A 120,742-nucleotide genomic window follows, 5' to 3' on the forward strand; every position below is an offset into this window, starting at 1 on the left:
CTAATCTTATTAAATCTAAAAAAAAGTTGGTGGAAAATGTCAGGTGGAAATATTATAACAAGTGTTCTTTGTAACAGACATACAAACAAACAAATAAAAAAGAGGTTGGATATATTTTTTAAAAAAATCTTGTTTTGTGTATATTTATAAATCAGAAGGAAAGTAACTCAGGGATATCCGCAGGGCATTGCTTGTTTCTTAAATGACTGGCAACCACTTGTGGAAACCAAATTACAATTTTGCTAAAGGATTGTGTTTGAATTTTGATTTTTTTTTTTACCCATCTGTTCTCACATCTCAAATGGAGACCAGGTAAATAGCAGCAGTTTGGCATCATTTCTCTTCAGTTGCTTTAATAGAAAGATTGATTGCCAATGCATATAAACCTCTGGTTTCCATCCTGCTATATCCAGAGTCCTATCTAAAGTATCTGGGAGTTTTACTTAACACCGACTTTATTACAGATGCTCCTGGAGTTACAGCCATTTTTTTTAGCAATCCTTCAAAGTTACATCAGCACTGGAAAAAAAAGTGACTTTCGATCAGTCCTCGCACTTATGACTGTTGCCCCATCCCCATGGTCACATGATCAAAATTCAGACGCTTGGCAACTGACTCATATTTATGACGGAGCAGTGTCCCAGGATCATGTGATCCTCTTTTGCCATCTTCTGACAAGCAAAATCAACGGGGAAGCCAAATTCACTTAACAACCGTGTTCCTTATTTAACACTGCAGCGATTCACTTAAGAACTGCGGCAAGAAAGATGGTAAAAGGGGGCAAAATTCATTTGACAACTGTTTCACTTAGCAACTTAATTTTTCAGCTCCACTTGGATCGTAAGTGTACTGGTTTACTTTAAAAAAAAAGACAGCAACTACAGCGGAACTAAATGGAGCCTCTATTGTTGTTATGTTAGTAACACAGCTGTTCAGTGAATCTGACTTCCCCATTGACTTTGCTTGTCAGAAAGTTGCAAAGGGAGATTACATGACCCTGGGACACAGCAACCATAATCAATCCATCAATCAATCAGAAAAGAGCTGGAAGAGGTCTGATTTTTCACCCTCCCCAGGCTTCAGGAAACCCTCTGAAAGCTGGGGAGGGCGAAAAACAGCCCCAAAGGGCCAACCCAAAGTTCATTCCCAAACTTCCGGTTGGGCCATTGGGGGGCCATAGGAGACGTGTTTCACCCTCCCCAGGCTTCAGGAAAGCTTCCGTAGCCTGGGGAGGGGTCATGCATGCATGTGCAGAGGGGGGGGTCGCACACACATGTGCAAGTGGGTGGCAGTGGTGGGATTCAGCCGGTTCGCACCTATACGGGAGAACCGGTTGGTAACTTTTTAAGCAGTTCAGAGAACCGGTTGTTGGAGGAAATCTCATTTTGTTTTTTCCCCACTTTACAGGGCTAATCCTGTAAGGAAGGCAGGAAGGAAACATTCTGGTGTTGTTTCTAGCCTGATCTTTAGTGCCCTGCTTACAGAAATTGCCTCTCCAGTTAACCCTTATTGCATTGTAACAGCTAAGGTGAAGCGCCCATCAACGTGAGTGATGTTGAGTTGGCCACGCCCACCCAGTCACATGACCACCAAGCCCCACCTACCCTACTGGTCATTAGGGCAGAGAACTGGTTGTTAAATTATTTGAATCCCACCACTGGTGGGTGGTGAGATTGAGTGGGCACTCGCATGCGTACGATAGCACACGCGTGCAATTTTGGCATACACAAGAAAAAAGGTTTGCCATCACTGTCCTATATCATTTCAGACAAGCGACTGCCCAGTCTCTTCTTAAAAACCTCCAGTGATGAAGCCCCCATGACATCTGAAGGCAATTTCTGTTCCACTGGTCAATTGTCTTCACTTATCATTTGAGGAGATTAAATAATAGGAGGCATTTGCAGAGGTCTTGCTGACTAGCTGGGACTCTAAAGGCTTGGTCTGGTCTTATAAGATGCAGCATGGATTTTTTTGGAGGCCACAATTTCCCAAGCTTTAGGCAAACATTTCTTAAAAGCCGAACATTACAGCATGCTCAGAACCACTGTGAAGGGAGACAATATTCATTGGGAAGTTGCAGCTAATAGGCCTAGGAGTGAGCTTGCAGGCCTCACTGAACCAAAGTTTTAAACTAATATAATTGCAAAATGTACCAGACTAATATTTCCAAATGTGCTGACTTGTGCTGCATTTTCTGCAAAGTTTGTACTTGATATGGATATATTTAGAGCAGGAAGAGTAAGATGGTGGAAAATGAGGAACTGAAAGTAGAAAGCGTCTGAGAACTTCGAATGTACATGGGTATTTGCAGAGAGTGACGGTCAGTAAGGCAGAACAAAGAAGTAAGTTGTGAAACGCATGCAGAAAAGTATAAAAAGATTGTCTTGGGAAGAGTTGAGGGCCGCTGGGCGTAACTAATCCTTGCTGGGTTCACCTATGACAGTGAACCTTATTGCAATAAGATGCTAATTTAAATAATGCTATGTTTGCTATTCATGTTCAAAAATGGTTCATGAAACAATTAACCTCGGATCTTAAAGTAAGATTTATTGCCTGTGGTTGCTTGTGGTTTCCCTTCGTTTTTTATATAGGAATTTTTTTTCTAACACCACAGAAGGAGAAGGTGAGCGACGGGCAGTGGTGGGTTTCAATTTTTTTTAGAACCTCTTCTGTAGGTGTGGCCTGCTTTGTGGGAGTGGCTTTCTGGCCATGTGACTGGGTGGACGTGGCCAACTTGTAAAATGTGGTGATACTCACTTAAAAACGCTCTTGCTTTCCAACCAAGATGTTGGCTCAGAAACTCTGGCATTTGAAGCACGCAAGTCTTAAAGCTGTCATGTTATAAACCATTACACCTCTAACCCTTTAGAAAAAAAAAACCAGAGGTGTTCAAACTTGACAGCTTTAAGACTTGTGGACTTCAACTCCCAGAATTCCTCCTCCAGTCATGTTTGCTCAGGAACTCTGGCATTGAAGTGTGCAAGTCTTAAAGCTGTCAAGTTACAAGACCCTGGCACCCCCAACCCTTTAGAAAAAAAAACCCAGGGGTGTTCAAACTTGACAGCTTTAAGACTTGTGGACTTCAACTCCCAGAATTCCTCCTCTTGCTCTTCATCTTGATGATGTGCGGATGGACAGGGGGGGGGAGGGAGCTGGAACCCGTTCTAAACGGCACAGTAGATTTGTGGAACCTCTTCTATAGAAGAGGTTAGAACTGGGAGGAACCCACCCATGGCGATGGGAGGGAGATAGTTCCCAATAGTTTCCGAGACATTTCAAGGGGGAGACTGGGGTGGAGGGAAAAGTGGGGTTACAGCTTCTTCTCTTTTGGCTGGCTGGCCAAATACAAAGCCTGGCCGTCGCTGGAGTTAATCCATCTTTAACTCTGTCTGCGGACCACCCAGCGAAAGAGCAGTCACCCATAGAAGATCCCTAATATAGTATAAAATGCAGAGAGATCTTACAAGCGACTTAAAGGTTTAGCTGGACTTCAGGGCGGTGGTGCAAAAGGTCTCCTGGGCTCTCTGTCCTGCACGCAGCCCCCTCCTCTTCTGGCTGCCCTTGCTCTCAGACTGGAGATTAGCCCGTTTCCCCCCCCCTCCTGCTTCCCCCCCCCCACATCCTAGGGCAGGCCAATTGAATGGGCTTTTCAAGTACCGTATCTGCCTTCAAGTCTTTTTAAATACACCCAGAAGGGGGGGGGAACGGGTGGGGAAGGGCTCTGGAGTTCAGATACTTCTACACCAGATTTGGCACCAGCTGGTGTTTGGTCCCCGCCATAATCCAAAACGTTTTGAAATCTCAACGGGAATTGGAAAGAAAACTTGAGGCATCACACGCCGATAAACACCCGCTTCTCCATCGATTTATTGTTCCCTGAAGTTATCCTGTAGTTGTCCTTAACTCAACATGAATTCTGGTACTTAAGCACTTCAGTTCACATTTCTTGCTTCAACAGTAGTTTCCCTGGCATCCCATTCAGTGGTGGGATTCAACATTTTTTACTACCGGTTCTGTGGGCGTGGCTTTGTGGACATGGTGTGGCTTGGTGGGCGTGGCTTGGTGGGCATGGCAGAGGAAGGATACTGTAAAATCCCCATTCCCTTCCCACTCTAGGGGAAGGATACTGTAAAATCCCATTCCCTCCTCTCTCCAGGGAAAGGATACTGCAAAATCCCCATTCCCTTCCCACTCCAGGGGAAGGATACTGTAAAATCCCATTCCCTCCTCTCTCCAGGGGAAGGATACTGCAAAATCCCCATTCCCTTCCCACTCCAGGGGAAGGATACTGTAAAATCCCCATTCCCTTCCCACTCCAGGGGAAGAATGCTGACTCTCTGTAAACCGCTTAGAGAGGCCTGAAAGGCCTATGAAGCGGTATATAAGTCTACTGCTATTGCTATCTCCAGGGGAAGGATACTGTAAAATCCCATTCCCTCCTCTCTCCAGGGGAAGGATACTGTAAAATCCCATTCCCACCCCACTCCAGGGGAAGGATACTGTAAAATCCCATTCCCACCCCACTCCAGGGGAAGGATACTGTTCTGATTGCACCACAAACGCAGTAGTCATCCTTACCTTTCACAGAGGCACTGAGTTTTATAAATATGAGCATGATAGTGTAGAATAATCATATCCAAGGACCAGTGGTGGGTTTCGAAAAATTTTGGAACCTCTTCTGTAGGTGTGGCCTGCTTTCCGGGTCCACTGGTGGAACCTCTTCTAACCGGTTCAGTAGATTTGACGAACCGGTTCTACCGAATAGGTGCGAACTGGTAGGAATCCACCTCTGGTGGGGATGGAATGGGGATTTTGCAGTATCCTTCCCCTACCATGCCAGCCAAGCCATTCCTGCCAAGCCAGGCCACACCCACCAAGCCACGCCCACAGAACCTGAAGCTCCCATCCTGATTGGCCAACTCTGCCTAGAACAACATAGGACAGATTGAACAGTAGAGGATCAAAGATAGCCTCGTTCCACTTTGACTTCCAAGGCTGAGACTTCTGGAAAATAGATTTATTTGCACCCTGGCAACATGGCTTGTGACATCACAAACCCAAGTTCCGAAAGGATGCTGGGCAGTAGAGAGTTCTTTCTGTGCCTGGTTGGTAAAATGAAGAACCCAGATTGTTGGGGACAATATGCTGACTAAACCACTTAAGAGAGGGCTGTAAAGCAACATGAAGCAATATATAAGTCTAAGGCAGGGGTGGGTTCCTGCCAGTTCTAACCTCTTCTATAGAAGAGGTTCCACAAATCTACCGTGCCGTGTAGAACCGGTTCCAGCTCCCTCCCCCTGCCCGTCTGCACCACGCTTGCCCTGCCCACCGCTCACTGATTGGCTGACTTACCAATCGCCCCGCCCACCTCTAAGAGTCCTATCTAAACCTTAAAGTCTTAAAGCTGTCAAGTTAGAACATCCCTGGGTTTTTTTTCCTAAAGGGTTAGGGGTGCGAGGGTCTTGTAACTTGACAGCTTTAAGACTTGCACACTTCAATGCCAGAGTTCCTGAGCCAACATGACTGGAGGAGGAATTCTGGGAGTTGAAGTCCACAAGTCTTAAAGCTCTCACGTTTGAACACCCCTGGGTTTTTTCCCCGAAAGGGTTAGGGGTGCAAGGGTCTTGTAACTTGACAGCTTTAAGACTTGCGTGCTTCAAATGCCAGAGTTTCTGAGCCAACATTTTGATTGCTAAGCAAGGGTGTTGTTAAGTGAGTTTCACCACATTTTACAAGTTGGCCATGCCCACCCAGTCACATGACTGCCAAGCCACTCCCACTCGGTCACATGGCTGGAAAGCCACTCCCACAAAGCAGGTCACACCTACAGAAGAGGTTCTAAAAATTTTTGAAACCTACTACTGGTCTAAGGGCTATTGCTATTGCAGAACCGGCTAAAAATATGGAAGAGCCTGCACAATTAATTTGAATATGGATAAGTACAAAGGACCTCAACAAGAAAAGAGGAGCGGAAAGAAGGAGAAAATATATTTATTTTTAAATTATTTTTACTTTTTTTATATTGCACGTTTTATTTCCTGCAAGCCGCCATGAGTGGCCTGTGAGCAATATAAAGTTGCCTGTGAGCAATATAAAGTAGGTGGCAATATAAATTTTCCAAATAAATAAACAGACCAATAAATAAAGGAGAGTTCTTGGGGTGCTCCGTTTTCTTGCAGAGGTTTCATTGCTCTAACTAGGTAACATCATCCTTGCTAGCTGATGTGCGGGTTAAATAAATGCAAAGGAAAGCTCTGTTTATTTTATTTTTAATATTCTTTTGCTGAAGGTGAGCTTCTTGAATTGCCCTCTCCCTCCACCCAAATCCAAATGGGGGGGGGGGCGGGCAGTGTCCTGCCTTGTGCTGGGAACTCTCCAAACAGAGAAGCAGATACAGATTAACAGAATTGGAAGGAATCCTCGAAGTCCATGATGGCGAGGCGTTGCCCTGTCAGCTGGCCAGCACTCATGCGCATGCTGGCCAGCTGAGTTCACCCTTTTTTAAAGTCATTTTTTGCCCTCCCCAGGCTCCAGAGGCTTTATAGGAGCTTGGGGAGGGCGCAAAGAGCCTCTCCCACTTCTCGAGGCACTCCGGAGGCTTCAGGAGCTTTCCTGGAGCCTCCGGAGTGCAAAAAACAGGCCCTATGGGTAAACAGGAAATTCGGGAACGGACTTCCGGTTTGCTCAGGGGGCCGGTTTAAGCTCCCCGGAGGCTTCAGAGAAGCCTCCTGAAGATCCCTGAAGCCTCTGGAGGGCCTCCGGGGTGGTGGGGGAGGCTGTTTTTGCCCTCCCCAGGATCCTCTAAAGCCTCTGGAGCCTTGGGAGGGTGAAAAAAGCATGAAAAAAATGGGGGGAGCGCCTCTCATGCGCACATGCGCACGGGGGGGCTCCATGCATTGCATTATGGATGCGGCAGGCTCACGCACGACTCCCCTGCGCTCTCTCCCTTATGGCACGTGAGCCAAAAAAGGTTCGCCATTGCTGTTCTAAGTCCATGATGGCAAACCTATAGCATGAGCGCCACAGGTGGCACGCAGAGCCTTCTCTGCGGGCAGGCAAGCCGTTGCCCAGCTCAGCTCCACCATGCATGCAGGTGCACCTCCTGCTAATCAGCTGGTTTTCAGGTCTCCGCTGCGCTTTTGGGTGACATTTGTGCATGCACGGGGGAGGGTATGGTCACATCCACATGCGTAGGGAGGAGCGTGGGGGGGTGTCCTGGGAGGTTTCAGGGAGGCCCGCTAGGCCCAAAACGGGGCACAGGGGGTCATGCACGCCTGCCTGGGGGGAGCAGGAAGGTGTGGCAGGGGGATCACACATGCATGCACGGGGTGGTGTCGCGCACACATTGCATTATGGGTGTGGGCACACGTGTGCATTGTCGCGTGCACATTTTTGGCACACGAGGACAAAAAGGTTAGCCATCACTCTTCTAAGTCATCTAGTCCATCCGCAGCTGAAGGGACGCAGCTCTTTTTCGGAGGAAGCGGGCAAAGGCAGCTTGTGCTGCGGATGAGCTGCTCTGGGCAAAGAGGCGAAGAACGAAGCTGGGGAACGCTGCGCCTGTTTAGGCGCCTCTTCAAAGGGAAGTGTTGAGTCTTTGGGGCTGAATTGCAGGTAGCCCTCAACTTATAACTATTCGTTTATTCACCTCTCCAAATGACAATGGCACTGAAAAAAATGACTTACGATCCTTTTTCACCCTTACCGTTGCAGCAGCCCCTTGGTCAGGTGATCAGACTTTGGATGCTTGGCAACTGGCATGGCTTTATGCCGGTTGCAGTGTCTTGGAGTCCTGTGATCACCTTTTGGGACCCTTCTGATAAGCAAAGTCAATTGGCAAGCCGGATTCACTTCACAACCCTTTTAATAACAGGGCAACAAAGTCATTTAGTGATGATTCAAGTTTCAACAACACTGAAAAAAAGGACTTACGGCCATTTTTCACACTTATGACGATTGCAGCAGCATCCTGGTCACATGCAGAGGTGGCATTCAACAGGTTCTGACCAGTTCTGGAGAGCAGAAATTTTGAGTAGTTTGGAGAACCGGCAAATACCACCTCTGGCTGGCCACGCCCCCATCTCTTCTCTGCCTCCCAAGTCCCAGCCGATCAGGAGGGAATGGGGATTTTGCAGTATCCTTCCCCTGGCACGCTTACCAAGCCATGCCACGCCCACCAAGCCTACGGCCACAGAACCAGTAGTAAAAAAAAGTTGAATCTCGCCACTGGTCACATGATCAAAACTCAGAGGCTTGGCAACTGACTCATATTTATGATGATTACAGTGTCCCGGGGTCATGTAATTAATTACCTTTTGTGACCTTCTGACAAGCAAAGTCAAAGGAGAAGCCAAATTCATTTAACAACCCGGTTACTCACCTGTTCTGACCCCCTCCTCCATCCAGTAACGAATGCCGAGACAAGCTTAATTGGAATTCTACAGCACTTTATTAGCAGGAAACATAAATCTCGGTGGCTGAAAGCCCAAACATAAACAAACAGATAAGAATCTTGGCAGCAACTCAGACGTTGGCAGAGACAGATAACAGCTTCTCCAGCGTTAAGAATGAAGTTGAATCCTGCAAATCAGACTCCTCCCCGAGTCCCTCCTTACATACAATCTTGAGAGGAGCCTAATTACAACCAGCTGGGTCCAATTATCTTTTGTAACTGCGTAGCTGTTTTCTCCGTCAATCTGCACGGCGTTGCCAGGCATCCAGGACCACCTCCCTTGTCTCCCCGTCACTACTCCAAGGCCTGACGTCATAAGCACACTCCCTTCGGCTCTCACTGCTGCTCCATGCCTCAGACACCTCCTGGTGGCCAACCAGCCTCTCTGCGCCCTGCTCGGAGTCGGAACCCTGTCCAGGGTCCTCCACCTCTTCCAGAGCCGACTCATAAGGCCCCTCGCTGTCGGAGTCTGTTTGCAGCTCCAACGGCTCCTGCTGGGCCACAACACTAACCTAACATCTGTAGTGATTCCCTTAACAACTGCGACAAGATAGTAAAATGGGGCAAAACTCATTAACAACTGTCTTGCTTAGCAATGGAAGCTTTGGGCTCCATTACGGTTGTAAGTCGAGGACTACCTGTCGTTTTTCCGGCTGGGGAATGGCTTTGTTGTCCCTGAAAGAGGGCTGTATCAATCAGTTAGCAAAGGGTGGATTTCAGCTCCTGGTCGATGGCTGCATCCATGTGGCTTTCTGGACAGCCAGGAGTGTCAAAAAAATCCAAGATGGTGTCTTGCTTTCTAGAATTCATAAGCACCAATCCAGCATGAGCTGAAGCACATATATGGACTCCTGTACCCCACCTTGAACGGGACGTGGTGGCTCAGTGGCTAAGATGCTGAGTTTGTCGATCAGAAAGGTTGGCAATTTGGTGGTGCGAATCCCTAGCACCGCGTAACAGAGTGAGCTCCCGTGACTTGTCCCAGCTTCTGCCAACCTAGCAGTGCGAAAGCACGTAAAAAATGCAAGTAGAAAAATAGGAACCACCTTTGGTGGGATGGTAACAGCGTTCCGTGGGCCTTCGGAATTTAGTCATGCCGGCCACATGACCACGGAGATGCCTTCAGACAGCGCTGGCTCTTCGGCTTAGAAACAGAGATAAGCACCGCCCCCTAGAGTCGGGAACGGCTAGCACTAGAACCTTTCTCTTTACTCTACCTTAACTACTCTCTGGGAAGAAAGCACACGCATACACACATGCATAGAACCAACATGTGACAAGAAGGGAGGAAAAAACTTTTTTCCCTACTGAGAAAAGAGGAAGCAGGAGTTTGAGAAGTTGGTCTCTGCAGGAAAAAACTCTCCCAAGTTTTTTTTCTCTTTAATTTAGCAGACAATGTTTGCCAACTAGCCAAAGTTTTGGAATTGCTGGGCTAGAAATGAATACTTGTGCTTAAGAGCAGGGTTGCATCAGTGGTGGGTTCCGGATTCCGTTCCAACTGATATGGTTGGAACGGCCCTGGCGTCACTCACAGGCATGCGTGTGGCATTCACACACATGCACACGGCACGCACATGTGTTATAGCTGCAAACAAAGCTTCCGCATGCCTCTGCGACACTCCAGATGCTCGGCGGAGCATTGCACAGGTGCTGTATGCGCCATGCGCGTTCACGGAAGCGCCAAAAGCTTTAAAACACGGTAAGGAGCTCAGGCAGGCGGGTGGGCCCTCCGGAGCACCGTACCGGAACGGTACCCGGTGCTCTGAGCAGGCTCCGGTATGCCTGTACCGGGGCATACCGCCTGCAACCCACCACTGGGTTGCATTCACAGTCAGTCCTAGATAGCTCCATCCTCTTCTCTGGTTCTGCCTCCCTTCACAAGCAGAGATTCTCCATATTTTACAGATATCTTCTCAAAAGGGCAAAAAAAGGAAGATTTTATATATGTCCCATCTCCTCCAGCTCCCTTTTAAAAACAGAGAGCCAACGGCGTGGAGAAGATACTGCTTCGAATCCAGCCCTGTTGGATGCTGAAGTCAATTTATCACCCAGTCAGGAGAGAAATGGGAAGGGAGTTTAAAGTGGGGGGGAGACTTCAGGCACAATCTGGAAAAGGGGTGCTTTGGGGGCTGTGCCCAGAGAAGGTCTGGTAGGGAGAGGCGGAGACGGGGGAAGAAAGGGGAAGACACACATTCATCTTCTGCTTTTTGTCTACTATGAAATGAAAATTCGACACTGTCTAGGATGTACGGAGGTTCTCAAGTCCTTCTGATTAGTTCCAGGGACACCAAATCCCATCAGCCCAGCCCCCAGGGACTAAAAGTTGTTAAAAGCACCAGAGAAGTCTAGGAAAAGGCTGTTCTGCCTGTAGGAAAAAAATACATCACTTACATATGTACTTACTTACACACACATACATCTGTCTGTCTGTCTGTTTATATCTTGTATCTTGTCTTTTTATGTAGGCTGAGAGCATATGCACCAAAGACAAATTCCTTGTGTGACCAATCACACTTGGCCAATAAAGAATTGTATTGTACTGTATTGTATTGTATTGTATTGTATTGTATTGTGTTCTATTCTATTCTACTCCATTCTATTCTAGTTCTGTCTGTTTATATCTAGCTATCATATCTCTCCATCTCCCTCCCTCTCCTTCTCCCCTTCTGCCTGTATCTATTTATTTATCCATCTCAGGGACACGGTGGTGGCTCAGTAACTAAGACACTGAGCTTGTAGATCAGAAAGGTCGGCAGTTCAGCAGTTAGAATCCCTAGCCTAGCACCAAGTAGCGGAGTGAGCTCCCGTTACTTGTCCCAGCTTCTGCCAACCTAGCAGTTCAAAAGCACGTACAAATGCAAGTAGAAAAATAGGAACCACCTTTGGTGGGAAGGTAACAGTGTTCCGTGTGCCTTTGGCATTTAGTCATGCTGGCCACATGACCACAGAGATGTCTTTGGATAGTGGTGGCTCTTCGGCTTTGAAACGAAAATAAGCACCACCCCCTAGAGTCGGGAATGACTAGCACATATATGCAAGGGGAACCTTTACATCTATCTATCTATCTATCTATCTATCTATCTATCTATCTATCTATCTATCACCTACCATCTCTATCTATCATCTATCTATTATCTATCTATATCACCTACCTATCATCTCTATCATCTATCTATCTATCTATCTATCTATCTATCTATCTATCTATCTATCTATCTATCTATCTATCTATCTATCTATCTATCTATCTATCTATCCAGTCTATCCTTCCATCCATTATTCTATAATGTCTGTCTGTCTATCTATCTATCTATCTATCTATCTATCTATCTATCTATCTATCTATCTATCTATCTATCTATCTATCATCTATCTATCTATCTATCTATCACCTACCTATCATCTCTATCAATCTATCTCACCTATCATCTCTATCATCTATCTATCTATCTATCTATCTATCTATCTATCTATCTATCTATCTATCTATCTATCTACCTATCACCTACCTATCATCTCTATCATCTATCTACCTATCTACCTATCTACCTACCTACCTACCTATCATCTCTATCACCTACCTATCTATCTATCTATCAATCATCTATCTATCTATCTATCTATCTATCTATCTATCTATCTAATCTAATCTAATCTATCTAAACAAGACATTGGTTCAGGCCTTTTCTTGGCTGCAGTAACTGATTTTCAATGAACTGCTGTTTCTCAAAATTGAGGTTCTATTTAATTTTCATTTACTCGATCAGACAGGACTAGGAAGAGAAACAGGTTCAAACCTTGTTCGTGCTTGAATAAAACACCACCAGGAGATCCCTGAGAAGTTACAAAGAAAATCTGAAAAAGAACCTAGGAAACTATTTCTGTCCTGTTGCCGTGGAATCTGCCGGAATGTCCTTAAGGCTGAGAAGTTTTGATGGAGTCAAGGTGCCCTATCCTTAACTTTTTAATTTGGTTTTCATGGCTAACAGGCCTTGTTCTGTAGCTGTGTGACACAATTCTTTTTTAAAAAAAAGCTATTATCAGCACACTTTTTTTGCAAATGTGTAAATTAATCATTTGATTTTTAAAAAAATCCTTTTTATTAGTCCCAGATCTATTATTGGCCAGCTTTCTTTACTGAAATATGAGAAGAACATGGAGCTAGCTATTGTACTGTTGACGGCTACTTCAGCTTCAACCGTAATAATACATGGACAAACCATAGATACAAACTCAAAGTAAACTGCAGAAAGTATGACTTCAGCAACAGAGGAGTCAATGCCTGGAAAGCTCTACCTGACTCCATTGTTACATCCTCTAACCCCCAAAACTTTAACCTTAAACTGTCTACTGTGGGCCTCGGCCCATTCTTAAGACGTCCGTAAAGGGGGCATGCATAAGCGCACCAGTGTGCCTAATGTCCCTGTCCTACTGTCCCCATTTATAGCAATAGCAGTTAGACTTATATACCGCTTCATAGGGCTTTCAGCCCTCTCTAAGCGGTTTACAGAGTCAGCATATCGCCCCCACAGTCTGGGTCCTCATTTCACCCACCTCGGAAGGATGGAAGGCTGAGTCAACCTTGAGCCGGTGAGATTACAACCGCTGAACTGCAGATAACAGTCAGCTGTAGTGGCCTTCAGTACTGCACCCTAACCACTGTGCCACCTCGGCTCCCTTTAATTTATTTATATTCATTTCTTATGTATATATGTATACCTGCTTCTGTGGTGAGTTCTGGATCCCATTCCAACCAATATGGTTGGAACGGGCCTGGCGGCATCCACATGGACGTGCGCAGTGTGCGCGCATACAAGCGCAGTGCGCGTATGCCTCGTACCTGCCAGCGATACCTCTGCAAGCCTCCGCGACACTCCAGTTGCTCGGCGGAGCATAGCGCAGGTGCTGTACGCACCATACTCGTGCGCAGAAGCGCCGAAGGCTTTAAAGGACAGGTAAGGAGCTCGGGCAGGCGGGTGGGCCCTCCGGAGCACCGTACCAGAACGGTACCCATTGCTCTAGGCAGGCTCCGGTTCGCCCGTACCAGGGCGTACCACCTGCAACCCACCACTGACCTGCTTATACTTATATGTTTACATGTTATATTCATACTTATACTTGTTTTCTCATACATGCTTGACAAACCTAAATAATTAAATAGTACATTTACCTACCTCAATTCTCAACCTATAGTTGTCCACTTTCTAGACTAGAAACTTTGTTGTATACCATTCCTGATATTAAATTATGTGGATAATATAAGTATATATATACAGTTCTAAGCTGCATAAACAGAAGGGTAGAATCAAGATCACGTGAAGTGTTAATACACTTTTATAAGGCCTTGGTAAGGCCACACTTGGAATACTGCATTCAGTTTTGGTCACCCCGATGTAGAAAAGATGTGGAGACTCCAGAAAGAGTGCAGAGAAGAGCAACAAAGATGATTAGGGGACTGGAGGATAAAACATATGAAGAACGGTTGCAGGAACTGGGTAAGTCTAGTTTAATAGAAAGAAGGACTAGGGGAGACATGATAGCAATCTTCCAACATCTCAGGGGTTGCCACAAAGAAGAGGGAGTCAAACTATTTTCCAAGGCACCTGAGGGTAGAACAAGAAGCAATGGGTGGAAACTAATCAACTGCAATGGGCTCTACATGGGGTTGCCCTTGAAGTGCATCCGGCGACTGCAGTTAGTCCAGAATGCAGCCGCGCGAGTGATAGTGGGCGCACCGCGGTTCGCCCACGTTACACCTATCCTCCGCGAGCTGCACTGGCTACCTGTCGGTCTCCGGGTGCGCTTCAGGGTACTGATGACCACCTTTAAAGCACTCCATGGTAGTGGATCTGGGTACTTGAGAGACCGCCTTCTGCCGATTACCTCCCTCCGACCGATTAGATCGCACAGACTGGGCCTCCTCCGAATCCCATCCGCCAGTCAATGTCGACTGGCGACTACACGGAGGAGAGCCTTTTCTGTTGCAGCTCCGACCCTGTGGAACGATCTCCCCGTCGAGATCCGCACCCTCACCACCATCCAGACCTTTCGCGCAGCCCTCAAGACCTGGCTCTCCCATCAGGCCTGGGGATAGGTTCCCAATTTACCCGCCCGAGTGTTGACTGTTGAATGAAAGTTGTGTTTTATTATTTTTCTTTTGTTCACATTTTGTTTGTTTTTTGATATTGCACCCCCTTCCCCGTGATTGTAAGCCGCCCTGAGTCCCCTCAGGGAAAAGGGCGGCCTATAAATCTTAATAAATGACTAAAAAAAATGACTAATCAAGGAGAGAAGCAACCTAGAACTGAGGAGAAATTGCCTGACAATTAGAACAATTAATCAGTGGAACAGCTTGCCTCCAGAAGTTGTGAATGCCCCAACACTGCAAGTCTTTAAGAAGATGTTGGATAGCCATTTGTCTGAAACGGTATAGGGTTCCCTGCCTAGGCAGCGGGTTGGACTAGAAGGCCTCCAAGGTCCCTTCCAACTCTGCCATTGTATTGTATTGTATATTAAACCCATCAGCAATTTCATTTTAGTTCCTTTCAAGAGATCTACAGTTTTTGCACATCTAACATTATCACAGTCAAATTCCTTGGAGGTGGGCATGTATTTACGGAATCATTTTTCCTCTCCCCTTCTCATATTTTTAAGGCGCACACAACTGCTATCTATTTCTCAGCAAAAAGATTAAAGCTCCATCTAGTGCTGAAGATTGGCAAGGACCTCCCATTACTGGTATCCATGGCAACCTTGCATCGCTCTCTCTCCCTATCACTTCAAACCAAGGATATCCCAGCCAGAGGCTGACTCATTTGGACACAACTCTACAGCTTGTCAAAATGCCACAAGAGAGTTGGTGGACAACTGAGAATGGAAGAGAAAGAATTGGAAATATTAGGGGGGAGTCTTTTTTTTTAAAGGCCATCTGCGCTAGCAGCTATTATCAACACATTTTTTGTAAATGTATAAATTAAGTACGTGTCTTATTTGTCTATCATGGCTTTGTCCATCATTTATAACATTTGATGCTGCAGGGAACTGCAAATTCATTTTATAAAAATGACAGGAACTGGGCATTTCAACAAATTAATCAGTCATGGAGTTATATTCACCCAAAGCAGATCTTGTTGATGTAAATATCTTCTAAAATAAACAAACATGTGTCTTGCTTACTGTAAGTCATGTGTCAGAAGGTCTGGTAGTTCCCTTTCTGATTGTCACATTTTATTAAAAGGGATTTGCTTTGGTGAATTATAACTCTCGTTATCAGATAGTTTATTAAAGTGGATGCCTTGTGATACAATGGATTTATTGGTGCTCTGAGTGAGAACTCTGGATAGATCTGTTTGATGATCCATTTGTCCATTTTCCTGACTGTCTATATTATTTTCAGGAGCCTTCTCCAACACAAAAGTTAAAAACATCAATATTTTTCCTGTCCTACATACTTCTTTAAAGTCTAAATCTTGCTTCCATGGAGAGTCACAGGGAGGACCATAGATTGTGCGATTCCTATCTACATATACCCCAATCAAGAAACTGTCAAAGAGCCATCAGTAAACAGCCCAACCAAAGAATCTCTAAGACCACTCCCCACCCACGTAACACCTATCCTCCGCGAGCTGCACTGGCTGCCTATTGGTCTCCGGATACACTTCAAGGCGCTAGTCGTCACTTATAAAGCCCTTCATGGTATTGGACCTGGGTACTTGGCCTGCTGCCAATTACCTCCACCAGACCGATCAGATCGCACAGAGCAGGCCTCCTCCGAATCCCATCCGCCGGCCAGTGTCGACTGGCAACTACCCGGAGGAGAGCCTTCTCTGTGGCTGCTCCGACCCTCTGGAACGAACTCCCCGTGGAGATTCGCACCCTCACCACCCTCCAGGCCTTCCGCATAGCCCTCAAAACCTGGCTGTTCTGACAGGCCTGGGGCTAAAGAATCGTTGCCCCTATCTCGAGTGGTATGATTGTTGTGCTTTTAATTATGTATTGTTTTTGTGTTGTTGTTAACTGTCTGTATCCCCCTTCCCTTGAGTTGTGAGCCGCCCTGAGTCCCTTCAGGGAAAAGGGCGGCATACAAATGAAATAAAACTCAAACTCAAACATCCATGCAGACAGGCAAGACACCAGAATATAAGGTGACAGTGTGGGAAGTTATCGTCCAGCCCTCTCCCAGAAAGGTGAAGTGTCCTGGGAAGTGTTGAGGGGGCAGAGTGTTTCTCTGGATGTGAAAAGAGACATGTTTTGAAGGACAGAATGGTTGCCTCTGGCTTTCTGCCCATCCCAAGTTGATGGGCCATTGAGATGGCCAGGCTAGCCCACTTTACATGATAAAGACCTCCTCACTGCAGCTGTAGGGGGAAGGGATATTACTCAACTCTCCACATGGCATCTGATAACTCATCTATACCTGGACTCATCACAGCCTAGAGAGTAGCCCCCTGCATGGCACCATGGGAGTCTGACAACCAGTCAGAATACATTTCTTACACAGGAACAGGAAACAAAGAGGTGGGACTAAACAGGGTATAAAAAGCCTAGCAAGCCCCTTCCTCAGCCCTTCTCTCTTCTTCTCCACCTACATTGAAACATGTGATCACCTTTTCTGTACAGGGCTCAAGCCATGTGGCCCTGTCCAACAATAAACCATCTTTCCAAGCAGCCTCCATGTCTCCAATGTCTTTTTTCCCACTTGGAGCTGAACCCAGAAGGACATTTCTTTCAACAATACTAAGCAGCACTCCTTACTAGCACTGATTATGTTACCTAGTTAGGGTAATGAAAAGTCTGCAAGACAACAACCAAACTCAGAGAGCACCAAGGACCCCTCATTTCAATCCTGAGCTACAAATATTCTGCTTCATTGATTCCTGCTTTTATAGGGAAAGACATTGTAGGAAGTTATCACCCAGCCCTCTCCCAGAAAAATGAAATATCCTAGGAAATATTGAAAAGGCAGAATATTTCTCTGGATGTGAAAAGGAAGAAACATGTTTTAAAAGACAGAATAGCTCCCTGTAGCTTCCTGCCCATCCCCACTTTGTCAATGGGCCATTAAGAAGGCCAAGCTAGTCTACTTTACATAATAAAGAGTTCTTCCTTTCAGCTTCAGGGGGGATGGGATTATGGCATGATAATATTGGCCCTTTACTCATGGCATCTGAGAACTCAGCCAAACCTGGATTCAAAACACAGCCTAGAGAGTTGCCCCTGCATGGGCCCATGAGAGTCTGACAACCAATCAGAATACAAGCTCAAGATCAAAGGCCAGAGGGCATAAAACCAGGGCCTCAGCATCTCAGTCCTTCCCTTCTTTTTTTCTCCACCAACATTAAAGCATATGATCACCTTTTCTGTTCAGGACTCAAGCCATGTGGTCCTGTCCACCATTAAACCATCTTTCCAAGCAGCCTCCATGTCTCCAGTGTCTTTTCCCCCACTTGGAGCCAAACCCAGAAGGACATTTCTTTCATCAACACATCACAGGATCTTCCCAGGATCTTCATCGCTGCCCTATCAATAGCTTATCTGCTACATATTCTTTTGAGTATTGTTCCATCATTGTTGGTGATTGATCCTGAAAGGCAGAAACTATTCACCACTCTGATATCTTCATTGTCATTCTGAGGCTGGTTGTTTTACCCGTTGTCATTCACTTGGTCTTCTTTTACAATTAATTTTAATCCCATTGTTTCATTGGTTCCTCGATTTGCATTAGTAGAACTTCCAGTTATCAGCATAGTAAAATCAGCATAATTCAGGTTATTGATATTTCTTCCCCCCAGGTCTCAATTTATCTTTCCCCCTTCCCCAGCTGCCTTCAATATATATTCAGTTTATTTATTTAGCACATGGCATAAAATGCATTAATAGTAGCAGTAAAGATATATGGAAATAATGCATAATAATACAATGCACGTAAGATTGAGACTCATTAGCTGACCTAGAGTTACCCTGTTTCATTATGTTCCATTCACACTCTGGCTTTCTGAACAAATCCATATCATTTATGTAAATGCATACGCATATATTCACATTTCAATATTAATTCTCCCCACGCTAGTGCCCAACGCATAAATAACTTTTCCCTACAAGATTATATGGGAGAGATGAAGAAAAGAATAGTTGCTGCTATATAAACATAAGAGATTTTGCAGGAAAAAAACCCCAAGCATTTTGTAATATTGCTGTACGGTACACAAATCTTGCACCGCCAAGGAAGATGAGACTACAAGTCCCAAGATGCAACGCGGCGGGCAGGCAGCTGAAAAGCGGAAACAGGTGGGCCTTGAATTCTCACCGAGGAAAGAAAAGGGAAATCACCGCCCGCCTCCTTCTTTTGCCATTGGTTGACGATCGTGGGCTGGTGCGGCTTTTGATTGGTCCAGAGGATTTCACGCCTCCTTTTGGCTACAGGGTTAGAAGGAAAGACACGCTTGTATTTGACTTTCTCTTTTTGCCCGGTCTTTGAATATATATATATATATATTTAAATTTCTGGATCGTGATCCTCCAATACAATGGTAAGCCTTTAATTTTAACTCAGATTTTATTTGCTTTCGCTAAGCTTCTTACTCTCTCCCTTTCAAAAAGTGAGCCTGAGGATTACGGGTGGGGGAAGGTGCTTTGCTATTTTGGTGCCCTTACAGGTATTTTGCTTTAAAATAGAAATGCATGGAGCACTTGGGACGTTTTTAAGGCGAATTGAGTTTGATTAGAGGAGACGATCGCGCAGGTCTTAAGCTTTGGGGTAAACGTGGCGCATTAAATCGAGCTTCCATGGTCAGGAACAGGCTACCTTGAAATGGAGAATAAACAGCAGAGGAAGACATTGGTTTACACAATATAAGCCTGATAATTAGCTGGTCTAAGCCAAAAAACCTATTTGGATTGGCAAAGTGGTGTGTGTGTGTGAAAACTCTTTGTTATATGGTGTCTGAGATTCTTGGAACTGATCTTTTATGTAGGGAAAAAGTGCTCTGGCACTGGGCTGCGACTTTTTCTCACCAAAGACCGATAGATAAAGGTAAAGGTATCAGAGTGAACCGGTAGTAGCGGCGACGGGAGGCGCAGAAGCATTGCATGAGCACGCAAGTGAACCGGTAGTAAAATAAATTGAAACCCACCACTGACACGTATGTGCTCATCTCCGTTTCAAAGCCGAAGAGCCAGCGCTGTCCGAAGACGTCTCCGTGGTCATGTGGCCGGCATGACTAAACACCAAAGGCACACTGAACGCGCGTTACCTTCCCAGCAAAAGTGGTCCCTATTTTTCTACCTGCATTTTTACATGCTTTCGAACTGCTAGGCTGGCAGAAGCTAGGACTAGTAACGGGAGCTCACTCCGTTATGCGTTGCTAGGGATTCGAACTGCCGACGTTTCTGATTGATTGATCGATAAATCTTTTGTTTACGTCCAATTGCCTAGCAACTGCTGGAAGTTAAGATGAACTCCATGAAAGTTACTTACAAGCTGGATTTGAAGTTCTGATGGGCGGCCCCTGTTGAACATGTGATGATCACCTTTTGAAAACTTAGCAACTGGCCGTCATTTATGGTCATTTGATGCATCCCACAAATCATGTGGCCATGATTTATTACGCTTTTTGCCAGAAAGCGGCATTTTCATCTTGTTTTCAGCCCAAAAAAAAATGCAAAGTGGAGGCAATGGGTTTGCTTAATGACCATGGATTTCTAAATGATTACCATAAGAAAAGCCATAAAATTGAGTTGGTGTTGTGAAGATTCACTTAACAACTGGTACAGCTTACAACCATACATCTGGGCTCAATTTATACTTATAAATTGAAGACTACCTGTATTCACAACTCTAATTAACAAATGAGTTAATTAGCACAGTACAGGCAGTCCTCGGCTTATGACAATTGGGCCCAAAATTTCTGTTTGCTAAATGAGACAGTTAAGTGAGTTTTCTCCCCTTTTGCAACCTTTCTTGCCACAGTTGTTAAGTGAAATCCTGCAGTTAAGTTAGTAACATGGTTGTTGAGTGAATCTGCATTGACTAAGCCCGTCAGAAGATCGCAAAAGGTGATGACTCTGGGACACTGCAACTGTCTTCAATACATGCTGGATGCCGAGTGTCCAAATTTTGATCACATGACCGCAGGGATGCTATAATAGTTGTAAGTATGAAAAATGGTCATAAGTCACTTTTTTCAGTGCCATTGTAACTTCAAACGGTCACTAAGCAAACTGTTGTAAATCGAGGACTACCTGTATTTCCATGGACAGGTGCGAAATCAAGTTTGAGAATCTGACAGCTAGAAATGCTGCTCATGAGCCTTCTAAGGGAAATATCCAATCTTTTTCCTCAGCTCAGCATTGGGGATTATCACCTTGCTTGTTGCTGCTTATTTCTTGAAATAAGACCATTCTATTTTCCTCCCCACATTCTTCTTTTTACTGAACTGGCTATTAGTGAGGGTGCTGGCCAGTGGTAGACAAGTCTGCCAGCTCTTCTGATGTCAGAAAAAAGGGGGGAAAAATATTTTTACCTGGAAGTTACCGTATTTCTCAGATTATAAGACACACCAAGGTTTTGAAGAGGCAAATAAAAAAGTTTTTGCACTGCAAACCTCCCCAAAATGGCCCATTTTTCACAAAAACAGGCCCGTTTTTTTTTTTTTTTTTAAAGGCATGAATAGCCTTTAGGAGGTTTATCGAGTGGTCCTGGGGGCTGGGGGGGGGGCAAAAATGAGCAAGAAACGGCTCATTTTTCACTCATTTCTGCCCTCCCCAGTCCCCAGGAGTACTCTGAAAGCCTCCTAAAGGCTATGCACAGCCATTTTTGTGAAGGGGACGGGATTTCTGGAGGCAGAAAATGCTGTATTCAGTGTATAAGACGCACCCAGATTTTCAGCCTTTTTTTGAGGGGAAAAGGTGTGCCTTATATTCTGAAAAATACAGTAATGCTTTTGAGAAGAAAAGTATTCTGTTGCTGAGTGAAGATAACAACCTTCCCTCAGTTTCTTCCATCTCTTTCTCCTTGGCTAGTTCTGTCCCTAATGCTTTCTGAAGTTCTTCTCGGATCAATGTCCTGCTTTTAAAAATAGACCAGGGTTTGGCATCACAACATTTTGCTACCCTATCAAATGACTAAATGAGAAGGAAGGACTCACTGGAGAAGAGCCTGATGCTGGGAAAGATGGAAGGCAAAAGAAGAAGGGGACGACAGAGAATGAGGTGGCTGGATGGAGTCATTGAAGCAGTCAGTGTGAGCTTAAATGGACTCCAGAGGATGGTAGAGGACAGGAAGGCCTGGAGGAACGTTGTCCATGGGGTTGTGACAACTTTGCAACTAACAACAACAAATCTATCCATCGTTTGTCGGTCTGTCTATCTATCTGTCTATTGTTCTATCTATTGTTCTATCTATCGTTCTATTGTTCTATTGTTCTATCTATCATTCTATCTATCTTCTGAAGATGAAACTCAAATACTGTGGCCACCTAATGAAAGGGAAGGACTTACTGGAGAAGAGCCTCATGCTGGGAAAGATGGAGGGCAAAAGAAGAAGGGAACGACAGAGAAGGAGGTGGCTGGATGGAGTCCCTGAAACAGTCAGCCTGAGCTTAAATGGACTCCAGAGGATGGTAGAGAACAGGAAGGCCTGGAGGAACATTGTCCATGGATCAGACACGACTTCACAACTAACAACAACAAATGTCTACATTGTAGCAACCCTGAAGCAATGCATTGCCTCTTTGTATTTGATCCGGGGGCAGGCGGGGATTGTGAAAAATGTGAAAAAAGGAAGCAAAAAATATGTATGAGACATGTCTCCAAAAAGAATTAAAAGGCCCATTTTGTTGGAAAATAATAAATCATTGTGGAGTCCCTGGTGCTCTCTGAGCTTGGCTGTTTGCTTGCAGACATTTAATGACCCAACTAAGTAACATGATCAATGCAAGAGTAAATATCATCAACTCGTACTGATGCTGAGTAACAGTTGGGTAACAATATTACCTTTTTGAAAATCAGAAAAGAGAATAATAAGATGGAGTTAGTGCTCTCTCTTTCTCTCTCCCTCTCTTCCTTTCCACATAAAAAAATTAAAAAGTCTCCATTGTATTTGCTGTGTACTTCCTTTTGAGCCTCCAGATGTGCAGATCCCATCATCTCCAGCCAGCGATGAAGTGAGATACATTCTGATGCCTCTGGAGCAGTGTTTCTCAATCTGGGCCTCTCAAAAGGTGTGTGGATTTCAATTCCCAGAATTCCCCAGCCAGCATTTGCACGCCACATATACTGTGTGGGAAATTCTGGGAGCTGAAGTCCACACAACTTCAACACTATTGAAAAACACTATTCCAAACTCACAGATAAAAACATTTGAAATGCTCATATCCTAGCTGGAGAAACACTGGCCTGGAGGGTTGTTAGGATGAAGAAACCAGGGTTCTTCACCTGAGATAATTGGTAAAAGTGGCTGTTTTCTCTTGGATGGAAGAATAAAATATAGAATAACAGATTTGGAAGGGACCTTGGAGGTCTTCTAGTCCAACCCCCTGCTTAGGCAGGAAACCCTATGCCACTTCAGACAAATGGCTGTCCAATCTCTTCTTAAAAACTTCCAGTGTTGGAGCATTCACAACTTCTGGAGGCAAGTTGTTCTATTGATTAATTGTTCTAGCTTTCAGAAAATTTCTCCTTCGTTCTAAGTTGCTTCTCTCCTTGATTTGTTTCCACCCATTGCTTCTTGTTCTACCCTCAGGTGCTTTGGAGAATAGAAGGGAGTCTTATTTATGAGCCATGGCTGCTGGAGGAAGAAGCCGGTGGCATTGATGAGCTGATGTGTCTCTTTCTTCTTGGCAGGCATTGATGGGGATACAGCTTGTGTTCTCCTTGTTCGTGGCCAGCGTCTTTCAGAAGATGGCACCCCACTGGTCCTTCGCCCGATGGCTCCTTTGCAACGGAAGGTACCTCATCCTTTGTAATGAGACAGTCCTCTCGCTCTGTAGTTAACAAACATGGCTTGTTCTCTGGAAGGAAAGAAGGGGTGCCTCCTTTGAGCCCGGCACACCAGATTTTCTTTAGCAAGCTTTCAAAAAATCCCATCTCGCTGCAAGCGTAGGAGGAGAAAATGGTCCCTCAGATTTGCAACATAGGCTGCGACAGGGGTGTCAAACGAATTGAGTTGACAACCGAGTAATTGAAGGCCTTCCTTTTTTGAATGTGCATTGGACATGTGACCCATTGGTGCGGTGGCTTAGAAGTGGAGCTCTTGCCTCACAATCGGGAGGCTGTGAGTTCGATCCTGGGTAGAGGCAGATATCTTTCTCTCTGGGCACCCTGAGAATATAGCTGCTGAGCAAAACTCTGCATTGGCGACAGGAAAGGCATCTGGCCATTAAAACACTCCGTTAGCTCCATTCAGTTGCCCAGACTCCACCCCGCAAGGGATTATGGGGTCTTTAGAAGATGATGATTGCACATGTGACTCATTCAAAAGGGGTGGTCTTTTCATTGCTCTTCATTGACATTTTTTGACGACTCCTGCAGATGGCCTGGAAAGTTGAATTGTTTTTGCAACTTTAAAAAAAACCCTGTGCTGTGAATCAGAGAAAGCTTTGCAGGGGTGGGCTGCTGGGGGTTTGTTGGGGTGCGGGAGAAACTCTAACTAAGATTCTGTGTGGTTCGGAGAACCCACAAATCCCACTCCTGGCCTTCCAAAACTCTGCATGCCCCCCCTTTTTTTTGCAAAAAAATGAGGTGTGCAGAGGGTTTGGGAGGCCTGCAGAGTGCAAAAACTTTTTAAAAAAAATTTACCTGTTCAAAATCATGGTGCGTCTTATACTCAGGTGCGTCTTATAATCCGAAAAATACGGTATGTGAAACCCACTCTGATTGACCTAGGGAATGTCTTAAACAAACATCTCCTAACTTTTCACAGGAGGGTGTGCCTTTTTTTGTCAGAGTTGCTTGACGGTAAGATGGGTGGCCTATAAAATTAATAACTGAATAAATAAAAATTAAAAAAAAATTCCCTGCCACACAAACTCCGTCCCCGGTTTTCAATGGAAAAACATAAAATAATGATCAACTCACTAACAAACAGGTTCTGTATCTAGGACACCTTGTTTTTCCTTTCTGTGTGGCATCAAACTGGTGTTTTATATTTTGCTAGCTTGCACCGCTACAAACATCCTTCCGAAGAGGAGCTACTCGCTCTGGCAGGGAAGCAGAAGCCGAAGGGTAAACGGGAAAGGTAAGTCCCATTAGCAAAAGGCCGATCATCTTGGCAGGTAAATTGGCTAAAGCAGTGCTTTTTTTTTTAACTTGGCAATGTTAAGATATGTGGTCTTCAAGTCCCAGAATTCCCCAGCCAGCTTTGTTTCCTTGGTAGATTGCATGATTCCTACCCAGTGGTGAAATCTAATTTTTTTTGCCATTGTTTCTGTAGGCGTGGCTTGGTGGTGGGGGTGTCATGTGATTGGGTGGGCGTGGCCAACATTTTTCCACTTTTTAAAGCACTGTTCAGGAAAATAGGCAGGAAAAAAATGCTTTAAAAAGTGGTTCCGGCAATTGCTCAGATCAGCTGTGAGTTGTGTGATCATCGGATTCTCTTTTATTTCACTTTTTAGAGCATTTTTTTCGTATCTATTCGCCCGAACCGGCAGGAAAAAAATGCTTTAAAAAGTGAAAAAAATGGTTCCGACGATCGCACGGATCAGCTGTGAGCCACCCGATTGCCAGACCTTCTTTATTTCACTTTTTAAAGCATTTTTTCCTGCCGTTTCGGGCGAATAGGTAGAGAAAAAAATGTTTTAAAAAGTGAAATAAAGAGGGTCTGATGATTGCGCAGCTCACACCTGATCCGCATGATCATCGGAACGTTCTCACACCCCCCCCACACACACAAACTTTTTAAAAGCAATTTTTAATAACCAGTTCCGGCAACTAAATAGTAAAACAATGCTTTAAAAAGTAGAAAAAAAGGCTCCGTGTCAGTTGGCTGTGCCGCACGATCGTCGGAACCTTCCCCCACACAACTTTTTAAAGCATTTTTTTATTTGCCCGAACTAGTAATGGTTTAAAAAGTAGGTTGGGGGGGGGAAGTGCAGCCGATTGTCGCGGAAACTTTTTTTCTACTTTTTTAAAGCCTTTTTTTTTTAAACTACCAGTTCTAGCGAACCGCTTGGAACAGGTAGCTTTTCACCCCTGTTCCTACCATGGAAGAATGCTTCCAGAGTCGACTCCTTGTCCTCTGTTGTTCTCCTCTCCTAACAGCTCTGCGTATATGCGCATCTGGAACAGACCCCAGCTGCTCCTCCTCCTCACTCATAGCAGCCTCCAAAGGCAACTGCCTCTCCAGCGGCTGGGAAATGTCGCACAGCCCTGACTCTCTCTCTGTGTCCTGCTCTGAGCATCCATCAGAGCCTTCCCCAGGCCCCAGAACTGGCCCAAGTTCTTCCCCAACCCTTCTCATTATCTGAGTTTGCAGACAGCTCTGCTGACAGCTGGTGGGCCACAATACTATTTTCCAGTTACAGCGAGCCTAAATTAAGTTAAGCAGTAACCAGGGATGTTGGTTGTTTCTTTGCAGCAGAAGGATCAACGGGGTGACCGACGGGAAGCCTTCGACCGTTCCCCGAGATATTGATTTGCAACTGGAGAGTAGCCCCATCCGGACAGTGGATGCTTTGGGTAAATGTGTGGAGGTTGGACTTTCTTAGCTACAGTATGTGTTTATCGTATGGGGTGGTCCAGGAAGGCTGTCGTCTCATAAGGATGCTGCAAATTCAGAAACACAGAGTGTACTCTCTTACAGCCAGTGTTTCTCAACCTTGGCAACTTGAAGATGTCTGGACTTCAACTCCCAGAATTCCGAATGCTGGCTGGGGAATTCTGGGAGTTGAAGTCCAGACATCTTCAAGTTGCCAAGGTTGAGAAACACTGCTTACAGCAAACAAAATTTCTATGGCTAAGCAAGACAGTTGTTAAGTGGATTTTGCCCCGTTTTACAATCTTTCTTGCTACAGTTGTTAAAGTGAATCATTTCGGTTGTTACCATGTTTTTCGGAGTTTAAGACTCACCTTTCCCTCCCTAAAAGTGCATGGAAATGTTGGTGCGTCTTATACACTGAATACAGCCATTTTGGGCCTCCTGAAGCCCTGCCTCGAATCCCATTTTTCCAAAAAATTGACCGTTTTTCGCAAAAATTGAAGCGTTTTTGCCTTCCCCCCCCCAGCCTCCAAAAGCACTCTACAGGTTTCAGCAGGGCTGGGGGAAGGCAGAAATGCCCCCGTCTTTGCTTTCCCCCAGTCCTGCTGAAGCCTGTAAGAGTGCTCCTGGGAGCTGGGGGAAGGCAAAAACTTTTTTTTTTCTATACTTACCTCTTCAAAATCTTGGTGCATCTTATACACCGGTGCGTCTTATAGTATGAAAAATACGGTAAGTTAGTAACACCATTGTTAAATGAATCTGGCTTCCCCTTTGACTTTGCTTGTCAAAAGGATAAAAAAAAGGTGATTACATGACCCCGGGACACTGCAACCGTCATAAATACGAGTCAATTTCCAAGCCTCTGAATTTTGATCATGTGACCATAGGGATGCTACAAAGGTCGTAAGTGTGAAAAACAGCCATAAGTCCCCTTTTTCCATGCTGTTGTAACTTTGAATGGTCATTAAGTGAACAGTTGTAAGTCGAGGTCCACCTGTGAGCATTGCACCACTAAGAGTTAATACTTCTGATTTTAATTTGGGAAAAGAAGGGCGAGTCCTCAACTTACGACCACAATGGAGCCCAACATTTCTGTTGTTAAATGAGACATTTGTGAAGTGAGTTTTGCCCCATTTTACCACCTTGCTTGCCGCAGTTGTTAAGTGGATCACGGCAGTTGATCAGTTAGGAACACGGTTCTTAAATGAATCTGGCTTCTCCCTCGACTTTGCTCCTCCGAAGGTTGCGAAAGGGAATCACATGACACCCCCACCCTACCCCCTTGGGATACTGCGACCGCCATAAATAGGAGTCAGTTGCCAGGCCTCCAAATTTTGATCACATGTGACCATGGGGATGCTACAAAGGTTGCAACTGTGAAAAATGGCCAGTATAATTGATTATATATCAGTGTTTCTCAACCTTGGCGACTTTAAATCCTGTAGACTTCAACTCCCAGAATCCCCCAGCCAGCATAGCTGGCTGGGGAATTCTGGGAGTTGAAGTCCACAGGACTTAAAGTCGCCAAGATTGAGAAACACTGCCATATATAATATATATATACAATTATATAATTTGAATTGTAACTTTGAACGGTCACTAAATGAACGGTTGTAAGTCGAGGACTACCTGTACAGCGTTGAACTAGATCAGACCTGAGATTGGATGCTAATCATTTCCTGTTCTCTCTTTAGTGCTGTGCTATTTCCTGGAGTATCAGTGGTACGTGGATTTTGCAGGATATTCCACTCTGGTCTACCTTTTCACTGAAGGTTACTATTGCCTCGTCGATCCCCAGAAAGAAACCAACATAGGAATCCTCTGGTGCCTTCTGACAGCCATATTCTCTGTGTATCCTTTGCAACCAGGGATCCTTCCCTTTTGCCCCCACTTTTATACGGTATAAGCAGCCCTCCATTGCAACCACAATCCATCCCAAAATTTCTGTTCCTAAGAGGATAGTTATTAATGGCCCTAGCAATAGCACTTAGACTTATATGCCACTTTACTGTTCTGACCCAGGCTTCCTGAGAAAGCAAGAAGCAAAGTTTTGGTCCTGGCAAAACCCCTTTTATTTACACGACTGGGAATTCCTTTCATTCACAGCCAGCAAGGCTTAGCAAACAATATTTCCGAGGAATATTTATCAACACGAGCCTTATCTTATTTGGAGCACTGCCAGATAACTAGTTTCCCAATGCAGGGCAAGGCAAAACTTGGCACAGAGTCTCTTATAGACACAAACAGAACTTTCCACTCTTGAAATGACCGAATGAACAAATTGTTTCCTGCAAAAAACCCCTCCCCGTGCTTGCACGCTTCCCATTCTTCACCACGACCTGGGCCAGCTCTCCCTCCAGGGCCAGGGTTGCCGCCACCGCCACCATCCCAACACTTAGAATGGCCTCTTCTGAGAGGCCTGTCAGGCCAGCCTGCCGAGTCTTCCGGGAACCGGGGCAGAGAGTCTTCCGGCAGCCAGGCCACAACCATAAAACGGGAAGTGCACTTCCAAAGCAGCCACTGCCAGAAGACTCTGCTCCAGCTCCCGGAAGACTCGGCAGGCTAGCCCGACCGGCCTCTCAGAAGAAGCCCTCCTCAGTGCTGGAATGGCGCCAGGGGCAGCCCTGGCCCTGGCTCTGCAGGGAGAGCTGGACCAGGTCATGTTGAGGACAGGGAGGCACACGAGCGGGGGTGTTGGGGAAACAGGCACTCACGCAATCCCTCCCTCCCTCTGGCCGGGTAGAGCACCTCCCACCAACCCAGCGATATTCCAAAAGCACCAAGCCGCACGAGCGCCAATCCCTTCCTTCCCGCTGCTCGCGCAGCTTGGCACCTTCGAGATACCGCTGGGTTGGTGAGTGGCGCTCTGCCTGGCTAGAGAGGTGGGGTTGCTTGGTGGCTACTCGCGAGCGGGCTCCGAAAGAGCCTGGCTTCAAAATAATAACAACCCCCCCTCCCCTGATAATAAGGCCACAGCCATATTTTGGGGGTTAAAAGAAAATTAAGACCCTGTCTTATTTTGGGGGAAACACAGTAGGATTGAACTCACAGCCTCCTGATTGTGCAGCAAGAGCTCCCCCTATAGGCCACCGAACCAGTTGCATCTTGAAAAAAGCAGCTTTGGGACAGAATGGTTGATGTTATGCCCTTAGCACCAGCTTCAGCAAAATTTTTGTTATGGTGATGCATCATTATTTCCGCTCCAAGGAGGGGGGTGAGCGTTCGGTCTGCCTCTCCTTTGCCTTCCTCTTCCTTCTGATTGCAATGGTGGTTTTGGTCATCCGGGAAGATTACCTCGAATTTGGGCTCAATGCAGGTGAGTGACCTCGGGCATGGGCCATAACTGGGCACCCTTGCCATCTTGGCCGGCCAAATTAAGCCGTTTGCACTCTCTTGATCAGCTCTTTCCCCTGTCCAGGCCTAACCAGCGTCCATAACAATTTGGAGGTCTTCTTCATGGACCAAGGATGGGAATGGATGTAAGTGTTGGCTTATTGACGTTTGATCTTCTTCCAGTTGAGATCCAAGTTTTGCTGCTATTGGCAGTGGGAGCCTCCCCAGTAGTTAGAGTATTGGGTTTGAAACCTCAGGAGAAAGTCAGGGCTCCGAAGGCAATAATAAATAATGGATGTCATTCCGTTTTGAAAAGATGTTTTTATTTATTAGATTTTTAGAGCTTTGTAAGAAACTCAAGGCGGAGAACATTCATAAGAATGCTGCTTCCTCCACTTTTCCCCCCACAACAACCCTGTGAGGTGGGTTGGGCCCCTTTCATGCCTCAGGTGGACTAGAATTTACCTTCTCCTGGGGATTGGCTCCAAGTCACCCAGCCGGCTTTCATGCCTCAGGCGGACTAGAATTCACAGTCTCCTGGGGATTGGCTCCAAGTCACCCAGCCGGCTTTCATGCCTCAGGCGGACTAGAATTCACCATCTCCTGGGAATTGGCTCCAAGTCACCCAGCTGGCTTTCATGCCTAAGGCTGGACTAGAATTCACCATCTCCTGGGGATTGGCTCCAAGTCACCCAGCCGGCTTTCATGCCTAAGGCAGACTAGAATTCACCGTCTCCTGGGGATTGACTCCAAGTCACCCAGCTGGCTTTCATGCCTAAGGCAGGACTAGAACTCACAGTGTCCTGGCTTCTAAGTCAGCTCCTTAACCACTACACCAAACTGGCTCTGACCAGTTCGGGCAAGGTGTAAAAAAATTGATTGCCTCCCTTCACTTAACACTTAAGATCTCCTCTGAAAAATTTGGAAGGTTTCTGCCCAGGGTTCTATGATTGGCTTTATGAGGCATTTGTTTTCTTCCCTATAGGATCCCGGTGACAAAACTCGGAATTAAAGTGGGCCTCGTGGGCCTCTGTTCGTTCATTGGTGCCTGCTTGACTTTCCCGGGCCTACGGCTGGCCCAGACTCAGTTGGATGCGCTCAAGATGGTGGCCAACCAGCCAAAGATCCAGTTACGTTCAAGCTCTTTGCTTAGCCTTAAAAGAGCCCCATAAATCCTGAGAATTGAAGGGAGACCTACCTCACCTTCTTCTAAAATATAGGAGCCTGTGTCCTTATGCTATGGCTATGATGGCGAACCTATGGCACCCTCTCTGCAGGCATATGAGCTGTCACCCAGTTCAGCTCCTTTGTGAATGCACGCACGCCTCCCGCTGACCAACTGATTTTTGGGTCTCGGCCGTGCATGCGAGAGGCACGCATGCATGTGCGGAGGGAGGGGGGTCGTGTGCACATGGGAGGGAGAGTGCGGGGGCAGCCCTCTGGACCGTTTTTGATCCCAAAAGGCTTCAGGGAGGCCTGCTAGGCCCAAAGCGGAGTGCATATACAAGGGGATGGGGAGCATGGGGGAGTTGTGCGTGCGTGCGCAGGGGTGTGTGCATTGCATTGTGGGTGTGATTTTGGCACGCGAGGACGCAAAGGTTAGCCATCGCTGTGTTATGGGATCGACTTAATTAGGACAGTTGATAGGTGAGAGATTGAGGCAGTGATTCATAGACACGGTTCCAGAAATAATATTAGAAGGTAAAATCAGGAAAGGAGTAGGATACTTCAGAATATCTACAGAACCTCAAAATCATGACCCGACAAAAGCGCACTAAAGCGCGCCAACGAAACTGCGGTGACAAAACCGCGACGTCATCAACGCGCCCACAACAGCGCGCCGACAGAAGCGTGATTTAAGGTAAGGTAAGGGTTAGGTTCAGGGTTAATTTTAGGGTTAGGTTTAGGGTTAGGTTCAGGGTTAGAGTTAGGTTTAGGGTTAGGTTCAGGGTTAGGTTCAAGGTTAGGTTTAGGGTTAGGTTTACAGCGCACTTCTGTCGGCGCGCTGTTGTCGGCGCGCTTCATCGCTCATAGAACTCGTGGTTTTGTCACCGCGGTTCAGTCGGACGCGCTTTTGTCGTTCGCCCTTTTGTCGGTGAACCCCTCAAAATAACTCTGGCATACTTCCCTTGAATTTCATTTGTTGGCAAGTGAGTCCTTGACTTGCAACCATTGGTTTGGCAATTGTTCAAAGTTGCTGCGGCATTGAAAAAAAGTGACGACCAGTCCTTGCACTTGTGACTATCGCAGCACCCCCACAGTCAAAATTCAGGCTCCTGGCGAGAGGAATGGATTTATGATGGTTGATGGTTGCAGCATCCTGGGGTCATGTGATCATCCTTTGTTTCCGACAGGGAAAGTCAGTAGGAGAAGCCGGCTTCGCTCAACAACTGCAGGGATTCACTTAACAACTGTGGCAAAAAGGAATTTAAAATGGGCCATCTCACCTAGCAATGAAAGTTCCAGTCCTAACTGTGGTCGTAAATCAAGGACTATCTGTATTGTAAACGCATACAAAGCTTGCAAGATCCTTAGGGAGGGGAAGTCCATGCCTTCTACTGTGGAATGGGAAAACATTGATCAATTGTGTAATAGCACCAGAAAAAGATGTTATTTTTTGAGGTGGAGCAGTAGGAAAATATTTCTCAGCCTTAGCAACCTTAGGATATATAGCAGCGATGGTGAACCTTTTTGGCTCGCGTGCCATAAGCGGGGGGAGCGCATAGGGTCATGCGCAGGCATGCCACACCCATAATGCAATACATGACACACACCCCAACGTGCATGCGCGCATGACAGGCACAACCCCCCATTTTTTGCATAATGCTTTTTTCGCTCTCCCCAGGCTCCAGAGGTTTTATAGGAGCCTGGGGAGGGTGAAAACAGCCTCTCCCCCCACCCCGAGGCCCTCTAGAGGTTTCAGGGGCTTCCCTGAAGCCTCTGGGGGGGGGAGAAAACGACCCTAGGAACAAACTGGAAGTGATTTCCGATTTGCTCGTAGGGCCGTTTTTAGTCCTCTGGAGCCTTCAGGAAAGCCTCCAGAAGGCCCATGAAGGCTCCGGAGGGCTTAAACCGGTCCATTCCTGAACGTCCTGATTGCCTGTAGGGCTGGTTTTTTCCGCTCCGGAGGCTTCAGGGAAGCTCCTGAAGCCTCTAGAGGGCCTCCGGTGGGGGGGGGAGGCTGTTTTCGCCTTCCCCAGCTCCTATAAAGCTTCTGGAGCCTGGGGAGGGCAAAAAAGGGCTTAAAAAAGGATGAACTCAGCACATGCGCGCTGGCCAGACAAATAGTTTAGTTATAGTTTAGTTATAGTTTTATTGATTTGTATGCCGCCCACTCCCAAAGGACTCCGGGCAGCTTACAATAAAACAAGGGAGGGGAATAATACACAACAACATTAAAATATACAACAGTCACAATCTCCGGGGGGCTGAATATTACAAGAGCCCCTCGGCCTGCTGGAGCAGCCAGGACTTAACAGCTTTGCGGAAGGCCGGGAGGGTAGTAAGAAGGTAGTAAGGTAGTAAATGGTGCCCTGACGCGTGCCATAGATTCGCCATCCCAGATATATAGACTTCAATTCCCAGAACTCCCCAGCCAGGAATATATGAGCAGGATGTAGGAAGGGAAGGACAGAAAAAGGAAATGCAAGTTGGGTCAGTTGAGCTGCACCATATTGTTCATGGGACAAGCATGACCCTGGAACCAGTAAAAGCTGTATTTCGTAAGGTTGAAAATTATTAAAATGGTAGGTAGGTGTCAGAGTTTGTGGCAGCAATCGCATCCAGAAAGCACACACAGGTAGCGGATTCAGCAGGATTCATGAACTTCTCTTTATATATAATACGACGTAAATATACAATACCAAAAGCAGATTTTCTAACTTCATAGCAAATACAAAACACAAGCAGAGGAGAGGAGTTTCGTTTTCAGATTAGAGCAGCAGACTAGTTCAGAAATTAAGCTAAGCTACACCCAGGCTCCTTGCTGCCTGAATCAGCAAATACTGTTTCAGTTTCCAAACAGTCCCCATTGGCTGACCTGTTGCCATGTCTATTCCAGTCTATGAATATTCATACTCTGACAGTAGGTAGGTAAATAGACAGATGAGAGAGAGAGAGAAAGATAAATGCAGTCGGATAGATGCTCCATTTTTTTTTTAACGAGATGCACAGAAGTCTGGAGAATCAGCCTAACAGGGAACAAACCTCCCTCTTCCCATCCCACAGAGTCCTTCTCCAGGCCAGTTTTCTTGCTCCCGTGATCGTGGTTCTGATGTGGATCAAGCCCATTTCGCGAGACCTCTTGCTACAGGCTCCCATGGGCAAGGAGACGGTCCAGATGTAAGTTAAGCCGGATGCATTCCGGCTGCGATTTCTTTCTTTCTTTGTAAACCTGTTTCCTCTTGACCTTTAACTCAAGTAATTTCTGCGTAATTTTTTCCCTTAGCGTTCCTTTTAGCATCCCTGCATCTATGAGGCTCAGTAACTTAGATTCAATAGGGAGGTTGGGGATCAAGCTGTTGTGGCCCGCCAGCGACCAGAAGAGCTGGTGGCAGACTCAGGCAATGAGGAGGTTGGGGAGGAACATGGGCCAGTCCTGGAATCGGGGCCAGGGCCGTCTGACAGTTATCAGCTGCCTTCGGAGTCGGAGATCAGTGGGGCAGAGGAACAGCTGGAGCCTGTTCCCAATGTGCGCATGTGCAGAGCTGTCAGGAGAAGGGAACAATTAAAGAACAAGGGCTGACTCAGGAGTAAAGGCACACAGGTGGATGGTGAATGCCCTCCCCCCCCCCATAAGGAATAAAGAGGAGCCAAAGGGGAGGGGAGTTTGCAGGAGACAATTAGTTCAATTCATTAAAGGTGAAGATCTATTCCTGACTTCTTCCCAAGTAATTGCTGCTACAGCTTGGCATTTGGAAGATAGCAATAGCAGTTAGACTTATATACCGCTTCATGGGGCTTTCAGCCCTCTCTAAGCGGTTTACAGAGTCAGCATATTGCCCCCAACAATCCGGGTCCTCATTTTACCCACCTCGGAAGGATGGAAGGCTGAGTCAACCTTGAGCCGGTGAGATTTGAACCACTGAACTGCAGATAACAGTCAGCTGAAGTGGCCTGCAGTACTGCACCCTAACCACTGCGCCACCTCGGCTCTCAAGATATCGGCCTGGCAGCTCTCCCAAGCCTGATGAAGATCTGTCGTTGTTCCCCGGGACTTTGCTGGAGAGGAATTCCCTTTAATCTAAACAAAAGAGGTTTTATCGGGACAAGGAGTCTTGGGAAGCCTAGATCAGAAGACAAGCCTAGATTCTCAGACTGTGGCTTGGCAGCTCAGCATTTGAAAGACATCCCTCCTCATCCTCAGAGAGCTAATGGGTTCCCTTCCTCTTTGTGACAGCATGTCGGACACCACCTACAATTCTGTACGCCTCTGGACGATTGTAGTGCTGTGTGTGCTACGCCTGGCTGTCATCCGCTACCATCTCCAGGCGTATCTGAACCTATCTGAGCGTTGGGTGGAGCAAATGAAGCGGGAGGCCGGCCGGATCACCGTGCTGGAGATTCAGCGGAAGGTAGGGCCAAGATGGCTCACAGCAAACAGGGCAAGGGGAAGCAAACCATTTACAGGTAGTCCACCACTTGTGACCACCACGGAGTCCAACATTTCTGTGGCTCAGCAAGATTGTCGTTAAGTGAGTGTTGCCCCATTTTACGCCCTTTCATGCCACGGATGTTAAGCGAATCGCTGCAGTTATTTAAGTTAGCAACACAGCTGTTCAGTGAATCTGGCTTCCCCATTTGACTTTCCTTGTTAGAAAGTTGCAAAGGGGGATTCCAGGACCCTGGGACATGGGCAACCTGTTGTGGCCCAGCAGGAGCTGTTGGAACTGCCACCAGACTCCGACAGTGAGGGGCCCTATGAGTCGGCTCTGGAGGATGTGGAGGACCCTGGACAGGGTTCCGACTCCGAGCAGGGCGCAGAGAGGCTGGTTGGCCACCAGGAGGCGCATGAGCCTTGGAGCAGTGGGGAGGAGACAAGGGAGTGTGATCCTGACGTCATGCATTGGAGCAGTGGGGAGGAGACAAGGTCCTGGATGCCCGGCAACGGAGGGCTAATAGGCGTAAATAATCAGACTTCGCTTAATAGCCCTTCTTCTTTCAAAAATCAGGAAGCGAAGCTAAGCTAAGCGAAGTCTGATTATTTAGGCGCGAAAGCGAATAATATATTGTATAATTCATTCCCCTCCCCTTGACATCCCGTGCACAGTCCAATCATAATTCTCCCAGTGTCAGGTGTGAGATAACTTCGAAAGGCATCACCAGGATGGAATGCTGGGTCCGTTAGCCTTGGCGGGAAACACTCCTCCTCCACATGCGCAGTAAGGTGGACAGCTCAAAATCTAGAATCTTCCTCCAGCACAACAATGAGTCCCCTCCCAAATACCATGCCCCCCCTCCCCATTTCAATGGCAGCCGAAGCAGCAGCAAAGTGGAGGCTGACACGCAGTTACAGGAGATAAGTGAACTCAGCTGGTGGTAATTAGGCTCCTCTCAAGACTATAAAAGGAATGGCTTTACACACGCTCCTCGCAGGAGTCAACATATTTATTAGAGCTGGAGAAGGTTTTGTAGCTATCTTGGCAGGCTGGATTGCTGCCAAGGTCTAGTCTGTGTGTTTATAAATCCTTGAAGTATCTTTATCTCGGCGTGCTTTGGTGTTGAAGAGCGGGGTCAGAACAGCAACCATAATCAATCCATCAATCAATTAATCAATCAGAATACAGCTGGAGGTTTTCTACTCAAACCCTCTGCTCAAGCAGGAAACCCTATACCAGTGATGGCTAATCTTTTCGTTGTTGCGTGGCAAAAGCGCATGGGACAGCGCGCCCACACCCATAATGCAATGTGCATGCAAAAAACCCTTGCTCGCCTCACCCCCCTCTCTCCTCCCCCGCGCATGTGCGCCGCACCCTTCCGCACCCCATTTTGGGCCTAGCAGACCTCCCTGGGAGCAAAAACGGGCTGCGGAGGGGCGCCACACCCATGTGACACCCCTCCCCCCATGGCCGTGACTCCCACGCATGTATGCACGTCTCCCATATGCACGCGTGCCACAGGTTCGCCATCACGGCCCTTATACCATTTCAGATAGTTGGCTGTCCAGTCTTTTCTTTAAAACCTCCAGTGATTAAGCACCTACAACTTCTGGAGACAAGTTGTTCCACTGGTTAATTCTCCTCACTGTTGGGAAGTTTCTCCTTCATTCCAAGTTGCTTTTCACCTTGATTAGTTTCCATCCCTTGTTCCTTTGGGTGCTTTGGAAAGTAAGTTGACTTCTTTCTGGCAGCCCCTCTAATACTGGAACCAATAATCGTGATTTTGGTTGCCACGATGTAGAAAAGATGTGGAGACTCTAGAAAGAGTGCAGAGAAGAGCAACAAAGATGATTAGGGGACTGGAGGTTAAAACATATGAAGAACGGTTGCAGGAACTGGGTATGTCTAGTTTAATAGAAAGAAGGACTAGGGGAGATACGATAGCAGTCTTCCAATATCTCAGGGACTGCCACAAAGAAGAGGGAGTCAAACTATTCTCCAAGGCACCTGAGGGCAGAACAAGAAGCAATGGGTGGAAACTAATCAAGGAGAGAAGCAACTTAGAACTGAGGAGAAATTTCCTGACAGTTAGAACAATTAATCAGTGGAACATCTTGCCTCTAGAAGTTGTGAATGCCCCAACACTGGAAGTCTTTAAGAAGATGTTGGAGAGCCTAGGCAGGGGGTTGGACTAGAAGACCTCCAAGGTCCCTTCCAACTCTGCTATTGTATTGGAATACTGCTATCATGTTACTCCAATCCTTCTTTCCTCTAGACTAGCCAAACCCAAATCCTGCATATGTTTTAGTCTCCGGGCCTTTAATCATCTTAGTTGTTCTTCTTTGCACTTTTTCCAAAGTCTCAACATCTTTTTTTGTAATGTGGTGACCAAAACTGGATGCAGTATTCCAGGTGTGGCCTTACTAAGGATTTATAAAGCAATACTAATATTTCAGGTGATTTTGATTCTATGCTTCTGTTTATAAATTTCCTAAATACTAAATACATCGATGCAAAAAAGGTTAAAACTCTCATAAATACATGCCAGTTCCCAGGCCTCCAAATTTTGATCAGGTGACCATGGGGATAGTACAACAGTCATAAGTGTGAAAACATACTTTAAAAGAAACAAAAACGTGTTACTGACTTCATAGGTGCAGTGATTCACTTAGCAACTGTGGCAAGAAAGGTCGTAAAATGGAGCAAAAGTCATTTAGCAACAGAAACTTTTGGGGCTCAATTGTGGTCGTAAGTGGAGGGCTACCTTTATCTGGTTTGCTACTTAAGACTTTAGATGACCAGATCTCAAGTCTCATTCTTCATTGTTCGTTTTTTTGTATTATTTCCAGATCACCAGAATCTACTGCTATGTAACCGTCGTCAGCCTCCAATACCTGGCGCCAATTTTTCTCACCCTGCACTGCACCTTCATCCTCAAAACTCTGGGTAAAGTATTTTTAGTCACTGAAGTGTCTTGGTGGAACGGGGTGTGTGTGTGTGTGCTAGGAGGTGGTTGTGTGCGAGTGTGTGTGTGTGTGCATATCTGTGTGCCTACCGCTTGTGCAAAATGCCCATCGCTTGTGTGGAGCTGTGCACGCATGCTCGCTCACCCACCACTTGCGTGCCCTGGGTCCAAAGTCAATGGGGAAAGTCCACTTCATTTATTACCATGTACTTCCCTTAACAATTGTAGTGTTTCACTGAACAACCATAGCAAAAAAAAAGAAAAAAGGTATAAAATTGGGAGCAACACAGTGAACAACTGCCTCGCCTAGCAACAGAAGTTCCAATTGTGGTCATAAGTCGAGAAGCCCCTATTCCCCTCTGTAATTTTTCCCTCCCAAAATGTGCTGGTTTTTTTTAAAAAAAAATCGATTTTATGTTGCCTCATTGGTTCAGCATCTTTTAAACTAAATAAAAATGTGTCGTTTTCAACTTCATCCAAAGGAAGGAAGGCAGCACTTGGATTTTTTATATACGTTTATATATACCAGGTGGTTTGGTTTGGTTTGGTTTATTCGACTTGTATGCCGCCCTATTCCCGGAGGGACTCAGGGCGGCTGACAAACCAGAAGGAAAGGGTCACAATACAAAAAAGTAAAAAGACAAAAAACAAATAACAATACAAAACAATTTAAAAAGTCACAACACGCAAAACAATTCGAGTAGGGGTGGAACTCAAGAGCCCCAGGCCTGCTGGAACAGCCAGGTCTTAACGGCGTTTCGGAAAGCCTGAAGGGTGGTGAGGGTCCGAATCTCCGCGGGGAGATCGTTCCAGAGGGCTGGAGCAGCCACAGAGAAGGCTGGTCCGGGTGGTCGACAATCGGCATTGGCCTGCAGATGGAATTCGGAGGAGGCTAATCTGTGGGATCTGATGTGTCTATGGGAGGTAATTGGCAGAAGGCGGTCTCTCAAGTAGCCAGGTCCAATACCATGTAGGGCTTTATAAGTGACGACTAGCACCTTGAAGCGTATCCGGAGACCAATAGGCAGCCAGTGCAGCTCACGGAGGATAGATGTAACTTGGGTGTACCGAGGCGCACCCACAATCGCTCGGGCGGCTGCATTCTGGACAAGCTGAAGTCTCCGAACACTCTTCAAGGTGGATAAAAGAATTTTGGTGCATGTAACTATTGTGGCCCGCCAGCAGAGCTGGTGGCAGACTCAGAGAGTGAGGAGGTTGGGGAGGAACATGGGCCAGTCCTGGAGTCTGGGGAAGGCTCTGACGAGGGCTCTGTGTGGGAAGCAGAGAGAGGGCCAGAGCCTTATGCCAGTTATCAGCTGCCTTCAGTGTCAGACATCAGTGAGGCAGAGGAACAGCCGGAGCCTGTTCCCGATGTGCACATGCACAGAGCTGCCAGGAGAAGGGAACAGCTAAAGAACAAGGGCCGACCCGGGAGTAAAGACACAGATGGACAGTGAATGGCCCCTCCCAGCAGAAATAAAGGGGAGCGAAAGGGGGGGGGAGTTTGCAGGAGACATTGAGTTCACTTAATTATTGTGAAGATTTGTTTGTGACTCTCAGAGACTCCTTGCCAAGTATTTTCTTGGAAGATATCGGCCTGGCAGCTCTCCAAGCCTGATAAGGTCTGTGGTTGTAAATTCACCCTTGGAAGGCTGTTTGCCGGGACTTTGCTGGATGTGAATGAGAGGAATTCACATTAGCTTAATAAAAAAAGGGCTTTTGTCGGGACAAGGAGTCTGCTTCGTGATTTCGTGAAGCCTAGGTCAGAACAGTAACCCTATTCCTTTCTCTCCCCAAAAGGTGACTATTCCTGGGGCCTGTATCCTGAGCCTGCACTAACATCTCCAGCGCCTGATGCCATTCCGGTTCGCCAGGCCGCAGCCTCTGAGGACTCTGGGAACGAAGATATCCAGGCGGCGGTAGAACAGATCACCGCTTCTCTTAGTGCCTTGGGCACCGTCTTCACTCCTCTTTTCTACCGGGGGCTGTTCTCTTTCTACGTCTGGTGGATTGCGGCCTGTCAAGTCGTTTCCGTTTTCTTTGGCCTCTATTTCCATCAGCACTTGGCTGTATCCTAAGGGAGAAGATTTCCCTTTGGCTCTTGGAGCGAGACGTTTGGGGGTCCAGAATATGGAGTTCTTTTGAGGGTTTGCAAACTGATAGCTGGGTTGTCATCCTTGAGAAAAAAGTTTTCTTGCAACGTCGCTTAGAACAGGGGTGTGCAAACTTGGGAACTTTAAGACTTTAAGAGAGCCGAGGTGGCACAGTGGTTAGGGTGCAGTACTGCAGGCCACTTCAGCTGACTGTTATCTGCAGTTCAGCGGTTCAAATCTCACCAGCTCAAGATTGACAGCCTTCCATCCTTCCGAGGTGGGTGAAATGAGGACCCAGACTGTGGGGGGCGATATGCTGACTGTTTAAACCGCTTAGAGAGGGCTGAAAGCCCTATGAAGCGGTATATAAGTCTAACTGCTATTGCTATTGCTATTGCTATTGTGAACCTCAACTCCCAGAATTCCCCAACCATCCTGGGAGTTGAAGTCCACAAGTTTTAAAGTTCCCAAGTTTGGACACCCCTGGCTTAGAAGAAACCAGCCGGATTCAAATACTGCTTTTTTTTTTTTTAAAGACCAATCACAGTGGACTGGACACACATCTTCCACGCTAGGCCAAAAGAGGTAAAAAAGGAGTGTTTTAATCAGCTTTGATTAAAAAAAAAATTCCCCCCCCCCCCCCCAGATCTTATGGCTTAAAAACATTCAGGAGCAAGGTTGAAATTTGAGCAACGACATCCATCCACCTTCCATGTTTCTTTTGCTCAGCATTTTTTTTTTAGAGGTTAGGTTTATTTTTAAAAAAACCTTCGGCTTCTATTATTTGTATACTTTAAGGTAGTGAACAAAGCAAATACTCCTTTAACCCTCCTATTTTCCCCACAACAATCCTGTGAGGTAGGTTGGGGTGAGAGAAAGGGGGACTGGCCCAAAGTCACTCAGCCAGCTTTCATGGCTAAGGTCAGACTAGAACTCACGGTCTCCTGGTGACTGGCCTAAAGTCATCCAGCCGGCTTTCATGGCTAAGGTAGGACAAGAACTCAAGAGTCTCCTGGTAATTGGCCCAAAATCACCCAATCAGTTTTCATGGCTAAAGCGGGACTAGAACTCACAATCTCCTGATTTCTAGCCTGGTACTTTACCAAACTGGCTCCAGTTAAAATCCCGTAGTAACTGATGCAGGTAAAAGTGAAACTTACAAAACGCTTTTCATAAGTAGCAGAACCATCTTTGTCCATAAGCAGATTTGAGTGATGGGAGGTTTAAATATAACTTAAATGTAAGTTTTCCACAATCAGGATCGGTGATGGTAAAAGAAAGAAGTTGCCTTTTTTATTCAATTAAGGATTCCAGCTGCACATTAATTTAAACTCTATATACCTCTTCTTTTTTTGAGAAAAAAATAAATAAAAAAATACTAAAAAGGCCTTACAAATAATGGGACATAAAATGCATAACAATACAAAGATAGAAAAATAGCAGTATTATAATCAAGAAAAATAAGGAAGTCCTTGACTTACAACCATTTGTTTAGTGGCCATTCAATGTTACAACAGCACTGAAATTTTTTTTCCACACTTATGACCGTATGAGCAGCCCCCATTCTCATGTAATCAGAATTTGGGGGCTTGGCAACTGGCATGTCATTATGACAATTGCACTGTCCCGGGATCGCCTGAGCCCCATTTGTGACCTTCCCAGCCAGGTTCTGACAAACAAAGTCATTGGGGGTATGCCAAATTCGCTTAACGACTGCATGTTTCACTTAACAACTTCAGTGATGAACTTTAGAACTGTGGCAAAAAAAGATAACATTAGGCACAGTTCGCTTAACAAGTGCCTTGCTTAGCAACAGAAGGGGGCTTAGTTGAGGTCGTACGTTGAGGACTCTCTATAGCCAGGGGGTCAGAAGAACACCGTAGCTTGTTTCACACAAGAGGCTTAAATCACAGCATGATCAGACCTAAAGAACCCGTCCCCTCGTTATATTTGACTCCTTGGTGACAGGAAATACAACAGAGGTTCTCAACTATCACCTTCTCTTGGGTATTTTCTTCTTTTAACTTCCCAGTTAAAGTCCACCCCTGCAATTTCCTACTGGACTCTCATCTAAATTCTGACCAAGTCCCACTTAGCTTCCAGGTCAGTCAAGTTGCCATCGTCCGTTATGAGATGGTTAAGCCTAGTGGTGGGATTCAAATAATGTAACAATCGGTTCTCTGCCCTGATGACCAGCTGGGTAGGCGGGGATCAGTGGTCATGTGACTGGGTGGGCGTGGCCAACTCAACGTCACTCAGGTCGATGGGCGCTTCGCCTTAGCTGCTACAATGTAACAAGGGTTAACTGGAGAGGCAGTTTCTGTAAGAGTAACAGATTAGGCTAGAAACAACACCAGAATGTTTCCTTCCTGCCTTCCTTACAGGATTAGCCCTGTAAAGTGGAGAAAAACCAAAAGAGATTTCTTCCAACAACCAGTTCTCTGAACTGCTTAGAAAGTTAAGAACCGGTTCTCCCGAATAGGTGCGAGCTGGCTGAATCCCACCACTGGTTAAGCCTAATATTACATCTAAACCAGGGGTAGGATTCTACCGGTTCGGGCAAACCGGTAGCTCCAACGATCAGCTGGGTTCGCTCACACAAACAAGTGGGCCCGCCCCTGCGCTTTAATGACCTACCGTATTTTTCAGACTATAAGACGCACCAAGATTTTAAAGAGGTAAGGAAAAAGGTTTTGTCTTCCCGGCCTCCTGGAGCACTCTGCAGGCTTCAGCAGGGCTGGGGGAAGGCAAAAACTCCCCCGTTTTGGTGAAAAAAGGCCTGTTTTTCACAAAAATGGGATGCGGGGGCAGGGCTTTGGGAGGCCAAAAATGGCTGTATTCAGTGTATAAGACGCACCAACATTTCCACGCTCTTTTAGAGGCGGAATGATGCGTTTTGTACGCTGAAAAATACGGTATATCTTCTCAGCTGAGTTATGGGCAGAGTGGATTGCTGTGCCTCAGCTGTTTTCCTCCCCAGCAGTAATGCGAAAGGGACGTTTTCTCAAAACCGCAAAGCGCACGATCCCTGAACCGGTTGTTAAACTGGTAGCATCCCACCACTGATCTAAGCTTAAGCCAGGAATTAAAATGGAGGAGGGAAGAGCTATTTGAAGCCAAAGCTTGGTACGATTCGCATGCCATGGATCAGGGGTGTTAAACTCGATTTCATTGAGGGCTGGCATTTGGGTTGTTTTGACCTGGGGGGGGGGAGTGGGCGTGGCCAGGGTGGACGTGACCAACCCAATGTCACTCATGTTGGGGGCGCCTGTGGTGGCCTGAGCACCCTGCCAGCGAAAACGGGCTCCCGAGCTCCATTTCCTGCTGTGATAGTCTCTTGCACCCACCGCCAGCAAAAAGTGGAATTTGGGAGAGCTGCACAACAGCCCTCCGAGGTCCATTTTCGCTGGCAGAGGCACCAGTCCTTCGTTGTTTGACTAAACGTTGTTACCTTCTCACCAAAGGCCCTATTTTTCTACTTGCATTTTTTACCTGCTTTCGAACTCCTAGGTTGGCAGAAGCTGGGACAAGTAACGGGAGCTCACTCCATTACACGGCGCTAGGGATTCAAACTGCCGACCTTTCCGATCAACAAGCTCAGCATCTTAGCCACTGAGTCACCACGTCCCTAAGAAGTTGTGGGTGCTCTTATCACTGGAGGCTTTTAAGGAAAAAAAAATTGGACCGCCATTTGCCTGAAATGATCAAGGGTTTCCTGCTTGAGCAGGGGGTTGAACTAGGAGACCTCTAAGGTCCCATCTGACTCTTACTAGTCGTGGTCATCAAAAAGGTTTGGGGATACTTCTATTATTAATGCCGTCTAATTCTATACAATTAGACAAAAAAAGAAAGAAAGACACAACATACACCACAAACTGGATAATTCATTTTTTTATTATTAAATATACCTCCTCCCTTGGCACAGATCTTTATAAACATCTATATAAAACAAAGTATCGTTGGCCAAGTAAAAAGCCAAGGTGCAGAGAAGCTCTCGTCAGCTGAGGCCATTGTGTTCAACGCTCTGCACAAATGTGTCACGCGCCCCATTAACGCCATTGTCCCCAAGGCTGGAGAACCCTTTATAATACTTGGCTGTGCGGGGGTGCCAAATACTTTAGCAGCTAGCTCACTTTCCTTCAAAACACTCTCTCGCAGCTCTCTCAGGGGGAAACATGTCGCGGCTTTGCAATCATATACTCTGTTTGCACAAAGCAATGAGGACTAGCCCTGCCTGGAACACATCCTAAAGATTTTCTACATCAAGGGTGGTTTCTCCAGAAATCCCTGGAAAAAAAGGTCGGAACCCCTGAAAGGAAATGGATCCTATTTTCCTGCCGATTTACTTGTCAAAAAAATAGTTCCCTTCGTTCTACAACAGGGGTGTCCGTTTGCTTAAGCCAGGAGTATCCAAAGTTGGGAACTTTAAGACTTGTGGACTTCAACTCCCAGAATTCCCCAGCCAGCCGGCTGGGGAATTCTGGGAGTTGAAGTCCACAAGTCTTAAAGTTCCCAACTTTGAACACAGCTGTCCTACAAGAACAGCCCTGTTGTGCTCAGAGGCTCACCCGGCACCTTTTAAAGGCACATTCAAATTACAGCAAAGACACCAGTCAACTAATTGACCTGTTACCCCTGGAAAAACAACATTGAGTGTTTGCTAAAAGTCACCTTGCTCAGCTCAAGGAGGTTGGCAGCTGACAGGAAAGGTGCTGTTTAGGGCAGCCGGTTTGCATTGACCTTTCCAAAGTAGTATTAGGCCAAGGAAAGACCCTGGCTAGGTTCCAAGTAGGGAAGGCCAACCTGCCCTTGAGCTATTCTTACTCTAGAGCGGTGCTTTTCAAACTTGGGTGATTTTGAGAGGTGTGGATTCCAGCATGCTGGCTGGGGAATTCTGGGAGTTGGAAGTCCACATTTTCAAGTTGCCGGGTTTCAAAAGCTACTGTAGTCCAGGGGTGGGGGAAATGAGGGCCCTTTTATTGACTGGTGGACTTCAATTTGCAGGATTCGGGAATTCTGGGCGTTGAAGTCCAGAAGTCATAAAGGTGCCTTCATTCTCCTCCCTCTGCTCTAGACGGGGGGGGGGGGGGTCTTCAAACATGCAACTTCTAAGATTTGTGGACTTCAACTCCTAGAATTCCTCAGCCAGACATGGGAATTCTGGGAGTTGAAGTCCACAAATCTTTAAAGTTGTCAAGTTTTGGAGAGCCCTGGTCTAGACACGCTACCTTAGGAATGTGCAGATGAGAGAAAACCACACAGCTGAACTTGCCTTGGTAAAGTTCTCCAGCTGAGTTGATACTGGGGAAGAAAAGGGAGACCCCCATTAGCTCCCCACAAATAGGTAACTAATCCCAATTGTAGCAGGTTTCCCCAGCTAAACATCCAATACATCCCCAATGAATTTGATTTGATTACAATGACCAGGGGATGTTTTGTGATAGTGTCTAACATTTCTGGCCAAGAGGCTCTATTCAAGACCATAAGGTAGGTGCAATGTTAAGTATATAAAGCAGGTTTTTTAAAAAAATAACAAGCTAGATTGGCAACCAAGCTTAAGCAGTGGACGGGGATGGGGTGGGGATCTAAAAAATTCTAAAATCGGAAGAAAAACCTTCTAAAGAGCTGAGTTTCATATTCATAAGTCTCAATTTGAGACATTTTTCACATTTACTGATTTGTGATTCGACTTGTGCATGTCGGAGGCTAAGCAGCCTTGAGGCTGCTCACAGCCAACGTGTTTTGTGTGTGCAACACCTACGCATCACATTCTGAATTCTGCCTCTTAAAAAAAAAAATGCTTACAGCATCTCCAATGCAGCCAACGCTTTACGGCAACAAAAAGCTTCCGTTAGATTCCGAGCCCCTTTGCAGGAATCAATTCGAACGGCGAAGTTGCCAAGAATCAACAAGTGAATTTGTAGAATTTCTAGGATCATAGAAAGAACCATTAGGATGCTGTGTGTGTGGAGGGGCCGTAGTGCATGTAGATCACCACAAAATATGTTGTGGCCCACAAATGTCAGAGTCAGTTTCCAGCCTGTTGTAAAAAATGTGGGGAAGGATCCATGTCAGTTCACAACCGAGTGTCTTTTAGTCTTGCCACAGACGCACTTTCCCCCCCCCCCCGTAACATACACCATTCCTCCTTTCTTCCTTTAGCCCAGAAGTGGAGAACTATGGCCCTTTTATGACTTGTGGACTTCAACTCCCAGAATACCTGAGCCAGCCATGTTGAGCTGAGCCATGCTGGCTCAGGAATTCTGGGAGTTGAAGTCCACAAGCCATAAAAAGGGCCATAGTTCCCCACCTCTGCTTTAGCCAGAAGAGAAGGACTTGAGAATCGCATCGGGGGTAATCTGTTGCTATCCCCCACCTCACCCCAAACCAAAGTGGCATTAAAGTTGAACGAAGCAGAAAACAGCAAAGAGAAATAAGAGCAAAAAGCAGCAAAAAAACTACCCAGAGAGACCAAAATGCAGGAAATATATAAGCTGCCACAGGAAGCTTGCCCAACATGGCACAATGGTATTCTCCACTCTTGACAAGCAGCAGTAAAGAAAAAGGGAAAATAGGCAGTAAAATTATACTATTTAGGAAGGAGGCTACAACATGAGGCTGCCGGTTTTGCCAACAGGTGTGTTTCCTCCTATTTCAAGCGAGCAAGATCTTAAAAACGCACGAAGCATGGAGGGCCCAGAGAGAAAGAGCCAGAGGGCTCTTCCTTCAATCGGAGAACCCGGCAAAAGTTAATGTTAAAATAGGAAGAGGAGATTCTCAGGCGCTCATAATCCCTTCACGTTCCTTCCATCCAACCAAACACTTATGGCCTCCATTCTCTACCCTTTTCCCTACGGGGGGAAAATGATATGGATAATACTGAAGAAATGAAAACGGGGAGCATATCAAGACAGCAAGAGTTTCCAGTTAACACTGTGCGCTGGTAATGTTTCCCCCCCCGAGTGGAACCATCTCCAACGGGAAAGGGAAAACCTATCTGGTTAAGTGGTTGCTGTTCTTGCTTTTTTTTTTTCCTTTGAAAAACAAAACAAAACACAAAATCCTTTATTTAAATGCTGCTCTGGAAGGTAACAACCTGAACCACTTGTTGATTTAAGATCTCCTGGTTTCCAGCAACCCAAAAATGCCAGAGGAGGTGTCCTCCTTTTTTAGTCAACTCTGTGGAAAAAAATATCCCCACCCCAATCTGGCACTGCACTTCCAAGAGGAAAACGATAGGCGAGGAGAGTTGTGGACAAATTATTTTTAAATTAAAAATAAAAGGGGATTAGGAAGAGTTGTGTGGGGAAAGGTTTGACACCGATAAAATTACCTCAGCTGCTGCTGAGGTTCCTTTTCTCCTCTATTTCGGAGAATTCAAGGGGGGGGGGGTGTAGATCGCATCGTAAAAACAGTGAAAATCCTGCACTGATTTCTACTATCGTTTCTTTGCACATTCGTTAATCTGGAAACCGGAGAGGAGATGGCCACAGTTAGAGGAATCTGCGTGTCTGAAATCAAAGTCTCCGAGGTCATTCAGATCTACCGTGAGAATCTCGTCTGGGATGAGGGAAAGGGTTTTAAAAAAGGAGGATTTGTCTCTCCTGGTTCATCAGCACTGACTGACTGGCACCACCATGGTGGTCACTCCCTCTCCACAAGGAAACCCCCGGGCAGCAGAGTTGGCGTTAACTCTGCACATTCCTGCTGCGCTCCCATTTACGGAGGAGAATCTGCATGAGATCAAAGGTGGTGAAACTGATGCCCACGGCGACGGGACCCTTGACCCAGTTCATGCTGAGCCCTTTGTACAAGCCTCGGACGAGTCCCGCTTCCCGAATGATGTCCCTCATGGTGGGGAGGATAGACTGGGAGGAGTAGCCCAGCGCCCCTGCAGTCTGCATCCGTCGACGGACCACATCCAGAGGGTAAGAGGCCGACTGCCCGATCAGGCCTGCACAAGCCCCAAACGCAAGCCTTTCCAAGGGGTAAGGTTCTCTCCCATTGCTGTGATCTGGAGAGGAAAAAGGAAGAAAAGGAGGCGAGGTGGAGATGCTTAGAAAGACAACAAACAGATGCTTATCTTTATCTATCTGTTGTGGCCCAGCAGGAGCCATTGAAGCTGCCACCAGACTCCGACAGCGAGGGGCCCTATGAGTCGGCTCTGGAGGATGTGGAGGATCCTGGACAGGGCGCAGAGAGGCTGGTTGGCCACCAGGAGGTGCCTGAGCCTTGGACCAGTGGGGAGGAGACAAGGGAGTGTGATCCTGACGTCAGCAGTGAGTTGTTCCTGGATGCCTGGCACCGGAGAGCTAATAGGTATAAGGAACAGTTGCGCAGTTACAGGAGGTAATTGCACTCAGCTGGTGGTCATTAGGCTTCTCTCCAGACTATAAAAGGAATGCTTGTGCACATGCCCCTTTTGCAGAAGTCAACACATTAACAAATGTTGGGGAACAGTATTGTGAGCCTGGCAGGCTGGATTGATGCCACGGCTTATCTGTGTTGGATTGCTGCCAAGGCTTATCTGTGCCAGTTTGCTGCCAAGGACCTGTCTGTCTGTTAATAAATTCCGTAAAGTATCTTTGACTTGGAGTGTGTTGGTGTGGGACGAGGGGGGTCAGAACATCTATCTATCGTACCTAAGGCAGGATTAGAACTCACAGTCTCCTAGTTTCCAGCCTAGTGCCTTAATCACTAGGCCAAGCTGGCTCTTTATTCCTGGAGAAGCACATTCTAAGGAATCCTTGAGACCAGCATTGAGCCCTGGTGGTGCAGTGGTACATTTTATGACCTTTCTTGCCGCCGTTAAGTAAATCACTGAAGTTGTTAGGTTAGTGTTACAGTTGTTAAGTGAATCTGGCTTTCCCATTGCTTTTGCTTGTCAGAAGGTTGCAAAAAGTGACTTTTTTGCCCAGGATACGGCAACTGTCATAATTATGAACCAGTTGCCAAGTGTCTGAATTTTGATCACATGTTCTTATCTTATCTTAGATCTTAGAATAACTTTATTGTCACTGTGAATGTATACTAATCGGCATGCATTAAATGAAATTTCCTTCCATACAGCTCTCAAAGGATCACCACCATCAGTATACACTACATAAACATGACAAAATAAATAAATACATGCAAAATTATGTATATGCCCACATATACTATATTGCCAAAAGTATTTGCTCACCTGCCTTTACTCGCATATGAACTTACTGTAAGTGACCTCCCATTCCTAATCCATAGGGTTCAATATGACGTCAGTCCACCCTTTGCAGCTATAACAGCTTCAACTCTTCTGGGAAGGCTGTCCACAAGGTTCAGGAGTGCGTTTATGGGAATTTTTGACCATTCTTCCAGAAGCGCATTTGGGAGGTCACACACTGATGTTGGACGCGTTTACGTGGCCTACCACTTCGTGGCTGAGTTGCAGTCGTTCCCAAACACTTCCACGTTCTTATAATACAGCTGACAGTTGACTGTGGAATATTTAGGAGCGAGGAAATTGCACAACTGGATTTGTTGCACAGGTGGCATCCTATCACAGTTCCACGCTGGAATTCACTGAGCTCCTGAGAACGACTCATTCTTTCACCAATGTTTGTAAAAACAGTCTGCATGCCTAGGTACTTGATTTTATACACCTGTGGCCATGGAAGTGATTGGAACACCTGATTCTGATTATTTGGATGGGTGAGCAAATACTTTGGCAATATAGTGTATATTATTATATGACACAAAGAAACAACACAGTCTAGTTCGGATGGATGCATGTACATGGCAAGAAAAACGAATCTTGCGAGTTTACCAGACAAATGGCCTAGGACAGTGATGGCAAACCTTTTTTTTTTGGGAGGGGGGGGTTTGCCAAAAATGCAAGGGCACACACGCTATTGCGTGCCAGCACCCATAATGCAAAGTGTGCCCCTGCATGCGTATGCGCGCACAACTCCCCCCTTGATTCCCTCCCCCATGTGCGCCGCACTGCTCGCCTCCAAGCTGAGCCTCTGGAGGCTGGGGAGATCAAAAATGGCCTCTCTTGGCCCTCCAGAAGGCCGAAAATCAGCTGACCGGCGCATGCATGCGCGCTGGAGCTGACGGCTCGTGTGCCGGTAGGTATGGCTCCGCATCCCTAGGGAACAAAGCTGTTACAGCATCTGGCAGTCCTACTACAAATAGCAACACAAACAGACCATGAAGGGTGTGTGTGGGGTCTCTAAGCACATAGCGCTTATAAGAGTATCCTGAATAATGGGAAGCAAGCTTCCTATAATTTTCTCTGCTGTCCTCACCACTCTCTGTATGGACTTTCTATCTGAGGCAGTATTGCCATCAAATCTAACAGTGATGCAGTTTGTTAAAACTCTCTTAATCGTGTCTCTGTAAAAAGTGGCCAGGCCAGAAGGAGAAAGATGTGCTGTCCTCAACGGACTCCAGAAATGCAAATGCTGGTTTGCATGCTTCACTACGTTTCCATGTTTATGAGGATGCTGGGATGGCCATAAGTGCAAGGACCGGTTGTAAGTCATTTTTTTTCCAGTGATGTTGTTAATTTAGAATGGACACTGAACAAACAGTTGCAAGTTGAGGACTACCTGCATATATTCATGTTGGCTTGATTGTCCTTACCTGCGTGTAGCTTCTTTAATGTCTCATAAGTGAAGAAGCTCAAACCAGCATAAGGGATCACCCCCAAGATGGTAGGTGAGAAGCCCCTGTACAAGGTTTTCAATCCTTCCTCGTGAGATATTCGCATAAATACGTGAATTATGTTGCTGTACCTGCCAAAGGAAAATGGAATAGGCTACATTGTGGACTAGAATCCTGACAACATCAGATAAAAGTTAGAAAGAAGTCCGCAGGGAGAAAGTCAAGGCTGACTCGCTTTGCACTTTCGCTCACAGCCAGACAACCAAGGATGGGGTGGGGGAGGTGATTGGAATGTATGTATGTATGGGAAGGAATTAAGGGATTCATGTGCACCGTCTGTGGCCTGGAATAATCTCGATACTTCAAGGTCAAACAATGAGAGACTTTGGAGCCGAGCAGACTGTTTCCCAAAACAAAGAGATGCCCATTCTCACAACATGCCCAAGCCAGGGTAGACGTCGCTGTTTCAATAGTGTATACATGCTAGAAATTCCAGCACGTTCCAAAACTACGCTATTTGGAACTTTGTCATGCCAGGTGATGCCAAGAATACGTCGGAGACGGCGCATATGCGCATGAGTGCATTACTGAAACAATTACAATCCTGGAGTGGAAGGAAGCCTTTTGCAGAAGAAATTATCTCTTTTTGTCATAACTGGCAAAACTTTCTTGGCTTCGAAAGAGATCAAAGCAAGTTTTCATTGGGATGAGGCTCTGTGCTCCAACCTTTCACTATGTATGTTTTCAGGAACAATAATTGTTAAAAGAATACACCTCCCACACCTCCCTACTTACATTTCCTTGGGCGTTACTGCCATTCGGGCACGGACCAGGTCCAGGGGGTATGTCAACATGGAAGCTGTGATCCCTGCCAGAGAGCCTGCGATGAATCTGGGCAGAGGGGTGAGCGCCCTACAACAAAAATAATATTTGAAAAGGAGAATTTCTTTGGTTGTTGGCTAACTAGATCCTAAAGACCACTCCAGACTGGGCAAAAAAAGCTTCCAAACTGAACACTGTTCATTCCAAAACTCTGGCTGTGTTCCCTTGCCACAAAAGTACAGTTGGCAGGATTCATACATCAGGCTAAGAAATGAATCAAAATTTATAAACCACAAAGGCCCAGGTCCAACCCCTGTTCTGACCCAGGCTTCCCCAGCAGCACGAAGCTGAGTCCTCATCCCGATAAACCCCTTTTATTTAATGTACAGTGAATTCCTCTCCTGCAAAGCTTGTCTTCTTCCACAGTCTTTCAAGATAGTTCATAATTACCGACCTTTATCAGGCTTGGAGAGCGGCCAGGCCGATATTTTTCAGACGCCGCAATACTTGCCAAGAATGCAGGAATGAACTAATTGTCTCCTGCAAACTCCACTCCCCTTTCGCTCCTCTTTTATTTCCTCTGGGAGGGGCCATTCACCATCCACCATCCACCTGTGCCTTTACTCTCAAGCCCTGTTCTTTAGCTGTTCCCTTCATCTGGCAACTCTGTGCATGCGCACACTGGGAACAGGCTCCAGCTGTTTGTCTGCTTCACTGATGTCTGACTCTGAAGGCAGCTGATAACTGGCATACAGCCCTGGCCCCTCTCTGGCTCCGACACAGAGCCCTCATCAGAGCCTTCCCCGGACTCCAGGACTGGCCCATGATCCTCCCCAACCTCCTCACTGTCCGAATCTGCTGCCAGATCCGCTGGTGGGCCACAACAGCTTCTTGCCCCTGACAATGTCTTTCCCACACGCTCAGGCCGAGTCTTTTAAGGACCGAGACTGAGTCAGACTGAGGCTCCATAGCAACTTACTTTCCCTGGAAGCCATAGTAGCTGCCCAAAAGCTGCTTATATTCCTCGTGTGCGCAGAACTGGATGGCAGCGTAGGGGACCACCCGGACCATGGTGGCCGAGTTGCCTCGCCATAGGCTGAAGAAGCCTTCACTGAGGTAGGTACGATAGATCAGCCGGTAGGCCTCCTAGACAGACGAGGAACTGGATTAGGTGTGACATAGTTGAAAGGCAAAGGAGCTGTGAGCTTTTTAAGAGGGAATTTGGAGAGGGAAGGTTGGGCTAGGGCAGGCAGGATGCAGGGCGTTTTCAGATTGCAACTCAATGGGGTCCCCTCAAAATGTTGTTCCTGTTGTCCCACAGAATGGGTTGGTATCTGCCTTTCTTTCATCGACGGCAATATATGTGAGGTACCCAGATGATGCAGAAACTGGAACCAGGCTGTTGGACCATGGTAAGCCCAGAAAAACAGATGCCAAGACTGGGAACTCTCAGAAGAAACTTGCTCCAGAACAAATATACCTCTGCTGCTCCTTCTTGCCCACAGTTCTCAGGAAGAGGGAGGAGGAGGAGGAAGAGGAAGAGAAGGAGACGAGGAGGAAAAGTTGGAGAAGTAGGAGGAGGCAAAAGAGAAGGCGAGGGGGAAGGGGAGGAGGAGAGACAATAAAATGTATGAGAAGAGGAGGAGGAAGAGGAAGAAGGAGGAGGAGGAGAAGGAAAAAGAGAAAGAGAAGGAGATGAGGAGGAAAAGTTGGAGAAGTAGTAGTAGTAGTAGTAGTAGTAGTAGGAGGAGGAGGAAGGAGGAGGCAAAAGAGAAGGAGAAGAGGAAGAGAAGAAGGAGGAGAGACAATAAAATGTATGTGAAGAGGAGGAGGAAGAGGAAGGAGGAGGAGAAGGAGAAGAAGGAAGAGAAAGAGAAAAAGTTGGAGGAGGAGAAGGAAGAGAAGGGGAGGGGGAGGAGGAGGAAGAGGAAGAAGAAGGAGGAGGAGAAGGAAAAAGAGAAAGAGAAGGAGATGAGGAGGAAAAGTTGGTGATGTAGTAGTAGTAGGAGGAGGAGGCAAAAGAAAAGGAGAAGAGGAAGAGAAGAAGGAAGAGAAGAAGGAAGAGAGACAATAAAATGTATGAGAAGAGGAGGAGGAAGAGGAAGGAGGAGGAGAAGGAGAAGAAGGAAGAGAAAGAGAAAGAGAAGGAGACGAGGAGGAAAAGTTGGAGGAGGAGAAGGAAGAGAAGGAGGAGGGGAGGAGGAAGAGAAAGAGGAGGAGGGGGAGGAAGTGGAGGAGGAGGAGGAGGAGGAGGAGAAGGAGGAGAAGGAGAAGGAGAAGGAGAAGGAGGAGAAGAAGAAGAAGAAGAAGAAGAAGAAGAAGAAGAAGAAGAAGAAGAAGAAGAAGAAGAAGAAGAAGAAGAAAAAATCTGACTACTCCTTTAAGCCATAGTGGAGAGAGAGAGAGAGAGCATGTAAAACAGGATAATAGAGCCCAGTGCCAGAGTCCAGCAGAAACACTGGGAACCTTTGGGTCCCTTTCTTTTAATGGAGGAGAGGCAATTAAGCGAGAAGGAAAGATTTTTGCCGCTAGACCCCCTCAGATGCTACTATAGGATAAGTCAATGTCACATCCAATGATTTGCCTCCTTACATAGAGCAAAGGCTTCTTTTTCTCTGTGTTGGAGTTAGCAATCAGCTGCACAGATTCCTTATGAGGGTTCAATTCCTCTTTTAATGTCTATTCTTTTGCTGGAATTTTAACCCCACAATTTTACTTCAATTGGCACATAGCAATAGCAGATTTATATACCACTTCCCAGTGCTTTACAGCCCTCTCTAAGCAGTTTACAGAGTCAGCCTCTTTCCCCCAACAATCTGGGTCCTCATTTTACCCAACTCGGAAGGATGGAAAGTTGAGTCAACCTTGAGAACTGGTGAGAGTCGAACTGCCAAACTGCTGGCAGCCGGCAGTCAGCAGAAGTAGCCTGCAGTACTGCACTCTAGCCACTGCGCCACCACGGCACAGAAATGTGCCTACCGTTTAAAAGTAGCTCTGTTTTGACTAATTTTCATTGTCTCTTAAGAGGCTAGAAGGAGGGGCAGGGTGTTAAGATGAGAGTGACCCATGGGAGCAATTCAGTGAGATTCAATCCTTCCCTCAACCTGCAATGAAGCTTAGAAAAAAGAGAAGGATGTTTCACCTTACCTTAGCAGAAAATTTATTCGACGACACTGAAAACAGAAAAAAGAAGAAGTCATACACAGATCAGCACTGCAACTAAGAAATCTATGGGCAGACCTAATCCATGCCCCAAATCAGCATTTTTGCACTCAGTCAGTTTCTGGGTTGGAACACCCCAACCAAGAAAGGGAACCATTTCCGCTGTCTTTGTGAATTGGCATCTAATGTCTCAACAGGTCCACATTAGCTTGGAGGGAGATATGGTCAGATAGGCCAGTGTTTCTCCACCTTGACAGCTTTAAGACGTGTGGACTTCAACTCCCAGAATGCTGGCTGGGGAATCCTGGGAATTGAAGTCCACACATCTTAAAGTTAGGTTGAGAAACATTGGTGTGGGACAGTGGTCGGCAAACTCATTAGTCAAAAGAGCCAAATATCAACAGTACAACGATTGAACTTTCTTTTGAGAGCCAAAAGAAGGTGTGGTCTGTTTTGTGGGAGTGGCTCGGCAGTCATGTGACTGGGTGGGCGTGGCCAACTATCACTCACTTAATCACTCTGTGAGTGTGTCTCTCTGTCTGTCTCTTCCTCCCTCCCACCCCCTTTCTCTCTCTCTCTCTGTCAGTCTCTCTCGGATTCCCTCCCTCCTTCTCTCTGTCCCTCTGTCTGTCTGTCTCTGTCCACAAAATACCGCGTGGAGCAGCGGCGAGGCTCTGCGTGGCCGGTGATGACTCTGGAGGCCTTCTGCAGGAGGCGGGGTCCCCCTCGCGTTCCTTGTCTTCCCGGATGGCCTCCGGAGTCATCGCCAGCCGCGCAGAGCCTCGTCGCTGCTCCACACCATGGAAAACATGGGCACGCGCGCACAGCTTGTTTTCACTCACCCAGGCTTCTGCAGAAGCTTCCCTCCGAAGCCCTCCGAGGGAAGAAGGGCCAGTTGGGAGAGGGGATTTGGTCCTGCTCCGGGTTGTAATTGCGCGGGGCGTGCACACGCCTATGTTTTCCACGGAGTGGGGCCGCGGCCGGAAGACAAGGAACGTGAGGTGGCACAGCGGTGGCAGAAGAGCCACACTCGAGGGGCTAAAGAGCCGCATGTGGCTCGCGAGCCGTGGTTTGCCGACCACTGGTGTAGGGCTACAATAAGACCCAGTCCTTAGCCCTGTGCTCTTCAACTTTTTTATTATAAGCTACGATGAGAAGATGGATTGACATGCTTATCAATGACAGAAGGAATTCAAATTTGTCTCCATTCTACCTTAATCAAAATCCCACCTCAAACAGTATATCCAACTCTGGTTTCCATATTTTAAAGAGGAGTCAGACAACTAGAACAGATTGAGAGAATAGAAAGAGATGTCCAAAAAACTAAGTCCTGCAAATAGATCGAAGGAAGTGAGAATATTGAGTCTTAAGAGGATAGTCTTCAAATCCCTAAAAGGATGTCACAAGAAGAGGTCCTTACTGTCTTCGGTACCATCCTACAATCCAGGTTAGTGAATAATCAATTTAAGTTATAGGAAAGAAAGTTTTATCTGAATATTAGAAAAAAGAAACCAAAGAAGTGCATTCTGTGAATTATAAACTATCACCACCTGTCCAAAATAACAAGAAAATTATTAGATATGCTCTAACGCAGAGAAACCATGCTGGCTCAGGAATTCTGGGAGTTGAAGTCCACAAAAATTAATGGGGCCATGGTTCCCCACCACTCCTGCTTTTAAAGAATATGCTAGACTTGCTTCCACAAACCATTACACCTAAAATCTTCTTATATCTGGCTTGTCAAAGGCCTTCGGGAAAGATGGTTGAACAAACTAATTACAAATTAACCAGGATTTTAAAAAAAACAAAACAAAAAGCATGCAGACTTTCCAAATCCTGCCATTTTGTTTCATTATCAAGCCAGACTTTAAAGGCAGCAGTCAAATCTGGCTTCCAAGCTGGTTTAGAGCAATGACAAGCCAGGAATAATTGCAGTTCTTGGTCCAAATTTGCAGATCTACAGATTCCAAATCCCAGAATTCCTCAACCACCAGACTACCATTGAGAATTCTGGGAACTGAACTCCATACATCTACCTCAGTGTTTTTTCAAACTTGGCAACTTTAAGATGCGTGGACCAATTCCCAGAATTCCCCAGCCAGTATGATGGCTAGGGAATTCTGGGAGTTGAAGTACACACATCTTAAAGTTGTCAAATTTAAAAAAAACACTCATTTAGAGTAGGGGTGTCAAACTCGATTTCATTGTGGGCCGCATCAGGGTTGTGTTTGATCTCGGGAGAGGCGGGGTTGTGGTGGCCAGGGTAGGTATGACCAGCTTGACGTCACTCAGAGCTGGCACCAGAGTCGGACAGTGAGGAGGTTGGGAAGGAACGTGGGCCAGTCGTGGGGGCTGAGGAAGTCTCTGATGAGGGCTCTGCATTGAAGGCAGAGAGGGAGCTAGACAGCAGTGAGGCAGAGGAACAGCTGGAGCCTGTTCCCAGTGTGCGCATGCACAGAGCTGTCAGAAGACAAGAACAACTAAGAAAGCAGGGTCGACTGAACAGTAAAGCCACACCTTGGAGGTGATAGGCCCCTCCCATAGGACACAAAAGAGGAGTTAACGGGGAGTGGGCTTTTGCAGGAAACAATTCATTCCTAGGGTCGTTTCAAGAGTGGAAAGTTCTGTTTGTAACTATAAGAGACTATGTGGCAAGTTTTGCCTTGCCCTGCATTTGGAAACTAGGTATATGGCTGCTCTCCAAGCGTGATAAGGTTCGTGTTGATAAATATTCCTCTGAAAGACTGTTTGCCAAGCCTGGCTGACTGCGAATGAAAGGAATTCACGGTCGTGTAAATAACAGAGGTTTTGCCGGGACCAAGACTCTGCTTCATGCTTTTTAAGGAAGCCTGGCTTAGAACAGCGATGGCCTTCTGCAACTTTCTTCCAGCAAAAGCCTCCCAAGCTCTATTTTTGCTGGCAGAGGCACCACCACAGGGCGGTCTTTCGCTGTTTCCAGGGAGGTCCTGCGGGCCAGATCTAAGCACCCCACAGGATGGATCCGGCCTCCAGGCCTTGAGTTTGACACTGAGAAAGTGAGAAAGATAGGAGGACTCCCCCCCATTTCTCCCATCCTACTCTCATGTCTACCTTGGAAAATGATTTTCGTTCTATCCAACGGTGCCACGGCTGTTTTGGCCACAGCGCCAGCCAATGCCCCAGACACCAAGGAGTTGATCACACTTTTTTTCTCTTCAGCACTCTGGAACCGAAAAACCAGAACATGTTAGAGACTAAATCATGGAGCAGAAAAATAGCAGCTAGGGCTCTCCCTCCCTCCCTCCCCCCCCTCTCTGTCTCTCTCTCTCTCTCTCTTAAGCAACGGCAGACATTTTTATTTAGTGGAAGTCATTGGTAAGTTTCCTTTGCTTTTAAACTGGCAGCAGAATCTGGTACAAAAGTTTCTAATGGGGATACTTACCGTATTTTTCAGAGTATAAGATGCACCGGAGTATAAGACGCACCAAGATTTTGAAGAGGAATTTTTAAAAAAAAACGGTTTTGCACTCTGCACACCTCCCAAAAGTGGCCTGTTTTTCACAAAAATGGGACCAGTTTTTGTCAAAAAAGGGCATGAATGGCCTTTAGGAGGCTTGTAGAGTGCTCGGGTGAGGGGGGAATACTTATACTCCAAAAAATATGGTAATAATTTACACCAGTGGTAGTCAACCTGGTCCCTACCGCCCACTAGTGGGCGTTCCAGCTTTCATGGTGGGCGGTAGGGGTTTGCTGTAACTCTGCTTTATAAATTTTATAAAGTAAAGTTACTTCCTTACTTTATAAATCACCATTAATATGGAACCGGTGGGCGGTTAGAAAATTTTACTACTAACAGAAATACAAAAGTGGGTGGTAGGTATAAAAAGGTTGACTACCTCTGATTTACACGGAGTGAGGTGAACTAGAGGTGAACGATCACCTCACAATCAAGAGGCTGTGAGTTTGATCATAGGTAGAGGTAAATATTTATCTCTCTGGGCACAATGAGAATATATCTGCTGAACAAAACTCTGAACTGGCGACCAGAAGGGCATCTGGCCATTAAAACACTCTGCTAGCTCCATTCAGTTGCCCAGACTCCACCCTACAAGGGATTATGGGATCCTTAAAAGATGATGATGATGATACTTAATCATTTACACAAAGACTTTCCACTGGATTAATGAATTACAATGACACAAGCAGGGTTTGCTCAGCATGCTAAGCCACAAAATACCTAACTAAGGGTCACCTGAACAAGCTTTGCAATATGACATGAATGCAGCCAGTAAGTCTTCAACTGACCTGAATCTGGGTCTTCAGCAGGATTGGGATGCACAAAAAAACAACAGAACAAACTCAGCAGAGCCATTCATGTAGAGCAGGGGTCTCCAAGCTTAGCAACTTTAACACTTGTGAACTTCAACTCCCAGAATTCCTTAGTCAACTATGCTGGCTGGGAGTTGGAAATCCACAAGTCTTAAAAGTTGCCAAGGTTGGGAGATCTCTGATATAGAGTTAAGAGTCAAGAGACTCAAACTTGTAACCATATGATTCAAACCACAGGAGAGGAACAAGAGAAGAGGACATACAGTTAGGCCTTGACTTACAACAGTTCATTTAATGACCGTTCAAAGTTACAAGGGCACCTAAAAAAGCCACTTATGACTGTTTTTCGTACTTAGGACCAGTGAAGCATCTCTATGGGTCACATGATAAAAATTTAGATCCTTGGTAACTGGTTCATATTTATGACGGCTGCAGTGTCCCCCGGATCCAGTGTTCACGATATCAGGGGTCCTAGTAACACCCCAGCGAAAGACGACTCCGAGGCTTGAAGTTCCTCAAAGTTCCATTTTATTACCGATGTCATATTGGCACATCTGGGAAAAGCCGAATCTGAAAGCTTCCAGGTTTTCCCCACTCAAGTGAAAGTTCAAGTCCCTGCCCAGCACCCACATGTCCATCCCATGATCCAATCAGGCACATTCCCAATTGGAGATGCCTCCCAGTCACACCACTTAACATCTGTGGCAAGAAGGTCATAAAATGGGGCAAAACTCTCTTAACAAATAGCAACGGAGATTTGGGGCTCAATTGTGGTCGTAAGTCGAGAACTAACTCTATAGGAGCATTGGCTCCCATCTCTTTGTTCAGGAGCCTTTTTTTTCATATTGCAATGCTGCCTTTGGACATCAACACTATTCATTTCCACAAAGCCTTTTCAGTAATGGCACTGAAACTTTTATTTCCCAATGCATAAATTGCAAAAAATACTTCTTTACGTGCTGTCTGTTAAGCAATTGTAATAAACCCTGCATATAGCTTTAAAGGAGAAGTAGTCCTTGACTAATGACCACAATCGAGCCTAAAAATTATGTTGTTAAGTGAGACATTTGTTAAATGCGTTTTGCCATTCTCATCGTTGTTAAGAGAATCACTGCAGTTGTTGAGTTACTAACCCAATTGTTAGGTGAACCTGGCTTCCACATTGACTTTGCTGGTCGCAAAAGGGGAATCAAGGGACTCTGGAACACTGCAACCGTCATAAAAATGAATCAATTGCCCACCGTGTGAAATTCTGATCAGGTGACCATGGGGACACTGCAATGGTCATAAGTGTGAAAAACAGTCTTAAGTCCGTGATGGCGAACCTATGGCATGTGTGCCACAGGCCATATCTGAGGGAACGTGAGGCGTTGCCCTCTGTCAGCTCCAACGCACATGCATGCACTGGCCAGCTGATTTTCAGCTTTCCGAAGGGTGGGGAGAGGCCGCTTTTCGCCCTCCCCAGGTTTCAGGAAAGCCTCTGGATCCTGTTGGCAGCGAAAAACAGGTCCAACCACCTACCGGAGTTCTTCGCCCTCCCCAGGCTTCAGGAAAGCATCCAGAGCCTGTGGATGGCAAAAAACAGGTCCAACGGCCTACCGGAAGTTCAGAAACGAACTTCCAGTAGGCCCTTTGGGCCATTTTTCGCCTTCCCCAGGCTTCAGGAAAGCATCTGGAGCCTGTGGATGGCAAAAAACAGGCCCAACGGCCTACCGGAAGTTCAGAAACGAACTTCCAGTAGGCCCTTTGGGCTGCTTTTTGCCCTCCCCAGGCTTCAGGGGGTTTTCCTGAAGCCTGGGGAGGACAAAAAACATCCCAACGGACCTACTGTAGTCTGGAGGCTTCAGTGAGGCCTGTGCGCATGCCCGCGGGGGTGGTTGTTGTGCGCGCATGCGAGGGGGGTATGGCATTGCATTATGGGTGTGGGCACACATGCGAGCGCTATCACACGCCCGCACGCCCTTTTGGCACCCGAGGAAAAAAACATTCGCCGTCACTGGCCTATGTCATGTTTTCAGCGCCATTGCAACTTCGAACGGTCACTGAATGAATTCTCGTAAGTCGAGGATTACCTGTACTGACTTGCTCCACGGCCACAGTCACGTTATGAAAAAGCAAGACGTAAACTGCTCACCTCCGGCAGGATACGTCCATGGACTCTGATCTCCGCATCTTTCTGTTTTAAGCCCACTTGACCTTCCACCGCTCTACCATTATCCATACCAAGCTCAGAAGCTGGCTAGGAAGAGAACTGAGCCTCCTAAAGAGAAGACGAGGAAAGAAAGAAAGAAAGAAAGAAAGAAAGAAAGAAAGAAAGAAAGAAAGAAAGCAAGAAAGAAAGAAAGAAAGAAAGAAAGAATGAAAGATTGAACATTCGTTTTTCAAAATACAAAACTTTAAAGAAACTCAATCTGACTGATCTGTTTCAATTGCTCCGTTTTTCACTGTCTCCTCTTTCTCCTTATTTGCACTGCTGGCCCTTCCCCCTGTTTCCCCCCCCCCTAAAAAAGCACAATATTAATTTATTAAATTTGGATACTAACCCAAACAGATGTCTGGATGGTAACAATTAAAAACAAAAGAAAAAAAATACACTAAAACCATGCAGGTAGTCCTCAACGTACGGCCACAATTGAGCCCAAAATTGCTGTTGCTAAGTGAGATACTTGTTAAGTGAATTTTGTCCCAGTTGTTAGGTGAATCGCTGTTTTGGTTCAGTTAGTCACACGGTTGTTAAGTGAGTTGAGTTTGCTGGCCAGAAGGTCGTAAAAGGGGATCACATAATCCTGGGGACACTGCAACGGTCATAAATTGTTCGGCCCAAGGCTTCCCAAGTTCATGAAGCCGACTCCTCGTCCTGATAAAACCTCTTTTATTTCGGTTAAAGGGAATTCCTCTCCAGCAAAGTCCCGGCCAACTGTCTTTCATGAGATTTCACAACTACACGCCTTTATCAGGCTTGGAGAGTTGCCAGGCCGATATCTTCCAAACGCCACTCTGTAGCAGAAAATATTTGGCAAGAAGTCGGGAACAGATTTTCACCCTAATGAATTGAACTTAATTGTCTCCTGCAAACTCCACTTCCCTTTTGCTCCTCTTTATTTATTCCCTATGGGAGGAGCCATTCATCATCCACCTGTGCTTTTACTCCCGAGTCGGCCCTTGTTCCTTAGCTGTTCCCTTTTCCTGGCAGCTCTGCGCATGCACACAGGGAACAGGCTCCAGCTGTTCTTCTGCCCCACTGATCTCCGACTCCGAAGGCAGCTGATAACTGTCAGACGGCTTTGGCCCCATCTCTTGCCTCCGACACAGAGCCCTCATCAGAGCCTTCCCCAGACTCCAGGACTGGCCCAGGTTCCTCCCCAGCCTCCTCACTGTCTGAGTCTGCCACCAGCTCCACTGGCAGACCACAACATTAATGTGAAAAACAGTCATAAGTCACTTTTTTCCGTGTAGTGTAACTATGAATGGTCACTAAATGAACTGTTGTAAGTCGAGGACTACCTGTAATGTAAATTTAAGGAGGACCTTCTAAGTTCTACATGGTTTCCAAAAGAGAGGAGACGACATTTACTTTGAGACCTGTGTGTGTATAAAATCATGGGTGTAACTAGCACACCATGGGTTATGTAGTCCTTTTTTGACCATCCACTTCTGTACTGTAACTTGCTTTGCTTTGTTGACTGGAGAATTGTCCCATCCCTTCTGTATCCCTTTTTTTCATTCTAGTTTATTTCTGGCTATGAGGGATTTGGAATGAACAGCTGTCAGGTTACAAATGTTCCTTTATGTCTGCATCCATAAGGCATGGAACGTCTGGTAGGAATCTGTTAGGAAGTTCAAGGATAAGGGGAAAAAAAATATAGGCAACCTAGCTAATTGGCCAATGGGACAAGTGACACTTGGGGGGGGGGGGGCGGGGAGAAGGGTTGCTGCTGGTTTGAACTGTGCTGAAACTGCGGGAAAGAATCAAGAGTTGGTTTTACACTAAGTGTGCCGATATGATGTGCCCAATAAAGGAATTCTTTGAGGAAAACAAAAGTTCTGATTTGCTGGGGCTCATTAGTCAGAACCTTGACATGCCAAGCACCCACATTTTGATTATGTAATTGTGTGGATGCTATGACGGTTCTAAGTGTGAGGACCGTTTTAAAGCCACTTTTTCTCAGTTTGGATGGAGCTTCAAACGGTCGCTAAATGGTTGTAAGTCAAGGACTGCCTGTATTCCAGGGGTGTCAAACTCAAAGCCCCTGGGCCAGATCCCGGCCTGTGGGGTGTTTAGATCTGGTCCACAGGGCTGCCCTGGAAACAGTGAAGAACCAGCCTGAGGTGTCTGAACCAGCAAAAACTGAGCTCGGGTGGGCCACATGCGGCCCTCCCGAGCTCCCTTTTCACTGGCAGAGGGTTGCAGGAAGCCGTTGCAGCTGAAAATGGAGCTCGGAAGCCTGTTTTCGTGGGCAGAGTGCTTGGGCCACCACAGACTCTGACACAAGAGTCATATCGAGCTGGCCGTGCCCCCTGGCCACGACCCCTTGAGGTCAAACACAGACCTGATGCGGCCCTGAATGAAATTGAGTTTGACACCGCTGCAATGTATTCCCTCATTTATAACTACCAATTCCCTCATTTATAACCACCAATTCCCTCATTCATAACCATTAGGTTGGTGCTGGCTCCATAAACATAGATTTTCTCCAGGACAACCTGGCCCTTCAGCTCTTCCAAGGGCCTACCCATCACCATTGTAACTGAGTCCATTCATCTCGCTTCTCTTCTTTTTCTTTTGTGGCCCGCCAGGGGCCAGCAGAGCTGGCAGCAGATTCGGGCAGTGAGGAGGTTGGGGAGGAAGATGGGCCAGCCCTGGACTCTGGGGAAGGCTCTAATGAGGGCTCTGTGTCGGAGGCAGAGAGGGGGGCAGAGCCGTATGCCAATTATCAGCTGCCTTCGGAGTCAGTGAGGCAGACAAACAGCTGGAGCCTGTTCCCAGTGTGCGCATGTTCAGAGTTGCCAGATGAAGGGAACAGCTCAAGAACTTGGGAATAAAGCCAGATGATGAACGGCCTCTCCCAGAGGAAATAAAAGAGAAGCAAAAGGGGAGTGGAGTTTGCAGGAGACAATTAGTTGGCTTAATTGGTTCGTGACTCTCTGAGACTCCTTTCCAAGTTTTGCAGATATCGGCCTGTCAGCTCTCCAAGCCAGATAAGGTCTGTGACTGTAAATCCTCCCTTGAAAGACTTTGCTGGATGTGGAATGAGCAGGATTCACAATTAATAAAAGGGGCTTTTGCCAGGACAAGGAATTTGTTTCATGCTCTTGGGAAGCCTCAGTCAGAACATTTTCCTTCTACCTTTCCCAGCATTAGAAACTTCATATAGTGTGTTCAAAACATGATAATTAGAGCCTGGTCATTTGATGCCTGCAACTAATCTTCAAGGAAAGGATAAGGAAGGCTAAGGGCAACTTCTAACCATTTTTAAGGGATCCACTTATCAAAGAATTATCTCTGCCCCTAAGGATCAAAATGCCACAGGTAATCCTTGACTTATGACCACAACGGTGCCCAAAAATTTCCATTGCTAAGCAAGACAGTTATTCGGTGAGTTTTACGACCTTTCTCGTTAGAATTGTTAAATGAATTCCTGCAGTTGTAAAGTTAGTAACACAGTTGTTAAGTGAACCTGGCTTCCCCATTGACTTTGCTTGTCAGAAGGTCGTAAAAGGGGATTCCATGACCCCGGGACACCGCAACCACCATAAATGCATACCGGTTGTCAAATGGCAGGATTTTGATCGCATGACCCCAGAGATGCTGCAACGGTCGCAAGTGTGAAAAATGGTCATCAATCACTTTTTTCAATGCAGTTGAAAGGGTCACTCAGTGACCAGGGCAGCATGCCGCCCCAGGAGGCTCGTGGCAGTCCAGTCTTTGCAGGAGGAGGCTGTGCGCGGTACAGGGAAGCAAAATTCGTCGGGTCCAAGTATTTTTTTCCTTTTAATCCTATGCAATTTGCTGGAGATCCAGAATGGTGAACCTTCCAGTGAGTGGATTGAGTCGATAACTGGGGATTCCTCGGTGGCCAGGGGCGTGTTCCAAAGAGCTTATTTGACTCCATCCAATCAATGAGAGGACAAGGTCAACCCAGTCTGGATACTCCTCCCCCCTCACTATGGAGAATAAAAGCCTTCCAATCAATCTCTGCCAAGGGAAGAAGAGAAATTTGGGCGAGAGTTGAATGCTCTGCAAATATCGTTTGCTATTAATTTATTTCCCCTGTTCTATGGACTCCATTACAGGCAGGCTATATAAAGACATTTCTCAAATAATGCTAGTGTTTCCCCAAAAATAAGACAGGGTCTTACTTTCTTTTGACACCCCCCCCCCCGAAATAAGCGCTTGGCCTTATTTTCGGGGAGGTCTTATTATTTTTGAAGTGCAGAAGACGGCAAGCGTGGTCACCTCATGGCTGCTGCTGTGTTGCAATATTTTCAGGGGAGGAATTATTTTAGTGCCTGCGCTCAAAAGCCCGATTGGGCTTATTATCCAGGAAGGTCTTATTTTCAGGGAAACAGGGTAATTTAATGCCTGCAGGAAACCCTAGATTTACAACAGTTCATTTATGGACCGTTCAAAGTTATGTCATTGAACGTGACTTACGACCAATTTTCACACTTACGACCATTGCAGCATCCCCACGGTCACACGATCAGAATTCAGCCGCTTGGCAACGGATTCTATTTATGACGGTTGCAGTATCCCGAGATCCCCTGATCCCTTTTTGCGACCTCCTGACAAACAAAGTCAATGGGGAAGCCAGGTTCACTTCACAACCGTGTTACTAACGTAACAACGGCAGGGATTCGCTTAAGAACTGCGGCGAGGAAGGTTGTAAAATGGGGCAAAAGACACTTAACAAATGCCTCGCTCAGCTAGATAAATATTGGGTGGATAGTGGCCATAAGTCTTGACAAACTTGAACATTGGGCACTATCTAATAAAATGAAATTCAATGGTGAAGAGAGTAAGGTTCTACATTTAGACAACAAAAACGAAATGCACAGATACAGTATAGGTGGTACCTGGCTCAATAGTAGTAACTGTGAAAGGGATCTTGGAGTCCTAGTGGACAACCATTTAAATATGAGCCAGCCGTGTGCAGCAGCTGCCAAAAAAGCCAACACAGTTCTAGGCTGCATAAACAGAGGGATAGAATCAAGATCACATGAAGTGTTAATACCACTTTATAATGCCTTGGTAAGGCCACACTTGGAATACTGCATTCAGTTTTGGTCGCCACGATGTAGAAAAGATGTGGAGACTCTAGAAAGAGTGCAGAGAAGAGCAACAAAGATGATTAGGGGACTGGAGGCTAAAATATATGAAGAACGGTTGCAAGAACTGGGTATGTCTAGTTTAATGAAAAGAAGGACTAGGGGAGACATGATAGCAGCCTTCCAATATCTCAGGGGCTGCCACAAAGAAGAGGGAGTCAAGCTATTCTCCAAAGCACCTGAGGGTAGAACAAGAAGCAATGGGTGGAAACTAATCAAGGAGAGAAGCAACTTAGAACTGAGGAGAAATTTCCTGACAGTGAGAACAATTAATCAGTGGAACAGCTTGCCTCCAGAAGTTGTGAATGCCCCAACACTGGAAATCTTTAAGAAGTTGTTGGATAGCCATCTGTCTGAAACGTTATAGGGTTTCCTGCCTAGGCAGGGGGTTGGACTAGAAGACCTCCAAGGTCCCTTCCAACTCTACCATTGTATTGTATTGTATTGTATTGACTACCTGCGTCATGCAATCCTGATTCCTTCCTATCCCATAAGACAGTCACCTCCCCAATAATTCAAGCTGAGGAAACAAAATACAAAAGAAAGCAAAAGAGGGTTTTTAAAAACAAAATAAAATAAACATACCTTCCTTGCTTGAAGGCAGCTTTGTACTGAGAGAGCTTGAGAGATTTTCCAACCAACTTCTGCAAAGCGGAACTCCTCGTAAATCGCTCCGTCGTTTGACAAATCAACAAAGCGGCTCTTGTTGCTTGAAGCTGGGGCTGTCCAAGTGGAGATTATAGAAGCTGTTTGTCTACGTTTGCCTGTCCCAGGAAGATTAGGCAAGAAATCCTGACCTAAAAAATAAAGTAACCCAAGAAGGCAGCTGCAATTAAACTTCAGAGGAAGCATGGGAGGGGGCAGTTTAAATAGTTGCCTCTGAACAGACCTTCCTTTACATTTTGTTTTGGGGGTTATTCTCTTCGTACACACCCAAACTCTGCCGAATTTCATTTCATTCATTTCATTTATTAAATTTCTATGCCGCCCAATCCCGGAGGACTCCGGGCGGCTTACAGAAATGAAAAAAGATTAAAAAGAAATATTAAAAACAATTGGACACAACAAGGTTAAAAAAGGGAAACACAACGAACACCCAATCAGGAGGGGGCTGGACCTCAATCAAGGGGTCAACAGCCCCAAGCCTGCCGGAAAAGCCAGGTTTTAATGGCTTTGCGAAAGGCCATGAGAGTGGGTAGGGCCCGGATCTCAGGGGGCAGCTCATTCCACAGGGCCGGAGTGGCAACAGAGAAGGCCCTACTCCTAGGTGTTGCCAGTCGGCATTGTCCCGCTGATGGCACCCGGAGAATTTGCTCCTATCACACAAAACAGGACTTTCCTTCTCAGGTTTTTGCACGTGAAAACTATGGCAGTTTGGCCAGTCTAGAGGAAAGAAGGACTAGGTGGGGACATGATAGCTGCGTTCCTGTATTTGAGAGTCTGCCACAAAGAAGAGGGGGATCAACTTATTTTCCAAAGCACCAAAGAGGGCAGGACAAGAAGCAATGGATGGAAAGTAATCAAGGAGAGAAGCAACCTGGAACGAAGGAGAAACTTCCTAACAGGGAGGACAATTAACCAGTGGAACAGAATTTGCCTCCAGATGTTGTGGGTGCTTCATCACTGGAGGTTCTGAAGAAGAGACTGGACAGTCACTTGTCTGATAATGGTATAGGACCATAGGTGGGGAACCTATGGCAGGTGTGCTACAGGTGGCACGCAGAGCCCTCTCTGCGGGCACGCGAGCCGTTGCCCCAGCTAAGCTCCACTGCGCATGCACACGTACCTCCCACGAGCCAGCTGATTTTGGGGTCTCTGCTGAGCATGTGCGGGGAGGGGAAGGTGTATGCAGGACATCCGTGTGCATGCGCAGGGGGTGGGGAAGCGTGGGGGGGTGCACCCTCCCTTTACCCCGTTTTTGATCCCAGGAGGCTTCAGGGAGGCCTATTAGGCCCAAAACGGGGCGCGGGGGGGGACGTGTGCACATGTGTGGAGAAGAGCGCAGGGGACGGGGGGAACACGGGGTTGTCACAGCGCATTGCATTATGGGTGTAAGCACCGTCACACATGCGTACACCCTTTTGGCACACGGCAACAAAAAGGTTAGCCATCACTAGTATAGGATCTCGTGCTTGAGCAGGGGTTTGGACTAGAAGATCTCCGAGGTCCCTTCCAGCTCTATTCTGATTGAACACAACATTTCCCCAATACATATTCTATTGTCTTCAATTAGCACTCTCAGCATTTCACTTGCTTCTCACCCCATTTTGACCCAGTAGTTCAATATTTGTTTCCCGTTTAGGTTTCCCCTGCACATTTTTGTTAAGAGATAGAGCAGGAAAAATCACAAGATCTCTACTGAATCAAACCCAACATCTGTAGAGGCTGCATTGTTTTTAACAACGGTCAGCCGAGTGCCACAGGGAAGCAAGACAAACACAGGTAGTCCACAACTTACGACCACAATTGAGCCCAAAATTTCTGTTGTTAAATGAGGCATTTGTTAAGTGTGCTTTGTCCCATTTTACGACCTGTCTCACCACGGTTGTTAAGTGAATCACTGCAGTTGTTAAGTTAAGAGCCAAGGTGGCGCAGTGGTTAAATGCAGCACTGCAGGCTACTGCTAGATCAGCAGGTCAGCGGTTCAAATCTCACCGGCTCAGGGTTGACTCAGCCTTCCATCCTTCCGAGGTGGGTAAAATGAGGACCCAGATTGTTGGGGGCAATATGCTGACTCTCTGTAAACCGCTTAGAGAGGCCTGAAAGGCCTATGAAGCGGTATATAAGTCTACTGCTATTGCTATTGCTATTGCTAGTAGCCCAGTTGTTAAGCAAATCTGGCTACCCCGTTGACTTGAGTCTCCCACATTCAGCTTGGATAGCACTAAAACGTACAATATCATCATAATTTATCATCCCAACCATAGGTGAACGATATCTTTTTACTGTGGATATTTTTGTAATTGCTCTTAAATTCCCCATTTACAGAAAAAGCGATTTGTCCCTTGATAAAGGTACACTGTTAAACCTATAAATCAGGGGTTCCAACCTTGGCAACTTTAAGACTTGTGGACTTCAACTCCCAGAATTCCCCAACCAGCATGGCTGGTTGGAGAATTCTGGAAGTTGAAGTCCACAAATAGATGGACTGCAATAGATATTCACTTTGGTTTACAGCCAGGTAATTTCCAATTCTCATTCTGATTTTTCTAACTCCTATTGCAATCCGGCAGATGCTGGCACAAAAATATAGTCTTTCAGCCATCCTGATGTCATCAAGTCTTTCATTATACAACAAACAGTTTAATATATAATGAATTCGCTGTTTCATTCCATTTTGTCAAGTTGCTGTTCAATTTTGACACTCCTGAAATTTCCTTCCAAGGCTGCTACTGGCATTATTTAAACTGTCCAACGCATTCCTGAAAGCTGACAGCATAAATTATTATCTCTTGCTATTTCTTGAAACAAAAAAAGCAGTGGCATCAGATGCTGAAAATGGAGACACTCTGAGCTTTGTTTCAAAGATCCAGATCCAAAATCAATGGAGTGACACTATTTACTGTCAAAAGACAATATTTATTGTCATTTGACTCTCATTTCTCTACCCTAAGTTAGTTGGCTGTCAACCAACTGTCTTGTTTAGGATAAAGAATGCCCTACCAGGAAAACAGCTGAGATATTTCTACCCAACGATTTGTTGATAAAGTAATCCAGTATCACACCTTCCAAGCAGGCCAGATCAGGAAGGGACCACCAAAAAATATCAGAAAACCTGACTGTTTTCTCTTCCCTCCTTCTTATGCCAAAGAGAATCAAGTTGGAGAAATCTTGAGTTTCTTTCTCACTTTTTCTAGTTTCTTTCTTGTTTGTCCAAGAGATAGGCTCAAGATACAGGCAGGATCTTGACAGACTTGAACACTAGGCCCTATCTAACAAAATGAAATTCAATAGTGAGAAAAGTAAGGCTCTACATTTAGGCAAGGAAAACAAAATGCACAGGGACAGTATATGTGATACCTGGCTCAATAGCAGTAATTGTGGGAAGGATTTTGGAGTCCCAGTGGACAGTCACTTAAATATGAGCCAGGAGTGTGTGGCAGCTGCCAAAAAAAGCCAACACAGTCCTAGGCTGCATTGACAGAGGGACAGAATCAAGATCATGTGAAGTGTTAATACCACTCTATAATGCCTTGGGGTAATGCCCCACTTGGAATACTGCAGTTTTAATTGCCATGATATAAAAAAAGATGTTGAGACTCTAGAAAGAGTGCAGAGAAGTGTAACAAAGATAATTAGGGGATTGGGGGCTAAAACATATGAAGAACAGTTGTAGGTATGTCTAGTCGGTTCCACCACAAAACCGCGGTAGACTAAAGCGCGCTCGACGAAAGCGCATACGTGATGTCACCACAGCGTGACGAAAACATCGCACTGTGAGCGGTAAATTTAAAATTAAAGCGAAAACCTTACCCTAACCCCCCCCAAACCTAACCCTAAACCTAACCCTAAACCTAACCCTTAACCTAACCCTAAACCTAACCCTAAACCTAACCCTAAACCTAACCCTTAACCTAACCCTTAACCTAACACTAAACCTAATGCTAACCCTTAACCTAACCCTAAACCTAACCCTAACCCTAACCCTAACCCTAACCCTAACCCTAACCCTTACCTTTATGTGAATCGGCTTGCTTTAATTTTATTTTTATTTTAATTTAATTTATTTTTAATTTTTTTCGTCGCACTGCTGATGACGTCAGGTACCCGCTTTAATCGGGCGCGCTTTAGTGGACCGCGGTTTTGACGGGTCACGTGTCTAGTCTAATGAAAAGAAGGACCAGGGAGGATATAATAGCAGTGTTCCAGTATTTGAGAGGCTGCTGCAAAGAGGTCAACCTATTCTCCAAAGCACCTGAAAAGCAGGGCAAGAAGCAATGGATAGATTGGAAACCAATCAAAGAGAGAAGCAACCTAGAACTAAGGAGAAATGTCCCCACAGTGAGAACAATTAATCAGTGGAACGACTTGCCTCCAGAAGTTGTGGGTGCTCCAACACTGGAAGTTTTTAAGAAGAGATTGGACAACTCGTTTGGAATGGTATATGAGGATGTTGAACTACAACAGGGATGTAAAACTCAAGGCCCGCGGGCTGAATCTGGCCCGCGGGGTGCTTAAATCTGGCCCACAGGGCCACTCTGGAAACAATGAAGGACCAGCCCATGGTGCCTCTGCCAGCGAAAACAGAGCTCAGGAGGCCTGTTTTCAGCTACGACGGCCTCCTGCAGCCCTCTGCCAGAGAAAATGGAGGTCGGGAGGGCCACACGTACCCCAAGCGGTGCGGACATGAGTGATGTCGAGCTGGCCATGCCCACACTGGCCACACCCTCCTGGCCCCCCCGAGGTTACACAGCCCTGATGCGGCCCTCAATGAAATCAAGTTTGGCACCCCTGAACTAGATGATCTGTTTGACGAGGGGGTTGATCTAGAAGATCTCTAAGGTCCCTTCCAACTCTGTTATTCTGTTTTTATCTTAAGCATATTATTGTCTTTATTGTTTGATATTTTTTTCAATGGTGTTTTTGAGAACCAGTGTGGTTTAGTAGTAAAGGCATCAGGCTAGGAACGGGGAGAACATGAGTTCTAATCCCGCCTTGGTCACGAAGTCTGCTGGGTGACCTTGGGCCAGTCATTTTCTCTCAACCCTAAGGAGGCGACAACGACACACCACTTCTAAAAAGTGTCAAGAAAACTGCAGGGACTTCTCCAGGCAGTCTCTCAGAATCAAAACATGACTGAATGGAAGGTTTAAAACAAAAGTGTCTTTAAACATTGTTAGCAGCCCGGAGTTATGATTTTGAGATGGGCTGCCATGTAAATTGAGATAATAAACAGGCTGCCTGAAATTGCCAAGAAGGAAAACTGATTAATGTGGCCACAAGGAAGAGCTTCGGTAGAATAAATTATGTTCAGATTTTGATATGCTGGTTTTACTGCAAAGTTCTTCTTTCCTATAAGTGCACATAAAAGCCGTGTTTCCTTTGCTCAACTTCATCTGTTAAGTGGCCTACATTTTGGGACTGTTTGTTAAGTATTCTTAGGAAATCAGCATATAGGTCATAACATGCAAGGCAATTAAAAGAAAGTAGGGTGGAACCCAACCAAGAGAGACAGAGAAAAGTTAAATGTATTTCACAGCATATCTGATCTTACACCCAAGTGGCCTCATCAACCCTGCTGGCAAAACGGACTTGGCTTGTTTCCAGATCAATTTTTTTTTTTAAAAAAATCAGATCAATCATCATGCCTCAATTACAAATTCATAAAGAAATGCATCATCATCTTCTTGTAATTCTTTCACTTTTAACTCGATATATTCTTCTTAGGTATGTGTTGTGGCCCAGCAGGAGCCGTTGGAGCTGCCACCAGACTCCGACAGCGAGGGGCCCGATGAGTCGGCTCTGGAGGACCCTGGACAGGGTTCCGACTCCGAGCAGGACGCAGAGAGGCTGGTTGGCCACCAGGAGGCGCCTGAGCCTTGGACCAGTGGGGAGGAGACAAGGGAGAGTGAGCCGGAAGCCAGTAGTGAGTTGTTCCTGGATGCACAGCACTAAAGAGCTAATAGGCGTCAGGAAGAGTTGCGCAGTTACAGGAGGTAATTGCACTCAACTGGTGGACATTAGGCTCCTCTGCAGACTATAAAAAGACTGCTTGTGCACACGCCCCTCTTGCAGAAGTCAACGCAGGAACTAATGTTGGAGAACATTATTGTGAACTTGGCAGGCTGGATTGCTGCCCCGGCTTATCTGTGTTGGTTTGCTGCCAAGGACCTGTCTGTCTGCTAATAAATTGCGTAAAGTATCTTTGGCTCGGAGTGTGCTTTGGTGCGGAACGAGGGGGGTCAGAACAGGTATGTATATAGTGACTCTGCTGCAGAGGAAAACCACAAGAAGTAGCCATGGCGATTAATTCCCTGAAGTTACCAGCCCTCAAGAAATTGTTACATCTGCAAAAGGGATAAATATTCAGTTGGCAGGACTTAAAAAACATTTGGGGAAAGTTTTTGCTAGTCAGTGTAAACAGAGGTATGTAACTCTTACTGAGTTAAGAATTACTCCAAATAGTGTAATTGAAAAAGCAAGTACACGTAGTCCTCACTTAGTGACCATTTGAAGTTACAACACCCCCCATCAAAAGCTACTTATGACCTGATTCTGGAGTGCCCGATGGCTACACAGGCCCCCGGGATCATATAATTGCATTTAGGGTGCTTGACAACCAGCTCCCTTTTACAACCGATTTATGACATTTCAGCCAATTTCCGGCAAAAAAAACACCCATAGTTACATTTATTTGCTTAACAACCTCAGCATTCACTTAACAACCACAACGTTCTCTTAGTGACCGCTACAAAAGGAGTAATAAAATGGGGTCCAGTTACGTGGGTGCCTTGACTTATGATCATCATTTAATAATAAATAATAAATAAATAAATCATGACTGACGATGGAAATTCCCTTACAGTCATAAGTCAAGGACCACATAAAAGAAAAAAATAAGCAGTGGTTGGAGAACCAAAACCTAAGCTAATTGACATTATTAGTATTAATTCACTGCTAAAATTTAACTTAAAATTTCCAGGCTTAACATGAATCAAGCAAAATACATATATGCATACATGCATAATACACACACACACACATACATATATATTTTAGCGACCCCCAAATTTTCTATTTTCCCTTATAGTAAAGGTAAAGGTTCCCCTCGCACATGCATCTAGTCATTTCCTACTCTAGGGGGCGGTGCTCATCTCCGTTTCAAAGTCGAAAGCCAGCACTCTCCGAAGACGTCTCTGTGGTCATGAGGCCGGCATGATTAAATGCCAAAGGCGCACGGAACGCTGTTACCTTCCCACCAGAGGTGTCCTTATTGCATTTTTACATGCTTTTGAACTGCTAGGTTGGCAGAAACTGGGACAAGTATTGGGAGCTCACTCCGTTATGCAGCGCTAGGGATTCGAACAGCCAAACTGCCAACCTTTCTGATCGACAAGCATCTTAGCTACTGAGCCACTGCATCCCTTTCATTTTCCATTATACGTACGCCCAAAACTCAGAAGAAAGGGAGGAAGCAGATGGAAGACTTGATGTTCCACAATCTGGAGCGACATAGGGTGTTACACTGCATTTGGTGATTTGCTGATTGTATAACTATAGTATAGGTAGTCCTCGACTTGTGACCATGATTGAGCCCAAAATTTTTTTTGTTAAGTGAGATATATATTAAGTGAGTTTTGCCCCATTGTATGATCTTGCAAGCCAAGGGGTTGCTTATCTCCCTCCTTAGTTGTGGCAGACAGCCAAGTCTGCATCCGTATATATTGTAGAGACTTGGGACAGAATGTGACCTGACAAAAGGGCGAACGACAAAACCGCGCCCGACTAAACCGCGTCGCTGACGTCATCAACATGGCGACAACAGCCAGCGCGGAGAAAGAAGGGCGCTTTAAATAGCGCGTTGAAAGAAAGCCGATTTAACTTAAGGTAAGGGTTAGGTTTAGGTTTAGGTTTAGGGTTAGGGTTAGGGTTAGGTTTAGGGTTAGGTTAAGGGTTAGGGTTAGGTTAAGGGTTAGGTTTAGGGTTAGGTTTAGGGTTAGGTTAAGGGTTAGGTTTCGGGTTATGTTTAGGGTTAGGGGTTAAGTTTAGGTTTAGGGTTTACAGCGTGCTTCTGTCTCCGCGCTGTTGTCACCCTGTTGATGACGTCAGCGACGCGGTTTAGTTGGGCGAGGTTTTGTCGTTCGCCCTTTTGTCGGTGAACCGGGACAGAACACTGGTATAGAAGAATATGGCTTCCAGTAAGAGGAAATCATGGTTTCTTTTCATAGGTGAAGGAACAACAGGTTGAAACAAGAGTCTTGTACAATTGGAGGGAGCAGGAGAGGCTGTCCATAGGCAAGTTAACTCAGACAATTCCAGAGATACACCACAAACAAATCTTTTTCTCTGAGTTATGACAAGTACTTTTGTTTTCAAACTTGTTTGGCAGGTTAACTGAAATGCAGCTCACCTGCCCTGGATAATTCACCTTCGATTTGCTAATACCATAGTACACAAATACACAAACCAGAGGCAAAGGGCAATAAAATATTCTGCTATAAAATAACAGCAATGGTGAAAAGAATAATGGGGTAGGATCACAGATCTGAAGAAGCTGCAGTAAGAGGGATATTGAAAAGCTTTGCCTGCGCATGTTTTCATGCTTCCAGAGTTAAAAGTTTTTCAAATGTTACTTAAAACTATGCATAGAACATAGGTTTGTGGAATGTTTCTTCCTTGTTTTGCTAAAATTTTGTACTTTTATCAAAAAAAGAGCCCACCACTTAAACACGATAGTCCTTATAACCTTAACTCCAGGCTCAATTATAGTCATAAGTCATTAAGGTTACATGACATTATAAAGGTCGTTAAGCGGGTCCTCGTGTGACCACACCTGATTTTACAATCATTTTTGCAGAGGTTTATGAAGTGAACATGGCAGTAAAACAAATGCCACCGATGTTAAGCAAATCCATTATCTGCAGTGGACATTTTTTGGATGGAAACCAGAAGTAAATGTTGATTTTTGGCAAAAAAAAATGTTGTAATTTTTCATTGTGTGACCATGGGACACTGGAAAGGGAGTGTCGATCATCAGAACGTCAAATCTGGGTCGTAAGTACATTTTTGTGGTCTGTCGAAACTTCAAGGAGTCACTAAGTAACCAGTCATAAGTCAAGGACTACCTGTACAGCCAAAATACACCCCAGAAACTATTCAATAAATGATTTCCATCTACACAAACCACTGTAAGCATCATATTAGAGATTGCCTTTAAATAAATAAAAACTCCCTATTTGGGTACAGTCAGGGTGTGACCCGACAAATGCGCGCACAACAAGTGTGCCGACAAAACCGTGGTGCTAAAACCGCGACGTCATCAACGTGACGTCATCAACGCGGCGACAACAGCGCGACAACAGAAGCGCAATTTAAGTTAAGGTAAGGTTTAGGTTTAGGTTTAGGGTTAGGTTTTGGTTTAGGGTTAGGTTTAAGGTTAGGTTTAGGGTTAGGTTTAGGTTTAGGGTTAGGTTTAAGGTTAGGGTTACGGTTACGTTTACAGCGCGCTTCTGTCGCTGCGCTGTTGTCACCGTGCTCCAGCGCTCATTCGTCAGCATGCTTTAGAACTCGCGGTTTTGTCACCGGGGTTTAGTCGGGCGCGCTTTTGTTGTTTGCCCTTTTGTCGGTGAACCCAGTCAGGGCAAATGAATGGAGCGGAGTCTTTACTGGCTGGATGCCCTTCCTGATGCCCACTTGTAGTTCTCAGCAGATGTTTTTCGTTTGTGCTCTAGGAGATAAATATCTCCCACTACCTAGGATTGAACTCTCAAGTTTTCGAGCATCTTCATCACTAGAACACCACACTGCTAAGGAACTGCCACTAAATGCTGTTCTAAAAAACACCCTGCAGAGCAAAAGCAATACCTTATTACAATCTCATATTTATGCATCGATCTGATAACTGCAAATGACAAGACGTAAAGAAGACAGATTACACCTGCCAGCTGGAACATAGATTCTAGGATAAAATTGAGCACAGAGGCAGAATGGGCTGACACATTCTCCAAACCAGCTCAGAACGCCGAAGAAGAAAGGTTATTTATATTCTGCTACCAGTTTCAGAAAACCTACCAATTTACTATAGATCAGTGTTTCTCAACTCCAGGAACTTTAAGATGCATGGACTTCAACTCCCAGAATTCCCCAGCCAGCATGCTTCTTAATGTTCCCGAAATTGAAAAACACTGCTGTAAATTGCCATAAAATCCTGGCGAACTTCACGCTATCTCAGATTTTCAAGAAAAAAAGGAAGTTTCTGCAATCTTAAATAGATATTGCTTTCTATACCTAAACAGCCTGCAAGCTCCGACGCCACTGTACTACAGTTCAGGTTTGAGTAAATCCAGCAACTTAGAATTGAAAGGAGCTATTTAGGGCAGTGTTTTTTTCAAACTTGGCAACTTTAGAATATGTGGACTTCAACTCTCAGAATTCCCCAACATTGGGAATTCTGGGACTTGAAGTCCACATACTGTAAACTTGCCAGTTTGAACGCCACCGATTTAGGCTTTGAATCTAATACATTGCTCAGATGAGTAACACAAATTCAATAATTCTTAGCAGATGGTTCTACTCTTCACCTGCCTACTTCCAGTGAAAGTAAACCCACTCTCTCTGATTAATTGGTTCCACTGCCAACACCCTCTTCCTGTTTTTTCACACCATGAATCCCTATAACTTGGGATCCTTGTTCTGAATCCTATACTTTAGAATGAGAAGGAATACATTTTCATATTTTTCTGGGGATCAAATATTTTTCATATATAACAGTTGGACTTACAACAGTTCATTTAATAACCGTTTGAAATTACAACGGCACTGAAGAAAAGTGACTTATGATTGTTTTTTCACACTTATGACAGTTGTAGCATCCCCAGCTGGGTGTTAAAGCACCCAGCCCCGTTTTAATTGTTCAGTTCAGTTCAGTTCAGTTTATTGTATTTGTATGCCGCCCTTTTCCCCCGAAGGGGGACTCAGGGCGGCTCACAACTCGAACCGGGGAAGGGGGATACAAACAAAAATTTAAAAAAACAAACATAACAATATATAATTTAAAACTCACAACAGTCATACCATTTGAGATGGGGGGCAACAGCTCTTTAGCCCCAGGCCTGTCGGAACAGCCAGGTTTTGAGGGCTTTGCGGAAGGCCTGGAGGGTGGTGAGGGTTCGAATCTCCACGGGGAGTTCGTTCCAGAGGGTCGGAGCAACCACAGAGAAGGCTCTCCTCCGGGTAGTTGCCAGTCGACACTGGCCGGCGGATGGAATTCGGAGGAGGCCTAGTCTGTGGGATCTAATCGGTCTAGTGGAGGTAATTGGCAGCAGCCGGTCTCTCAAGTACCCAGGTCCAATACCATGAAGGGCTTTATAAGTGACGACTAGCGCCTTGAAGCGTATCCGTATTGTGACTGTTGTGGATTTTAAAATTGCTTGTATTGTCTTATTTATTCCCTCCCTTGTTTATTGTGAGCCGCCCGGAGTCCTTCGGGAGTGGGCAGCATACAAAACCAATAAACCTAAACCTAAACCTAAACCTAAACCCATGGTTACATGGTCAAAATTCAGATGCTTGGCAATTTATGACGGTTGGTGTATCCCAGGGTCACGTGATCACCTTTGTGACCTTCTGACAAGCAAAGTCAAGGGGGAGGCCAGATTCACTTAACAATTGTGTTACTGACTGAACAACTGCAGTGATTCACTTAACAACCAAGAAAGGTGTCTTAAAACGGGGAAAATTCAACTGTCTCGCTTAGGAACAGAAATTTTGGGCTCAAAAGTGGTTGTAAGTGGAGGAGAGCTTGTACCTCAAGGGAAAATGCATGTTTTGTGGGAGACTGCATCCTCGCTGTGAGTTGTTTGATCTGAAAGCAAATTACTGAAAAAAAGATAAGGAGAAGGGTCCTGTATTGTTTTTCACTACTATAAATGAATATGTTTAAAAGACAAAAGTAGACTATCCTTGTGGAAACAAAACAAAACAGAATAACAGAGTTAGAAGGGACCTTGGAGGTCTTCTAGTCCAACCCCAATCACACACACTCTTGTGAGTCTCTCTCTTTAAGATGAGGTTTAGATAAAAGAAAAGCTTTTCTATTTTTATAAATTTCTTAATATACTACTTCCAACTTCAAATGCAATGAATGTCTGTTGGCATTCAGGGACAATTGGATAGAGTCCATAAAGTACTCTGTATCCAAGACAACGTGTTATCTTTAAAATGGGACATTCTGCTAATCATTCAGTATTCTTCCAGCACACTATTGATATTTAGGGGCACATTCCTACGACAGAGATGGGGAACTATGGCCCCCTTATGACTTGTGGACTTCCAACTCCCAGAATTCCTGAGCCAACATGGCTGGCTTGGGGATTCTGGAAGTTGAAGTCCACAAGTCATAAGAGGACCATAGTTCCCTGCCCCTGCCCTATGGGAATGAATCCAAAATTCCAACAATTGTACCCACCTTTTAAAATGCCATATTTAAACAATTATGTTGAAGAGAATGCCAGGGGATTGGTAAATATTGAAGGACTAGACTGGGACCGAGTTAAAGTCTACCCTCAGCTATGGAAGTTCATTAAGTAGGTATGGGTCACGCACTAACTCTTGGTCTAATTACTCCATGGGAAAGTTTTTTGGCGGGGCGAAAAATTGGAAGGAGAGAATGATGTTTAAACCCCCAGACTTCCTAATCAGTGGAAGATGCCATTAATTGAGGGTCGCCCCAAGGATCTAAAGCAGTGTTTCTCAACCTTGGCAACTTGAAGATGTCTGGATTTCAACTCCCAGAATTCCCCAGCCAGCGAATGCCCCCCCCCACGCCCCATTTGGCTGGCAAAGTGCTGCAGGAGTCTGTGCAGGCCGGGAACAGGGTATGGTGGGCCTTGCACAGCCCCCCCTTTGCCGCATTTTGGCCAGCAGGGTGCTGCAGGAGGCATCTGTCCCGTCTCTCACCCACCCACCCCGGCTGGCATACGAAAGAGAACTACAATGCTAATCCAGCCCTCAAAGAAATCCAGTTTGACACCCTTGGTTTAGAACAATGTTTCTCAACCTTGGCAACTTAAAAAATTTACAGTGGCCAAGGTTGAGAAATCCTGCTTTAGAATGAAAGTTTAATTAGCTGGTGCTGGAGAAGATTTTTGCGAGTCCCTTGGATTGCAAGGTGATCCAACCGGTCAGTCCTAGAGGAGATCAACCCTGACTGCTCTTTAGAAGGCCAGGTCCTGAAGAGGAAACTCAAAGACTTTGGCCACCTAATGAGTAGGAAGGACTCACTGGAGAAGAGCCTCATGCTGGGGAAGATTGAGGGCAAAAGAAGAAGAAGGGCACGACAGAGAATGAGGTGCTGGATGGAGTCACCGAAGCAGCAGGCGTGAGCTTAAATGGACTCCAGAGGATGGTAGAGGACAGGAAGGCCTGGAGGAATGTTGTCCATGGGTCGGACACAACTTTGCAATTAACAACAACTTAACCACTAGACCAAACGGGAACATTTTGCTTTTTTGTGGATAGCATACTAGGTTGGGAGAAGAGTGTCTTGCCTTCATTCAGCTTAAAAAAGGATGCAACCGTTAGCTGGTAAATATTTCTGTAGATGAGTAATTTTCGCCAGCTTATTTTCAACATTAGTTACACATTCTGGTAAATATTCAATATGATCTGTAATATATTTTTTTTCTAACATGCTGGAAATTCTTGCAGGGAGTCCAGCAGCTAAATGCTCCAGTTGGCATCTCTTTCCTCCATTCTTGCTAGTTGAGAAAACTTTTCCATTTCACCTCTCAGTGTGGAAATAACCTTTGCTTCCATAACGTCTGTATAAACTTCCAGGACAAGAACAGTTTGTTTGACTTTCGAATCTTTTGAAAGTTTTGGGAACAAGGATGTAGAAATCGCTCCCAGAGAATCAACAACTGGGAGCAATTAAAAGACTCAGAGCAGTCGCACCTAGAAAACGGGAAAGATAAATAAACCTTCCTGAAGTCAGGAACTTCAGAAAAGAATTAACCTGGTACGGTTACAAAATCAATGTCTAAACCAGACAAGCCAACATGGTAATAAAGAAAACTGAGAATGAACCGAAGACGGGAAATGCAAGCAATTTTAAATGGCTGCAATTCCTAGAAAAGATCAATGTAAATTCCTTTATAGTTCTTGCCAGTCAGTTCACCAGAAGTGGAACTAATCCCCTTTCGATGTTATCAGAATGCACTTTTCATCACTCCAGTTTACAACTGGAAAGCTGGACAATACAGATAGTCCTCACCTAACCACAGTGAATTTAGTGACTATTCAAAGTTACAAAGGAACTGAAAAAAAAAAAAGATTTATGACTGTTTTTCACATGACCATTGCAACATGCCCATGGTCAGGTGAGCAAAATTCAGACACTTGGCAATTGACACATATTTATGACAGTTGCAGTATCCCAGGGTCATGTGATCACCTTTCACAACCTTCTGACAAGCAAACTCAATGGGGAAACCAGATTCACTAAACAACCGTGTGGCTAACTTTACAATTGCAGTGATTCACTTAAGAACTGGGGCAAGAAAATGGGGCAAAATTCACTTAACAGAAATGTTGGGCTCAACTGTAGTCGTAAATCAAGGACTACCTGTATATCAAATGGACTGGCAATTATCAGTGAGCTAATTATTAGACAAATAATGGGATTTTTTTTCACCCCTGACGGGATAGAAATTAGCTGGGAATGCTCCAGATCTGGATTTCCTACACTGGAACAATACAGGTAGTCCTCGACTTATGACAATTGAGCCAAACATTTCTGTTGCTAAGTGAAACATTTGTTAAGTGAATTTTGCCCCGTTGTATGGCCTTTCTTGCCATAGTTGTTAAGTGTGTCGCTGCAATTGTTAAGTTAGGGACACGGTTGTGAAGGGAATCTGAGCCGAGGTGGCTCAGTGGTTAAATGCAGCACTGCAGGCTACTTCAGCTGACTGCAGTTCTGCAGTTCGGCTGTTCAAATCTCACCGGCTCAAAGGTTGACTCAGCCTTCCATCCTTCCGAGGTGGGTAAAATGAGGACCCGGATTATTGTTGGGGGCAATAGGCTGACTCTGTAAACCGTTTAGAGAGGGCTGAAAGCCCTATGAAGCGGTATATAAGTCTAACTGCTATTGCTATTGCTAATCTGCTTTCCACATTGACTTTGCTTGTCAGAAATTCGCAAAAGTGGATCACATGACCCCACGTGAGCTGGCTGTCAAGCATCTGAATTTTGATCACATGGATGCTGCAACAGTCGTAAATGTGTGATTGTTAACTTTGAATGGTCACTATATAAACTGTGGTAAGTCGAGGACTACCTGTAGTAGAATTAGTGGAAAGTTGCAATGTGGCTCAACAAGTGAACTCAAAATTCAGATGCAAAAGGCACATTCATTCAAAACACTGCTCAAAAATGATGTTCATCATTGTGCAGCTAACCATATTTTGCTCCCAGGTTGTCCCTTCACACCCTGAACAATACAAGAAGACCAAGTGATTAGTCAGGACTGACTACCCCACCTCTGTGGAAATCAAAGCCTTAAAGATAACATGTTTCTATTCAATACAATTGGGGGAGAGATTATAAAGCATTGTACAAGAGGAAAACAATGTTTCAGAATGTGACCCAGGTAGGAATAATTTTTAAGACATCTGCAAAGTCTCAGTATTGAAAATCTAAACCAGGAATGTCAAACTCATGGCCCAGGGACCGGATCTGACCCTCGGGGGTGTCTGGATCTGGCCCACAGGGCCACCCTAGACTAGCTCGCAATCCCTTTGCCAGCGAAAATGGAGCTCAGGACAGCCACACACAGTCCTCCTAGGCTCCGTTTTCGGCTGTGATGGCCTCCAGCCGCCCTCTGCCAGTGAAAACGGAGCTCGGTTTTCACTGGCAGAGGGTCGCAGGAGGCTGTCACAGCTGAAAATGGAGCCCATTTTCATTGGAAGGGCGTTTGGGTCATCACAGATGCCCCCCCCCCGACATGAGTGACGTCAAGCTGGCCACGCCCATCCCAGTCCCCAAGGTCAAATATAATCCCTGAAATCGAGTTTAGACACCCCTGATCTAAACCATGCAACCAAAATGCACACGACAACAGGAAGTTTAAACTTCTGCAGCTAATCAAAACATATAATTTTCAAGCATTGTTGACTGAGGCTATATCGGTGTCAGTCCTGAAGACTTTCTTGACAGCCAAGTCACCCACAACAATCTTGAGAATTAAACTCAAGGATCTCTGCAGAAAATAAAACGGGACGTGTGTCAAAACCCCTAAACTAGCAAGTTAGACTTTTATCACATGCCAACTAAAGTCAAAGCTGTAACACCAGAGCTTCATCAGCTGATTCAGCTACCAGCCTTATCTCGAATAGCATTGCTTATCTTCTCTATCCTTAAGAAAATACATACATACACACCCCTGTCACATTGTGATAGAAAAGAAGAAAAATGTCTAGGCCAATGCAAGATAGCCTGGAGGGAAAGGGAGGAAATTTTCCCTAAATTTGATTTGTTGCAGCCCCATATTATTACCAAGCTCCATTGTACCCTAACCCCTTTTTCTGAAATACAGAAAGGTATTTCATATGTGGCCACTCATACAGCTAGCTGTCTTTTATGGCATAACTCTCAGCATTACCAATGGGAGCTCACAGCCCCAGCTAAAAGAAAGTTTTATAAAGAACACCAGGACTGGTGCTGCTGTATTCAGGTATTCTTTGCCCTTCTTTTAAGCAGTCAAAACCCATTTTCAATGAATAACCATTGGTCTTTCTATTCCAGCGCTGCAGGCTCAGATTGGGGTCAATTTTATCTTTGACAGAGGGAGGGGAGCATACCAGAGTTACTAAGAGCAAACCTTTACAAATAAAACCATGTTTCAGCCAACTGAATATACGGTATCATTTCCTGCCTTAAAAACAGAAAATTCAAACGGTTTCACAAGGATGGAGGGAAGGGGGAGAGAAATAGAGGGAAGAGAACTTATTCCAAATCTTTAGCCTTCTACCCCCAATCAAATGTTTCTTGGTTTGTCAAGTCAAGATTCCCTTGTCAACACGTTTAAGACAGCCCCAAGCCTCTTCGTCACTATTCTGAGATAACTGTGACAACTTTATTCATTACTTGCTTCTTCCAATCATTCACAAAAATAAATCATTAAAAAATAATTTCCATAAAATAAAATAAAAAGTTAGCATGGTGTAAAGGATTAGAATAATCACCCCTGAAGCGCACTGATCAAACCACCTACTCTTATTTACCCTAACTTCAGATGATCGATTCAAAAATGAAATATTGAACTCTTCTAAAGGCAAAAATACTAGACAGAAGGGAAGCTACAAATGAAATACCTCTGTTCACAAAATACTACTGAAGGATAGACTAATTCTCTCCACTGAGGGGGTATAAGAATATGGATTTTAAGAATGGTGAATTGCAACATTGGAAAAAAAAAGCCAATATAATATGACTCCACCAACACTTGCAAAAGCAGTTGTTTTAATTTTAGGTACCTCAACAATCACTTTCTTAAAACTATGTTGAAAGTGCTATACAGTGTGTTATTACTACAGATTTCTCTATTATGGGGTTTGGGGTACTTTCTTTATCCTCAAATGTTTGGAGAGGGTGCTTAAAAAAATGATAGGAAGATTAACCATGGTTCTGGTTCAATCTTCCAGCTGTTCTTTCTAAACAAGAGGTCAATTAACATTAAGCTTTTCCCAACCACAAAGAAAGGGGAATTAAACTTTGATCCTTCATCTGCTTCTCAAATGAATGCGGTCAGATTTAAGCTTTTCAACCCTCTACCATTCAACTAAGGGAGGAGCTAACCTGCAGCCTCCACTGCTTTTTAGCCAAAGAAACAAGACACTAGAAACTGTTTTAATTCTTAACCCCCACACAAAACCCCATTAGAAAAGAAAGAGGTTTTAAACATTTGTTGTTGTCCCCTTTCAAATCAAGTCTACTAAGTCAAGAGGGAAAGAGGGGGAGTTATCCATTGCATTGCAGTTCAACAAGTTCATTCCTTCAGTCCTTATTTTGGGGAGGGGGAAGAAAATACAGGTTAATTGTCCGTGTCCCCCCAATTTAATTATATATTGTTTAGATTGAAGGGGATTCTCCTCTCTATCCTGGATGGGAATTTGGGGCAAAGGGAAAGTGGCTCCTTGCAGACACAAAGGTCAACTTTCAACAACACATACAGCAAAACACTCAGGTTTGGAAACCGAATAGGCTCAAGCCCCCTTCCCCAATTCAATTTAAGAGGAGGAAAAAGAGGGGAGCAACTCACCTTCAGCCCTTGACCCCCTCCCCCTTTCAAGGGAAGAGGAGTGACATTAACCTTTTCTCTATTGGTAAATATGAAGAAGGGAGAAACTCAAAGTTCTCCGCCCTTCGGAATAAGCAATATTTGAATTAAAACCACCTGCATATTAGAACCAGGGGGTACATTTGCTTTTCTCCCCCTCCCTATCCTTTGGACCCCCTCCTCTAAAGAGAGGGGAAAGAAGCATTTGAGCCCCCCCACCCTTTAAATCCAAGGGGGAGGAGATGATTCCTTTATAGCCCCCTCCTTGTCAAGGAGTGGGGGGGGGCAGTTAAGTCTTTATTTTCACCCCTAGCCTCTTTTGGAAGCAGGGAAATGAGCCTTTATTCTCTCTCTCATCTGATCCAAATAGGTCTGAAGGCTTCCCTTCCCTTTAAGAGAATACAAGTTAGCCACTGTCACATCAAGGGGGGGGGGGATTTGGCTTTTAAGTTACATGCCTCCCCCCCACCTCCAGGCACAACTCAGCAGTCTCCAAGTCCCCCATTTCAGTAGAATGAGAAGGACTTTAAAATCTTCCCTTCCACTTGCCTTCATATCACCCCCCAAACTTGTCCCTAAAGAGGGGAGAAACACTCAGACGACCCCCCCCCCTTCTCTTATTTATTTATTTATTTTGGAGGAAAGGGGAGCAACTACATATCGCACATGCGCACTCACCCCTCCCTTCAGGTGCTTTTGCTCTTCCAGCTGCTGTCGCCGCGTCGTCTCGTCTCGTCTAGACTCGTCCCTTCGAGACACGCCCCTTATGCCCTCGCCTTGGCCAATCAGCGCGGCCCGTTTCAAAAAGAGGCGGAGGAGGGAGGTGGACGAGGAGCGAGGCGAAAACTAAGGGGAAAGAGGGAAGGTCATCGCAGAGGAGGAGGGAGCTTCGGTTTGTGTGATTGGCTGCTGCTGTCGCCAATAGAGAGAGAGAAAGCTGATACGGGCGGGTGGGGAAAGAAGGCTCGGAACAGTCCTGGAGGAAGGTGCTCAACTAGGATGGGCGGGGTTTGGTGATGGGAGGCCACGCCTACAGGAAGATGGGAGGTGCGTAAAGTAAATGACTGGTATTTCGTCTTGTTATTTAATTTATCACTCTAATTTAAATCTGTGTGTGTATGTATATACCCCCCCTCACACACACATATTAATGAGAAGTATTGGGTTAATTTATGCATTGTTTAAGCTTTATTTATGCGTTTGTACTCATTACGAAAACACTTAACTGTGTGGCGTGATAAATAATTTCACTAGGCATTTTACAAAGTCAATCCATATCTTGCCCAATAATTAATTAATTACTAATAATTAATTACTAATAAGTATCACTAATAATTAGTACACATTTGTAGTTAGGTATGACACCACATTTGTAATTAGGTATGACACCACATATGTATAATTTTGTGATATTGTAATATTGTCACAAGACCATTTATTGATTAGATTTTTACCCTGCCTTTATTTTTCGAATAGAATAGAATAGAATTATTTATTGGCCAAGTGTGATTGGACACACAAGGCATTTGTCTTTGGTGCCTATGCTCTCAGTGTACATAAAAAGACAAGATACATTAATCAAGAATCGTAAGGTACAATGCTTCATGATAGTCATAGGGTATAAATAAGCAATCAATATAAATCGAAAGGTTCCATCAACAAAGTTACCATCCTGCAGTCATAAATGGGAGGAGATGGTGATAGGAATGATGAGAAGACTAATAGTAATAGTAATGCAGCCTTAGTAAATAGTTTGACAGTGATGATGGAATTATTTGTTTAGCAAAGTAATGGCGTTTGGGAAAAATCTGTTATTGTTTCTAATTGTTTGGGTGTGTAGTGCTCTATAGTATTGTTTCCAAACAATATGGAGGGTAGGAGTTGAAACAATTTATGTCCAGGATGCGAGGGGTCTGTAAATATTTTCATGGCCCTCTTTTTGACTCATGCATTGTACAAGTCCTCAGTGGAAGGTAGGTTAGCAGTAATTGTTTTTTCTGCAGTTCTGATTATCCTCTGAGGTCCATGTCTGTCTTCTTGGGTTGCAGAACCAAACCAGACAGTTATAGAGGTGCAGATGACAGACTCAATAATTCCTCTGTAGAACTGGATCAGCAGCTCCTTGGGCAGTTTGAGCTTCCTGAGTTGGCGCAGAAAGAACATTATTTGTTGTTAGTGAATACAAGTGAATTCACTTAGTGAATACACTTAGTGAATACAAGATGGCATACAAACTCTCGCCTTCTTATTTCTCCACAAAACAATCTTGTGAGGAAGCATTAATATAAAACCTCAGTCTTAAATATTTTGGATGCATAATGTGCAGGCATGAGTCATTAGAGAATATCCTGCCTTTTGGAAAAATCAGAGGCAGTCCAGACACAATAACGAAATGCAGAGGCAACACGCTGGCAATATATTGCCAAGGCTGTTATTTTCCCAATTTTTTCATTTTTTTCATTTTCCCTTTATTTGTATGCCGCCCTTTTCCCTGGGAGGACTCAGGGCGGCTCACAGTTCAAAAAGGAGGGGGGGGGGAAGGACAAACAATTTTCCAACATAAGGACAATACAACATATTAAAAGAAACACAACAGTCACACAATTCGAGTGGGGTCAGAATCTTAACCCCAGGCCAGCCGGGACAGCCAGATCTTTAGGGCGGCGCGGAAGGACTGGAGGGTGGTGAGGGTCCGAATCTCCACGGGGAGTTCGTTCCAGAGGGTCGGAGCAGCCACCGAGAAGGCTCTCCTCCGGGTAGTTGCCAGTCTACACTGGCTGGATGATGGAATTCGGAGGAGGCCTAATCTATGCGATCGTATCGGTCTAGTGGAGGTAATTGGCAGTAGGCCAATAGTAGCATGATGATGAAAACCACATCAATGTGATGCTGTAGAAAATTGTATCAGAAATTGTTACGCAAATATGTAAGATAACATCATCTTGTGTTTCACATTACCGCGGGATTGTTCTGGCTGGGTGTCGATGCTGCTCCCTGAACCACAAGAATTAATAATTCATTATAGATGTAGAAAAACAGGCTGATGACGGGAAACACTAAGAATAAAGCTATTGTGGACTGAGGCAAGGGTCATTGGAGATGACCCTAATGCTTGAAACAATTAAAGGCAACTGAAAAAAAGATAAACCAAAGTTTAGATACTTTCCCTGGTGTCACAGAATATTGTGTAAATGCTTACAAACACCTTCCTGTAACCAGGAACCAGGGGTGGGTTTCAGGCGGTTTGCGGCGGTCCCCGCGAACCGGTTGGTCGGCGAACCCGGAAGTAAGTAACTTCCGGGAACGCCGAAGGGTCCACCCGCCCGCAAGGACGCCACCGACCCCGTTCCAACCGAACTGGTTGGAATGGGGCGAGAAACCCACCCCTGCCAGGAACCGATAAACCAATAGGTTGTGACTAACAAATAATTCTGGCAAATTATTATCCATTAATTCGCAGAAATAACTGAGCCATAAGCACCCACATTTTGTCAAGCGCATAAGTTTTGATCATGAGACTATAGGGATGCTACAATTCCAAGTGCAAGAACTAATTGCAAGTCACTTTTTCTCACTGCTGTCATAACTCCAAAAGGTCATTAAATGAATGATTATCAGTTGAAAACTACCCATAGTAGTTACAGAGTATCATGCCCTTGTAACCGCTAGGTTAGACTACTGTAACAAGCTCTAAATGGGGCTGCCCCTGAAGACCATTTGGGAACTTCTGCTGGTGCAGAATGTAGCTGTGTGGGTAGTAAATGGTACCGCACACATGCACATGTAACACTATTTCTGTGTGAGCTGCAGAGGTACATTTCCAGGTGCAATTCACCTTTAAAGCCCTATATGGTCTGGGACTGGGGTACCTGGGGGAGCACCTTTTTCTAAGAATTTATATCCATCCAACCAGGTCGAGCAGAATGGACATGCTGCACATCCCGTTAGCCCAAAAGTGTCAGCTGGTGATGACCAGAAGACAAGATTTTCCTGCAGTGGCCCCTACTCTATGGAGCATTCTCCCTTTGGAGATTATAATCGTTCCAACCCCCTGCTAGCCTCGTGGCACGACAAAACCACACTCGCCTAAAGCGCGCTCGACGAAACCGCGTCGCTGGCATCATCAACAGGGCGACAACAGCGAGCGCGGAGAAAGAAGGGCGCTTTAAATAGCGCTTTGAAAGCAAGCCAATTCAAGTTAAGGTAAGGGTTAGGTTTAGGGTTAGGTTTAGGATTAGGTTAAGGGTTAGGGTTAGGTTTAGGGTTAGCTTAAGGGTTAAGATTAGGTTTAGCGTTAGGTTAAGGGTTAGGTTTAGGGTTAGGTTAAGGGTTAGGTTTAGGGTTAGGTTTAGGATTAGGTTTAGGGGGGTTAGGTTTAGGTTTAGGGATTTTAGGTTTAGCGTTTACAGCGTGCTTTTTTCTCTGCGCTGTTGTTGCACTGTGATGACGTCAACTACGCGGTTTCGTCGAGCGCCCTTTAGTCGAATGCGGTTTTGTGGTGGAACCGTTAGCCTTTCGTAAGGCCCTTAAAACCCTGCCTATCTTCTCGTGTCTGGAATGCTAAATGTGTTAAGGGCCCCATTTCTCGGTTATATTGCTAGCTGGCCAAGTATCCTGCCCCGTGTATATTTAATCTGAATGTTTTTTGTGTTTTTAATGTTTTTTAGCATTTTGAATTGTAATGTAGTTTTTGAATTGTAAGCCGCCCAGCGTCATTGACTGAGATGGGTAACTATAGAAATTAAATAAATAATTGTGTAACATGTTTTCCCATGCTTGGATGACCTTTGGTTTTACTCAAGGAAATCAGTTGTTTAGGATTACACAATACATTGGACCTTAAACCAATGGATTCCCTGAATGCTACATTACGTTAACCTAGCTCATTTTGTATGTTTAATGATTAAGGTGTTGGTCTGTGATTGGAGAGACAGAGACTTGGTCAGTTTCCTGGATGATTTTAGGACAGTCCCTGTCCTAAATGGCCAAAGGGCCAAGAGGGTGTGATGATAGGGGTATTGATTTAACATCAAGGAAACCCAATTTCCATCCCACCTTTAGCTATGGAATATTGCTGGATGATTTTGGATTAGTCACACTCTCCATCCAAACTATTTCACAATCCTTGTGCAGGAAGAATTGGAGCAGGGAGTACTGAGCATAGCTGGATAAATATATTATTACTGTATATACCATAAATATATAATTATGTGTCTCATGCAACCCCATCAATTTGGGTCGATTGAGTAAGTTATGTTTATAGATGCTGTGCCTTGGGAATCACCAGAGGTGGTATTCTACCAGTTTGGACCAGTTCACCCGAACCAGTAGCGGAAATCACAAGTGCCCCTCCATGCCCTCTTTTTTTAGCCAAAGTGTATGCGTGGAAGGCGCGCGGCCGCACGCACTCACATTTGCAAACCGGTAGGGAAGGTAAGTGAATACCACCCAAATTGTGCTAAACATGGTTTCTTCAGCCCTGGATTATTGAGAAAAGCACAATTTGTTGGGATTACCTAACATGCTAAACCAGTGTTTCTCAACCTTGGCGACTTTAAGTCCTGTGGACTTCAACTCCCAGAACAGCTGGCTGGGGGATTCTGGGAGTTGAAGTCCAATGGACTTAAAGTCGCCAGGGTTGAGAAACACTGTGCTAAACTGTAAATTTAACAGAAGGAAAGCTAATGAAGACATGAGCAAAACAGAGAACATGACATTTTTTTTCAACCATTCACTCTTTCTCAGCCCCACTCAACTCAGAGGGTTGTTATGGGGAAAATAGGAGGAGGAGGTTGTGTTAGATATGTTTGGTTAGAGATGGAGGAGTGGGGGAAAATGGAAACTGAAGTAAAACCATAAGAAAGTTGTCACGTGACTTTTCCATTGAGTGACCAAGTTGCTAATCTCCATAGTAGTCGCTAAACGAGGACTAACTGTGTATAACACGGAATGGAATGTGAAGGGAATCTCTACAAACGATAAGAGCAATTAGTTCACTAAAACAAGATCTGAAGTAACTCTGCTCCATTATTCCTTCAATTCTAGATAAGTGCTTAGATTTGGTGTAGGGTCTCCTGCCTAAGCAGGGGGTTGGACTAGAAGATCTCCAAGGTCCCTTCCAACTCTGTTATTCTATCATTTGCAACTGAGCTATATAACTCAATCTTTCTCAGATCTGTTGAGATTGCTGACTAAGTAAGGATTCTGACGTTATCGTCCAAATGTTCCTGGAATGCACCAGACTAGGAAAGACAGCTATTATTAGAATCATTACCCCTTATTGACGCTGTTTCCTGATTGCCAGTTGGTGCCCTTCACCAACATGAACGTTGGTGTCCCCACTGCCAGTCCCTATCCTGTCTTATCACTGGAGACACTTGAGTTCCCTCCCCTATTAATTTAACTACTGCAGTGATTCACTTAACAAGGGTGGCAAGAAAGGTCGTAAAATAGGGCAAAACTCACTTAACAAATGTCTCACTTAGCCACATAAATTTTGGACTCAATTGTGGTCGTAAGTCAAGGACTACCTGTAGTATCAACCTTGTAAATTCTCAAGACTCTCTTTTCCACTATATATTCAAGATGGAGTGTGATGAATTTACATAGATTTAGATTTAGATTTAGATTTATTTTATTTGTATGCCGCCCTTCTCCGGGAGGGACTCAGGGCGGCGAACAACTCAAGGGGGAAAAGGGAAACATAGAACACAATACAAGTAGTTAAAATCCAAGAATCACACAATAGGGTGTGTGTGTGTGTGTGTGTGTGTGTGATCTTTGTACAATTTGGCATTTTTAGATGCAGCTGCTATCACTTTATTATTATTATCATCCTTGGAAAGGTGATATTGTTTGTGGGTGGAATGTTTTCTTTTGAGAGTGATGCATCGGAATTTCATTTTAATGTATGCCATTATGTATACAGGAAAATGACAATAAAGGTTTGTTCTGTTCTGTTCTGCTCTACTCTACTTCCAAATCTCTCTTGCTAAGTGAGACTTTGTTAAGTGAGTTTTGCCCTAGTTTATGACTTTTCTGGCCACAGTTGTTAAGTGAATCACTGCACTTGTTATAATAACATGGTTGTTAACTGAATCTGGCTTCCCCATTGACTTTGCCTGTCAGAAGGTTGCAAAAGGTGATCACATGACCCCAGGACACTAAAACCATCATAAATATGAGTCAGCTGCCAAGCATCTGAATTTTAATCACGTGACCATGGGAATTCTATTCTATTCTATCCTCTCCTCTCCTATTCTATTCCATTCCTATTCCTATTCTAATTTATTCTATTCTATTCTCTCCTATTCTATTCTATTCCATTCCATTCCTATTCTATTCTATTCTATTCTCTCCTCTTCCTCTTCCATTCCATTCCATTCCATTCCTATTCCTATTCCTATCTATCCTATCCTATCCTATTCTCCTCCTATTCTATTCTATTCTATTCCATTCCTATTCTATTGTATTCTCTCCTCTCCTCTTCCTCTTCCTCTTCCATTCCATTCCATTCCTATTTATTCCTATCTATCCTATCCTATCCTATCCTATCCTATCCTATTCTCTCCTCTCCTATTCCTATTCCTATTCCTATTCCTATTCCTATTCCTATTCTATTGTCAGGGTGGCATGCTCATGTCCTGTTCAGCTGCAACTGGAAAAGATATTGAAGAAGTGTAAAGGTTTTCCATATCTGCTGGCCTTGCAGGTTTCTATGGTGACTCCACCAGGTATGGATTCTTGGCTAAGTGAATCAATCTAGAACCTGTCTGTGACACCAATCTAGAACTTTGTCTCACTCTTCAGTTGGGAGCCCAGCCTAAGTCAACAGTAGGTGGTGGCTTGGCTTTGATGGGCCAGAATCTAACAGTGGGGATCCCATGGAAAGGGGGTGAACAAGCAAACTAATCCCGCCACAAAAGACAAAGAAGAGAAGCAATCGTATCATTTCAAAAAAGGCTAGGAAAAATCCAGGGATTGTGTAGAAAATTATGGCTGGGAAATTGGTAAGGAAATATCTTTTTGCGCGCGTAATTGAAAGTTGTTCCCTTTCTCCTTTCAAAACCCTTCCCGAAGCCCCACAGCTTTTTTTGGGCCTTGATCCCAAGCCCAGCTGAAGCCAAGCTAGATTTGCAGACTGTCTTATCTTTTCTTCTCTGCCATCTTTCATCCTGTGGATTTAACAGTGGCATTGTCTAGCTCAGTGATGGTTAATGATTTTGGTGCCAAGTACCCAGAGTGTGTGGCCAAAACCCCAAAATGCAATATGAGCGCCCCACTGCGCATGCGCCCCATCCCCCACACATGCACCCCACGCCCTGTTTTGGCTTCCAGGTTGGTGCAGGAAGATTTCCAGGCCCAAAACAGGGCACCGGGGTGGGGGGGTCATCCTATGCTGCCCCTGTGCATCGTTTTGGCTTCCAAATTGGTGCAGGAAGCATTCCAGGCAGTGGTGGGTTCCCGTGCGCGCATGCATTGTAGCTGCAGACGATGCTTCCGCAAGCCTCCACGATGCTCCAGCTGCTCGATGGAGCATTGCACAGGCGCTGTATGCGCCATGTGCGTGCACGGAAGCGCTGAAAGCTTTAAAACACGGTAAGGAATTCAGTCGGGCGGGTGGGCTTTCGGGAGCACTGTACTGGAACGCTACCCAGTGCTCCGGGCAGGCTCCAGTATGTCCGTACCGCCTGCAACCCACCACTGCTTCCAGGCCCAAAATGGGGCATGGGGAGAGGGAGGTGTGCACCCGCGTGCGAACCCTCAAAATGCAATGCAAGTGCCTCCCGCGCATGCACCCCACCCCCGTGCATGCATCCCCCACGTGCACCGTGCACATGCGTGGCAGAAACCCAAAGATAAGCTGGCTAGTGGGAGGCATGCATGCATGCGCAGTGGAGCTGGATTGGGGCAGCTGCGTGCCCACAGAGAGGGCTCCGCGTGCCACCCGTGGTACCCGTGCCATAAGTTCGACATCACGGGTCTGGTTGCTACCTTCCGTAAATTTAACGGAAGGTGGGTGGATGTAGGACTACAACTTGAAACTTCCTTTTCAATAGCAATAGCAGTTAGACTTATATACCGCTTCATAGGGCTTTCAGCATATTGCCCCCAACAACAATCCGGGTCCTCATTTTACCCACCTCGGAAGGATGGAAGGCTGAGTCAACCCTGAGCCGGTGAGATTTGAACAGCCGAACTGCAGAACTGCAGTTAGCTGAAGTAGCCTGCAGTGCTGCATTTAACCACTGCGCCACCTCGGCTCACATTTTCAGGTCTGGAAGGCTTCAGAATGGGATTTTTTTTTTAGTTCTTCAGCAACTTTTTAAAAAAATAATCTTTATTGGTTATACATTTTTTAATAAGACATACAAATACAGCTTTAAACATACAAACCCTCCCCTCTCCCCCCCCCCTCCGGTGACAGTCATTCACAGCCCAACATTCTTTTCTTCCTCATTGTTTAATCTCTAATCAGCATCTTCTTGTTACAAAATTCAGGGATCTAATACAATATCCACGTTCACTTTTAGTTCCCATTGTTAACAGCTGCTATTTAACTTTCCCAGTTTTAAGTCCCTGCTGTTCTCCTTGTCGCCCACATATACCATAGGTTCCAGCTAAGATAATGTTCCGTTTCTCCTTTGTCCCTCAGCCAACCCGTCATTCTGTCCATTTCTGCACACTCATAAATCTTTTTAATTATGGCATCTTCCGATGGTATGGTAGTAGATTTCCAAAATTGCACATAGGTTATTCTTGCGGCCACAATTATATGTAGGCTCAAATGCCATATAAATTTACTCATGTTTTCTGGTTTTATGCTTAGTAAAAAAAGTCTCGGGTTTCCATTCCATACTTGCCCCGGTAACCTCTCTTAGCCAGTTTTGAATCTTTCTCCAGTATTTCGTGGCCTCAATACAGGACCACCAGACATGGTAGAATATGCCATCCCTTCTTCCACATTTCCAACACAGTGGGGATAATCCAGGAAACATTTTGGCTAACCTCTTGGGGGAAGTTATTCTTACGTGGAAGCAGAGTTTTTACTTGATCTGCTTCAGACATTAAAAGGCATTCCGTACAGGTAGTTTTCAACTTACGATCATTCATTTAGTGACGTCAACATTATGACGTCCCTGAAAAAAGCGATTTATGGCCATTTTTCTCACTTACGACCCTTGCAGCAGCCGTCCCATGGTCACAGGATCAAAATGCGGATGCTTGGCAACTGGCATGTATTTATGACGGTTGCAGGGTCCCAGGGTCATGTGATCCTCTTTTGCGGCCTTCTGACAAGCAAGTCAATGGGGGAAACCAGATTCACTTAACAACCGTGTTACTAAGTTAACAATTGCAGTGATTCACTTAACAGCTCTGGCAAGGAAGGTCATAATATGGGCAAAAACTCATTTAACAATGTCTCGCTTAGCAACATTAATTTTGAGCTTAATTGTGGCTTCCCGTGATCCATCTTTAAGGTGGAACCCAATGCCTTTCTTTTTCAGAGGAAAAAAAAAATATTTTCAGTTTTGTCCCAAAGGCCCAGCGACCTCTCAAATTTGCCCGATCACGGATCGCTAGGAATCAGATTCCAAATGTCATTCAAAAATGCCGGGAACATAATCTCTAGGATGCTGCTGACGTAGACTTTTCCTCTGTATCTTCCCACAGTTTCCTGAAACGTATATCGGCGATTCCGAGGAAGTATGTAGAAAAAACCCATCTGGAAAAAAGCATTACATGCCCCAAAGAGACATCAAGTCTGCCAGCCTCTTGAGCTTTGATAACATATCTCATGAGAGTGAAAATTTGGTGGATTCTGGAGAACTCAAGGAGGTACAGCAGAGGACAAGGGCCAGAGGGATGGAGCTGCACAGGCAGCCGCTTTGAGGGGAATGCAGGTTGTCCTTCGAAGACTGCAGTTGGTCTAGAATGCAGCCGCGCGAGCGATATTGGGTGTACCTAGATACACCCAAGTTACACCTATCCTCCGCGAGCTACACTGGCTCCCCATTGGTCTCCAGACACGCTTCAAGGTGCTAGTCATTACTTTTAAAGCCCTACATGGTTTAGGACCTAGCTACCTGAGAGACCGCCTCCTGCCGTTTACCTCCCAACGACCAATAAGATTGCACAGATTGGGCCTCCTCCGGGTGCCGTCGACTGGACAATGTCGGTTGGCGACTCCCCGGGGGAGGGCCTTCTCTGTACCTGCTCCGGCCCTATGTTGAGATCCGGACCCTTACTACTCTTCCGGCTTTCCGTAAAGCTACTAAGACCTGGCTGTTCCTGCAGGCCTGGGGCTGTTGATCAGTATCCAGCCCCACTCTAACAGTATGCATGGTGTGAAATTTTAATAATTGTATTCTTATTTTAATTTTTATATATGTTCCTTTGTCTTCTCTGTGAGCCGCCCAGAGTCCCAATGGGAGTGGGCGGCATACAAATGTCAATAAACTCAAACTCAAGTCCTCGACTTACAACAGTTTGTTTAGCGACTGTTCAAAGTTACGATGGCATCGGGTGGGGAGATTATGACCATTTCCCCACACGTATGAACATTGCAGCATCTCCATGGTCATGTAATTGAACTTCGGATGCTGGTTTATATTTATTTATTTTTGTTCAAAAAAAATTATTATTTTTTATTCTCTTACATACCATTGTAAGTATACATTCACATGATTGTTATTCTTCTTTACATTTGTCATTCTTATACATTTATTATTCCATTTAATAGGTTATAATATACAGTTTGGGTTGCTTTATTTACCATCCCTTCCTCCTGCTGTAACACCCCCTTGTTTTCCCTTTCTTTTCTCCCTCTCTCCCTTCTCTACTTTCTTCCTTCCTCCCCTCCTTCCCCTTCCTTCTTCCCTTACCTTTCTCCTACTCCTACTCTTCCTCATCCCCTTCCTACCCTCTCTCCTTCTCTTTTTCTCCCTTCCACCCTCCTCTTCTTCCCCTTCCTTCTTCCCTTACCTTTCTCCTACTCCTACTCTTCCTCGTCCCCTTCTACCCTCTCTTCTTCTCTTTCTCTCCCTTCCATCCTCCTCCCCTGGCCTCTTTCTTCTTTCTCCTGTCTTCCTTTCATTCTCTCCCTTTTTCTATTGTTGTTGGTGTCTTATTTCAAATCTCAGTTTATGTTTCCTTGGGATGGTATTTCCACAAACCCAGATATAATTTGGTATCATTTCTTATTCCCTTACCTTCACTAATCTATCCTAATTATATTCCCCCCCTTTATATCTCGCTCTTGACTATATACTTATATATTTAATATTTTCTTTTCTGTTTTCTCCTTCTTCACCCCCTTTTTCCATTTAATAGTGCATCGTCTGGGTTCTTTATCTTCTCCCTACTTTCTTTTCTAGTTTCCTTTCTTTAGCCAATCATAAAATCTTCCCCATGTCTTGAAGTACTTCGTTTCCTCTTTATCCTTTATTTTCATTGTCAACCTATTCATCTCATGGTTTATATCAGGGGTAGTCAACCTTTTTATACCTACCGCCCACTTTCATATCTCTGTTAGTAGTAAAATTTTCTAACTGCCCACAGGTTCCACAGTAATGGTGATTTATAAAGTAGGGAACTAACTTTACTTTATAAAATTTATAAAGCAGAGCAATGGTGGGTTTCAAAAAATTTTGGAACCTCTTCTGTAGGTGTGGCCTGCTTTCTGGGTCCACTGGTGGAACCTCTTCTAACCAGTTCGGTAGATTTGACGAACCGGTTCTACCGAACTGGTGCGAACCGGTAGGAACCCACCTCTGAAGCAGAGTTACAGCAAACCCCTACCGCCCACCATGAAAGCTGAAACGCCCATTAGTGGGCGGGAGGGACCAGGTTGACTACCACTGGTTAATATTTATGACAGTTGCAGTGTGTCCCCGGATCATGTGGTCACCTTTTGCCACCTTCTGACAAACAAAGTCAAGGGGGAAAGGCAGATTCAATTAACAATCGTGTTGTCACAACAACTGCAGTGATTCACTTAAGATGCCGGACTCCCTTCACAACCCCGGTTCCTAACTTAACAACTGCCATGATTCACTTAACGAATGTGGCAAGAAAGGTTGTAAAAGGAGGCATTGAACAACCGGTTTGCTGAGCGTGCGCTTTACGCATGCTGGGCGTGCGTGTGCAGTTTAGAGAAGGCTTACCTTCCGGATTACTGCTTGGGAAGGAAAACACCTGAGGTGCGGGCGGGCGGGCCCACTTCCAAGTGGGAGCGAACCGGTTCACTCCCAGTTGATCTTCGGAGCTACTGGTTCTCCCAAACTGGTCCCAACCGGTAAAATCTCACTCCTGACCACATGTGAACATCAGAGTATAAAACGTGGACTTCCTCAGACATGGATCTTTCAATCTGGCACAGTCATTGTGCACTATCAATTCTCTATCAGTGTAATTGGAGTGTTTGTCAAACCCAAGTCACAGTTTCTTGGCAAGCCTACCGTAGTTAATCATAGCCATATTTTGTTGGCTTTGGGAAGTGTAGCCATTAATCAGAACCGAGCAGTTAATCAAATCCAGAGTTTCTCAAACTCTTGGGCTGGCTGCGCTGGAGGAGTAGGCAAGACAGAGACATCTGACTACACAGCCCTCCCCGAAAATATTGCAACACAGCAGCAGCCATGAGGTGACGACGCTTGCCGCCTCCTGCACCTTAAAAATCAGACGATTTTGGGAAAAGATATGGGTAAGAAATGTAAAATTTACACAAGCCCAAAACCTGAGAGAGAACTTTTATAAGATGTTTTATAGATGGCACTTAGATCCTAAAAAACTGGCTTGCATGTACCCAAATTTGCAACCTAAATTGCTGGAGATGTGATTGTGTTGATGCTACATATTACCATATATGATGGACTTGCAAAAAGGCTAAGGCATTTTGGATAAAAATATGGTGGATTATGCAAAATATTTTTAAAAGGAGGATAAAGTTTACCTCTCAATTATTCTTGTTAGGTATAACTACTGATTGTACTGTTATAGAGACTAAACTGATTTTGAACCTAATAACAGCAGCAAGACTGTTGGTTGCGCAATACTGGAAGAAGGAAGATTTGCCTACTATTCAAGAATGGACATTAAAAGTAACAAACTTTGCAGAGATGGCTAAAATATCAGCATATCTTAAGGAGCACTCAGATAAGAAATACAAACTGGAGTGGAGAAGTTGGATTGACTATATTCAAAATAAATACGGGTCTAAGATATTCCAGATAGCTTATGACTGAAAGAGAAAGGACTGATATAATTTGCTTATAGTTAGCTTAACAATAGAGGAGTTAAAGCACAAATGAAAGATGAAGCCAAGTTTATTTTAGTTTATTTTAGAATATGATTGTTAAAAATGTATACCCTGTATTTCTCTGGGAAGTCGGGGGGGGGGGAGGTTGGGGGGGAAAGATGGGCTTGGGTGGAGAGGGTGGGGGAGGGAGGTAAATAATTGTAAAAGCTTTTTAAATTTTTCAATAAAAAAAATCAGACGACCTCCCCGAAAATAAGGCCAAGAGCTTATTTCGGGGGTCAAAAGAAAATAAGAACCTGTCTTATTTTTGGGAAAACACGGTAGCACTAGCACTTAGACCTATATGCCACTTCATAGTGCTTTTACAGCCCTCTCTAAGCGGTTTACAGAGTCAGCTTATTGCCCCCAACAATCTGGGTCCTCATTTTACCTACCTCGGAAGGATGAGTCAACCTTGAGCTGGTGAGATTTGAACTGCCAAACTGCAGCTACCGTGTTTCCCTGAAAATAAGTCAGGGTCTTATTTTCTTTTGACCCCCGAAATAAGTGCTTGGCTTTATTTTTGGGGAGGTCTTATTATTTTTGAGGTGCAGGAGGCAGCGAGTGTGGTCACTTCATGGCTGCTGCTGTGTTGCATTATTTTCGGGGAGGGCTTATTTTCAAGAGAGGGCTTATTTTTAGCGCATGCACTCAAAAGCTTGATAGGGCTTCTTATCTGGGGAGGTCTTATTTTGGGGAAACAGGGCAACGGTCAGCCGAAGTAGCCTGCAGTACTGCACTCTAACCACTGCGCCACCTCGGCTTCCTTATAATTCTACACAACCATAAAATTATGGACATTGAGCCTGGGAGGAGATTCTGTATTATAAAACAGCCTTCCAGAGAATCCAGATTAATCCTGACATCAATGTTCTTCTGGATCATTTCTCCCTCCCCCCCCCTCTCTCTCACACACACAAACCCCAGCATTAAGGCTTCTATTCTACTGTACTGTGATTTCCTGTTATGTGTTCCGTTCTTCTTTCTTCATTGTTCTAAATTTTTCCTCTATTCTTCTCTCTTTTTATCCCCCCCCCCCCGTCTCTACCAGCAATTGACTTCTGAAGTAATTCCCCACAATGAGGAGGTGTATGTTGGCAAAGACAAAGAGACAGAGCAAGTGCCCAGTAGCTATCAGAAGGAAGAACAGGAAGGAAATCAAGAGCAACAGAAAACACAATATTCCGATTTGCTTGATTTTAGATGGGTAGGTGAAAGCTCTTTCTTGTTGGGAGAGGGGGAAGGGGACGGGATTTAAGTGTCCAGCAGAAGCTGTGATGACACAGACATCATAAATCATAATATCATCATGCAATGTACACTCTTTGTATAAAGTAAACAGTGTCATGATATGCATGATGTCACTTGACCCAGTAGTGAAATTCAAAAAATTTTCCGTACCAGGTCTGTGGGTGTGGCTTGGTGGGCGTGGCTTGGTGGTCATGTGACTGGGCAGGCGCGACTTGGTGGTCATGTGACCGGCATAACTGACTCACACACAATGTAAAAGCAGCTGGACTTCACACAAAATGGCCCCTGCAACAAGCAGGAACCTCAGAGACAATCAGGCACAGCTAATTGTCGCACAGCTGATCGTCGGAATTTTTTTTTACTTTTTAAAGCATTTTTTACTACTGGTTCGGGCGAAACCGGCCTGAAGCAGTAGTACTTGATCCTTGAGAATGTCCAGAATGATAAGGGTCAAAAAGTCAAGGTAGAGACTGTGATGGCAAGGGTCCCATCCTGTTTTAAAAGAGCCAAGGTGGCGCGGTGGTTAGAGTGCAGTACTGCACCCACTTCAGCTGACTGTTAGCTGCAGTTCGGCGGTTCAAATCTCACCGGCTCAAGGTTGACTCAGCCTTCCATCCTTCCGAGGTGGGTGAAATGAGGACCCAGACTGTGGGGGCGATATGCTGACTCTGTAAACCGCTTAGAGAGGGCTGAAAGCCCTATGAAGCGGTATATAAGTCTAACTGCTATTGCTATTGCTATTGTTTTACCAAGAGCTACTAATCATCATTGTCAGTCAGGAACTGAAGAGGAACTAAAGAGTCTCTTGATGTAGGTGCAAGAGTTGGCTTGAAACTCATCTTTAAGAAAACTAATCCAGCACTCTCAATTCCTGGCAAATAGATGGGGAAGAAATGGAGGTAGTGACAGATTTTATTTTCCTCGGCTCCAAGATCACCGCAGATGGGGACTGCAGCCAGGAAATTAAAAGACGCTTGCTCCTGGGGAGGAAAGCTATGGCAAATCTAGACAGCATACTAAAAAGCAGAGACATCACCCTGACAACAAAAGTGCGTATAGTCAAGGCTCTGGTTTTCCCAGTTGCAACGGATGGCTGTGAAGGTTGGACCATAAGGAAGGCTGAGCGCCAAAAAATGGAGGCCTTTTAACTATGGTGCTGGAGAAGACTCCTGCAAGTCCCTTGGACTGCAAGGCCATCAAACTGGTCAGTTCTAAAGGAGATCAACCCTGACTGCTCTTTAGAAGGCCAGATCCTGAAGAGGAAAGTCAAATATTTTGGCCACCTAAAGAGAAGGAAGGATTCACTGGAGAAGAGCCTAATGCTGGGAGCAATTGAGGGCAAAAGAAGAAGGGGACGGGAGAGAATGAGGTGGCTGGATGGAGTCACCAAAGCAGTCGGCGTGAGCTTAAAAGGACTTTGGGGAATGGTAGTGGACACGAAGGCCTGGAGGAATGTTGTCCATGGGGTCGCGATGGGTCGGACACGACTTCGCAATGAACAACAATAGGTGGCGCAGTGGTTAGGGTGCAGTACTGCAGGCCACTTCAGCTGACTGTTATCTGCAGTTCAGCGGTTCTAATCTCATCGGCTCAAGGTTGACTCAGCCTTCCATCCTTCCGAGGTGAGTGAAATGAGGACCCAGACTGTGGGGGCAATTTGCTGACTCTGTAAACCGCTTAGAGAGGGCTGAAAGCCCTATGAAGCGGTATATAAGTCTAACTGCTATTGCTATTGCTATTGCTATTATGACAGCTAAGCATGGCTTCCAAGCTCAAGAGATGCTATCATGTCTAATAGAAGAGAAGTGGTTCCTTTAAGCTTCTTTTTGCGGCTTCCCTTTGATCAACTGATTACCTATTATCAGAATCAAATGAAAGCAAGTGCTACATGGACTTTTTGGTCAGATAAAGCACGTCCTGAGGTTATCTTATGAGAACAAAAGCAGATCATTCGTGCAAGAGAACAGTCTCTTGAAATTAGTAAATGCTGAAGTGATAGAACACAGGAAAGAGATAGCTATTTTTTCCTGTATAGCTGAGCTTAGAAGCATCATGTTGGACGTGAGAAAATAGAGTAGGTGAACATTTGACCTGATTTGGTGGGGTTGTTCCCAAGGTTACCAACGACCACAATCGAGGCCAGAATTTATGTTGCTAAGGGAGAAATTTGTTAAGTCGTCCCATTTTACGATTTTTCTTGCCACATTTGTGAAGTCAGTCATTGCCGTTGTTATACTAGTTAACATGATTGTGACTCTGACTTCCGCATTGACTTTGCTTGTCAGAAGGTCGCAAAAGGGGATCACACGAACCCCCTGGGACACTGCAACCGTCATAAATATGAGTCAGTTGTCAGGCACCCGGATGTAAATCATGTGACCCTGGGGATGCTACGATGGTCCTAAGTGTGAAACATGGTCATAAGTCACTTTTTTCAGTGCCATTGTAACTTTGAACAGTCTCTAAATCAGAGGTGTCAAACTCAAGATGTGTCCCGCGGGGCCGGCCTGGAAATATCGAAGGACCGGTCGGTGCCTCTGCTGGTCAAAATGGGCCACAGGGAGGGGGGGGCCACATGCAGCCCCCGCCTGGCCGGTTTTCAACCTCCATGGACTCCAGGAGCACTCTGCTGGCCGAAACGGGCCACGCGGAGACCTCCTGGGCCCTGTTTTTGGCCACCACAGTTCTAATGGAGGCCGGAGAGGCCACAAAACAGGCCTCACAGGGGCCTCACAGGCTTTTAGGCCAGCAGAGTGCTTCTGGAGGCCGGGGAGTACTGTGGAAAGAAAGAAGAGAAAAGGCGCATTTTGAGCAGTGGTGAAATTCATTTTTTTTTTACTAGCGGTTCTGTGGGTGTGGCTTTGTGGGCGTTGTGTGGCTTTGTGGGCGTGGCAGGGGAAGGATACTGCAAAATCTCCATTCCCTGTGGCTTTGTGGGCGTCGTGTGGCTTTGTGGGCGTGGCAGGGGAAGGATACTGCAAAATCTCCATTCCCTCCCCACTCTGGGGCCAGCCAGTGGTGACGTTTGCTGGTTCTCCAAACTACTCAAAATTTCTGCTACTGGTGCTCCAGAACCTGCTGGATTTCACCCCTGATCTTGAGCCTGTGTCAAATGCCCACCCCAGCCACCAAGACCAGGACCACCTCGCTCCCGCCCACCACCCACCTTGATGCGGCCCTCAATGAAATCGAGTTTGACACCCCTGCTCTAAATGCACTGTTGTAAGTCGAGACTGCCTGTATAGTATTTATAACAAAAAAAAAGTATTGTCCGTCTTGCAGCTACAGGAGAAGGAGGAGGAAGAGGCAGCTCACCAGGATGACTCTAGTAGCGTGCTGGAGGATCTTAGCAGCCACGGGTTATTTGCGAAACATACAGCATGTGATGTTCAGGAAGGGCTTTGGCCTCCACCTGGGGACAATACTGAAGAACATCTGGAGACCAGAGTGAATGAGGTAAATAATTAGGTCATGTTTTGGAAACGTCACACGTAACCCAGTTTATGGACTTCTCAGCTATAGGATGTCAGCAGTGGTTACTCATATTTAACATGCTAGGAAACATGGCTAGCTGGGGATTTCTGGGAGTTGAAGATCACAAGTCTTGTAAAACCCTCGTAAGACCACACCTGGAATACTGCACTCGATTTTGGTTACCATACTACAAAAAAGATGTGGAGACTTTGGAAAAAGTTAGCTAGTGGACCAGTTACTGCCCTACCAAAACCAGGAAGGCTCGTTTCTGTTAACTAACACTGAGAATAGAAATAGAAACAGAAATAGAAATAGAAAGGACCTTGGATGTCTTATGGAGACTGAAAAAACACCTTTGGGACAAGGGACCTTGGAGGTCTTCTAGTCTATCCCCCTGCTTAGGCAGAAACCCTATACCAGTGATGGTGAACCTACCAGAACGTGCTTGCATGTCAGTGGTGGGTTGCAGGCGGTATGCTCTAGTACGTGCATACCGGAGCCTGCCCGAAGCATCGGATACCGTTCCGGTACGGTGCTCTGGAGGGCCCACTTGCCCGCCCGAGCTCCTTACCGGTCTTTTAAGTCTTCGGCGCTTCTGCGCACGGCACGTACAGCACCTGCCTGATGCTCCGCTGAGCAACTGGAGCGTCACAAAGGGTCGTGGAGGCGCTAATACACATCCGCATCCTGTGCACGAGTGCTGTGCGTGTCCATGTGGTCCGGAAGGTTAAGGTTTAAGGTTTTATTCGGTTTGTATGCCGCCCTATTCCGAGAAGACTCAGGGTGGCTAACAATCAGAAAGGGGAGGGTGTACAAAATAAAAATAAAAGACAAACAATTTAAAATACAGCAACAGTCGTAACCTCAGATGGGGCTGGAAAATTCAACAGCTCCAGGCCTGCCGGAACAGCCAGGTCTTAATTGCTTTGCGGAAGGCCAGAAGGGTGGTAAGGGTCCGGATCTCAACGGGGGAGATCATTCCAGAGGGCCGGAGCAGCCACAGAGAAGGCCCTCCCCCAGGGAGTTGCCAGCCGACATTGGCCGGCAGATGGAATTCGGAGGAGGCCTAGTCTGTGGGATCTAATAGGTCTTTGGGGGGTGATTGGCAGGAGATGGTCTCTCAAGTAACCAGGTCCGATACCAGATACCCATCCGGAACCCATCACTGTTGCATGTGTGTATGCCGGAGCGCTGGAAACCCAAAGATCAGCTGGCTGGTGCACACATGTCTGGTTTTTAACCGTTTTTGGACTATTTTCAGGCTGTTGTTCAGGCTGTTGTTCAGGCTGGAAAATGGTCTGGTTTTTGGCTGTTTTCAGGCCATTTTCCTGTGCACCAGCTGGCCAGTGCAGATTCATGTGCCAGAAGCCAGAAGAGCAGCTGGCAACGGCGCACGTTCCACAGAGAGGGCTTTGTGTGCCACTTATGGGCCATAGGTTCGCCATCATGGCCCTATACCATTTCAGGCAAATAGTTATCCAATATCATGACTACTACTACAAATTCTACACAGGGCTGCCTTTGAAGATGGTACCGGTTGCAGCGGGCCAGTGGTGGGATTCAAATAATTTAACAACCGGTTCTCTGCCCTAATGACCAGCTGGGTAGGCATGCCTCAGTGGTCATGTGACCAGGTGGGCGTGGCCAACTCAACATCACTCACGTCGATAGGCGCTTCTCCTTAGCTGTTACAATATAAGAAGGGTTAACCAGAGATGCAGTTTCTGTAAGCAGAGCAGTAAAGATTAGGCTAGAAACAACCCCAGAACGTTTCCTTCCTGCCTTCCTTACAGGATTAGCTCTGAAAAGTGAAAAAAATATAAGGAGATTTCTTCCAACAACTGGTTCTCCGAACTGCTTAGAAAGTTAACAGCCAGTTCTCCCGAATAGGTGCGAACTGGCTGAATCCCGCTACTGCAGTGGGCATATTGCCAATGTATGCTTGCTGTTTTATGATTGCTAGCTTGGTTACCAGCAGGGTTTTGACTTTTGAGCCCTTTTGTCACCTCGGCTGGTCCTCCTCGACTTACGAGCATAATTGAGTCCAAAATTTCTATTGTTAAGTGAGACATTTGTTAAGTGAGTTCTGCCCCCCACACACACACACATTTTACAAACTTTCTTGCCATAGTTGTTAATCACTGCAGTTGTTAAGTTAGTAATACGGTTGTGAAATGAACCTGGCTTCCCCTTTGACTTGCTTATCAGAAAGTCGCACGAAAGGGGAATTACATGATCTCAGCACACAGCAAAAGTCATAAATATGAGTCAGTTGCCAAGCGTCTGAAATTTGGTCACGTAACCAGGGGATGCTGCAATGGTCATAAGAGGGCGGGGGGAAACGGTCATAACTCACTTTTTCAGTGCTGTTGTAACTTCAAACAGGTACCAAAACAACAGAATTAAAAAGGAGAAAAAAATTGGAAAGAAAAAATATAGAAATTTCAAGATCAAAAGGAAATACTAGGTAAATGGGTGGAGAGAAGAGAATATAAGAGAAATGAAGTTCCTGAGAGACTAAGAGAAAATGGTTGAAAGGAGGAAAGAAAGAAAAGGATTTACAAGTAGAATAGAATGAAATTTGGTAAATTTAGCCAATGGTATATATTTAATACGATGTGAGGGAAATAGATTAATATTATTACTTGTGGATAACCAATTAAATGAAATGTTTACTATATAAAATTAAATTTGAGGATATGTGTTAGTAATAGTAAAACAGGATAAGAGATGGAAATGATACGTTAAATTTGATTAATTTGGAGAGGCAAATAATGATATTAACATATTAAGAAGAAATCAAAATTAAGCAGGAGAACTTGGAATGAAAATAAGATGACTGGAATGTAAAATGAAAATATGATGTAAAACTAACTATGCATAATAGAAGATGTAAAGGGGGGAGAACCCAGACAGTACTTTGTTTATAAAATAAGTTAAAATATGTAACCAAAAAAAAGTAACTTTCAACAGTCACTAAACTGTTGTAAATCGAGGACTTCCTGTCAACACCTATATAACGTAGGGCCAGGCTACATCAGATATCACCTTGCACAAATGTTACTGCCCGCTCTGTAAGTGCAGTGAAGGAAGGTTTGCTGAAGGTCCTATCAATTCAAGATGTGAAAGTGGGTATGGCCAGAAATTTGTACTCCAAGATGCTGTAGTTGCCTCTTAGGCTGTTCTCTTCCTATTTGGCACTCCAGAAATCTCAGAAGATTCTTCTTTTTCACCTGTGTTTTAGCTGAACTGATAATTTCTGGTGATCAGGGTTTTTTGATTTTATAGTGTAGTAGCTGATAGCTGCCGAGTATTTATTTATCCCAACCCTCCTTCCATGAACCTCACCACAATTTCTAATGTTGGATTTTCCCCCTTGCCAGAGGGAGCCCTCTTGTGGAGTACTGTGAAGCTGTTACCATGGCAACTCCACAGCGCTGTACAGTAGAAGCCATTTTAAGGCAGTACGGTAGAATCCATTTTAAAGCACAACAGGTTGTATCTTAACAGAACACACACCCCGAGTATACCCCCACAGTATTTGTTTCCAGAGGATAAGTCATCTGTGTACCAAGTTTGACTGAAATTGCTCAAGGCATTCCAGAGTTATGCTGGAACACACACAAGGGAGGGAGGGAGGGAGGGAGGGAGGGAGGGAGGGAGGGAGGGAGGAAGGAAGGAAGGAAGGAAGGAAGATTAAAATGAGAGAGTCACTAAAATCCAAAATGGGGGCGGCAAGGGAACTGGTTTGGGGACGTGGCAGGCCTGGGTCACTGCCGGTTCTATGACCCAGGCCTGAATTCCACTATCAGTTTGGCCGAACCAGGAGCAACCCACCTCTGGTCTGAGGGAAATCCTGCTTTAGCACTTGGCCACCACAGGTGTCCCTAACACGAGTGACATCGAGCTGGTCACCCACCACCCACCCCAGGTCAAACACAACCCTGATGCATCCCTCAATGAAATTGAGTTTGACACCCCTGGTTTAGAAGCAAAGATTTTCAAATCTTCTCCTCATCGTTCCAGAACAAAACAAGGCAAGTATGTCAGGTAAAAGCATCCAAAAATATTCTCCTATACCCTAGAACAGTGTTTCTCAACCTTAGTAACTTTAAGTCCTGTAGACTTCAACTCCCAGAATTCACCAGCCAGCTGGCTGGGGGATTCTGGGAGTTGAAGTCCACAGGACTTAAAGTCGCCAAGGTTGAGAAACACTGCCCTAGAAATTCATGACTTCTTCATGAGGAGTGGTATGTTCACCACTGCAGTTGATCTGAGTTGAGGGCAGCGGGGAACATCCTAGGATGCTCTGTGCAGTCTCAAAAGGCGGCCCACTTAGAATAGTGAAAGGTGCCACACCCATCGCCCCATCCATTGTCCAGTTTTTCTTCAAAATCGGCTTACTTCAACCCAGGAGAAATGATACAGGTAGTCCTCAACTTGCAACCATTCATTTAGTGACCATTCAAAGCAGGGGTCTCCAATGTTGGCAACTTTAAGACTTGTGGACTTCAACTCCCAGAGTTCCCCAACCAGCAACTTTAAGACTTGTGGACTTCAACTCCCAGAGTTCCCCAACCAGCAACTTTAAGACTTGTGGACTTCAACTCCCAGAGTTCTTCAGTCAGCAGCTTTAAGACTTGTGGACTTCAACTCCCAGAGTTCCCTAGCCAGGAACTCTGAGAGTTGAAATTCACAAGTCTTAAAATTGCCAACTTTGGAGACTCCTGATTCGAAGTTACAATGGCACCGTAAAAGGTTACTTACAATTACAACCTCAGTCTTGACATGTACATCCAACGCAGCATCCCCGTAGTCATGTGATCAAAATCATTCGGGTGCTTGGCAACTGGCCTGTACTTACAATGGCGGTAGCATCCCATGATCCCATGTTTGCCATGTGGGATCCATGGCAAGAAAAATCATTTAACGGGGCAACGTGCACTCGACCAATGTTTCCCTTAGCAACAGAAATGTGGGGTTCCATGGTCGTATGTTGAGGATTACCTGTACTTCTAAGGTGCTGTTCTGACCTAGGCTTCCCAAAAGCATGAAGCCGACTCCTTGTCCCAATAAAACCCCTTTTATTTAGTTTTAAAGTGAATTCCTCTCCAGCAAATCCTGGCAAACAGTCTTTCAAGAGATTTCACAACTACAGACCTTCATCAGGCTTGGAGAGCTGCCAGGCCGATATCTTCCAAATGCTGCACTGTAGCAGCAATTACTTGGCAAGAAGTCAGGAACAGATCTTCACTCTAAGGAATTGAAGGAATTGTCTCCTGCAAACTCCCCTCCCCTTTTGCTCCTCTTTATTCCCTATGGGAGGGGCCACCTGTGCCTTTACGCCTGAGTCGACCCGTTATTTAGCTGTTCCCTTCGTCTGGCAACTCTGCACATGCGCACACTGGGAACAGGCTCCAGCTGTTCTTCTGCCCCACTGATGTCCAATTCTGAAGGCAGCTGATAACTGTCAGACAGCTCTGGCCCCATCTCTTATTCCCATGCTGACAATTTCATGACCCTTTCCAATTTAGCTGACCTAAATTGGTGAAGTTAGGTCAAAAAAGTAAGGTTCTACATTTAGGCAAGAAAAATGAAATGCACAGGTACAGTATAGGTGGTGCCTTGCTCAATAGTAGTAACTGTGAAAGGGATCTTGGAGTCCAAGTGGACAACCATTTAAATATGAGCCAGCAGTGTGCAACAGCTGCCAAAAAAGCCAACATAATTCTAGGCTACATAAACAGATGGATAGAATCAAGATCACGTGAAGTGTTAATGCCACTTCATAATGCCTTGGTAAGGCCACACTTGGAATACTGCATTCAGTTTTGGTCACCACGATGTAGAAAAGATGTGGAGACTGTAGAAAGAGTGCAGAGAAGAGCAACAAAGATAAAAATATGGTGGGTTATGCAAAATATTTTTAAAAGAAGGATACAGTTTACTCCTCAGTTATTTTTACTAGGTATATGTACTGACTTTACAGTGGTAGAGACTAACTTGATTCTGCACCTAATAACTGCAGCAAGACTGTTGGTGGCGCAATACTGGAAGAAGGAAGACTTGCCTACAATCCAAGAATGGACATTGAAAGTCACAAACTTAGCCGAGATGGCTAAAATATCGGCATATCTTAAAGATCACTCAAATGAGAGATATAAACGAGACTGGAAAAAATGGATTGACTATATACAAAATAAATACGGGACCAAGAAATTCCAGTTAGCCTATGCTTAAGATCAGAAATGATTTAAACTGTTTAAAGTTAGTTCAGTAAGAAGAAGCTAAGGTCAATGTAGAATGTCATTAATTTCTTTATTTCTTTTTTCTCAATAGATTTTAGACTGTGTTAGTTAAAAATCCATACTGTGTACGGGTTCTGGGAAGTCGGGGGGGGGGGAGGAGGAGGGGGTTGGGGGGGAGGGAGGGAGGGGCATACAAAAAAATTGTACTTCAATGTTTTAATGATTGACGAATGATGAAATATTTGTGTTTTTTAAAAGAAATAAAACCTTTTAAAAAAAAAGAGCAACAAAGATGATTAGTGGATTGGAGACTAAAACATATGAAGAACGGTGGCAGGAACTGGGTATGTCTAGTTAATGAAAAGAAGGACTAGGGGTGACATGATAGCAGTCTTCCAATATCTCAGGGGCTGCCACAAAGAAGAGGGAGTCAAACTATTCTTCAAAGGACCTGAGGGCAGGACAAGAAGCAATGGGTGGAAACTAATCAAGGAGAGAAGCAACTGAGAACTGAGGAAAAATTTCCTGACAGTTAGAACAATTCATCAGTGGAACAGAAGTTCCCTCCAGAAGTTGTGAATGCCCCAACACTGGAAGTCTTGAAGAAGATGTTGGATAGCCATCTGTCTGAAGTGGTGTAGGGTTTCCTGCCTAGGCAGGGGGTTGGACTAGAAGACCTCCAAGGTCCCTTCCAACTCTGCTATTGTATTTTATTGTATTGTATTGACCTACCCAAAGTCAGATGAGGTTATAATGATCCGTGTCAAATAATATTTATTTAAAATGAAGTGTCTTTTTTTTAGGTATCTTTGATAGATAGTTTTGAATCCGATGGAAAACTCCCGACAAACACCAATCTTTCCAAGCCCAGCTGCCTGGACAGCAGTTCCGTGGACCACGAGGGCTACTACCTGTGTGATGAGGAAGCCCTTTTAAAAGAATCCAGTGCTTCCACCGGCTATTATCCCTGCTATCGAACCTATGTGGAGTTCCCCCGGTACCAGCCTTCCAACACGAGCGACCCCAGCCAGATGAAAGGACGTCCATGCGATGCCAGTGTCCAATGCGACAGGTGTCTGGAGGAAGAAACTATCGGCAGGGAGAAAAGAGGAGCAGAACTAAATAATAACATGAAAGAGCTTAAGGTATTATCAGTGGCTCTCCAGGATTCTCCCCACCGCCAACCAACCGGGGGCTCCAGGCCTGGATCTGGTGGGAGAAAGCTGGAAGGGCCTGGAGGGAGGCGTTTGAGGCCATCCAGCAGTGACCAAGAGTCAGGGAGCGCTCGGAAGGAGCAAGAGGGAACTCTGAAACCCCGCACCCCAGGGAGCTCCCCCTACAAGTCGAGTGCAAGGCTCAAAACCTCCAAAGAGCCACCAGCCTCACTACCACGGAACAACCTCCTGCTGCCCACGGCCAACCTCAGCAGGAAATCTCCCCAGAAACGGAAGCACAGAAGCAGCCAAGCAGATGAGAAGGAGCAGGCCACCGTCATGGAACTAAAGCCGCTGCTCCAGGACCAGCGCTCGCTGCCCCCGAGTCCAGAGGCCAAGGCAGGATCTCTCGGGATCCACTGCTATCGCGGAGAACAAGTGAGGGAGGACAACCAGGTCTGTATGAACCCCATGCAGAGACTCTAGAAGGGGTCTAGCAGGTTTAATTGGTTCACCGACAAAAGGGCGAACGACAAAACCGCGCCCGACTAAACCGCGGTGACAAAACCGCGTGTTCTAAAGCGCTCCGACGAATGAGTGCTGAATTGCGCCGACAACAGCGCGGCGACAGAAGCGCGTTGTAAAACTAAACCTAACCCTAAACCTAACGCTAAACCTAACGCTAAACCTAACCCTAACCCTAAACCTAACCCTAAACCTAACCCTTACCTTAAATTAAATCGCCCTTCTGCCGACACGCTGTTGTAAATCGCCCTTCTGTTGACGTGCTGTTGTCAACGCGCTGTTGTCGGCACGTTGATGACGTCACGGTTTTAGCGACGTGGTTTAGTCGGGCGGGGTTTTGTCATTCGCCCTTTTGTCAGGTCACAGGTTTAATTGATGCCTGGCATCAGGGGTGGGCTTCAAAAATCGTAGCAGGAGGTGCCCTGCCCAGTTGCTGGGTGGGCGTAGCCTAGTCAGCCTCCTGCACCACGGGGAGTGTGGTTGCCTTCAGAGGCTTTCCTCGAGCCTCCGGGAAGGCAAAAACAGCCTCTCCAGGCACCAGAGGCCCTCTGGAGGCTGGAAACGGGCCCGTTTCCAGCCTTCCTGAATTTCCTGTAGGCCTGTTTTTCGCCTTCCCCGAGCCTCCGTGTTCCCCCTGCACTTAACTGCATCCAAAATGGGCTGCGTGGGGACTCCTGGGAGGGGTGGGGTGGGCGGAGCCAGCCAGGAGTGGGATTTGGGGTTCTCCGAACTGCACAGAATCTTAGCTAGAGGTTCTTCTGAATCCCTGCAAACCCCCATCAGCCCACTCCTGCCTGGGAGTTAACAGATTAACAGAGTTGGAAGGGACCTTGTAGTCATCTAGTCCAACCTACCCACCCACCCACCCCAAGCATGAGACCCTGCACCATTCCTGACAGATGGCAGTCCAGTCTCTTCTTGAAAGCCTCCAGTGATGAAGCTCCCACAACTTCCGAAGGCAACTTCTGTTCCATGGGTTGATTGTTCTCCCTGTCAGAAAATTTCTCCTTATTTCCAGGTTGAATCTCTCCTTGGTCAGTTTCCATCCATTATTCCTTGTCTGGCCTTCAGGTACCTTGGAAAATAGCTTGACCCCCTTCCTCCTCTCTGTGGCAGCCCCTCAAATATTGGAAGACTGCTATCGTGTCTCCCCTGGTCCTTCTCTTCACTAGACTAGCCATGCCCAGTTCCTGCAACCGTTCATTATGTGTTTTAGCCTCCAGTCCCCTAATCATCCTGGCTGCTCTTCTCTGCACTTTTTCTAGAATTTCAACATCTTTTTTGTAGTGTGGTGACCAAAACTGGATGCAGTATTGTAGGTGTGGTCTTATTCAGGCTTTATAGAGTATTATTAGGACCTCCCTTGATCTTGATTTAGAAACTCATGCAGGTAGTCCTCAACTTACAGCTGATCCCTTGGGAACCATTTGAAGTTACGATGGAGTTCCTTAGGGATAATTATGACCTGGATCTGAAATTCTGATGGCCGGGCACTGCCTGCCGTCGTGAGATTGCATGTTGGATGCACTGGAAGGGCCCTGAAGGCTCCGGAGAGCTAAAATTGGCCCTACAAGCAAACCGGAAGTCTGTTCCCGAACTTCCGGTTTGCCCGTAGGGCTGTTTTTTTGCGCTCAGGAGACTCCAAGTGTGACTTTACCAAGGCATTATAAAGTGGTATTAACACTTCGCGGTGTGGTCTTACTAGGGCTTTATAGAGTGGTATTAGTACCTCCCTTGATCTTGATTATATCCCTCTGTTAATGCAATTTAGGATTGCATTCGCTTTTTTGGCTGCTACTGCAAACTGCTGGCTCATATTTACAGTAGGTGGTTGTCTACCAAGACTCCATGATCCCTCTCACAGCCACTGCTATTAAGCCTGGCTTTTTCTCGTGTCCACCACAGAAGAACTGGTGAGGCGGCCATCCATTGAGTTTGAGTTTCATTTTATTTATATGCCGCCCTATTCCCGGCGGGACTCAGGGCGGCGCACAAACCCGAAGGAGGGGAAGGGAAAAACACAAAAACTACAAAGTACAGGGCATTTAAAAAAACAACCAACAGCCACACGATTCGAGAGGGGAAGGGAACTCATCGACCCCAGGCCTGCCAACACAGCCAGGTTTTAACGGCTTTTTGGAAGGCCTGGAGAGAGGTGAGGGTCCGAATCTCTGCGGGGAGTTCGTTCCAAAGGGCCGGAGCTGCCACAGAGAAGGCCCTCCCCCGGGTAGTAGCCAGATGACATTGGCCGGTAGACGGAACCCGGAGGAGGCCTGCTCTGTGTGATCTAATGGGTCTTTGGGAGGTAATTGGCAGCAGGCGGTCTCTCAAGTACCCAGGTCCAATACCATGAAGGGCTTTATAAGTGACGACTAGCACCTTGAAGCGTATCCAGAGACCTATCAGTAGCCAGTGCAGCTCGCGGAGGATAGGTGTAACGTGGGTGTACCGAGGTGCACCCACAATCGCTCACGCGGCTGCATTCTGGACGAGCTGAAGTCTCCAAATGCTCTTCAAGGGCTGCCCAATGTAGAGCGCATTGCATTCTGAGGATGTGTCCCCAGCCAGTTCATCTGGGCTCTCAATGCCAGTTGACACCACACAATCCAGGTTGGCGACATCCTGGCCTTGCCAAGAAATGCCAAGGATGGAGCAGAAGACCTATTTGTGATTTTAATGGACAGGTGTTGAAAGTGGCTTTTCCATTGTCTTGCAGGTCCAACCTACAAAAGAAAAAAACAGCCCCAGTCCTCGGCAGCTTCCTTCTGCTGTGGGCCCCACCATAGCAGCTGACCCTCCCCCGGATTCTGCGAAGCCCCACACTGCCTCCTCCCGCCTCAGCTTCCACACCATCGTCTCCTGGGTCTGGAAGATCTTCAGGAAACCACCATCGGCACAGCCGCAGCCTAGTACCAGCGATGAAACGGAAATGGGAGGCAGCGAGCAGTCGCTGACCTCTCGGCTAAGACTGTGGCTTACTCAACGCAGCAGCCGCATTCACCCCAGGCCGCCGTGATATTGGTCACCCATCTCTGGGGAGAGTCAGGAGACAGCTCCTTGGGGGATGTGAAATATTTTTCAGAAACTGATGGTTTCCATTAAAAACTTCTGCTTTCCTCTTTTGTGCCAAAAAGAGAGAGGGAGAGTGGAAAAAAGAAAGAGTGGAGAAATATATATATATATATATTTGCTGTCACTGTGAAGGCACTGAAGATTGGGTATTGGGTGGAGTGTCCTGGCTACTTAATTATTACACTGCCCCACAAGTCAAGTAGGCTATAGCAGGGGTCGCCAACCTTGGGAACTTTTAAGACTTGTGGACTTCAACTCCCAGAGTTCCTCAGCCAGCTTTGGTGTGAGGAATTCTGGGGGTTGAAGTCCACAAGTCTTAAAAGTTCCCAAGGTTGGAGACCCCTGGGCTATAACAATGTCAAAGTTGCTTTTTCAAAAGGCAACTGATTCCCCACCCCCACCCCAAAGAAGCTTCATTGGAAGCTCATTAGAGGTTCTTCAAGGGAAAAAAAACAGTTCAATTGCTTTTTGAAAAAGCACCTTTGAGACAACTATGGTCTGGATGACTAAGAATTTCCACAGACTAAAGTAATGTTTTGCAACGTCAGCAAGTTTAAGATGCATAGAGTTCAACTCCCAGAATTCCTCAGCCAGCTATTGGGGGGGGGGGGGGGAATCTGGCTGGGGAATTCTGGGACTTTGACACCCGTGGACTACAGGAAGAGGAGAGGATCAGGGTTCAGGTGATCCCCTAGGGAAGATTCTGTGTGGTTCGGCGAACCCCCAAATCCCACTCCTGGATGGCCCCTCTCACCCAGCCCCTCCCAGGAGTCTCCACACAGCCTGTTTTGGATGCCAGGTAAATGCAGGGCCCGTGCAGAGGCTCGGAGAGGGCTGGAAATGGGCCTACTTCAGGCCTCCGGAGCCTGATGGAGGCCGTTTTCGCCCTCCCAGAGCCTTGAGGAAAACCTCCGGAGCCGGGAGGTGAAAAATGGGCCTCCCAGAAATTCTGGAAGGCCAGAAACGGGCCTGTTTCCAGCCTCCAGAGCCTGGGGGAGGGCAGAAACACACACACACCGTCGTGATGCAGGAGGCTGACTAGGCCATGCCCACCCAGCAACCGTGCAGAGAACCCATTGCTAAAATGTTTGAAGCCCACCCCTGGAGAAGATCCCGCCTTTTTCAGGCTGAGGAATCCCATCAAAGTACAAAAGCGGCTACTTTCAAATGGTGGATTTTGGTTTCTTTGAAGGTATTACAAAATGCGTACAGCATCATGTATCAGATTGGTCCTTTCTAGGTTTAAGGATCAAAGGCACCAGATTCATATTTATTGGAAGTTATTCAGACTTCAGCAGTTCATCCGTTAATACAGACTGCCAAAACCTGGCGCCCTCCAGTTGCAATTAATTTCAAGGGTTCTTTTTGGTGGTGCAGCCGGAGTGTTAACGACCTGTCTCGGCTGTCTTCTCAGGAAAGCATGGCTCTTGAAACAAGCGGCATTTCCAAAGGAACTTTTACTGAGAGAAAGTGATTGCAGAGAAGTCAGGCCAAGTCTGAAAATTCCCGTGCAAAGTATTAACGCTGATTTTCTGGAATATTTCACTTTTTTGGCAGTGATTTTTTGCAATGTCTGGAGGGGGCCAAATTAGATGAATCACATTAAGAAATAGGTTACTTGACTTGAGGGGACCATGAACTTGAGGGGTAGCATTGATGTAAGCATTCTTTAGTATTGCATGCTACATTAATTTTTTTCCCCAATCCCCCCTCCTTTTCATCTTACAAGAGAGCTGTCGTTTGAGATGATCCTTGCTAGCATTAGGGCTGTGAATACAGATTTGAAGAGTTGAGTCTAATTTGGAATATATATGGGAACTCGGTAAACTACATATTTTTCTAAGATTACACAACCACTACCCTTCAATTGCCTTTCAAATCCAGTTTTCAACACAAACCACCATGCTCCATGTCTAAGAAAGGACTATTCACAGCTCAGAAATAACTTTTTTTACCTATGTCAGGAGTGTCAAAGTCAAGTTCATCAGGGTTGTGTTTGACCTTGGGGGGCAGGGTGGGCATGGCCAGCTCAACATCATTCATGTCAGGAGGCGCCTATGGTGGCCTGAGCCCTCTGCCACCGAAAAGAGGCTCCCGAGCTCCGTTTTCGGCTGCGATAGCCTCCTGCAACCCTCTGGGCAGCAAAAACAGAGCTTGGGAGGGCCAGACGCAGGCCTCCCAAGCTCCATTTTTGCTGCCAGAGGCACTGCAGGCCAGTTCTTTGCGGTTTCCAGGGTGGCCCCATGGGCCAGATCCGGCCCCGGGGCCTTAAGTTTGACACCCCTGCTATATGTGCACTCAGACTGCATGGCATAATAGTACAAAATAATCACACATTAGCCTGTTGAGCAAACTCACTCTATTTGGTTCATTTATGTTTCAGTAGGTTGTATAAAAAATAGGCAATGGGGTTAATTAAGATGCTCATTTAACTAATTCTAATAATTATTTTAAGCCTGCAATGTGAAGAAATAGTGGAGAGCTATTTAGCGGCCTTCCCAGATAAGACAACATCTGGGGTTCTCAATCAGAAGGCCATTCTACTTGCTGAGCCATTTTTTACAGAATGTCCCAGTAATTCTAGTGCTAACAGTTAATAAGGCCAAGAACATCTGGAAAGCCTTTTCATGTATCTTCCTAGGGGAGAAAAAGGTTGGCTTTTTTATCTGCTTTCTAGAACTGACCTGCCCAATCTGTTATCAACTGAAGTATGTCCTACAATCTACACAACTTATAGCAGTGATGGCCAACCTTTTTTGGCTCCCGTGCCAAAAGCGAGGGGAGCGCAGGGGGGGGTCGTGTGCGGGTGTGCCATACCCATAATGCTATGCGTACGCCCCCCTGTGCATGTGCGCTACCAGCGATACATACCCCCGGCTTTTGGTGCAGTTTTTTCTCCCTCCCCAGGCTCCAGGGGCTTTCTAGGAGCCTGTGGAGGGCGAAAACAGACTCCCTCGCTCCCCCAAGACACCCAGAAGGCCTCCGGGGAGGGGGGGGGAGTTTGTTTTCTCCCTCCCCAGGCTCCTAGAAAGCCTCAAGCCTGGGGAGGGCGAAATAACTGCGCTGAAAGCGGGGGTGGTGGTGGTTGCTGGTCGCGCGCATATATGTGGGGGTGGGGGTGGCATGCCCGTGCATGACCCCCCTGTGCTCCCCCCGCTTTGACACGGGAGCCAAAAAAGGTTTGCCATCACTGCTATAGGTTGTGTAGACTGTAGGGCAGTGTTTCTCAACTGTGGCAACTTTAAGTCCTGTGGACTTCCCCAGCGGCTGGGGAATTCTGGGAGTTGAAGTCCACCAGGACTTAAAGTTGCCAAGGTTGAGAAACACTGCTGTAGGGCATACTTCAGATAAAAGATTGGGCAGGTCAGTTCTAGAAAGCAGATTTTTAAAAAACCAACCTTTTTCTCCACTAGGAAGATACATGAAAAGGCTTTCCAGGTATTTTTGGCCTTATTAAATGTTAGCACTGGAATTACTGGGACATTCCGTAAAAAATGGCTCAGGCCATGTATTGTTGAGTGGACATAGTATGGTCATGTGACCTCAAACTAGCAATAGCAATAGCAGTTAGACTTATATACCACTTCATGGGGCTTTCAGCCCTCTCTAAGCGGTTTACAGAGTCAGCATATTGCCCCCAACAACAATCCGGGTCCTCATTTTACCCACCTCGGAAGGATGGAAGGCTGAGTCAACCCTGAGCCGGTGAGATTTGAACAGCCGAACTGCAGAACTGCAGTCAGCTGAAGTAGCCTGCAGTGCTGCATTTAACCACTGCGCCACCTCGGCTCTTACCCATCCCTCACCCCAAAAAACTATTAAAACTTCAGAACCAGATCATAGCTCCCGTTTGTCATTTTGAAGAGTTGCTAAGTGACTCGTTATAAGACAAGGAGCACCTGTATATTTATATACAGATTCCTGCAAGCCTTATTTCAGGAAAAAAAATATTATAGGAAATCTCCAAGTCGAAGCCCTGGATCCTCCAGTTAAGGGGGTCAGGCAACAGATATAAAAGAGTCGTTGAAATAAAATGAACTGCCACAACAAACAATATTGACCTAGTTGCAGCTGATGAAAGACTGTTTAAACCAGGCCTTTGATTAGAAGAACTGGGAAGATGACGATCTTCAGGAAAAGGATTACAATTCAACCTGATAATCCTTCTTCCCTCGCAGCAGGACTGATCCTGCACATCACTAATTCATGAGGATCAGAGAACAGGCAACAGGCAAGACTTTACTTGAGAACCTAGGACTGTGATGGCAAACCTATGGCATGCGTGCCACAGGTGGCATGCGGAGCCTTCTGCGGGCACACGAGCCATCGCCCAGCTCAGCTCCACTGCGCATGTCTTCCACTGGCCAGCTGATTTTCGGATCTCTGCCATGCACGCCACCCCCGTGCCTTGTTTTTGGTCCCAGGAGGCTTGGTGGAGGCCTGCTAGGCCCAAAATGGGGCCCGGGAGGCACATGCGCAGGGGGAGGGGCATGCAGGGGTGTGTGTTGCACGCGCTTTGCATTATGGGTGTGGGCGCGCGTGCTCACACTGTCACGCTTTTGGCACGCGAGGACAGAAAGGTTAGCCATCACTGACCTAGGAAATCACTGTTGGGAGTTTGCAACTTTAGGCTGCAACCATCATTTCACCCATCTATCTGGTTAAATAATGTCCAGAATAAAGAATATGTACAGGGTATCACTCTGGTTTATGAGCAAAAGAAAACAAAAAAAAACAAAAACAAAGCTAGGTCACAATAGAAGCAACCTGGCTACAGATAAGGGTTGTGTACATTTTTATATAAGGTATCTGGCAATTTTTGCACAGGCAAAACCCAAACTACATCAAGGAAGAGTTGAAACATTTCCATTTTCATAAATTACACTGGTTTATTTAAACAATCCCATTATGGAGAACTAATCCATCTTGGATTTTAATAATCACAGGGAGCGGAAGGCAGAAAAAGGAAAAGAGTGCAGTGCCAGTGGTGGGATTCAATTTTTTTTTACTACCGGCTCTGTGGGTGTGGCTTTGTGGGCGTGGCAGGGGAAGGATACAGCAAAATCCCTCCCCACCCCACTAACCTGCTTCCCAGCTCCGTTCTCCTGTTCAGGGCAACAAAAGAAGATCAGCTGGGAGGCAGCAGGGGGGGCGGGGCCAGCCTATTTGCCGGTTCTCCGAACTATTCAAAATTTCGGCTACCGGTTCTCCAGAACCTGGCAGAACTGGCTGAATACCACTTCTGGAGTGCATACTAACCACAGCCCTGGTGGGCTAGAAACTTGATTTAAATACATATTCAAAAGGAGTACAGATAGCAATAGCAAT

The 120,742-nt window shown here is 45.7% G+C and overlaps 3 protein-coding genes across 4 annotated transcripts; 2 read left to right on the forward strand and 1 right to left on the reverse strand.

Moving 5' to 3' along the window:
* The first annotated feature begins 18,852 nt into the window (after positions 1-18,852).
* Positions 18,853-40,319, forward strand: TMEM161A (transmembrane protein 161A). Its single transcript, XM_032215795.1, has 12 exons — positions 18,853-18,981; positions 23,294-23,397; positions 24,606-24,686; positions 26,025-26,125; positions 27,839-27,995; positions 29,309-29,460; positions 29,563-29,623; positions 30,463-30,606; positions 33,705-33,818; positions 34,876-35,050; positions 37,924-38,020; positions 39,840-40,319. The coding sequence occupies exons 1-12, from the start codon at positions 18,979-18,981 to the stop codon at positions 40,115-40,117; spliced, it is 1,467 nt and encodes a 488-aa protein (XP_032071686.1). The 5' UTR covers positions 18,853-18,978; the 3' UTR covers positions 40,118-40,319.
* Positions 40,320-47,154: 6,835 nt separating this feature from the next.
* SLC25A42 (solute carrier family 25 member 42) lies at positions 47,155-86,146 on the reverse strand. Its single transcript, XM_032215923.1, has 9 exons — positions 86,070-86,146; positions 66,983-67,194; positions 61,203-61,328; positions 57,851-57,962; positions 54,746-54,771; positions 52,578-52,744; positions 51,572-51,688; positions 50,756-50,907; positions 47,155-48,146 (listed from the first exon to the last, which is right to left on the reverse strand). The coding sequence occupies exons 3-9, from the start codon at positions 61,287-61,289 to the stop codon at positions 47,821-47,823; spliced, it is 987 nt and encodes a 328-aa protein (XP_032071814.1). The 5' UTR covers positions 61,290-61,328; positions 66,983-67,194; positions 86,070-86,146; the 3' UTR covers positions 47,155-47,820.
* Positions 86,147-86,355: 209 nt separating this feature from the next.
* Positions 86,356-115,638, forward strand: LOC116512767. 2 transcript variants are annotated; one of them, XM_032223419.1, is made up of 6 exons: positions 86,356-86,438; positions 96,066-96,230; positions 100,742-100,897; positions 104,224-104,397; positions 111,467-112,273; positions 115,059-115,638. In XM_032223419.1, exons 2-6 carry the CDS (start codon positions 96,135-96,137, stop codon positions 115,356-115,358), a joined length of 1,533 nt encoding a protein of 510 aa, XP_032079310.1. In that variant the 5' UTR covers positions 86,356-86,438; positions 96,066-96,134; the 3' UTR covers positions 115,359-115,638. The 2 variants fall into 2 exon arrangements, with proteins under 2 accessions (XP_032079310.1, XP_032079319.1); XM_032223428.1 differs by lacking the exon at positions 100,742-100,897.
* The last annotated feature ends 5,104 nt before the right edge of the window (positions 115,639-120,742 follow it).

The sequence above is a fragment of the Thamnophis elegans genome, chromosome 1, assembly GCF_009769535.1.
Source record: "Thamnophis elegans isolate rThaEle1 chromosome 1, rThaEle1.pri, whole genome shotgun sequence".
NCBI classification, from domain to species: domain Eukaryota; kingdom Metazoa; phylum Chordata; class Lepidosauria; order Squamata; family Colubridae; genus Thamnophis; species Thamnophis elegans.

Bases quoted from the DNA above. Each gene is read 5' to 3' on its own strand.
- TMEM161A (XM_032215795.1), top strand. The intron at 29,624-30,462 runs GTAAGTGTTGGC...TCTTCCCTATAG, and splicing joins GACCAAGGATGGGAATGGAT to GATCCCGGTGACAAAACTCG. The intron at 30,607-33,704 runs GTTACGTTCAAG...CCCATCCCACAG, and splicing joins GCCAACCAGCCAAAGATCCA to AGTCCTTCTCCAGGCCAGTT.
- SLC25A42 (XM_032215923.1), bottom strand. From the start codon at position 61,289: ATGGATAATGGTAGAGCGGTGGAAGGTCAAGTGGGCTTAAAACAGAAA. The intron at 57,963-61,202 runs GTGAGCAGTTTA...TTTCGGTTCCAG, and splicing joins ATGGACGTATCCTGCCGGAG to AGTGCTGAAGAGAAAAAAAG. The intron at 51,689-52,577 runs GTAAGTTGCTAT...TTTTTGTTGTAG, and splicing joins TACTATGGCTTCCAGGGAAA to GGCGCTCACCCCTCTGCCCA.
- LOC116512767 (XM_032223419.1), top strand. From the start codon at position 96,135: ATGCCCCAAAGAGACATCAAGTCTGCCAGCCTCTTGAGCTTTGATAAC. The intron at 96,231-100,741 runs GTACAGCAGAGG...CGTCTCTACCAG, and splicing joins ATTCTGGAGAACTCAAGGAG to CAATTGACTTCTGAAGTAAT. The intron at 104,398-111,466 runs GTAAATAATTAG...TCTTTTTTTTAG, and splicing joins TGGAGACCAGAGTGAATGAG to GTATCTTTGATAGATAGTTT.